Source organism: Oryctolagus cuniculus, chromosome 1 (assembly GCF_964237555.1).
Source record: "Oryctolagus cuniculus chromosome 1, mOryCun1.1, whole genome shotgun sequence".
NCBI classification, from domain to species: Eukaryota; Metazoa; Chordata; class Mammalia; order Lagomorpha; family Leporidae; genus Oryctolagus; species Oryctolagus cuniculus.
Window position 1 is genome coordinate 66,634,119 of NC_091432.1, and position 139,980 is coordinate 66,774,098.

The 139,980-nt window shown below is 53.6% G+C and overlaps 3 protein-coding genes and 3 long non-coding RNA genes across 12 annotated transcripts in view; 4 read left to right on the forward strand and 2 right to left on the reverse strand.

Moving 5' to 3' along the window:
* The first annotated feature begins 2,715 nt into the window (after positions 1 to 2,715).
* Positions 2,716 to 10,384, forward strand: LOC138847113 (uncharacterized). Its single transcript, XR_011384722.1, has 2 exons — positions 2,716 to 2,950; positions 10,011 to 10,384. It is a non-coding gene; the product is annotated as an uncharacterized lncRNA (long non-coding RNA).
* A 7,231-nt stretch (positions 10,385 to 17,615) lies between these two features.
* On the forward strand, positions 17,616 to 25,523 carry SERPINH1 (serpin family H member 1). Of its 4 annotated transcripts, none has more exons than XM_017344649.3 (6): positions 17,699 to 17,757; positions 18,888 to 18,931; positions 21,027 to 21,688; positions 22,024 to 22,122; positions 22,221 to 22,453; positions 24,602 to 25,523. In XM_017344649.3, exons 3-6 carry the CDS (start codon positions 21,067 to 21,069, stop codon positions 24,902 to 24,904), a joined length of 1,257 nt encoding a protein of 418 aa, XP_017200138.3. In that variant the 5' UTR covers positions 17,699 to 17,757; positions 18,888 to 18,931; positions 21,027 to 21,066; the 3' UTR covers positions 24,905 to 25,523. The 4 variants fall into 4 exon arrangements, with proteins under 4 accessions (XP_069931583.1, XP_017200138.3, XP_069931596.1 ...); XM_070075495.1 differs by having other exon boundaries at positions 17,756 to 17,938; XM_070075486.1 differs by lacking the exon at positions 17,699 to 17,757 and adding an exon at positions 18,450 to 18,532.
* Positions 25,524 to 33,655: 8,132 nt separating this feature from the next.
* MAP6 (microtubule associated protein 6) lies at positions 33,656 to 104,412 on the reverse strand. Of its 4 annotated transcripts, XM_070075499.1 has the most exons (4): positions 102,186 to 104,412; positions 52,279 to 52,492; positions 50,236 to 50,432; positions 33,656 to 35,223 (listed from the first exon to the last, which is right to left on the reverse strand). In XM_070075499.1, exons 1-4 carry the CDS (start codon positions 103,799 to 103,801, stop codon positions 33,801 to 33,803), a joined length of 3,450 nt encoding a protein of 1,149 aa, XP_069931600.1. In that variant the 5' UTR covers positions 103,802 to 104,412; the 3' UTR covers positions 33,656 to 33,800. The 4 variants fall into 4 exon arrangements, with proteins under 4 accessions (XP_069931600.1, XP_008262076.2, XP_051706836.1 ...); XM_008263854.4 differs by lacking the exon at positions 50,236 to 50,432 and having other exon boundaries at positions 35,057 to 35,223; positions 102,186 to 104,411; XM_051850876.2 differs by lacking the exon at positions 33,656 to 35,223 and having other exon boundaries at positions 47,505 to 50,432; positions 102,186 to 104,411.
* A 19,249-nt stretch (positions 104,413 to 123,661) lies between these two features.
* Positions 123,662 to 126,115, forward strand: LOC127492147 (uncharacterized). Its single transcript, XR_007921263.2, has 3 exons — positions 123,662 to 123,918; positions 124,526 to 124,630; positions 125,021 to 126,115. It is a non-coding gene; the product is annotated as an uncharacterized lncRNA (long non-coding RNA).
* Positions 126,116 to 135,900: 9,785 nt separating this feature from the next.
* The window catches only part of MOGAT2 (monoacylglycerol O-acyltransferase 2), a 12,381-nt gene continuing 8,301 nt past the window's right edge, over positions 135,901 to 139,980 (forward strand). Inside the window, exons 1-2 of the mRNA XM_070064860.1 lie at positions 135,901 to 136,141; positions 137,295 to 137,473. Of these exons, the coding sequence (XP_069920961.1) occupies positions 136,051 to 136,141; positions 137,295 to 137,473 (270 nt within the window). The 5' untranslated portion in view covers positions 135,901 to 136,050. The remainder of the gene's footprint in view (positions 136,142 to 137,294; positions 137,474 to 139,980) is intronic.
* The window catches only part of LOC138847116 (uncharacterized), a 4,912-nt gene continuing 4,454 nt past the window's right edge, over positions 139,523 to 139,980 (reverse strand). The window contains exon 3 of the long non-coding RNA XR_011384726.1: positions 139,523 to 139,980. This exon is cut by the window's right edge and continues 618 nt beyond it. This is a non-coding gene — a long non-coding RNA (uncharacterized lncRNA).

Consider the following 139,980-nt stretch of genomic DNA (forward strand, 5'->3'; position numbering starts at 1 on the left):
CGCGGCTCACTAGGCTAATCCTCCACCTTGTGGCACCGGCACACCGGGTTCTAGTCCCGGTCGGGGCACCAGATTCTGTCCCGGTTGCCCCTCTTCCAGGCCAGCTCTCTGCTGTGGCCAGGGAGTGCAGTGGAGGATGGCCCAGGTGCTTGGGCCCTGCACTCCATGGGAGACCAGGAAAAGCACCTGGCTCCTGGCTCCTGCCATCGGATCAGCGCGGTGCGCCAGCCGCAGCGTGCCGGCCACAGTGGCCATTGGAGGGTGAACCAATGGCAAAAGGAAGACCTTTCTCTCTGTCTCTCTCTCACTGTCCACTCTGCCTGTCAAAAATAAAATAAAATAAAATAAAATAAAATAAAATAAATAAATAAATAAATAAATAAATAGAGTAGTCAGGGAAAGTGACCTTAGAGCAAAACCTGAAGCAGATGACAGGTGCAAAGGCCCTGAGTGGGCAGGGCCAGGAGGCTGCTGTGGCTGGGATGCAGGGAGTGGTTGGTGAGTGGAGGGAGGGCACAGCAATCAGAGCACGGGGGCCTGGAGCCCGCACAGGAATTGGACTTGTGGCCCGGTTGTGATGGGAAGGCATTGCAGTGCCAAGCAGCGGGGGGGAGTGCAAGCTTTGTAGCAATCTGAGCAGAGGTGACAGTGGCTCAGGTCTGGGTGACAGCAGGAGCCGTGTGACAGGGTGCTGGCCCCAGGATGTCTTTTGGAGGCAGAACCCCAGAACTTCCCGATGAATTAAATGTGAAGTGTGAGAGAAAGAGGGGAGTCGAGCATGGCCCCAGGTTTTCTCCCCTGTCGAAATTCCTGGGGGGAGCATTTGGTGCCACGCACTGTAGCAGCGCGCTGGGCTCAGGTCTGCCTCTGCTCCCGACTTGAGCTTCCGGCTGATGCACACTCCGGGGAGCAGTAGCTAAGTACCCGGGCCCTGCCTCCCAGGGGAGACCTACATTCAGTCTCTCTCTCTTTTTTTTTTTTTTTTTGACAGGCAGAGTGGACAGTGAGAGAGAGAGACAGAGAGAAAGGGCCGGCGCACCGCGCTGATCCGATGGCAGGAGCCAGGTGCTTATCCTGGTCTCCCATGGGGTGCAGGGCCCAAGCACTTGGGCCATCCTCCACTGCACTCCCTGGCCACAGCAGAGAGCTGGCCTGGAAGAGGGGCAACTGGGACAGAATCCGGCGCCCCGACTGGGACTAGAACCCGGTGTGCCAACGCCGCAAGGCGGAGGATTAGCCTAGTGAGCTGCGGCGCCGGCCCATTCAGTCTCTAAGTCTCTGGTTCCTGGCTGCAGCCCAGACTGGTCGTTGTAGGCATTTGGGGAATGAACCAGTGGACTGGATCTCTCTCTCTCTCCCTTTCAAAATGAATTATATGAAGAAATAGGCCAGCGCCACGGCTCACTAGGCTAATCCTCCGCCTTGCAGTGCCGGCACACCGGGTTCTAGTCCCGGTTGGGGCGCCGGATTCTGTCCCGGTTGCCCCTCTTCCAGGCCAGCTCTCTGCTGTGGCCAGGGAGTGCAGTGGAGGATGGCCCAAGTGCTTGGGCCCTGCACCCCACGGGAGACCAGGAGAAGCACCTGGCTCCTGCCATCGGATCAGCACGGTGTGCCGGACGCAGCGGCCATTGGAGGGTGAACCAACGGCAAAGGAAGACCTTTCTCTCTGTCTCTCTCTCTCTCACTGTCCACTCTGCCTGTCAAATAAATAAATAAAATAAAATAATGAATTATATTAAGAAATAAGAAAGGAAGATGATTTTTTTTCAGAAGAAGAAATTCCCTCTGCCTGTGGCCCCTGAGTCCCTGGAGCTCTGCCAGGGACTGGGCTGCACACCCATCCGCGTGTCTCACTCCTCTGCCCACGTGTCTGAGGGGCAAGCTCGTGCGCCGTCCACCAGGCACTGCCCTGGGCTTAGGTCCCTCGCGTGGGCAGAGGCCGCTTTTCCTGGGTTACCCTGAGCATCCTTCACTGGCCTCTGGAACAGAAGAGGACAAGCTCAACTCCGCTGTCTTCCTCCAGATGGTCCTCACCTGGGCTCTATCCAGGTGCCCCGCCCAGCACGGCCGGCTCTGAAGCCCCGCCCCCGCACGCAGCTGGGCTGGGCTGCCCTGCGTGGGCGTGGCCGCGCCTGTTTCCCAGCCTGGATCGCCTCTGGCTCCTAGCTGCTGCCCTGGCTCCTGGAATCTCGCAAAGCCCCCAGATCTACTGGCCTGGGGCAGCATGGGGCAGCACATGCTGAGCCTTGCAGCGACTAGCTGCGTAGGCCCACCCAGCTCCCTCCTGCTTCCTCCCTCCCGGCCAGTCCAGCTAAGCCTCCCGCTCAGGGTGTCTGGGATGGAACCCGCCTCTCAGCAAGTGGTGGAGGGAGGCACTCGGTCAACACTTCTGCTAGTTCCCCAATACCATCCTTCCCTGGCCCCAGCACTCCTGAAGACCCCCTGGGCTCGCGATCCCTCGAAATAAAGGGTGCGATTCACAGACTCCCTCACCGCCCCCCGCGGCCCTGAGACGGAAGTTGTGACCTATGGCGCCCAGCCAGGGGCAGCCCGGGTCAGGGGACTCCCCGAAAGGAGCTCCTAGCAGAGGGTGACACAAGAGTTTACCTTCGCAAGGTTCCTGCGTGGAAAGCAGAACCGAAGGGATGAGAACTGAGCAGCGAGACCGCGCGCGAGGAGACAGAACCGCGTCTGCGCAGAAGGACGAAGGCTTGGCGGGCCTGGGACGGGAGCTCCGGGTCGGGCCAGGGGCTGCTGGGCAGAGCGGGGCCCTGCCCACTGCTGCACCTCCAGCCCCTGCTGCCTCTGCGCTCGGGTCCTGCAGGTTCCTGGCCGGGCTCTGGAAGGCTCCTTCCCAGGGCCAGCTACGTTTTTATGGGACTTAGTGCAAAATGAAAACGCGGGGCTCCTGGTTAAAAACGGTTATGGAGGGTTCGACGCTGTGGCACAGGTAACTCGGCCTGTGGCGCCGGCATCCCACATGGGCGCCAGTTTGTGTCCCAGCCGCTCCACATTTCCAATCCAGCTCCCTGCTCATGTGCCTGGGAAAGCAGCAGAAGATGGCTCAAGTGTTTGGGCCCCTGTACCCACGTGAGAGACCTGGAAGAAGCTCCTGGCTCCTGACTTTGGCCTGGCCCAGCTCCGGCTGTTGCAGCCATCTGGGGAGTGAACCAGCAGATGGAAGTCCTCTCTTTTGTCTCTCCCTCTCTCTGTAACTCTGCCTCTCAGATAAACAAATATTTTTTTAAAGGTTAAGGAGTCCCCAACAGTGACATCAGAGTGTTAGACTGAGAGCTGGGGACTTTGCTCAGTGTTTCCAAATTTAGAAAGAAAAGCAGTGGACAGCTGCTGGAAGTTGAATTTCAGGTACACAACAAACTGCCTTGTTAGTTTGAGTGTCTTGGGCAATATGACCTTTTGGCTGCTTATCTGAAGTTCAGCCTTTGGGGCACATCCTGTCTGCTCTGTGGCGACCCTAAGGTGCGCTTGTCTCGTCCATTAGTGGGGACCCCTGGGGCTGGCTCAGGCTCGAGGTCTTTGGGAAAATGGGTCTCAAACGACAGCCTGCGTCAGAATGTCCCAGAAGGCTTGTAAAAACTTGCTGGATGCAGTCCTAGAGCCCGAGAATGTTCATCTCCAGCAAGCTCCAAGGTGCCGCTATGCCCTTGGCCATCTGAGATTCACTGTGGAAGGGTTCATAGTCCCCATGAGCCTGTGAGATGCAGAAAAGCATCGTGACCCAGAATGGCCAGCAGAGGGCAGAAGCAGCAGTACTTGGACCTCAGGACTGGTCCACTGTCTTGGTTAGCTCTGCGCCTGACCGTGTCCCGTGTCCCGGCCCTGCGAATGACAAAGACATGAGTCAGACTCAGTTCCTGGTCTGCAATGGCTCAGGCTACGGAGAGGGAGACAGAGGTGTTGCTGGGGATTGCAGCTGGTGCCGGGACGAGGGAAGTCCTGGGCCGTGGAAGCTGGAGGAGGCCGTGGGTAGTTTGGGTGGGCTTCCTGGAAGAACTGGCCACCTGAACCACTGGTAGGTGTCATCCCCATGGCAGAGAAGAGGAGAAAGGGCATTCTGAGTGTGGGAATACACAATTACAAGGGCACACAGGCTGGAAAATGCCAGGTGTGCACAAGGAGCGGTGGAGGGCTGGAGGAGGGCATGGGCCAGTCTCGGGGGGACAGCCTGGCAGGGTGCCGACACCAGGCTGTGCGCCTGGCTGGGTCTCAGACCCCAGGAGGATTTTAGCCCATGGCGTGTTAGAATGCCCCCCTGGCCGCAGTGTGGAGGAGGAGAGTCCAGAGGCCGGGAGGCTGCTGGGCAGACAGGACCATGGTCAAGAACAAGGTGACTGAGTGAAGCAAGAGAGATGGCAGTGACTTCTTCATCCGATCAGTTACTCATCACATGCGTCTATGGACGGCTTTCCTGAGCCAGGCCCGGTGCTGGATGATCAGAAGACACAGCCCCCGGCTTCCTCAAGACTACCATCCAACACCCACCAACAGCACAAGGAGCTAGCCAGCTACAGCGGTGGGCCCTGAGGGATGGGGAAAAGAGAAGCCCACAGAGCTAACGGCAGGGTCTACACAGAGCTGGAGGTAGAGGGAGGAGGTGGGAGGCGTCTCCCGGGAGAGCCTCTGACCTGGGCATCCTGACCTGGCGTACACAGACGGCTCATTCAGCAGCCCCTGGCGCCCTCCCCACCACAGCTCAGGGCTAACAATATGGCCATTGAAGGCTCCTGCCAGGGCCCGAGGCCCAGCTTTCCTGCCACCCCCTCCCTTGACCACACACCCCTGGCTGCAGGGGGAAGAAAGGGCAGGATCATGCCCGGGGCCCCTGGCAGGGCCCTCTCCCCCTCCAGTCAGCCTCAGCCCAGGGCCTGGGGGCGCCCAAGCGGGCGCCTCCTTCAACTTCCAGGGCTCTCGCTGTGAGCGTGTGAAAGGCCTGCTGCTGGAAGCAGGGGGAAGGAGATTGTCTTCAAGGCCAAGGGCCTGCCCTATAGGGGTTGGCCTGGGACCTCAGGGTCTCTGGGGCACAGCACAGCCATCTGCAGAGGTGGAATTGGTCACACTGATGAAGTTGATTAAAAATGAAGTGAACTAGACCATGACTCTCTCTCTCTCTCTCTCTCTTTTTTTTTTTACAGGCAGAGTGGACAGTGAGAGAGAGAGAGACAGAGAGAAAGGTCTTCCTTTGCCGTTGGTTCACCCTCCAATGGCCATCGTGGCCGACGCGCTGCAGCCGGTGCACTGCGCTGATCCGATGGCAGGAGCCAGGTGCTTCTCCTGGTCTCCCATGGGGTGCAGGGCCCAAGCACTTGGGCCATCCTCCACTGCACTCCCTGGCCACCCTCCACTGCACTCCCTGGCCACAGCAGAGAGCTGGCCTGGAAGAGGGGCAACCGGGACAGAATCCGGCGCCCCGACCGGGACTAGAACCCGGTGTGCCGGCGCCGCAAGGCAGAGGATTAGCCTAGTGAGCCACGGCGCTGGCCAATGACTCTCTCTTAAAACTTATTTATTTATTTTCATCTTACTTGGAAAGTGGAGAGGCTTCGGTGGAGGGGAGAAAGAGAGCGAGAGTGACAGCAAGAGAGAGAGAGGAAGATAGGGAGGTCTTCCATCTGCTGGTTCACTCCCCAAATGCTTGCAACAGCCAGGGCTGGGCCAAGAAGCAGCCAGGAGCCTAGCACTCAATCCACGTCTCCAACGCTGATGACAGGGACCCAAGGACTTCAGCCATGACCCGCTGCCTTCCCAGGGTGTGTATTAGCAGGAAGCAGATCAGGAGCAGAGCCGGCACTCGAATCAGGTTCTCTGATACGGGATGCAGACTTCCTGAGAGGGAGGCTTAACTGCTGTGCTAAGCGCCCGTCCCGGGAGCAGCACTCTCTCGTAGGCTGGCCTTGCTGTGCCCGGAACTCGCCTCGTTCGCTGTAGATTTCAGGATTTTGCGCTCGTATCTCCCTCTGCCAGGGATGCTTTCCTGCCACCGCAAGGTCATCCTAGAGGTGGCGTTTCTGCTACGGGCGACCAATCAATGTCTCCCAAAGGATGTCCTGGTCCTGTCGCTGGGGCTTGTGAATGTGTCACTTGAGATGGGGACTTTGCTGGTGGCCCCATGTAGTCAGGGGGGACCTCACAAGAGTGATGCAGGTGCCAGCATCAGGGCATGAGACGTGCTGACGGATGCAGCTCAGAGAGGGGGACGGGAAGCTGCCGCAGGTGGCCATGAGTTGAGGGGCGCAGGCGGCTCCTGGCAGCTGGCGAGGACCAGGAGACAGGTTCACCCCAGAACCTCCAGGTTCTGCCGGCCACGTGGGCCTCCTGACCTCCAGACCCACTGGAAAATAAATGGGTGCTCTGTGAAGCCACCAAGTGTGTGGCCTGTGTCACCACAGCCCCCAGGAAACAAAGGTGCTTCCTCCTAGCCAGGTCTCAGGGCACCCCCACCTCCTCCAGCTGGCCTCACCCCTGCGTGGCCCTCATGGTTATCTGCACCGTGATCTTGCTGCTGCTTTCATTGCTCGGCCGTCCTGGCCAGCAGGTGAGCCTCTAGGCCAGCCCAGGGGGGGCCTGGTTTTGTTCACTCTGGTATCCCAGCGCCCAGACTGGCCTGGGGCATTGTGGGGGTCTCACGGCGTGGCTGCTGCATGGAGGACGTCATCGGATTCACAGTCCCGTGCACACTGAGAGCGAGGACAGGGAGGCACTCTGGCTGGCTAGGGAGGCAGAAAGGGCCTCTGGGCCGCTAGGATGGAGAGAGGGGCAGAGGTGGGGCGGGGGTGGTGAGCAGGTGCACCTGGCACCGCCCAGTTGACAGGACACCTCAGACCCAAACCCAGTGTCCCTTCCTTCGGCCTCCCAGAACAAGCCGGCAGGCGGGCTGCAGGGAGAAGCCCTTGCTCTCACTGCACACACAGCCCCCGAGGCCCTGGGCACTGACTGGAAGGGAGTGCACACCCAGCCGCCCTTCTGGCACGGGTCAGAGGGCCCGGGCACTGCCTGGTGTCCCTGCCTTGCCAAGCCCTCCCCTGCCACTTCTCTCTGCCGCTCAGGCCCTCCCTCGGGACACCTTCCTCTCCTTGCCTTCCCTCGGGGCTGGGACTAGGGAGGCATTCACTGCAGGGGCACCCAGAACCTCAGTAATCAAGTAAAATAGTATTTTTACCTAGTATTTAAGAAAATCAGAGTTAATGCAAAAAAACACATGATGTATAACATGCAAAATTTTTTTAAAAAATATTTATTCAGGGCCAGCGCTGTGGTATAGTGGATAAAGCCACCACCTGCAGTGCTGGCATCCCATATGGATGCCAGTTCAAGTCCTGGCTGCTCCACTTCTGATCCAGCTCTCTGCTGTGGCCTGGGAAAGCAGTAGAAGATGGCCCAAGTGCTTGGGGCCCTGTGCCTGTGTGGGAAACCCGGAAGAAGCTTCTGGCTCCTGGCTTCGCTTCAGTTCAGCTCCAGCCATTGCAGCCAATTGGGGAGTGAACCAGCGGATGGAAGACCTCTCTCTCTCTCTCCCCTCTCTCTCTCTCTCTCTCTCTCTCTGCCTCTCCTTCTCTTTCTGTGTAACTCTGACTTTCACATGAATAAATAAATCTCTTAAAAAAAGATGTATTCATTTCTTTGAAAGTCAGAGTGACAGAGAGAGAGCAGCTAGTTCCCTCTCCAGAAGACTCCAGTGGCTGGGGCTGGGCCAAGCCAGAGCCAGGAGCCAGGAGTTTTACCTTGGTCTCTCATGTGAGTGGCAGGGGCCCAAGCACTTGGCCATCTTCTGCTGCTTTTCCCAGGCCATTAGCCAGGAGCTGGATCAAGTTATTTAACAGACAGAGAGAACCATTCATTGGTTCATTCCCCCCAAATGGCCGAAACAACCAGGGCTGGGCCAGGCTAAAGACAAGAGCCAAGAGCTCCATTCACATCTCTCCATGGGTAGCGGGGGCCCAGGTCATCACCAGCTGCCTTCCCTGGCACATTAGCAGGGAGATGCATCAGAAGCAGAGAGGCTGGGACTTGAACCAGAACTCCGATGTGGCATGCCACAGATGTTGTAAGCAGTGGGTTAACCCATGCCACCACAGTGCTGGCCCATAAATATTTTTAAATTTCTAAAAGATTTTATTTATTTATTTATTTGAGAGGTAGAGTTATAGACAGTGAGAGGGAGAGAGGTCTTCCATCCACTGGTTCAATCCCCAAATGGCTGCAACAGCCAGAGCTACGCTGATCTGAAGGCAGGAGCCTGGAGCTTCTTCTGGTCCTGCCATGTAGGTTCAGGGGCTCAAGTGCTTGGACCATCCTCTACTGCTTTCCCAGGCCATAGCAGAGAGCTGGATTGGAAGAAGAGCAGCTAGGACTAGAACCGGTGCCCATATGGGATGCCAGCGCCGCAAGCAGAGATTAACTTACCTTGCCACAGCGCCAGCCCCCCATAAATATTTTTAAATATTTATTTATTTATTTGAAAGTCAGAGTTACATAGAGAGAGAAGGAGAGGCAGAGAGAGAGAGAGAGGTCTTCCATCCACTGACTCCCCAGTTGGCTTCAATGATGGCTGGAGCTGTGCTGATCTGAAGCCAGGAGCCAGGAGCCTCCTCCAGGTCTCCCATGCAGGTGCAGGGGCTCAAGGACTTGGGCCATCCTCTACTGCTTTCCCAGTCCATAGCAGAGAGCTGGATCAGAAGTGGAACAGCCCATATAGGATGCCAGTGCTGCAGGCGGCGGCCTTACCTGCTATGCCACAGCACTGCCCCATCATAAATTTTTTTAAAATTATGACTTTTTTCAAGATGGCAACGGTGACGCAGGCTATGCTCTGGTTAATCCCATCAGACACCCCTCACACACCGTGTCCTGCATTACCCCTGCCACTGCTTGTCTGGCTCCCTCTCCTGTATGGCCCTAGTGGCTGGGCAGGTTAACAAAGTAACCAGATTGTAGGCAGTGACTCCCAGAGCCCTGGCAGCACGAGTGCCAGCGTGAGCGCCGATGCCCTCTCTGGAGCAGCCCCCTCAGCAGCAGTGGACAGAACCCTGGAACCCAGGCAGCCCTGGATCAAGCCAGCTCCATCGCTCCCAGGCTCTTTGGGGCTGTTTGCTCCTCTGCTCATGGGGGATTAAAACGCCCCGCTTATGGCTTATGGCAGGGTGGAGACTTTGTGGAGAGGGTAAGCTCGGGACACAGTGGGCATCAGGAACACCATCCCTTCTCCTCTGCTTGCTGTGAGGGAGGGGGTCAGCCTGGTCAGCTGGATGACCCCCTTCCTGCTGTTGTCCCTGCCGAGTTCTCCATCACGACTTCCCATCTCAGCCAAAGTAATGGGGAAACTGAGGCTCGGCGGGGTCCGCGCTTCACCCAGAGGCACGTGCAGTGAGAGGCTGACACAGCCAGGAACCCAGGAGTGACTCCGCCAGAAGCCAGGCTTGGGGGCGGGGGGGCTGGCCCTCCCCTCCCCTGTCTCCTAGCTGGTCCTGAGCACGCTGAGCCTGCCAGGCACAGCTGGACACACAGCCCTGGCCCCACAGCACAGACACGCAGACACACACAGCTGAGGGCGCCCGGCGCTTCCATGAAAGGCGTGCTTCCCTCCTGAGTCACCGCAGATCTGGAGCAGAAGGCCTCCAGGCGGGGCTGGGCTGCAGTCCCGGCGCTCCAGGCTGCCCCCTCCCTGCTGGAACCGCTGGGCAGCGGCCAGCACAGCTGCATCCCCTCAGCGCGGCCACGATAGGCCCACGTTGCATCAGCCCGGCCTGTCCCTGCACGGCTGGGCCCCGACAGCCAATGGCGCCCGGCCGAGTGTACAGACCCCAGCGCCGGCCCACCCCTTCGCGGCCAGCATCACACACACACTCCCAGCCAGGGGAGGGGAGGGAGTGGCCCTGCTCTGAGGCATCCAGCAAGGCCTCCCTGTCTGCCCCGCCCCCACAAGCAGCCAGCCGCCTCCACCTGGTGTGGCTGGGGGCCTCCCCGCTGTCTGACATGGGGCTGCTTCTCCACAGCCTCTAATCTCCCCACCGTCTGTTCTCGCGCTGATCGGCGTCTTCCACCCGGGACGTCCATGGGTCTCCTGTTCTGCGGATCCCGAACCATCACCTCCAGCCGGGCTACATCCGCTGCGTGCTAGGCCCGCAGACGCTACAGCCTCCTGGACGTCCCTGGCCACAGACAAGGGAGTCCAGCATCTTCCCCGGAAGTTCCGTGCTGGGCCCGAGGGTCCACCTCAGGAAAGGGGTCGCGTGCCAGGTGTTCACCCAGGCCGGAGAGGCCTCCCCAGCCCTCCAGTCCCCTGCCAGCCCCATAGTCCCTGCTTGGGGCCAGGCACCACCAGCCTCTTGCTCTGGGCGATCCTGACATTCTCCTCTCTGGCCTCCCTCCTCTCTTCAGAACACCCATGTGACCTGTCCCTTCCCTGCTAAGCTGCCTTCGGGAGGAATCCCAAGCAACCTGGCCCCCAGGCTCCTGGGCAGTCTGCCCCTCACGCTGTCACCCTGTGGCCACTCTGTCCTGCCCTGCCCTGGCTGTGTCCCATGATATACAGCTAGAACTGGCTCTGTTTGGCCTGGGCTCTAAAGCCAGCAGGCCAGGGCTGGTGGGGAAGGCCTCGCCTGGCCAGAGGGACCCCCAGCGCCAGCCTCCCACCTTCCCCAGGGCTGCAGTGAGGGGGGCCCAGGCCCCAGTGCCTCAGCCATGGCCTCCTGCTGGAGGCTTCTTTTCTACTCACCCATTGGATGGTTTTTACCAATTATAACATAATAATATATAGCACACATATATTATTAAATATATGCTATGCCACTGAAAAAATTCAGAGAAGCAGAGAAAATAGAGATGATAGGATTTCCAGTTCCAAAGATAAACAATGTTATCAAACCATGGAAGAATATTTCCTTCTAACCTTTCTCTATGAATATTACACAAGTCTCTATATGTTCTATCATTTATAATACTATAGCCTCATTAAAATAAAACACAGAAAAGCAAACTCCAAGCTTCAAGCAGCACAATGTTTGTAAAACTTGGTGGCGGGGGGAGGAGAGCGGGTGTGGGGGAAAGAACCAGCATATTCCTAAAATTGTATCTATGAAAAAATGCATTCATTAAATAAAAAATTAAAAAAAAAAAAAAACTTAGTGGGATTCATCCCAAAGCCAGCAGTGACTTTTTGGTAAAATGTGAACCTACTGGGGCTGGCACTGTGGTGCAGTAGGTTAAAGCACTGGCCTGCAGTGCCGGCATTCCATATGGGCACTGGTTTGAGTCCTGGCTGCTCCACTTCCGATCCAGCTCCCTGCTAATGCACTTGGGAAAGCAGCAGAGGATAGTCTAGGTTCCTGGGCCCCTGCACCCACATGGAAGACCCGGAAGAAGCTCCCGGCTCCTGGCTTTGGATTGGCTCAGCTCCTATCATTGCAGCCATTAAGGGAGTGAACCAGCAGATGGAAGATCTCTCCATCTCTACCTCTCTCTGCAAGTCTTTCAAATAAAAAAAAAAAATAAAAAAAAATGTGAACATACTTGCAGATATCTGTAGCTCTGTGAATAGAAATCTGATAAACTTGCCATTTTATATATTTTTTCTTTTCTTTTTTAAAATATATGTTTACAGAGATTTATTTATTTTATTTGAAAGGCAGAATTACAAAGACAGTGGGGCAGAGAGGAAGGGGAGAAAGAGAGAGAGAAAGAGAGGGAGAGAGGGGGATAGAGAAAGAGAGAGAAAAAGGGAGACAGCTAGAGGCGGACAGAGAGAGAGAGAATTTTCCATCATATGGTTCCCTCCCCAGATGGTCACATTTGGGGCCAGGTTTGGGCCAGGCTGAAGCCAGGAGCCAGGAATACCACTGGGGTCTCACACATGCATGGCAGGGGCCCAAGTACATGGGACATCTTCCACTGCTTTCCCAGGCCATAGCAGGGTGCTGAATTGGTGTCCACATGGGATGCTGGCACTGCAGGTAACACCCACCACGCCACAGCACCAGCACCTAAAAAATAATTTTCTTAAGCCAAACTCTCCCAAATTGATGTTTTTCCTCAAAGACGTGTAAATCATTTTTAATTTTAGAACTGTGTGGATGGGGCAGGCATTGAGGCACAGTGGGTTAAGCCACCACTGAAGATGCTGGCTGTTAGGAAAATGGCACATTTTTATCTATGGCATGATCTACACCCTGATTTACATCCTAGGCCCTAGCCCCTGCCACCATTGCTGGAAGCCAGGTGGCCACATGGCCCAGCCACTGGTATCAAGCTCCACCCCCATCCTAATGGGATTTGCTGCTCCTGCTTCCCTGCCTGCCCTCCGGCAAAGTTTAAAAGGGCCTGTTCCTGCACACTTGGCTCTCTTGGCTCCTCTTGTCTGCTCTTCTCTCCTCCTCTCATCTCTCTGCTCTCTGCTCTCCCTTCTCTTCTCACTAGCTCCTCTCTGTCTCTCTCTCTTATACTCTCCTCTCTCTTTTCCCTCTTCGCCCCTTCCCTCCAGCCTGCTGGTCTTCCCCAATAAACCCTTTCCCTTACTCCGGTGTTTGGTGTGCTTTGTGATGGCTAACGCTGGCATCCCCTCTCAGTGCTATCCCAGTCCTGGCTGCTCTGCTTCCAATGCAGCTTCCTGCTGGTGCGCCTGGAAGGCTGTGAAAGACGGCCTGAGTGCTTGGGTCCCTGTGCTCCGGTGGGAGACCTAGAGGGAGATCTGGGCTCCTGACTTTGACCTGGCCCAGTCCCAGCTGTTGTGGGCATTTGGGGAGTGAACCAGTGAAGGGAGATCTCTCTCTATCACTTTCTCTTTCCAAAAAATCTTACAACAACAAGTGATGTCTGGATAGGCAAGGGCATTCCTGCAATCCAAACACTCGCAAGGGATGACAAACCAGTCTCCTGCGTCCCCTCTCTTCCTCCCAGTAACGTCAGTTTCTTACTCAACTTCTGGGGCCCTGTGCAAGGCACAGGCTGAGCAGTGACAGTCAAGGCTCACCTCTTCTCTCTGCGAGCCACTGCAGATCAAATCAGCACCAGGAGGTCAAGCACTTCCTCACTTCCTGTTTTTCCTTCGGACAGGTTGTTTGCAATTTTTGCTGTTACCGAACAAGGTTGCAGTTCAACAACCTTTTTTAAAGCTTGCCCTGCAAAAGGTGTGCAGCTTCCCCTCCTGCCAGGATCTGCATGAATCTGTCTTCCTGCTGAAAATGAAATCCCTCACAGTCTCCCAGAGGCTGCTCATATATAGCCCCATGTTACAGATAAGGAGACCGGGACACAGAAGTACGGTGACTTCCCCAGGTCACTCAGTGAGAGCTGGCAGGGACAGAGCCCCATCCAGACCTCCTGACTCCCAGGCTGGGGTCGCCTCCTTGGCCAGGCCGCTGTCCTCTGCTTGTGCCTCCCCTGGGAAAGTCTTCACTCCAGCCACAGCCCTTTGTGTTGTGGACATGCGCAAGGCCAGGTGTGAGTGGCACCCACAAGACAGCACTCAGAGGGCAGAGCAGGAATGCCAGAGGTGGCTTCCTCGGGCGAGACAGGGTTTGAGCAGCTGACGAAGAGCTGAGCAGCAGTGTGGAGTGGAGATCCTGACGTCTCGTCACAGAGCACGCCTGTTCCCGCTTCCATTTGTGCGTCTGACCAGCGGTGAAACCACCCTTCCTTCTTCATTCGTATGGTAAGACCTGCTGGAGCTGGGGCAGGCTCCCCGGCCTCCTGAACCCTAAGGTGGAGCTTTCTGTATGAGGGAGGATGGGGCGCCTAAAGCAGATTAGAATGGGGGGAAGAGGGGCGGGAGCTCAGGAGCCCCTTTTCTGAGGGTCAGAGATGCTAAGGCAGGAAGGACAGCCCCACGGGTGAGAACAGCTCAGGGGGACCGTGTGGACACGAAGGAGGGGAGAGGCCCAGTCTTGCAGGCAGCTGGAGCCATTTTCATGGGGGGCCAGAGGAGACCTGGAGAAGCTGCGAGGAGCCGGGCAGTGCCTGCAGGTGTCCTTAGTAAGCTCAAACACACAGGTGTTCTGCTACGTGGGGTGCACTGGGTATCAGAGCATCACAGAGCCAGCGTCCACGGCTAGCCTGAACGGCCTGTCCTGAGTGCATGCGTGCATCGCAGGCACACGTGGACACGCGCGCATGTGTGTGCGTGTGTGCATGCAGCATGTGGGTGGACAGGCGTGTGATGAAGGCACTACAGTCCCCGGGTGGTTTCCCTCGGGCACAGGGGGATGCAGAGGGGCGGGTGGGGGCGGGCCTGCCGAGGGAGGAGGGCAGGAGGAGCCATGGTCCCGCCCACTCCGCACAGGCCGGCCTCCCACCCTCCAACGTGGCAGCGCGCTGGACGGCCCTGTTGGGACTGAGGCCCGGGGCTCCTGGGGCAGAGTCAGAGATGACAGCAATCGCATTTTCCTGACTCATCGCTCGGGCTGAGAGCCCGTGCGTGGCTTCTGGGCAGCATCTCCAAGAAGAGCTGCCTGCAGCAGTCCAGCTCGGGGGCCTGTTTTACCCCACATGGAAAGGAGACCGGGATTCAACTTTCTATCCCACGAATGTCCTCTGATTAGAAGTGAGACGCGGGAGTGCGCCCAGCCCCAGCCCACATGCCCAGAATCGCCTTCCTGTCTCCCCCAGGCCCTCCCTCAGATGTGGCACAAACACTCCGGGTTCAAATCCCTGTTCTGACCCCCATTGCTGTGTGCCCTGAACTGCAGCCTTCTCCCTGCTCCTGTTTCTTTACCTTTAAACTGGAAACATTCTAACTTAGCTGGCTAGCGAGTGTGAGCTGGTTTTGATTCTGGGATTGTGCAAGCTGAGAGCTGCTGTGCCTGGCGGAGGGGGGCCTGCCTGCCTCCCTGGGGAGGGGGGTCGCCTAGGGATGGATTCCAGCCTGGCTCCAACTCTGATTTGCTGTGTGACCATGGGCCAACCCTGCCCTTGTCTGGGCCTCGGTTTTCCTTTGCAGTTGGACTTGATGCTCTGCTTCCTGCTGCCCACACTGCAGGGTAGCTAGAAGGTTCCCAGCTGGGTGCCCCAGGGCTCCTGCAGGGAGAGAGGCTCTGGAGGAACCGGGACACAGGTCTGGGAGCTCCTCTGCACCTCAGCCGTTTCCCCCTGCCTCTTTCAAACCCAGTGCTTTTTCCACAAAGTGCAGCCTGGAATGTGGGGGAAGGGCCACCGCCTGGGCTGGGCTCAGAGCTAAGAATAATGTGGCAAAGGCTCTTGACATTTTTTTCGCTGATCCTGGGAATTTAAAGGAGCCGTTGCCTTTCTCTCCTTAGGCAGGCCGTGCTTGGAGCGCAGTAGACTGAGGCAGCCACTCCCCACGCAGAGCCTCAGTGTGCCGGACTGTGTCCTGGGGAGCTGTACAGGCACAGCAGGAGGAGGAGCAAGCCCTGCCCTTCCAAAGGCTGCGGGGGCCTCCACTGACAATGCAGGGAGGAGGCCACGTTGGGACGACAAGCAAACTTCAGGCTTCAGTCTATCAGCTGCTTAAGGGTTTGGTGGGGCTGGCAGGGGGTCTGCAGATTCAGCCCCACCCACACCTTGGCCTCAGCTTCTCTGCAGACACTGCTCTGACCTGCTGGGATCCCGGGTTTCTCTGACATCACAAGCCCCTCTGCAAAATAGGACAGTCACAGCCTGCTCATCTCCCCCTCAAGCCTAGGTGGGGCTAAGGGAGGAGGTTTGGCGTGTTGGTATCCGAACCTGCTGGAAGCCAAGGTGAAGTTCTCCCTGGCAGCTTTGACAGGCCCTACTAACCCACAGACCAAGCCACAACAAACTCCTAGGGTGTGAGGAGCTGGGTCTGGCCTGGAACCAGGCAGTGTCTTTGGATCGCAAGGACTTAGTCTCAAAAGCAATACAGCATTGAGGCAGAGAAAGCACATAGCACCCCAAAGAGATGGACACGACCCCCAAGGCCAGCAGGTTTCCTGTCTTTAAAAAGGGAACTGGGCTGCCTCCGGAGGAGGACTCCTCTATCTTGGTGGTGCCTGGTGCTTGCTGTTTCGGTTTCACAGACAGGACTTCTGTTGGAGACACCTGCCCAGCGGCCTGGAGGCTTGTGCTAGGATCCTTTGATCCTTCCACGCTGGGGCTGTAACAGGCTAAAACTCCTCAGCCAGAGCCAAAGACACCAGGGTGGCACGCATAAGATGACCATGCTCCACCAAGATCACCCCAGGGCTCAAGTGGTCTCGGGTTCTTGGGCCCTGACCCAGGGTCCCAATCTGAAGACCCTGAGCAGCAGGGTAAACCAAGACTGAGAAGTTAGTCGCTGCCATCAGATCCAGTGGCCAGAGAGCCCCTTCCCAGCCTCCCCACTCCCTGAGCCAGGGACTCGGGTCATTGGCTGGGTGCTGGGGTTGACTCACTCCTCCGATCATGTATGCATCTGGGAGAAAGAAGACAGCTCAGTTTGTTGATTGAATGAATGAGTAAGTAGTTGGGTCTCTCCACCCTTTCTGTCCTCTCCATCTGCCCCTCTGCTGTCTCTCACTTCACTACTGAAGAAGAGGGAGGATGTGAGGGTGTCCTACCCAGCCTGCTGAGCTCCTTGGTAACACACACCCACCCCTGGAGTGCAAATCCTTGAGGGCAGGCGCTCTGTCCAGTTAGCACCTGGAACAGCAGTGGACACCTGGCCTAATTCAGGGCTCAAGGCCTTGACAGTGGCGGGAGGGTGGGGTAGGAAGAGTTTATGGTGAGACCTGGAGCCTGTGGGAGGGGACCCAGACATGTAGGGGACAGGGATGACCCAGGAGAGAGAGATGGGACAGAAGCGAGGAATGACAGCATCACACTTCTTTTTTCTTTTTTAGATTTATTAATTTATGTGAAAGAGAGAGAGAGATCTTCCATCTGCTGGTTCATTCCCCAAATGGGTACAATGGCCAGGGCTGGGCCAGGCTGAAACCAGGAGCCAGGAGCTTCATCTGAGTGACAGGGGCCTAAATAGTTGGGCCGGCTCCTGCTGCTTCTCCCAGGCCATTAGCGGGGGAGCTGGATGGTAAGTGGAACAGCTGAGACACAAACCCATGCCCATATAGGAATTCACATTTCACAGTCAGGGTAACTGAGGCCCAGAAAAGGCAGGCAACCTGCTTAGCGTCACACAGCACAGCACCGAAGGGCCAGGGTTGCCCTTTCTGTTCTGCTCTCCAAGCCCAGCCCCCCGCGTGTCGTCTCTACTCCAACGGACCTGCACTTCCAAGGGCAAGGGTCGGGTACTGGACCCGCACAGAGAGAGCGCTCTCTCCCCTCTGGGCGGGCACTGAAGGTCCTTGGAGGTTGAGGGTTTTAGGGTGAACCCTGGATGGGGAAAGCATCCTGACAGCGGGGGCGCATGAGGGCACTTAGGAAGGGGGATGGGTCCTCTCCTGGGCAGAGCCGCTGCAGGGGACCGGGTGCTGGGAGAAAGGTGCAGCCAGGGGGAGAGCGCGGGCTGGGTCCGAGGCCCGCTGTCTTCTCGGTCCGCAGGATCCCGGGGGTTCCGAGGCTCCGCCGGGGCCTGAGCCCCGCAGCGCAGGATAAGGGGGGCAGTAGGACCCAGGGCTGGAGGGGCGGGAGCCAGGGCGGTTTGGGGGAGGTCTTTGCAGTTTTTTTGGCGGAGCGGGGCGCCCTCCGGAAGCGTTTCCAACTTTCCAGAAGTTTCTCGGGACGGGCCGCAGGGGGAGGGGAGCTCCATAAATAGGCCGGGCGCTGGGGGCGGGCGGAGAGCAGGCTCGGCCGCGGCGCGACAGCGGCTTCGTCCCGAGCAGCCCAGCCCGCCAGGTGAGCGGCGGCGCCGCCGGGGCGCGGGGCATCTGCGGGGAGGGGCGCTGCCCAGGGGCGGCTGGGGGCCCTGGCACTGTGGGGGCAGCAGGGAGTGCGGGTGAGCCGGTGATGGAGCGAGCTTTCGGGCCAGGGCAGCGGTGTGCGCGGAGGATGTGGAGACGGTGTGCGACCCCGCGAGGTGGGGGCGGAGGTGGTGGTGACCGGCGGGCCCGCGGCAGACGCGAGGGCGGAGCCGCTGGGTCTGGGGGTTCCGCTTCGTTGGGGGGCAGGCCAGCGGTGCGGTTGGAGGTGCCGGCAGCTTTGGGGTGAACCTCCTAAAGGGAAGGTGGCAGGCAAGGAGGGGATGTCAGGGCCTTGGCTTTTCCTGGGCTGGGGGGTGCTGCCTCTTGGGTCCGAGTCACCGAGGGTGTAGATGATGGCAGCTAAAGGAGGCCCTTGGCGCCCGCCCCTCAACCAAAGGGGGTGCGGAGGCCGGCAGGACAGGTTTCCGTGCCCACCCTCCGCTGTGCACTGGCGCCGGGTCCCCGGAGGCCATGCAGGGTCCAGGCACTAGCGGGGCTCCCTGCCCCCCAGCTTAGCATTCGAAGGCGTCTGGGACAGCGGAGGAGGGGGTTGACGTCGCTTCCAGCCTGGCTGGCCGCCTGGCCCCTCCTCTTCCCCGGTTTCCTGTGGGTCCCTCTGAGCTGCAGGGCCCGGATGGAGGCCTGCGGGACGTCAGGGGGCTTCGGAGGCCTGGAAGTCTGGCTGGGGCCACACCCAGCAGTCCTCAGTGGTCAGGGACCCTTCCCCCCTTCCTGTGCCCTCTTTGTCTCTGGTCACCGGGATTCCCAGAGCTGTCCCTGCTGCCTTGTAACCCGACACCACGGGCCGGCCTGGGAGGGCGGAGGGCTCTGTGTGCTTCTGACAGGAAGGATCCCTGAGCCACCCGACCCCCCCTCACCCCTGGGGACCTGGGCCCCCTGGGCACGTGGGCAGCTCCCTGCCCTGGCCTCAGTGAGGTGGCCGGGCTGCAGGGTCCCTGTGGACCTGGGACCAATGTGTCCCGCTGTGCCAGGGGCAGTGGAGTGCCCTCTGGGGCAGTCCCCTCTGCCGGATCCCACCCTCTTCATTCTTCTGTTTTCTTTCAGAATGAAAAAGGCAGGCATTGACCTCCCTCTGGGGCAGTTTCCAGGTACTTTAGACCCTCTGGTGGTTCCCCAGTGGCTCCTCCCTTTCCCCTTTATGAAATCCCTGAATCCGGTCCCAACCTGGTCCCACCAGCTGAGGACGGATTTGCGGGCCGCGTGAGCTCCTGTGCTTCTCTGTGGGTCTGTACGAGGTCTGCCCTGGGCCGCCGGGCCTGGCCTGGCTGGCTGGCTTGCAGTAATTTGCCTTCCTCCATTCCTGCTGCCCAGTGGAACAGGGCAGCCTGCTGCCCAGTGGAACAGGGCAGCCTCTCGCCCAGCCACGCATCTCCTTAGGGAGATCCATGTGCAGATGCCAAACTGGGACGGAAACCCAGACCTCCTGCTTCCCTGGCTGGAAACCCCCCTCTGCCGGCCGTGGGAGACAATTCAGCCTCCTGCCTGCCACGTCACCGTCGCTGCAGCGCGGGAGCTGCGTGGCCGCCCGAGGAATCCCAAACCACTCATTTGGAGCTTTTCTTGAGAAGCCCCTCCCAGTCTTTGAGGTTCTGGTTGGCTGGGGGTGGGGGCGGTCACGAAGCTGCCTGCCACGTGGCAGGGCTGGGAGCTGGGCTCCTGGGCCTCCGCGGACGAGGGGGATGCTGGTGCTGCTTGGACGAGCGGTGGCCTTTGAGAAGGGTGACCACGTGCCTGTGGTCCTGGCATAATAATCAGCAATGCTCCCTGTTCTGCAGCTGAGTCCTCGCTTGTGCATTGAGTGATGGGGTCACTCTGCCTTGGAGGCTGCCGGCCTGGTGGGCAAGGCCAGGGCTGGCAGGGAGGAGGCCTGGGGCCTGTGTGGGCCCTGCCTGAGATCTCTGCTGGCCGCCACTTGTCCTTCAAAACAAGGCTCTGTGCTCTCTCTCAGGCCCCGTGGGTCCCAAAAGCCCACTCCTCTGTTCTCTTCTCTCTCCTGGGACCCTTAGCTTTTCCTCTCCGTTGTACACTCAAGGCCCCAAGGACAGTGGCAGCCAGGGAGGTGGGGAGTACCTGCCTGGGTGTCGAGGTGGGCAGCAATAGAATCTTCCAGAAGTGCAGGCAGGCCTGAGTCCAGGCCTGCAGAATGTCCCTGTTCCTTGAGGAGAAGCCCAGGGCAGAGGGGAAGCCAGAAGCAGAGGGGAAGCCAGAAGCAGAGGGGCAGTGGCCTGCTTGGGGGGGGGGGTTGTGTGTGGAGACTGACTGGAGGCCCCAGAGGGCACTGTTTCTTGTCCTGGGGGCTCTGGGGAGGCTGGCCGAGGGTAGCCCTGGAGCCTCGGAGCGGATGGCCTATGTGGCACTGGCTGTCAGGTGGGCGGGCGGGCAGAGTGGGGCCTCCGGCTTCCTGGAGGGTGGACAGGCTGCTCCGCTGAGCTGTGACTCACCCCCTCCCTGGGGTCCTGTTCTTGCTGCTTTCTCAGGAGGCCCCTCATTTCCCTCTGGTCCAGGCACTGTGGGCAGACGGGCGGGCAAGTCTTTGTCAAGCTAGAAGCCCTGGACCCTTGCAGCTTGGACAAGGGAGACGGAGGCTGGGTGAACAACCCCCCCCCACCCCCAAGGCCACCCTGGGGCAGCGGAGTAGGGCATCTGGGCTCCCACATTTAATGAGTGAACCAGCCAGTGACTCATTAACACCCCGGGTAGGAATGAAAGACATGCACCTGGGCGGGGCCGCCCTTTGTCCAGACCCCTGGGTTTCCCCGCAGACCCCCGCCTGGCTGCTGCTGCTGCTTACTGGTTAGGTCCCCTAGGACTGGGTGAGGGCAGAGCTGATCTGTAGTCAAACGGACGAACAACTGCCGGTCTAGCCGAGTGGTCCTGTGTCACATTCTTGTCATGTGTGGGGCGCTGGGGATGGAGCTGGTTTCCTACCCCCCCACACGGCGGGGGGCACAACCCACTCAGGTGTCAGTAGGCTTGAATGCTAAGTCCAGACAGAAAATTGGTAGGGACCTCTGGTGGTGACTTTGGATAAGGAGGTCAAAGACAACCTCCGAGGTGCCGGCAGCCCTGAGTCAGGTCTGGGTGCACTCCCTTCCATCTCTAAGGGACTTGGTGGCTGGACCACGGCTGGGGGTGGTTGCTGGGGAGGAGAGCCCAGGGCTTCAGGGCGCCCTCTCTCTGCAGGTCCCCCGCAGCCCACGCAGTCCACGCCCGCCTCCCAGCCATGCGCTCCATCCAGCTCCTCAGCGCCTTCTGCCTCCTGGCGGTGGCCCTGGCGGCCGAGGTGAAGAAGCCCGCGGCGGCGGCAGCACCCGGCACCGCGGAGAAGCTGAGCCCCAAGGCGACCACGCTGGCCGAGCGCAGCGCCAACCTGGCCTTCAGCCTGTACCAGGCCATGGCCAAGGACCAGGCGGTGGAGAACATCCTGCTGTCGCCCGTGGTGGTGGCCTCGTCGCTGGGGCTCGTATCGCTGGGCGGCAAGGCGGCCACGGCGTCGCAGGCCAAGGCGGTGCTGAGCGCCGAGCAGCTGCGCGATGAGGAGGTGCACGCGGGCCTGGGCGAGCTGCTGCGCTCCCTGAGCAACTCCACGGCGCGCAACGTGACCTGGAAGCTGGGCAGCCGCCTGTACGGGCCCAGCTCGGTGAGCTTCGCCGACGACTTCGTGCGCAGCAGCAAGCAGCACTACAACTGCGAGCACTCCAAGATCAACTTCCGCGACAAGCGCAGCGCCCTGCAGTCCATCAACGAGTGGGCGGCGCAGACCACCGACGGCAAGCTGCCCGAGGTCACCAAGGACGTGGAGCGCACGGACGGCGCGCTGCTCGTCAACGCCATGTTCTTCAAGCGTGAGTCGGGGGCGGGGCGGCAAGCTTTATCGCAACCTGCGCCAAGCCCACCCCTCCCAGTTAGATTCAGCGGGGCGTGGCCTCGCCCTTAAAGGAATGGCGCAGGAACCCCCCTCGGAGGGAGGGAAGGGAGCAGATGTACTTAATGGAACCCAAGTGCCAGTGCTGTGTGTGTGGGATTCAATACAGTCCACTGAGGGAGCTGGGAAAACGACCCTAACCCTTAAAGCAAGGCTGGGGGCGGGCCTTGTTGGCCCCATTCACAGGTGAGGAGCCTGGGCTGCAGGGGCGGGGGGCTGTGGCCCTCTGACCCCTGTGTTCTGCTCCCTGCACAGCACACTGGGATGAGAAGTTCCACCACAAGATGGTGGACAACCGCGGCTTCATGGTGACCCGTTCCTACACCGTGGGTGTCACGATGATGCACCGGACAGGTGAGTGCCCTGTGGAGCAGGGCTCAGGGCGCTTGGGGGCTGGCTGTGCCCGCCCGCCCGCCCCAGTGTACCCAGACTCCCCTTTGCTCTCCTCTTAGGCCTCTACAACTACTACGACGACGAGAAGGAGAAGCTGCAGATGGTGGAGATGCCCTTGGCCCACAAGCTGTCCAGCCTCATCATCATCATGCCCCACCACGTGGAGCCGCTCGAGCGCCTGGAGAAGCTGCTGACCAAAGAGCAGCTGAAGACCTGGATGGGGAAGATGCAGAAGAAGGCAGTGGCCATCTCCCTGCCCAAGGGCGTGGTGGAGGTGACCCATGACCTGCAGGTGAGGGCTGGCCCGGCTCCCAGGCCTTCCGGGGCGCCCATTGCACAGCTGAGCAGGTGTCTCCTGAGTCCCTTGTCATGTCCAGGCAGCACTGCCCTGGGCTGTGGGGGAAGCTCTGCCCACCACCCTCCCCTAGGAAGGCGATGCTGGCCGCTCAGTGTGGCCAAACAGTGTCCGGACGTCAGGTGCTCTGCTCAGCACTTTATGCGCGCATTGAACTCTCAGCCCTCAAGATGGCTTTACGGGCAGGACTGTGAGCTTTATCTTGCAGGCGAGGAAACAGGCTCAGAAAGGTTTAGTAACCCGTCCAAGAGCACACAGCCAGCAGTCGGCACTTCCTGCAGCAGGCCAGCCCTTAAGTTCCTGTGCTGCCTCTCTGGCTGTGAAAGGCTCCCAGGCCCAGACCGGCCGAGCTGGAGGCTTCTGCACGGTGCAGGGGTGAGGCTGATGACGTGGTCGCTCAGCAAGGCCCCAGGGGTAACACACGAGCTCACAGGTGTGGGCAGGGGCTGCAGAGGTCCCCCTGACGCATGAGACCCCACTTAGACCACACGGTGAAGACCGAGGTGGCCTTTGTGTGTGGAGGGAGAGAGAAGTTTCTGACCTACTCTAAAGAAGAAACTTCCTTCTTGCTCTGCCTCGGGTGCCGGAAACGGTTCCATGGTGGGCTTCTGTCTACCGCTGATTTGCTCTTGATTCAGATTTGCTGTTGAGAGAACTTGGAGAGATGAGACGAAGTGGGGTAGCTCCAAGCCTGGAGCTGGCGCTGGTATGGGCTCAGGACACACAGCTTGTGGGGAGAAGCCTTGTCTCCTACCCCAGCCTGGCCCCGGCTCCTCACCCCCACCTCTGCCCTTCCACCTGCCAATCTGGGGGGTGGACTGAACTGGAAGCTTGAAGTGGGCTTGTCAGGTCACTGGGTGGAACATTGGGGCCCACTTGGAATGCCTGTCGCAGGACTCCCAGGGTCTCAGCACCGCATGCCTAGCACCTGCCCGGCCGAGTCTCCTGCAGAGACCCTGGGGACTGCAGTTCACCCAGCCGACTCTCCCTGATGTCCCTTCTGCACTGAGAGCCAGAGAGAGGCCTGGCTGTGGGCCCTGCGCTCCGAGAGTGCAGAGCCAGGCGGGCAGGGCACACTGGACAGAACTGAGTCCAGGGCCGCTGAGACCCGGGGAGGCGGCCTCATGTGCGCGACCCTTAGAGGGGGCACCTCTGTTCTGCTGCTCTGGTCTAAAGAAAGGCACAGGTGACAGACCTTGCTGCGTGGGCTTTTGCTTTTTATTTTTATTTTTTTTTAACATAGCTATAAATTTTATTTATTTGAAAGGCAAAGAGAGAGAGAAATTTCCCATTCACTGATTTAGTTTTCAAATGTCTGCAACAGCTGGGGCTGAGCCTGACTGAAGCCAGGAGCCTGGGTCTCCATCCGGGTCTCTGGGCAGGTTTTAAGCCCCGAGAGAGACGTGGACGTAGCTGTCCTGGGACCAGTCTTTCTCCCACTGGAGTGTGCCAAGAATCACCTGGGGAGTGTTTTTCTCTTTTCTTTCTTTCTTTTTTTTTTTTTTTTTTTAGCTTGATTTATTTATTTGAAAGTCAAAGTTACAGAGGGAGGGAGAGAGAGCTAGGCCAGTCTGAAGCCAGGAGCCAGGAGCTTCTTCCAAGTCTCCCGTGTGTGCAGGGGCCCGAGCACCTGGGCCATCTTCTGCTTTCCCAGGTGCATTAGCAGGGAGCTGAATTGGAAGTAGAGCCCCTGGGACTTGAACTGGCGCCCATATGGGATGCCGGCACTGCAGGCGGTAGCTTAACCCACTGCGGCACAGCGTCGGCCCCTGGGCAGTGTTTTAGGAAGGCTCTGGGCTCACCCCGGGGATTCTGACCCAGTGGGTCCCGGGCAGGTGTCAGGGAACTGGCATTTCAGATAAGCCATGGGAGGCGCACACTTGGGAATGCTCCTGTCAAGGCTGCCGGGCAGTGCCAGGGATAAATACTGACTTTTTCTGAGTTTCCGTCTCCTCTCGGAGTGGGCTGGGGAAACCCTCGTGGGGCTCTAGTGGGACTTAAGGCCGGGCTGTGGGGAGCTCAGGGTGGTGAGGGAGTGGCAGTCGCCTGCAGCGTGGCCTCACCAACACTCGCTTGGTCCCCCAGAAACACCTGGCCGGGCTAGGCCTGACCGAGGCCATGGACAAGAACAAGGCGGACCTGTCGCGCATGTCGGGCAAGAAGGACCTGTACCTGGCCAGCGTGTTCCACGCCACCGCCTTCGAGTGGGACACGGACGGCAACCCCTTCGACCAGGACATCTACGGGCGCGAGGAGCTGCGCAGCCCCAAGCTCTTCTACGCCGACCACCCCTTCATCTTCCTGGTGCGCGACGCCCAGAGCGGCTCCCTGCTCTTCATCGGGCGCCTGGTCCGGCCCAAGGGCGACAAGATGCGGGACGAGTTGTAGGGCCCCCGGGTGGGCACGGGGTGGCAGGAGACGGCCACAGGCTCCTGAGACACATGGGTGCTACTGGGGGGGTGGGCAGGGAGGGCCCAGCCTTGGGTGGTCCACGGGGTGGGGGTGGGAAGACAGAGACCCAGTTCCCTGCTGGAATTCCCTACGCTTGGCCACGGCCCCCAGATGCCACGGTGAGAGCCCTCCCGCCCTGCCCCCTGAGTCGTGGCTAAACCTGCCTCCATCAGTGTTCATATTTATGGCCATGAACCGCCTCACCTGTGAGGGCACACGGAGCCACGGTCCAGCCGGGCCCCTGCCCCTGCCCCACCACCCCTCCCCGGCTCCCCCCACCTCTCCCGCTGTCCTCAACTCAACAGTAGGTGCTGCAGCTGCCAGCAGTGGCCCTGGCCCCAGGGAGGGGATGGGGACACAGCCCATAGGAGGGGCCCTGGGCAGGCTCTGGCTTCATGGGGAACGAACTTTTGGGGTCATTTTGTGTGGGTTTTTTTTTTTTTTTTTTTTTTAGTGTTTCAAAGAGGGGGAGGGAAGGGGGGACACAAGCCTTTCTTGCTGTCAGACCAAGAACTTATTTGTACAAGTGTTTTTCAATAAAACTTTTCCAAGGAGATTTTGTTGGCGCGTGGGAGACTGGGGCAGATGTCCACGTCAGTCCGCCCTGAGGTCTCCAGAGCTGGCAGAAACTGGCCCCGGGGCACGACTGGCTGGGAGAGGTGGCTGCAGGCCCTGACCTGCAGTGCTGGACCCGGCGGGCCCAGGGCCCGGGTGTCTGTGTCCTCGCTCCCTGCAAGCTGGCCTTAGTCCGTATCCAGGGCCGGGTGCTGGCCCAGGCACACACCGAGCAGCGGCCAGAGCATGGGCTGGCTCCAACCAAGTCCTTGGGCCCCCCATGGGCATCCTCGTTCTCGTGTGGCCCACATGTTGGGTTTGGAGCAGGGAAGAGGAGGCACCCGATGGAACTCCTTGTGACACAGTTCTTGTGCCAGCCGCCTCTCACGGTGCCCAGGGCTCCTCAGGGCGGGAGAGGACAAGCAGGACAGGGCACCAGTGGCCAGGGAGGCAGAGGAAAGGGTCGAGCCCCGGCTCTTTTGCTGGCCGTGTGGCCTCGGGCAGGTTCCTCCCTCTCCCTGGGTGCCTCTCTAGAGAGCCTCTCTAGCTATCTCTGCCATGGGGGTTACTGGTCCAGGGAGGGCCCCGGGCAAGTTCGGAGGAGTCCACTTAGTTGTGAACGGGACAGCAGAAGGGCCGGTGGATTCCCTCCCATGGAGCATTAATCAAATTGTCCAGAGCCGCAGGCCTGTCCTTTATTGCGGGCTCAGTAAAGCAGCTCCGTGCCCTTGGGCTTTATCTAGAGGTGGAGACGGTGAGGGAGGGTTTGCCCTGGGCTCGCGGGGTGCCAGCCACCTGGATCGTCCTAGTCCTAGCTGGCCAGGCTTGCTCCCCTGCCTTCGGGCCTTTGTACCAGCTGTGCCTTCTGTCCAGCGGGTGGTTCTGCTAGACCTCTGCAGGGCCACTTTCGGTCAGCCAGAGCTTAGTGCAGTCACCCATGGACTGACTATACCCCACCTAGAATGGGAGCTGTGCAGGAAGGGGGGCCGTGTTTGTCAGCGCCTGGTGTCCTGCACCCAGATTCAGCCTCCCACGTGTGCGAGCTGAGTCAGAGGAAGGGCTGAGGGCCCCAGGGCTTTGGGACGCAGAGGAGGAAGTCATGACTGTAGGCTTCCAGGAGGAGGCTGTGCGGGCTGCCTTGAAGGGAAAGTAGGCACTTCTTGATGAGGGCAATTGTTTTTTAGTGATACCATACAGCACTTCTGTGTTTTGCTTCTCCCATGTGCCAAATACATACATACAATTTTATCCAAGCCACCAAACAGCTTGACTAGCACGGGATTATCCCATTTTACAGGTGAAATGGCTGAGGCTGGGTTTTTTGTTTTTTAAAGATGTTTATTTATTCTCATCTACTTGAAAGCTGAGAGAATGCATTTCCATCCACTGGTTCACTCCTCAGATCCCTGAAAGCCAGGAACCTGGAATTCCATCCAGGCAGGTCTCCCATCTGGATAACAGGGGCTGAAGCACTTGGGCCCTCACCTGCTGCCTCCAGGATGCGTCAGCAGGGAGCTGGATTAGAAGCAGAGAAGCTAGAACTCTAACCAGCACTCTGATAGGAGAAGCAGGCGTCCCAGGTGGCGGCTTCACCTGTGCCACAACGCCCACGCCTGACCCTGGGGCTTGCTGCTCCTCCACGCCCCACAGGAAGGCAGGACAGGAACTGAGCAGATTCCGGTAATAAAGGCTTGTAGCCTGCGTACACTCTACATTCAGCCCAGGGCATGCCCACCTACCAGAGAGAGGTGAGCGCCCTGAGCCCCCATCCCGCATCCCGGGCAACCTGTAGTGGGGTCTGGAGTTGCTGGTGTGAGGGTGGCAGAGAAGAGCAGACTAGAGGTGGTGCGGAGCCAGAGATTGGTCCAGCCAGTCAACACCCTCTAGGCACATCAGCACCCTGCGTGGATCTTTCCTGCCACCTAGTGGCCATTGTGGGGATCACCCTGTTATTCCCCCGCTGGTGCTTGTGAGGGTCTGAGAGAAAGGAGGAACCTGCTGAATTCTGAGCGCCCCACGTTGCGGGTGCAGGTTGGGGTGCAGTGGTGCTCAGTAGCACAGGCGCTGGAGCCTGGTGCACCTGCTGGGAGTCCCGGATCAGTTACGGCCTGACTCTGTGGCCGTGGGCCAGGGACAGCCACTCTGAGCTTCAGCAGTGAGACGGAAATGACGCTGGTACTCCCCTCATAAGGTTGTGTGATGTTACGTGTGGTCACCCGTGGGAAAAGGCAAATAGGCGGCCTTAAATATTAGCCACTAATACGAGAAGGCAGTAACTTGAGACCGTACAGCAGGGCTGGGACTTGAACCCACGGCTCTGTGATACAAGGTCACAGGGCCTCAGTGGCAGGCTGGGCTGCAGTGGCCAGGAGACTCCTGGCAGCAGGGGCAAAGGGGAAAGAGGGGTCCAGAGCACAGGGACAGCTGGGCAGGTGTGGCAGCTGGGATGGGCAGAGGGAGCTGGGGCGGCCTGCCCCAGGGAGGGGTAAACTGCTCTGAGGAGAGCAGGGCCTGGTGGAGACCCCAGGAGGGGACCCAGGGCAGGCGGTCATGGCCCCTCAGCCCCTCCAATGTCCCCAACCTGCTTTCCTGCCACTGCCTGCCCCTGCAGCCCCCTTGGGAGTCCCCTCCTCCCTGCTTTGCTCTGCCCCGTGTCTCCCCTGCCTGTCTCACAGGTCATGACCTCCCCAGGGAGGCTCTGGGCCCCTGGGCCCAGCACTCTGCCAAGGGGGCTCTGAGTGCTGTGGGTGCGAAAGCCTCGTGCTGGGAGGACGCTCCGGCCTTCACTCCTCCTGCCGCCATCTTCCTCCCTTCTTGGTGAGGCCTGAGTGCGTCTGCCCGGCTCCAGCGAACTTCAGCATTTGCGGAGCTGGTTGACTGGAACCTGGGTTTAATCAAGGCCTACGTTGATTGAAGTCAAAATGCTGGGATTCTTGACTTTGCTTTAGAAGGAATCCAAAGGAGGGGCACGGGGGATGCCACACAGATCCACTCCTGCACCCCCTCCCCTTCCTCCCCTCCTCCTCCACTTCCACCTCTTCTTCAAGATATTTGTTTGAAAGATAGAGTTAGAGAAAAGGGAGAGAGAGAGAGAGAGACAGACAGACAGACAGACTGATTTTCCATACATTAATTCATTTCCCAAATGGCCATAATAGCCAGGCCTGGGGCCAGGCTGCAGCCAGGAGCCAAGAGCTTCCTCCAGGTCTCCCATGTGGGTGCAGGGGTGCAAGCACTTGGGCCATCTTCTACTGCTTTCCCAGCAGAGAGCTGGATTGGAAGTAGAGAAGTTGAGACTCAAACCGGCACCCATATGGGACACTGGCATTGCAGGTGGTGGCTTTATCCACTACGCCACAGAGACAGCCCTCTTTTTTTTTAATTAATTAATTAATTAATTAGACAGATAGAGTTACAGACAATGAGAGAGACAGAGAGAAATGTCATCCTTCCATTGGTTCACTCCCCAAATGGCCCCAACAGCTGGAGCTACACAGATCTGAAGCCAGGAGCCAGGAGCCAGGTGCTTCCTCCTGGTCTCCCATGCAGGTGCAGGGCCCAAAGACCTGGGCCACCCTCCACTGCCCTCCTGGGCCACGGCAGAGAGCTGGACTGGAAGAGGAGCAACCGAGACTAGAATCCGGCACCCATATGGGATGCCGGTGCTGCAGGAGGAGGATTAACCTAGTGCGCCACTGCATAGCTCCCTCTTATAGAGCTTGCAAGACCCTCTGTTCACAGAGGCACCCAGAAGTAAGGAGTACCAGGGGAGCAGAGCAAGTCAGGGCACTGGACTACCCTGGAAGGCAGGCCTCAAGTGGGAGGCAGCGTGGCCTGGCCCATGGGGTCCTTAGCAAAGGTTTGACTGAATGGGGGCCAACGGGAGCAGTGGACCCCAGCTTGGGCAGCTCCGTCTCTGCAACCGGCACAGCAAGGAAGAGCCGAACACAAAGCAAACCCTTAGGGCTGGCAATGAGAGGCCTGACTTCAGTCACCATGGGAGGGATGTCAATCTCTCACCCAAAGTCCCTGGAAGGTCAGGGAGGCCAGGACCTGCACAGATACACGCTCTGGTCTTCCACCGAGGCTTCCCCGCCGATGGCCTGGGCCACTTGCCTGAGCACCCTGGCCTGGGGCTGGGCACCCTGTGAGTCCACCCCAGCCAGCTGCCGGGGACACAGGTGCCATGGGGTGGAGGCACGCTGGTCAGATGGTGATAGGACTTCTGACCCAAGCCCAGGTGCCGGGAGCCCACTGGGACGCTGGTTCATCCTGTGATTAGGGTCTTAGTTTCCAAGTATGTGACCGGGACTTATGGGCAGAACCCTCACGTTAGCTCTGGGTCTTGCCTTTTGTACCAGAATAATAAACCAACAGGAAAGCCGTGACTCTGAGCTGGTGGAGGTGTGCTGCCATCAAGGACTTGAAAGATGCAGGTGCGGCTTTTACCGGCGTGTCTGCGCAGGGGAGCGAAATCCCTAAGGAAACTGCTCCCTCAGCGCCCGCCTGGGTGTTCAGCGCCCCGAGGGACCCTCAGAATCTGCGGCACCGTGCTGTGCTCTCTGTGCCTTGCTGGTGAGAAGACCAAGCACGACACTTGTTGGGCTTGGGAAGGTTTTGGGGGCCGTATACGTCGCGTTTTGGGGTGCTGTTTGGGCGCATCTGCAGACTGGCAGCTCTCAGCGGGGCTTCCAGGCGGCCCAGCTGAAGGCCAGCAGCTCTGCCTGTTGCCAGCCCTGAGGGCCCAATGAGCCCAAAGGCAACTCAGGTGTGCACAGCAGGTGGGAGGCTGGGCTTGGGCCCATGGCAACCCCTGACAGGAGGTGCAATGTGGGCAGGTGCCTAGGATATGCAAGCAAGGCAGGGCGCTCCCTGGCCAGCACTTTTCCTCCTTTTAAGGAAGGGCTGTTAGCTCTGGGCTGGGCCGAGCTGAGAACGGGCCTGTGTGGGAGGCACCAGGGACCAAGAATGTAATTAGCGGAGCCACAGTTCATTCTCCATTCTTAGTGGACTTGCTCCAGGATTGCTGGATGGGCCGGCGTGAGTCACTCCCAGGCTATGAAAACACGAATCTCTCCCCTTCCTATGCCCCCTTTGCTGGAATCGGGCCGTGGTGCCCGCTACCCCAGAGCTGGAGGTCACCCCGATCATTCTTGTTCTCTTTATGACTACTGCAATGAGGATTTTAAAACATTGACTTTAGAAATACAAAACAACAACAACAAAAAATCTCCAGCCGACATGGACGCTGGGAGAGTGCTGTGGTGAACTTGCTCACGGCCCTCGCTCGGCCTCAGCGGGCAGCCGCGTGCGTCCACTTGGCTCAGGGACAGCTCTAAGCCATCTCATCGGAAAGCACTTCCGGCCGTTCTCCTTAGACTCCTCTGCTGCTTCGTGGCGGCTCCGCTGGGACCTCCTTCCTCCGCCTGTCCCCCCAGGGTTGGGCTCTGCCCGGGTCCTCCACCTGTCACTCTCCACACCCTCTCTGGGGAAGCTCACCCTTGCTCCAGGCCTCTCGCACCCTCTAGGCTGGTGAGGTCCAGACGCCTCTCCCAGGCTCAGCCCACCGCGTCCCACAGCCTTTCCCTGCTGCCGCATGGCCGTGTCCCACTCACCACGCACCAAACCCACCTCATCCTCCTGCCCAAGCCAGTCGTTTCCTGCATGTCCGTTCACCCTCAGCAGCTACGTTTTAGCCCCCTGTTGGGTGGGTGAGAAAAAAACTCTGTGCTGTAGAATAAGCAGAAGTGGCTGCTGTCATGACGAAGCCCATCACAGGTGCTGGTGAGAAGGTGCGGACGCCACTGCGGGGATGTGCGTGCTGCAGCCCTGGCCACCCAAGTCCAGGACCAAGCCAGGGCCAGTGGTGACCGGACGGCCCCAAGGTGCAGGCCGAGGGGAGGGAAAGGGCCAGGAGCTGGGGGCTGGGTTGCAGGGCTTCTGAGGGAATGGCCAGGTGAGGATGGCCATGGGGATGTCTGGGCAAAGCTGGCATAAATATGGCAACCTAGGTGGGCTCCTGGGCTCCCAGCCAAGCCCCTGGGGTGCAGGGAGTGGCACCCACAGCGCCACACTGGTTGGGCCCGGGAGAGCCACAGCGATGACCTGTGTATGTCTTCTGAGGACGGCCGAAGCCTCCTGGAGTTGTGACCCACTCCGGAAGCAGGGTGAGGCCCTGGGAACATGACTAATGCCAGGTTTCCTGCCAACCCTGGCAAGGAGAAGCCAAGGGCTTCTAACCAGAGTAAAGAAACGTGCCGTTCCTTACCTCCTGGGTGCTGTGGTTTGTGCACCGATTTACCACTTGGGCCATGTGTGAGGCGGAGAGGCTGGGGAGAGGCGGAGAGAGAGAAAGAGAGAGAGAGAGAGAGAGAGAGAGAGAAAGTGGGCAGATTCACAGGTCTTGTGGGTGGAGTGCGCCCCTCACCCGACGCTCTGCGACGGACCCCACCTCTCCCCCACCCACACGGGCCCAGGTGGCCAGGAGGGCCTCGCAGGATGAGCAAGGGAGTAACCGGGCGCCTTTGCCCAGCCCTCCCCCGGGGTCTCCAGGGACCCGCCTTCCCGTGGGTGGTGGACAGCGAGCACCCCCAGCCTGTCCCGCCCGCCTCCGAGGAGATGGGGGAGCCCACAGGAAGTGTGGGGACGCCGGTGCCCCTGAGAGGCTGGGGAATGGCGGCCGCGGAGAGAACCAGGCACCCAGGACAGAGGGCCAAGGGTCCTGCTCACTGCCCACCTTAATCTGCGCAGCCGCAGGTGGGGCCCAGCACCTGGCAGCCCCTGGCCGCCCTCTGGGGCCTGTGTTCCCAGCAGCCGAGAGCCGAGCCGGGCCTGGCCGAGGCTGGAGGCTTCCCGCCCCAGGATCTCCTCCAACCCGCGGGACCATGTTGCGATGGACGATGTGGAGGAGGCGGAGGCTGCCCGTTCTACCCGCGCCCTCGGGCCACGGCTCCCGCTGCTGCGGTGGGCAGTGCTCCTGGCCCCACAGGCTTCCCCTGACAGTGCCTGGGCGTTGAATGGGCCAGCTGTCTCCAGAGGGCCTCCCGGCCGTCCATCTGCCCCGTCAGGGAGACTTGCTGGCATCTCAGAGAGGCCTGGCCCTGGGTGTGCGCATCCTGAGACTGCTGGGGGAGCAGAGGTTGAGTTGAAAGTAGGACAGGGCGCCCCAACAGCACAGAGCCCCCCGGAGGCGGCCTCTGCTTGTCTCAGGTCCCTGACACTTTAGGGGTCCTTGACAGCAGGCTCTGATGGCTACTTCTGTGTTGGGCAGGAAGAAACCTTGCTTGCTAGGTGGGTGGCTTCTGGCTGCAGAAAACCCTAGAGCTATTGGGAATGGGGTGAGGAGGCAGCTCCAGTCCAGTTGCACATGGGAGGTTTGCTCAGAAAACTGGACAGTGTGAGAGTCACCAGTACTTCCTGTGATGATGAAACTGAGCTGAGTGCCTTTAAAAAAGACCACCACCGGCACTGTGGTGTAGTGGGTTAAGCCACTGCCGAAGATGCTGGCATCCCACATGGGCACCGGTTTGAGCCCGGGCTGCTCCACTTCCAATCCAGCTGCTGGCCAACGCACCTGAGAAAGCAGTGGAAGATGGCTCAAGTGCTTGGACCCCTGCACCCATGTGGGAGACCTGATTGGAGCTCCAGGCTCCTGGCTTTGGCCTGGCCCAGCCCCAGCTGTTGTGGCCATTTGGGGAGTGAACCAGTGGATGGGAGATCTCGCCCCCCCAAAAAAGTCTTTCAAATAAATACAAGTAAATATTTTTTAAAAATTAAAAAGACCTTTGCACGAAGCAGGAGTCTTTTTTGGGAGTTCCCACCTCCCAACCCCCAATGGCAAGCCTTTACGTGTCCCAGGACCTCACTCTCACCACATTTTATGGTCACAAGACCAGGATTCTCCACCCAGTGCTCAGCGTGGAGCCTGGCTTAAAGCAGCTGCCCAGAAGTCTGCTGTGTGTGGATGAGTGGGGGGCTCCAGACGTGTCTCACGTTCTGCCCTGCTTGGTGTCCTGCCACCTGTGACCAGAGGCCTGGCTTTCTCAAGAAGCCTGACCCTTGGATGAGACTGAGCCCTTGGCAAACAAGCATCACGCCGAGCTATACAGACACCCAGACAGACAGACACAGGGACGCCACTGAGCCAGGGGCCAGTTTTATTAGCTTCCAGCAGGACGGTAGGGCACGTTTCATGCAGAGTAAATGTGTGTCTTCCCTGCCACCGGAAGGGCAGCACTTCCACTGCCAGCGCCTTCACGGGCACACCGAGGCGTGAGCATCAAGGGGAACCCTCGAGATATTCTGCGTGGGGGACGGTTGGGATCACTACTGGGGGTGGAGGTGAGACAGTGGGCAGCTGAGGGCCCCTGGGCCCTTGAGTCTTCAGAGGTTCAGGGACCACAGGACCTGGGTCCTTTGCAGGTGCTGGCACCAGAGGATCTTGATCCTGCAGAGGCACTGGGATGACAGGAGCTGGCGTCTTCACAGGCTCGGGGACCAGGGGACCCAGGTCCTTGGCCGTGACAGTGGGGGCTGGTGCCTTCACAGGCTCGGGGACCAGGGGACCTGGGTCCTTGGCCGTGACAGTGGGGGCTGGTGCCTTTACAGGCTCGGGGACCAGGGGACCCAGGTCCTTGGACATGACAGTGGGGGTCTGCATCTTCATGGGCTCGGAGAACAGGGGGCCTGGGTCCTTGGCCATGACAGTGAGGGCCTGTGCCTTCACAGGCTCGGGGACCAGGGGACCCAGGTCCTTGGCCGTGACAGTGGGGGCTGGTGCCTTCACAGGCTCAGGGACCAGGGGACCCAGGTCCTTGGCCGTGACACTGGGGGCCTGTGTCTTCACAGGTTCGGGGACCAGGGGACCCAGGTCTTTGGCTGTGACAGTGGGGGCCTGTGCCTTCACAGGCTCGGGGACCAGGGGACCCAGGTCTTTGGCTATGACAGTGGGGGCCAGCGTCTTCACAGGCTCGGAGACCAGGGGGCCCGGGTCCTTGGCCATGATAGTGGGGACCTGCGTCTTCATGGGCTCAGGGACCATGGGACCCGGGTCCTTGGCTGTGACAGTGGGGGCCGGTGTCTTCATGGGCTCGGAGACCAGGGGACCCAGGTCCTTGGCTGTGACAGTGGGGGCCGGTGTCTTCATGGGCTCAGAGACCAGGGGACCCTGCTTTTCTGCAGGTGCCACCGCCACAGCATCGTGACCCTTCAGAAGCTCTGGGATGCCTACTCCCTGGTCCTTGACTGGCTCGGGTGCCACTAAACCTCGCTCCTTCATAGGCTCAGAGGCCACGGGGTCTTCCTTCTTCACAGGTGCTGGGAGCACAGCACCTGGAGCCTGCAGGTTCCCTGGGACCAGGGGCTCTTGATCCTTGAGAGGTGCTGAGCCCCTGGGACCCTGATCTTTGGCAGGTGCTGGAACCACAGGACCCTGAGTCTTCACAGGCTCAGGGCCTGCAGGCTGGCGATCCTGCGGCAACTGTGACGTGCTGGAACCTTGCTCTGTAACTCCCGCCACAGCCACTGGACTTTGATTCTTTGGAGGCACTGGGCCCGGGGAAGCTTGGTCCTTGACTGGTGCTGAGATCACAGAGCCCTCCTTCTTTAGGGGCCCAGGAACCGCACGATCTTGATCCTTGCCTGGTGCTGGGACCACAGGACCTTGATTCTTGCTTGAGTCACTGGCAGGTTGGACCAGGCTCCTGCAAAGGAGAGAGAGGCGGTCACTGTGAGGGCAGAGCTCAGGCCAGGGCCAGGGCAGAGCACAGATTGCCCGGTGGAGCCTGGGCAGCGCAGCTCTGGCCGCAGAGCCAGAAGGAGCATCTGATTTCTGTCTTCTTGGTACAGAACGTGGGATGGGGGTGGGGCAGGCTCAGGGATGGGTCATTCAATGTGCTTGCCAATTGATTATAACCTGCACGGTGGCACAGGGTGTGTGGGTACGCCCCGGTGAGGACGGCAGGACTGCAGCTGGCCTCAGAGGCGTCCAGGGGCACTCCACCCAGGCCCCCACGCCTTCCCGCAGGGTCGTTGGGCCCCCATCTCAGCTGCTCGCTCAGATGCCCCTGCGGGTCAGGCTGCTCTTTCCTAGTCCGTCTGGAGTTCCAAGTCACCTTCCCCTCCTCCACCCCTGTTAAGGGCGAGGGTCCACCACATCCTAGGACTCGGGGAAGCCCCTCTGCTCCCCTTCCCAGGCAGAGGGGAAAAGTGCTCCATCGCGATGTCGTATGGAAGGGCTGGCACACACTCAAAACCAGCCTGGCTTTCCATTCGTTTCATGATTATAATAATGCACCCCGTTACTGCCTGCAGCACCCCTACTGCCCCTCCCTGCCATTGACAGGCAACTGGCTGGGGCTCGCCCTCAGGCAGTGGCAAGGCCCCGGCCCCTCACTCCCTCCCCACTCCCTGTTCCCCCTCCTCAGACCCTTGCCCCCACAAGCTCCTGGGCTCTTGGGCTGACCTCGCTGCAGTCACAGGTTCAAGTCTCTCACCAGCTCCTCCCCATCTGTTCTACCTCCCCTGCTACAGCCACACAGCCTGGTCCTCAGCCCATCCACATTATGGGGAGCTTGTGACAGCCCTGACACCCACGGGCAAACACTGGTGCGCCCCCTGGCTGACGGCTACACCCTCATGGGCAGGCCACTGAAAGTCATCATTGAGGAATGGCCTGGCTCAGCCAGCGTCACGAGCCCTTGACACCCTTGGTACACCCCGCTTTCCACACCCTTCTCTTCATAGCTCACGTCAGCCACACAGCGCCCAGCAAAGCACGCAGGGAGCACGCCGCGACCCCTTGCCGCCAGATGAAGAAATGGAGGTGCTGAGAGGGACTGCAGTCCGGGGCCAGGGCTCTTCCCCGAGGAGCTGTGACTACTGCTCCCTTTACACCTGCTAGCAATGCAATCCATACGCCAAAAACCACCCGAGCAGTTTTCCCGTTCCTGTCAGGCTTCTGAGCAGGAGCCGCTTGGTGACACTCTCTTAGCTCATCACGGTTTCATGCCCTGGGCCTCGAGTTTGCCATCTGTTCACTGGGTACAGGGATATCTGCTCAGAGGTTTAGGATGACTACAGGCTGTGCACATCGGGCACCTTGTCCCAAGAACTTGTTAGGGGTTATTAGGGCTGTGTACTCAGAAGTGAAATGACACAGTTTTAGCTTTTTCTTTTCCTGCCCTGCCATCATCCTGATCTAAGAGCTTTTCCCTGTGGTCAGTGCCCTGAGCCAGCCGGGCCCAGTGGCACGGGCAGCCTGTCCTCTCGGCTTCCTCACAGGGACCACGACGCGGGAGCAAGGCTGGCTGCCATCGCTAGGACTTCGTGTTGGAGGAGCGAGCTGGGCAGGGCTGGCAGGAGCACGCAGAGTCCAAGGATGGCATTAGCACCTCTCCAGGCCGGAGCAACAAAGTGAAAAGCGAATCAGAACAGAATCAAGCAGAAAATCGATGGACTGTGTCCTCTGGGGTTGGCAGCTGAGCTGGCTGAGGTCATCCTGACGGGCGAGGGAGCTGAGATGGGACAAGAGAAGGTGACTGGGGCTCAGCTCGGTCTCAGGGGCTTACGCTGCAGACCCCACCCCACCGGCAGGATTTGGGACCAGAGCCCCTGCGGGCGTGCAGAGCATGAAGAAGGCCAGCCCGTACACACATTTCCCTGAGTGTGCGCAGCACCATCTCCCATGCCAGGCCCTGAATTCCTACTGAATGAGCCGGCTGTGAGCACAGCCCGAACATGTGTGGAAACATGATCCCACACTGCTGTGTTTAGTAAACTTTCTTCCTTGGCAGGTAAATGTCTTCAGTCATGGGAGGGCTTAGAATTAAGATAGAAATGGTGAATAAAAGCAAACCTCAAATACCACTTTTTTGTATTAAGTTTAGGAACAATATGTATAGATGCAGTTCAGAAGTATTCAAAATGTTTAACATAACTGGGCATATTAGACTGTCTAACGGATTAGCTTTGTGATTTAATATAAAATGAGTAATGGGGGGGCAGCATTGTGGCAGAGTGGGTTAAGCTGTCGCCTAGCTGCCAGCATCCCCTAGGAGCACCGGTTCTCGTCCCGGTGGTTCCACTTCTGATCCAGCTCCCTGCAAATATGCCTGGGAAGGCAGCAGAACATGGCGCAGATACCTGGGCCCCTGCCATCCACATGGGAGACCTTGTGGTGATCACACAGACGCCGGCCTCTCAGGCGGGAGGTTGGGGAGGGGAGACTGGCAGAGCCCTGAGGGACCGAGGGAGGGACAGTCAGAGAGGGCTTTTCCTCGGGCACAGAGAAACTCACGGGGGCTGCTTCAGTTTTAGAAGTGAATAGTTAATCTATAAAAGTTTCAAAACAAAAAACAACACCTGGTAACATGTAAATCTCTCGTGAGGAGCATTGTATAATGTCCCCATTCCCCTAAACGCCTTCTATTATAAGTCATTGAAAATAAGCACGGAAGTATGGTGACAAGGCCGCCCCTCAGAGGGGAAGCTGGGTGCATGAGATCAGCTGCTCTTGGGCTCAGCCCACCTGCACAGCCTGGGCCAGCTGTGAGTCCTCCCTGGCACAGGACACAGGCCCTTTCACTCCCAGCCTGAGTGCCTGAAAGCCCTAACCCCTCAGAAACTGGAAAGATCTACCAGGCCTGCCTGAGAGGCCTTGGGCAACTGGTCAACCACAAGGACCTCTGTTTCCCCATCTGTAAAATGGGGGTAACGAATTCTGGTTCTTGCTACCTGTGGAGCACCAGGGGGTGTTCTGTGAGCGAACCACAGTCCTAGCTGCAGTACTGGTTTGCTTCCGGGCGCCTGGAGACAGGCAGGCTTCCTGCAGCCCCTCCTCCCATAATCCTCTCTTGCTATTTTGTGTTCTCCTGGGACTGCGGCTCTCATTCTGCTCCATGGACTGCCCTCTTTCACCGCTTTTCCCTGTGGAAGCCTGCATTGTGCTTGGAGGCTCGGCTCAGGTCTCACCGCCGCCTCAAAGGGTCTCTCCACACCGTTTGGATCTCATTTCCCCGGCAGCATGATTTCACAGTCTCTCTCCCCGCATTTAGAGAGCTCCCGATGCTTGATGAGACGAGACGTGAGCTGCCTGAGGGCAGGCTGCCCTGCTCCCGCGAGGCCGATGCCATCCACAGCACAGCGGGCCCAGAGGAAAGAAATGATTGCTGCTGGAACTTGACGCACGGTCCCTCCATGCCCCCTCGCCCACGAGGGCCCCCTCGCCCATGAGGGCTCCCTCGCCCTCAAAACCCTCAGTCTGTCCTTCAAGTCATGGCTATTTCTGCTCAGAACAGTCATTTCTTGATAATCCCTTGACCCCTGCTTCCCTCCCTTCCTCCACAGCCCCAAGCCACCCTCTAGGCTACTGTCACAGCCTCCCAGCGGGGGTCCCCGCACCAGTTCTCCCAGCTCTCTCCTGTCCACCCTCTCACAGAAATCAGAACAGTTGAGACGGCAAACCCGATCCTGTCCCATCCCTGCTGACAGCGGGCCCGTGGCTGCTCCTTGCATTCAGAGTAAAGAGTAAGGTCCCTTATACCACACAACTCACTGCCGCATGCCGCGAGCCCAGCCCTTGGCCACCGGGCCTCGGCTCGCCCCACTCCTTCCCACGCACAGCTTTCCCGCATGCTGTCCTCTGCCTGGAAGACTCCCTGGCTCCCTCTGCACCTGGCCTGCTCACCCCGCAGGCCTCTTCCAAGAGCGCAGCCCCACAGTGCGGCCCAGGCCCCTGCTGCGAGCTCTCCCTTAGCCCAGCTACCTGCTTGGGTTCTTTTGGATTAAGGGTACCCCGCTAGGCTGAGGGGTTCAGAGTGCACAGACCTTGACTTGCACAGCATGGCCCACTCTGGGCCCAACCCTCAGACACCTCACATTCTGCCTGCTCCCTGTTTCCAAGGAGACAGCCGACGCCTGCTGAGCACGCGCTGACAGTCTGGAAGCAGATGACAGAGCCCTGCCCAGACCACCGGGAGACAAGACTTCCTTCCCTCCCCCATCCTGCCCCGGCCCACAATTCTGGTCTTACAATCACCCTGCATGCTATTTCGCCTTCCCACATCGTCTCCCCTTGCACCATGGGACTTGGGCAGTGCGCCCCGCTTAGGGCCCTGTCCTTGCAGCCCTGCCTTCTGGAGCGGGAAGCCCGGATGGAGACAGCAAGCTGCATTCAGCAAGCAGCGGCTCTGTGAAAAGCGGGCATTCTCTAACCTACAAGATTTCATGCAGCGTCAAAACAGCCTGATAGGAAGCAGGCCCTGGCTGTCGCCCTGGCGTGCTCCTGGTATCCAGGTGACGGTTAGTCAGTGTCAGTTCCGGGCAAGTGATGCTCCCATAGCCACACCATCAACAGGCCACAGGTCCAGGACTGAACCCTGGGCCTCTGGACATCCCCGGGGCAGGTGGCAGGCACGGAGCCTGGGGGGCAGGAAGGGTGACAGCGAACAGCGTGAGCTCATGGCTTTGTTTCTGCCTAGGTTTCTCAGAGTCCTAACCCCATGCCTGGGAGGGCAGCCCCCCCAGGGGGATCGCCATGGAAACCACGGAAACCACGTTGCAGAGGCTCAGTTCTGTAGGAACTGCAGGAGACAAGAAGTTCTCAAAACAAGGACTCAGGCTCAGCCTCTCCCCACCGTCCCCAGGACTCTGGCAGCCCCTGGATTGGCAGCGACCGTGCCATTTGATGATGGTCTGCGTCTCCCACTAGCCCCTGGGCAGTCCTGGTCATCTGTGCAGCACGAGTGTCTGGCACCCGGCAGGGACCGGTGGGAGTCCTGTAGGGCAGCTGTGTGGCTCTCTCTCTCTATCCTCTTTGCTCCTTTATTCCTTCTTCAGACAAAACCAAACGAGCCCCTGCTGTGTGCTGGGCGCACAGCCGAGGATGCCTCGGGAGCCCCGCACCTGTCCACACACTGCACAAACACAGTGCCACCAGCGGGGCCAGCACCTCCGCCAACCCCGGGCCCAGCGCTCTCAGCAGCCTGGGTCTCTCCTAAGCAGAAGGGGCTCCAGGCTCCCTTCAGAAAGGAGCAGAGACATCCCTTGGCTGGACAAGTCCTCCCTCTCTGTTTCACGAACCCACAGCCCCACAGAGCTCAACAGAACCTGACTTTGAGCCGGTGGCTCCTCTCCACTCCCCACAATGATGGGATTTGTGCTCTGGGGCTACCTTTTCGGGAAGTGTCACACTCTGCCTGCTCCCCCCACGCCCTCCCCGTGGCCTTTCAGGTACCTGCAGGGGGCAGAGACGTGTGCCCTCACTGGCTTCTCTGGGCGACACCCGCCCACACAGCACTTGGTTTCCAGATTGCTCCACTCAGCACACCTCCGTGGGCCCCATCCCTCGGGAGGTGTCAGCCTCAGAAGAAAGCCGTGCTGCTGGCCTGCTCTCCACACTGGACACACCTCCACCCTGGCGTCTATGCCTTCACGGAGCAGCCCTCGGCGGCCCTGGCTGTCACCCTGGCACGTCACCACGGCCGCCCCCCGCCGACTGCCCAGGAGCCCGCTCCTCAGCCACTGCAGATTCCATTCTAGGGCCTCTGCCTCCTCCTTCTACGTCCCTACAGCACCCACCGCCGCACCCCTGCAGCAGCCCCCAGCAGGTGATTTTGCAGCTGTCTCTCTCTCACCCAGCCTTCATCTCTTTCCTTCCCTGTCCTTTCCCCTCCTCCTCCCCCTCCCTCCCTCACCCCTCTTGCTTGCTTCCTTCCACAGTCACTTAATAAATGCTTACTCTGCCAGGCCACTAACCGTGTTGGAGAATCAGGGAACTCTAGCACGGCCGGCGCACAGTGGGGCACGTACATCCCAGATAAGGTGCTTTAGAAAGCATCACGCGAGCCCCAATTCTGGTCAGCACATCGACACGCCATGCAAATCCTTTCCTATTTGTGACTGCCCTAGCACCTTTTCCAGCCTCCTCAGTTATAACAACATCTCTTCAAGGTTTCCTGAGAGGACTTTCTAGAAGATGCCATTTAGTTCTCATGGCAACCAGACCCTGTAGGATAGGGGTCTTTCTCACTTTCATTTGCTGGAAGTAGAAATGGCTCAGGAAGGGAAAGTGAGTTGCCTGAGGTTACACAGCAAGCGAGTGGCACCGTCCGAGGCTCAGCGGAGGAGCGCTGTCTTCTCTAAGATCGTCCCCATGGCTGTGGCTTCTGAGACATTCCAAGTTTGCCCACAGATGTCTGAATGAGGTCTGGCTTGAGCCAGCCCTGACTGGTTCTGGCTGGAGCCAGTGACTTCTGCAGATCCCAACTCAGAGTTCCACCCTGTATCTCCTGTCCAGGACCAGTTTACTTTAGCCTTTCTTGCACCCACTACATACCGCACCCCTCACCCACCCCAATTCCAGTACCAATGACAGCCCCGCCCCCGACCATGGCATCCTGGCCCAAGAGTTGTCTTCCACACTCACACCTGTCAGGCCTACCTGTGTGGCTGCCAATCGGCCTGCCAGCCCAGGGCACCCAGAGCCCCCCCAGCTGGGGCTCGTCACCACAGGAAGTGCAGCCGGGACCACAGCTAGGAAATATGTTGCCACCACAAGGCTCAGTTCTGGGCAGGGGAGGGCGGACTGTGCTGCTCCAGCTCAGCCCTGTGACCTGCATGGGACTCGCTTTCCAGATGCTTCCGAGCGAGCGAGGCTCGGCAGGAGGAGAGCGTGTCTTCAGGAAGACGCACATCTGCACAAGAGGAGTCCCAGAGATGGCCCCCAAACCTGGACCAGGAGCGGGTTCCACAGCCATGCTCCCCTGGGCTCACACCTGGCTCGCCACCTGCAAGCCGCGTGGCTTTGTTACTCAATCGCCATGTTTTGAGTTCCTTATCTGTAGATGAGGTTGATAGCCACAGACTCTCTAACCTTGTTTGAGACCAAGCCGTGAAGGCCAAATAAGAGCTCATTCCTTTCTCATGAGCTGTGGCCACTCTGCATGCAGCACCGGCCAATCCAGTGCTGGGGGCAGAGTCCTCATTCTGACCTTTCTCGCCGCTCTGGGGCCCTACAAGCTGGGGTGTTCTGAAGGAGAGGGAGACCCCTGCCCCGGGGGTCTGCGTGCAGTGGGGTGGGTATATGTTTTATTTTTGCTGTTGTGACACACTTTTTCTGGATTTGACCTGCTAAGGAGAACTAAAGAAATTCCCAGTTGTGTCAGAAATTTTGTAAGAAGAATCCTGGGTGGTTTTAACAACAAGAAGGCAAAGCCAAGGGCGCGCCTGATTGTCTCCCTGGGCTGCTGGGGACCTGGCAATCTGAGATTCCTGCTAATGACCCTTTTTAAAATGGAAAGTGCTGGGCCATGGCGCCAACAGAAAGGGCTCAGTTCTTGCCTAACTGCATCCCGGGAAACTGCTAATCAATTTTTGTCCTCTTCCAACCCCATCTAAAGCAGAGGATGGGGTCTCTATCAGCTCATCAAAGCCAGCTTCGTGTACCCAGAGGGCATCGATTTGATGGCTGTGCACCTGCACAGGTAGAACCTGCGCCGGGCGATGTGCAGGGTGTGCTCAGACAGAAGGAGCCAGGGGCAGGGCTGGGGGGATGGGAGACGGGGCCTCAACAGCCAGCGCCAGGTGGCATCGATCTCAGCTGTGGTGACCCAGAGGGACTGGGTTTGTCTCATGTAACTCCAGCTACCAAACTGGGACCAAGGGTAAGAAACTGGGCAGCAATGGCCAGCAACATGGCCCATGAAGTGGACTGCTGACTGGGGAGCTCCACTGCCTAGGACACATCTGCATGCATCCCTGTGGGACCATCACAGCTGTCCCCTGCATCACAAACAGGCGTCACCTGCTGGCAGTACTCCCACTACCGCTATCCCAAACTCTGGAAACAAACAGATTGGCAGTCCCTCGCTGGCTACATTGTTACTCCTTTGACTTTGGGAACCAAATCCTTTTGGAGAGGGATGGGTATTTGTATTAGTGCTATCTAAAGACAGCAAGACTCAGGGGAGGTCACACAGCCAAGGTCACACACAGGCGAGCTTGGGCTTAGAAGCAGGCCTAGGAGGAGAGCTGGCCAGGTACAGGCAGGTGGCATCTCTAAGAGGAAATTCACAGTTCTGCCTGCAATGTCACTGACCCTACTTGGCCTGCTGGCTCTAATTTCGAGCCCTTGCCTCTCTGCCATCCTGGTTAAGAGCTCTGTGCTAAGCAGGAGGGACGATTAGTCAATCTCTTAAGATTACCCTATAACCAAAAGTGCAAGGTTTTAGCAAGTCAAGACGGTTTAGAAACACTGGCTACCCAGAGTACAGACGTATGAGGTTCGCTGGCCCTCACAGAGGCGCCATTGTAAAACCGGCTGCTGCCTGCGCCCGCTCTGCTCTCGCGCTGACCTCCCCTGCTCTCCCGTGGGCAGGCGCACTGGTTGGGCAGAACAAAGCCTTGTGGTGGCACCATATTGGATGAGGAGGCAGACGGTGAAGATGGATCGCCATTCATTCGTTCACTCAACAAACACTTTGGAAGATATTCCATGTGGTAGGCATGGGGTCGGGGGCTTGGGCTATGGAGGGGAGCATGGTCTAGCGGGGGCCGCACACATGAGCAGATGACACGAGACATGTGGTAGGTTCCAGGATGGAGACACACACGGGGAGCGTCTTACCCAGGCTGGGCGGTGCGGGCAAGGCTTCCTGGCGCGGTCCCCTGAGCCGAGTCCTGGAGGATGAGTTAGCCGGGTGAGAAGCAGGACTGAAGGCATTCCGGGCGGGTGGGGAAAGGCATGGAGGTGAGAAGCAGCATGGCGCACTGGGGAACAAGCTTCTGCAGGCCACAGGGAGCCCGTGGATGGCTTAAAGCAGGGTGTGACATGGTCAGGTTTGCACAATGTAAGGATCCCTCCAGCAGCTGAACCCAGCGGCAGTGGCAGTGACTGACGCGTGGCAGCGCGCGACGCTCCCGCGGCCCCAGCCGAGACGTCTGGGGCCATCTGTTGAGATAGTTACATATGATGCCACGTTAGCAAGGGACTGGGGGCCACGCACATGAGAATGAGGCATGGAACTTAAGCTCAATTCCACTCTTCGAAATAAAAGGCCCAGGAGCCAGTGCTCCAGGAAACGGATACTACGAGTTTCCCTTTGGTCGCTCTGGTGCCCAGTGTATTGCCTATGACTGAAGACTCTGTGGGACCACTGTCTCTGTAATAACCACACATTGCAGTCACCCACCCAGGGAGCAGCATTCGATGTAGCTCAGGCACACGTTTGAGGCAGCTGTGTGCCAGACCTGATCCAATTCTTCCTTTCCCTCAGTGTGTAAGTGGGTCCCAGGATGGAACGAGGATCCTAGGTGAGCCTGGGGTTGTGGGGAAGCCTGCAGTGGCCCACCCAGAGCGTGGCACTGTGGGGCAGGGCTTCCTGGCTGGCCCGCTTCCTTCACATGACACAGAAAGACAGCCTCTGCCTTCCACGCATAACCAAGCTGGCCAGGGTGCTCCCTGCCTGTGAGCCCCCTTTCTTATTTGCTGCCTGGGGCCAACAGCTGCCCCACGGCGTGAGAGGGGTTCAGTGGGGGCGACACGGACAGAAGGGCCTTGTAAGCAATGAGCAGGTACACACAGAGCAGTCCTGGCAGGGTCTGTGGACTACAGGGACTTTAATAGTTGAAATTCTTGAAAAGTGATTTTCCTAGGACGTTTGCCTCAATCAAGTTCACGTTCTATTCCTAGTTAACTGTGTGCCCATCTGTCAGAAACAGGGTGCACACAACCCTTTCAAGTGGACAGAGAAAGGGGAGGGGGCTGCAAGGAGGGTTTGGGGCCCGCTGTGAGGTCCCTACAACCTCAATCATTCCCTCCCCACTCTGCCCCTTCAAGGTAGATAAAGGTCCCGGGTCTCAGAAGAGGACCCCGAGGCTCACAGAGTTTGTGAAGGGGTTGCCCAGGGCACTGATTTCCGCTTGAAGCGCAATGCCACTGTTTGCTAATGGTGGCGCCAGACATCAAAACCCACAGTGAGGTACACCCCCCACCCGCACCCCCCCAGGGATGGGCATCAGGTGGCAGAGAGCTGGGGGTTGGGCCTCTCATGTGGTTCTGCAAGGGTGAAGTCTAAGGAGGGTGGGCTCGCTTCCTTTGAGACCGCGGCCTCTCCTGTCTGAGTGACCTCAGCTCAGGCGCTTTACCTGCAGATGGGCCACAGGCTACCTCCTGATGGGAATGTTAAAAGCACTGCAGCAGTAAAAGGACCTTGAAGCCCCAAGGGCATGCCAAAGGCCGGACACTCTCCAAATACGGGAGAAGCAGGGGACAAACTTTTAAACCCTAGTGAGAAAGGGAGAGGGAAGGATTTTTACTACAACGAACTCTAAGGAAGAATTAAGATGCATTTAATTTAGCAACGATTTGGAAAGCAGAAGGCTGGCTTTCGTTTGGTTTCTTACAGATGCACCGCCTGGGGTTCTGGGCAGCCCTGGGGAGCAGGTGTGGTGGCCGCAGGTGAGCCCCGAGCAGGAGAGGGCAGCGCGGGCCGGGCGGCCGAGGCTCCCCGGCCTCTCGCCTGCTTGGCGGGCGCCTCCTCTTGCTCTCCCCGCCGCTCTCAGGGAGCGCCCTCATGGGTGCCTATCTGTGCTGCTTCCAGGGTCTACCTCTCCTCTCTCTCCTTTCTTTCCACTTCTCTCAGTCCCTGCCTACTCTCTGGTCTAACTGCTCCCAAGAGAGCTGAACACTACACTGGTAAGTGTTTTTACGATGGAAGGACCGTTGTGTATTTTCCGCCTCATAGAAGCAGACGGGTGGTTTGGAAAACACACGGCGGTCTTTTACTTCTGCGACCCATGATGGCTCCCTACCCTTGCTCCTGCCCCTCAAAGTCGGGAATTGAGGCCAGCGAAGGGATTGAGGTCGCACCCCGGGTTCCTAACCTGGAGCACGGGAGGCCCTGAGGTGTCCGCTCACCGCGAGAGTCGGGAGCGAAGCTTAAGGTGGGGAGCATGCGCGGCCAGGGTGCACTCTGGGCAGAGGGAGGGGAGATCCCGCGAGTGACCGCCCACTCCCGCGGCGCCCGGCCCTGGTTCTGCGAGCTCGGCCACTCCCCAGCCTTTACCTAGAACCTCTTGGTACCCGGGCGGGCGCTGACCTTTGCACTCTCAGCTCCCTCTCCCTGGCGTGCCATAGCCACCCCCAGTTCTGTCACCTGGTCACCACCTGTCCGCTGAGGTCCTTCCTGTTCCACGGAACCAGCTAGAAGGGACTCCTCCATTGGGATCAGAGACGGGTCTCAGTCATCCTGGCTTCCCCAGTGCCCAGCACAGGGCCTGGCACGTAACAGGTATTCAGTAAGGAGGTGTTGGAGAAATGCAGAGTCAGTTCCATCCCCAGTCCGCAGCCCCTGCCTCTGCGTGCCCTGCGCATCCACACCCCACCACGGTCCAGGGTGCCCTCTGCCATGCAGCCTTCCACGTCTCCCCGCCCTGGGTAGGCAGAAACCTGCCCTTCTCCTGAGCGTGCTACTGCCAGAGCCACTGTTAGGCATCCGGGCCTCTCTCGCGGCTAGTCCAGCACCCCCATGGAGGCACACAGCTTACTGCCTCCCGTGTAACCCACGCTGAGAGCCAAGCTCCTGAGGGGGACCTTCCAGAGTAACTACAGGTTAAACGAGCAAGCGAAGGCGTCAGGTCCTACCAGTGGACAGGAAGGGCGTGGGGAGCGAGAGCCTGCCTCCCCAACGGCAGGGCGGCGCCGGGCGCAGGTGCTCGCTCCTCGCGGCCGCGTGGGATCGCAACGTTACACTACCTTGTCGGCCAGTGCGTGTCCCGGTCCGTCTTCGCCTTTCCCAACACATAGCTCTGAGTGCTTGCACTTAGTATCTGAGAGGCGCTCTACAGGGGTCGAGCTGCATTACGGAGGAGCCCGGAAAACGGCGGGGCACAGCTCATCCTGGGGAGCGGGGCTCAAGTGGCAAAGGCGGCTTCCTTCGCCTACTCGGCGGGGCCTCGCCAAGGAAATAAGATCAAGAAAGGAGCGTTCGTCTTCAGCATTTATTGGTAATCGGAAAAACGGTTTGTTGGTTGGTTTGTTTTTCTGAGCAAGCACAGACCACAAGCACGTCACAATCAATTGGCTATACATGAATATTTTTGTGATTCTCTCACTAACAGCAGGAATGAAATAGCACCAAGAGAGGTGTGCGCTACACATTAACATAGACAATCTGTGGTATACAACAAAACCCAGGCCACAAAATCGTAATTAGACACTTCCTGTCTGCCTCCAGGAGGTGAAGCTGCGTGGTATGGACTGGGTGTCAGCACAGGTAGGGACCCCAGAGCTGGGCTGGGGTGGGGGGTGCGCGTGCAGCCTTGGGGTGTTTGCCAGTAGGTGAGGCGGTCCAGGGGAGTATGGGAAAGGGAAAGGGATGGTCATGGGAGGTGTGGTCACCTGCAGAAAGGTGACACCGAAACACTGCCTGGGGAATGGAGATCCCCAGTGTGTCTGAGGGCCAGTAAGCTGGCTGTTTTCTTTGTGAACAGCAGAAGTGGAGGAAGTCTCTGGCTCGTGCTGCGACACATTCCCAAGTCAAGTGAGCTACAAACAGGGTTTTCTTGCTGGGGGTGCTAAAAAGAAGGGGGCACGCACAGGTGGGAAAAGGCATCACGCAGCTCACTGAAAGCCTCAGGCTGGACAAGGCAGGACACTCAGGCGCTGGGGCTGCGGGTGGGAGCAAAGCCCGAAGGCCCTAGAGGCAAACCAGACTTTGGGCAACTCCAGCTCTACCTGATCACAGGGCTCAAGTCCCGCACAGCCTCCGGGGCAGCAGCTGTGCCTCGGGTAAGTGAACGCCCAGTGAGCCATCTCCTACATACTGTCAATTCGGGTTGACTTGAAGTACAGAGCATACACAATTATCCTAGGGAGAAGTCCGAACTGTGCCAGCATTGACCTATCTGGCTGATGCCAAACCTTGTGAGAAGGAACCTATGCGGGCGAACACTCCAGGTCTGGCTGGGGTGGTCAGAGTCTGCACCCAGGGTCACGCCCGTCCTTTCCGGGTGGGTGTGCAGGGCTTGGGATGCTGACACGCCTGCCTTCCTCAGTGCCTCCCCTGCCTCGCGCTGCTGTCCCCTGAGGTAGAAGGGAAGGTGGCAGTGGCCAGCCAAGCCCCTCGCTTCGAGGAGTCCTGTTCCATGGGCACACGCTGACTTGATTTGCCAAAGATTTTGCAACCAGCCCCAAGACGACAAACCAAATGGTGGAAGTAGAGACTTTGCTGCTCACAGGAAATCAGCGGGAGCTGGAGGGGGTAGGGTTCTGTTTACCTTAAACACAGGGGCGGGGGCAGAAAGGACTTCTGCGGCCAGGGGCTGAGGCCTCTGCTCCCCATCACTCTGATGACAAAAGCAAAGCAAGCCTGGCGAGAGGCTTGACGTCACACAATGGCCCGGCGTTTCAGAACGCTGGGGACCACGAGGGCTTTGGGGACACGAGAGAGAACGTGAGCTGAGCAATATATACATATCACGTTTGCACAGACAATTGTTCCAGTAGATATTCTGGGTTCTCCTCACAAGCACTGGGGTGCTAAAACTCTTCACAACAACTCCCTAAAATTCCTACAACACAATTCTAGCACAGCTAAGGTGGCACCTACCACTCCCAGGGCTGCGGCCGTGTGCGCGCACACACACACACACACGCACACTTGACACAGAATACACTGAGAACCGCTTTTCTATTCATTACTAAGATCCCCAGGGCTCCCCTAGGCTGCAGCCTCGTCACAGGGGGTCCCTCTGACCTGAGGCTCAGAGTGTCCTGAGGAGCAGGCCAAGAGCGGCTGGGGAAGGGAGAGCAGACATCACTACACCTGCTACTACGTTCACATCCCGCCTGGGTTTTGAGGAGACAGAAGGCCACGCCCTAAGTACACAGCCCTACACCTACAGCTCCGTCCCTCAGTCACCTGCGCTTTGCAGAGTGGGCTGCACCGGCGAGCCAGTGTGCAGGGCTGAGCAGAGGAAAGCTGTGCTCTTCCTGCGACATCTGGAATGGACCCTGGCCTTGCTGTGGTCACCCGTGGCCAGCTGATGGGACACTGAACACAGACACACGTTTCTAACAGAAGCGTCTATGAGAAGGTTACTTCACACATACACACAACTCCATTTCACTGACATTAAGGCCAAGGTGGTTTTACCGCTTTTTCATCTTTCCATCATTTGTTCTTTCCCATTGCTGAAGCCCAAGCTGAGCTTCAGTGGCACAGGATGATTCTCTGAACCTCGGGGAGGAACACATGCACCCAGATTTCAGAATCGAGCAGGGACACAGACCGTGGGAAGAGAGGACGAGAGCCTCAGCCACCTGCCCGCACTACCAGGAAATGTGCTGGGCAGCCAGCTCGCAGGGGCCTCCCGCCTGCCTTCCGCACGAGCATGCGGTCTCCGGGGCTGGGGGCCCGCAGGACACAGGCAGACAGCGCTGCTTCCTGGTGTTCCAGGGGCCTGGTGGCTGGCCGCCTGGGTGGCCCTGGGAGGAGGCGTGGCCCTCAGTGTTAGAATCTGCGGCTGAAGAAAGCCACGCCCAGGAGCCCCTGCAACACTCAGGACCAAGGCAGATGAGAAGCCTCTAATTAATTTTGTGGCCTTTTTTTGTTTGTTGGTTAAGGAGAGAGAGGAGAAAGGAGAGAGGAGAGAGGAGAGAGGAGAGAGAGAGAGAGAGAGAGAGAGAGAGAGAGAGAAAGTACAGTGAAATTTACTCTTTCGCCTCAGCCAGTTTATTGTTCATCTCTTTGCTTTGCTCCTTGTCGTCGGGTTTGGTGGCGCCAGGGCCCTCTGCGCTCTTTTTCTTGGCGGCTTGGCCCGATACCACCTGCTTGTCTTTGGCCTTCCTTGGAGGCTTATGGCTCGCTGAGGTCTTTTTTGGTTTGGAACTCTGAACACTAGGTTTCTCCACCTGCACGGAGAGACACAGACAGACGGCAAATACAGAAACACAGAAGGGGAGGGAGCGGGAGAGAGAGAATTGAGAGAAAACATTCCAGTGTTAATTGCAGGATGACAGGAGAGATGGGGTTTGGCCCTGGAGGAGCCCAGTGTCTGCTGCCGGTGACCTCCTACCCAAACTCCCCGGCCAGTCGGCTCAGCATCACTGCCACCGGCCTCCTGGGCTACCCCGCCCTGCCAGCCCTCCCCCAGGGGCGAGGTCCTCATTTGGCAGTATCTCCTGCCCTTCCTGGTGGGAAAATCGTACGCCTTCACCTTGTTCAACTCAGGCCCGGGCATGTGATTTGCTTTCGGCAGTGACATGTGAGGAGCGACGTGGGTCACCTCCGGCAGAGGCCTTGGGAGCCAGCCTGCACTTGCCAGTGTGCTCTTCCCCGTTGCACAGACAGACGGAGGAGCGCAAGGCCAGGGCTGCAGGGTGCACTGATGCCGTGTCCCAGGCAGGGCAGACAGGAGCCCGTGTTCCTGCAGCCTGTGCTAGCTCCCCGGTTCTGAGGGCAGAGGGGCAGTGTGCTCCTGGGGATGTGTTATTTGGGCTGGGCGTGTCCAGTGGCAGCCCAGCCACCACCGCGGAGAGCGGAGAGTGGCCGGCCGACCCAGGCCTGCTCCACTCCCCCAGAGCTCCCTCCTCCGGCCCGAGCCCTTGCTCTCAGCACGCAGCCTTGCCTTTTCTTTCTCAGAGCACTCCAGGGCCTCTGGCACGAGCCCTTAACATGGTATCCACCCCCCCCCCCCCACACACACCCCAATCCATCTCAGGATTTAATTTCCCCAGTGTTCCCCTTGAATCTTCTTTTGCCCCAAGCCAAGCCCATGTTCTGGGTGCCACCTCATCTGCGTGTGGACAGAGCTGCCCTTAGGCCCCATGGGCTGGGTCATTCTCTCGCTGAGGTCCAGTGGCTTTGTCAGCCCTGCCCTGTGAGTGATGAGGTAAACCAGTTGTTCTTACCTGCCTGGGACTCAGAGCTTTCCATCTGCAACCTGGAAGAGTCCCAGGCAAATGGGGTTGGTGAGTGACCTTACCTAGGAAGTGGCCCCAGGCCAAACGTAGCTCCACTGACTGTGAGACTAAAGCAGAGGGAAGCCCATCTCTTTAGGGTCGCGGGTAAGAGGAACAGCCACAGAGTGAGCTAAGCTGCTTGGCGAGCGGGCATGACTCCCGTCCCACAGGCTGCATCTCTGCCCTGCTTCTCTGGCTTGGCTCGTGAGCCAAGTGACATGCCACTAAGGCAGGGTAGCGTCATGACAGAAAACAACGGAATCCACGCTCCCAACCCGCTCCTTTTGGTTAACAAGTTACTGGGAAAACGCCTCGCAGCTGGTGTGACAGGTGTGTTGAGAGTGCATGAGAACGGCAGGCGGATGGCGTTTGTAAGGGAGGAATGAGAGGGCAGGGGTCTTCAGGGCCTGGGGAGGAGGGAGGGGCCAGTGGCTGAAGCTGGCCAGAGGACGAGGCGGGGCCAGGGCGGGCGGGGAGGGGCCTCGACCCCGGACCAGCCCCGCGGGGGCAGAAGCACAGCTATTTCAAGCCATGGGGATTTGGAGCTCGGGGGATATGGTTTCTGCCAGGTTCTGTCTGGATTTCTCAGACTCAGAGGCTGGGTCTCGGGAACTCTGCCAGCCTCTCAGCTGCTTGGGTTTTAGGCACTCTTCCTTGTTAACCTTTCCTTTCGGTGCAAACCACGGTTCCCGGGGAAATGCCTTGCGCCTCAGTGTGCTGAAGAGACAGCCCCTCCGGGGCCGAGTGGGCAGCAGCCCAGGCCCCCGCCCCCTGCAGTGAGCAAGCTGGGTCTCACCTTCGGGGGTTCCTTGAAGGGCTCGCTGTAGAGGCTGCGTATCCGCCTGCGCTCTGTGCCCTTGGCGTCGGCCGCGGTCGGCTTGTTCGCCTCCCCCTTGAACTGGGCACTGTAGCTGGTCTCGTGAGCCATCTTATCATCCGGGGGCTTGTACTGAGATTTGGCTTTTATCGGCTTCACAGGCTTGATGTCCGTCCAGGCTCTGAATTCATTCCTGTCCGTCATAGAAAGTGACAGGAAACGTCATCTGCCTGGAAGCAGTGACCCCCACCCAGGGCTGCAAGCCTGCGGGCTCCCGGGCAATGCTCCCAGCACCCCCGGGAGCGCGGCCGGCTTGTTGGCCTCACACTTTCATCACGAAAAGTGCAACCCTCCCTCCTGCGGAGTGGGTCCACGCAGTGGCAACAGCAGGAGAGGCTGGACAAAGCCCAGCCCCTCTGACCCACGCCGCGTGAGGCCAGACAGGCAGTTCTAACTTTGCGGTCTCGGTCTCCCACCCTGTGCCATGAGACTGAGAAAACCCCAGCCACTCAGTCACTCCTGAGTTCATGACCTGAGTGCCTGCTCCAGCCAGGATTACAGAGCTGTAAGATTCAGTGAGACAGTGTGTGAGGCTCGCTGCCCGTCCACTGTGGTCCACCAACAAATGGCAGTCCCCTCCCTGCCTGTCCCAGAAGGCAGATCCTTGGATGCCCACAATCCTGAGGGCCAGTCTCCCCTGAGTAGCAGAAGGGCTCCTTCCTACAGTGCCAGCACTCCGACCGTCTCAATCACCAGATGCCAGTCCCCATGCAGGTGAGTCCTCCTGTTCTCCATGGTGAGTGGCTAGAGGTGCTGGCCCTAGTGGCCCTTGGTCTTTGTTTTTTTTTGGGTCAGCGTCAGTTTTCCTGTTCCCAGCAAACCTTCTCCTGGTTTCTCATCAGCTGTTTCTGGTCTGGGCTGAGCTGGAGGGAAGATGGCTGACAAGGTTCACGATAGGGCAAGATAAATGCCGTTGCTGATGGAGGCCACAAGGGGCCACCCTGTGTGCTACACCCGTGGGATTGGATGCAAAAGCTCTGTGGCTCTCGAGAATTTTCCTGGAGTCTGCTTTCACCCGGGGCCAGGAGAAGGCAGGGTGGGGTGGCGTGGGGAGAGGTGTACGAATGGTGGTGGAATTGGGTGCTGCCAAGACCTGCGTGCACCCTCACCCATCACTCCCTTCCAGGGGGCTCAGAGATGAGTGCCTCGAACAAGGAGGCAGGAGGAAAGGTTTAGGGGTTCAAGCTCCAGCAGTCTCAGGAGCTGCACAAAAGCCCCCCCTTCCTTACCCCCCCAACTATAAAATCGAAGAATTAGGTCCTTCCAATGTCCTTCTCACTGTGTGACCCTCTTAGCTGATAACGGCAGTTTGGCAACGCTGAGCCACTTATGGGTCATTTGATCACTCTTTTATTTATAAAAAGATTTATCTATTTATCTGAAAGGCAGAGACAGGGAGAGACAGAGAGATAGAGAGAGAGAGATCTTCCATATTCTGGTTCACTCCCCAAATGGCAGCAGTGGTCAGGACTGGGTCAGGCTGAAGCCAGGAGCCAAGAGCTTCCTCCAGGTCTCCCATGTGGGTGCAGGGGCCCAAGGACTTGGGCCATCTTCCACTGCTTTCCCAGATGCATTAACAGGGAGCCGGACTGGAAGTAGAACAGCCGGGACTACGACCATTGCCCAATGTGATGCCAGCATTGCAGGTGGCAACTTAACCTTACGCCACAACACCATCCCCCATTTGATCTCTAGCTCTCTGGATTTCTCTGGGGGAAATGGCTTCCATGTGAAGACAGAGACCACTGTCTCTTAAGACATTGTCCCCTAAACTTCAAACTCACATCTGCAGTGAAGTCTGGGCGTCCACGCAGATGCCCCACCAACAGCTCCGACTCAGTATCCCCAGAGCCAAATCTGTCTGCCCTTCCTTGTCAGCAGGTGTTCTGTCTGCCTCCTCGTTCATCTTCAGCTGTTCATTCATTCACAAAATATTCACAGACTTTCCTGAGGGCTCACAGGTTACTGAACACCTTGGGACTCAAACAAGTCAGCCACTGGCCCTGAACCCAAGGAGTGGGAGGCGGGGTGTGAGGTTACTCCAGGGCAAGTCAGTGGGAGCCACGGAGGAGGAAGGACTGGGCAGCATGGCCTGGGAGCCAGGGCAGGATATCTGGAGTGGAGTCAGAGACGGGAGCAGGTTTCAGGCTGACTGGGGCTCGAATACAGAGGCCCACGGGCAGCGTGGCCCCCAGGGGACCTGCAGGTAGTGCGGGTGGTGGGGAAGGGCACAAGGGGCTACGGACAGATCGTGGAGGTCCTGCCAGCCAGCTCAGGGCTTGGGCTGCTCTGGCAGGAAGTGCCAGATGACCCTGGGCCAAGGATGCGTGTGGCTAGATTTGTTTTGGGAAGAGAAGTTTGGCAGCAGTGGGGATGGTAGACAGAGGGGAGGCTGGAGACCAAAGGCCAAGCAGGAGACTGCCAGGAGCCCTGCAGGAGCCCAAGGCAGGATGGTGGCAGTGGGGACAGGGGAGAGGGCACGGAGCCACGTGGGAGAATGGAGCTGAGGGAGGTGAGGGCCAGGCAGGAGTCTGGGGAGATGCGAGGCCTTGGGCCTGTAGCTGGGGAGTCTGGGAGGGGAATGGGATGGGGCACAGGGGCTGAGACCCTCCGGCCCCCATTAAGGCACCTCGCCCACCCCTGCATGAAGGCTGAGCTGGGTCACGTCCTCACCGTGCTTCCTCTCCTGTCCACCTTCCCCAGGTTCAAGCTGGCGTCAGGACCCAACTTCTGAACCACCGTGGCCCCACACAGGCCAGAGGCTGGCCCAGCGTCCATGTGGGGCTCTGGCCACCATAATTACCTGCCAAACACATCAGGCTCTCCCTCCTGCTGCGGCCCTTTCGAGCCCAAGCCCTGCCTGTCTGATGGACTCCTAGTACTGGGGCCCGGACCTCCCAGTGCCAGCCCAGTAGCAACCTGGCTCCTGAATTTATAAGCCTAATGGTGGAAACCTCAGCTCTCTGCTCCCACCATGCCAACTTCCAGAATTAGGACTGAGACAGGTGCACACTGGCCCTGAGAACTGTCGGGGTCACATCTTGCAAGCAGTGTCTACAGTGGGCTGGGGTGGGTCTCCCTTGTGACCGTTGCTTTCCTTGTCATTGTGATGTGTGGAAGTTACAGGGGCAGGGTGGTCTGCACCTGCCAACGGCCCTCTCTCCCCTCCACCACGGGGCCATCGGTGGACACTGTCATTTCAGGCTGGATGATGACTTACCTTCTGCACAGTTTCTGTAGGGGCAGAGATCTGGGACTGTGGGTAGCACAGTGCAGATAAGTGGGCCCAATCTCTATGCTGAGGTCTGGCTCCTTGGTTCATCATTTGTGCTGGGAAAATCAAGGGGAGAAGTGGGGCTGGCCCCCAATCCTCTAAGGAAAGGCAGAGCCAGGTCCAGGCAGAGCCGTCTCGTGGAGACGTGGAGGGCACAGGTGTTGGGAGCTGCGCCCCTACCTTTGAACAGCTGTGGCATCACATTCAGGAGTGGCTGCTGAGCGGGACTTTGGGACCCTGCTGGAGCAGGCGAAGTTTTCAGAGAAGTCAGCTCCTCCTGTCTAACCCCTCTGCCCCTGCCTCTCTCAGGCCCCAACACCTCGTGTCCCGGGACCATGGTGGGCATCTCCTTGCTTCTGGCTCACCTGGCACATGCTGCCTCCCTACAGGTTCCGGATGCCCACAGGATGACGCCCAGACTCTGGTCCCTGCTAGTTCCCCTTAGGGTGGCAGGCAGGGCCCTGTAACTTGGCCCCATGCTACCTTTGCAGCCTTGGCTTCTTTATCATCACCGCCGTTTAGTGAGCATTCCCTGCATGCCAGGGCCTGTGTGGCGCTCTGCCCTCTGAGCTGCCCCTCCCATGCATGGGCTGCACTTGTCACTTCCTGTGCAGCCTCCCACCTGCCCTATTCTTTTCTCCTCACCTCCAGCCACTGGCATACTGTTGAGGTGGGGGCTAGTGCTCTCCCCTCCTGGCTGCTGCCCCAGCCCCACAGTGAGATAGAGCCTGTGGGTGGTCTGTGGTGAGACAAAGCAGGGCAGAGAACAGAACAGCCTGGAGCCATCATGAGAAGGCTGCAGAGCTGAGAATGCGCCTGCCCTGTCTGGGTCGTAGGACACAGAAAGACGTGGGCTATCAGAGGAGAAAACGAGGCCTTGGAGCACATGGCCCGCGGGAGGCTGGGGGGGTGCTATGCAGGTGAGAAGAAGCCCAGTGCTCGGGCCAGATCAGAGATGGTGGGTCACAGGGCAGAGCACGGGCGCGGGGCTCGGGGTGGAAACCCAAGCTCCATCCCAGCTGGAACCCCTGGGCCAGCCCCTCATCTGCTCTGAACACTTGAATGGACTGCGCACCGGCCCAGTCCCAGGACTGATGTGGAGGCTGAATGAGAAGGTGTTCAGGCAGACCTTTGGTTGAAGAGGACTGGACATGTGTACCAGAATTCCAAGCCCATGGTGGGTAACCACATAATGCATACATTGGGTTTTCATCACAGAATTGCTTATTTGAGAAACTATTGCGTATCGTGTACACTCAGGCGTGGAACCAGGGATGCAGTGCGCACGAGACGATGCAGCTCCTGCCTGCTGTCATCATGCCATGCTGTCGCGTGGGGAGGCAATCAAAGACCTGTGCAGCTCCTGCTATGTTCTGACCGTTGTGGTCAGCACTCTGGTGCCCAGAGTAGGTGAAATATGGGCGGCAGCTGCCAGCGCCAGGATTATTGCTGAGTGCATTTCAAGTTACATTCAAACAAAGCAGCATTCAGTGAGCGCCTGGATGATCGAATCTCCAAGCCCGAGGACCCACTGTAAACAGATGTTGGCCTTTGAAGGCCTTGTCCCACTTCAGCACATTCGCTGGCAGGGATTCAAGGGAGAGACTGAATGGGCCAATTATAGAGGGAGAGACTGGAGCCAGCCCGGGGCATGGGGCATTCATGAAGCCAGGTTCCAGGAGAAGGACTGGGGGGCAGCGTGGGAGTGTGGGGAGAGGGATGGCCCTGGGAAGAAAGTGTGGGGGAAGAACAGAGCGCAGGCTGTTCTTGCATTCCCGACACTGCCGAGGAACGATGAAAGGAGAACCACTGTGAGGAGAACCTGCACGTGGCGATGGGGACGATCGATTCTCGATGCAAGTGGGGACTCACTGGGCTACTGCCGTGTGAAATTCCCATTTCACACCCGTGAGCCCCGGGTTTATTTATCGCGTGTTGAAATCCTCGGGAAATACCATTCCTTCCTCGTCCTCCTCACAACAAAATCTTCACGATTCTCCTGCTGCTTTATGCAGAAGGTGGCGCTTGTCAGGCTTAACGGTCTAAGATCTGCCCGTGGATTTCCACAGGTGACTTATGTTGCTGTAGAAACGCACTAAGCATTGTCTACACTTGTTATACCACAATGTTCTCCAAGAAGGGAAGCCGGCTCCCTCTGGAGCGCCGATGGAGGCAGGCAGCGAACAGAAGCTGGCAGCCGCCGCAGCACAGTGCTGCAGGAAGGTGGTTAAGAAGGGTCGGAGCTGTAGGCTAAACAGAAAGGATCTGTGTGCCTAGAAGGGTGCGAATGGCTTAGGGAGCCTCCTCGCTTCCTTCCGAGGGAAGTGGAAGATTTCTTCCTCCTGGCCAGAACCGACTGGGTCAGGACAGGGCTTGCACAGACACGTGGGTCTGTTTGGGTGTGGCTCTCAGCTGCTTTTGTGTGGAAAGGAGAAAAGGGAATTGGGCCGGGGTAGGGAAGCTTTTTTCCGCCAAGGGCCATTTGGATGCTTATTTTTTTTATTATTATTTTTTGACAGGCAGAGTGGACAGTGAGAGAGAGAGAGAGACAGAGAGAAAGGTCTTCCTTTGCCGTTGGTTCACCCTCCAATGGCCGCCGCGGCCAGTGCGCTGTGGCCAGCACACTGCACTGATCCGAAGGCAGGAGCCAGGTGCTTCTCCTGGTCTCCCATGGGGTTCAGGGCCCAAGCACTTGGACCATCCTCCACTGCACTCCCTGGCCACAGCAGAGAGCTGGCCTGGAAGAGGGGCAACTGGGACAGAATCCAGCGCCCCGACCAGGACTAGAACCTGTTGTGCTGGCGCCGCAAAGCGGAGGATTAGCCTGTTGAGCCTCAGTGCCGGCCCATTTGGATGTTTATAACATCATTTGCAAGCCACACGCCATCATCAACTTAACAAGTAGCCTGCAATCGGTTCCTTGAATTTGAGTCCTGCCCGCGGCTGCCTCGGCAGGGCCAGACCAGCGATTCTGTGTGTCCTGACGGCTGGCAGCCTGGACGCTCCCCGCCCCTGAGAGAAGGCCAGTACTTAGTCACTTAGGATTGCCCGTCTCACCCAGCGATGCCCGACGGACATGGGCACACGGTGTACAATGGTTTTCTAAAATGAGGAAGGCATATACTTGGACTCCAGAAAAAATTTATATTAACAAAAATGTGAAGTGAATCTAATATGAATGGAAAACAAGGGGAAAAGAGTCCTCCCTCTGTTTCATATAGAAAGTCCCTGACATGGTGCTTAGTGGGCAATGGCAGATGTCAAGGCTCAGGTCCTCTCATTAGGAGGATGGCTCATTCTCGTGCGGCTGCCACTAAGACTAGTCCTACGCTGCGTGCAGCTCACAGGCCCCTGGGCTGCCTCACACAAAGGAAGCCCATGTGCCCCATACTTATAGCATCACGAGGATGAGAAGCTAAACATCAAAACTGCTCAAAATATAGGAGTCGGTCCGATTCTGCGTGGGTTATTGTACACTGCAGGATTTACTAGGAACTCTGGGAAGAAAAGAGGGAAACTTAGAGAGCCCCAGCTGGCAGTGGTGGAGACAGGGCAGGGGAGTGTGGTGGTGAAGACAAGTGCATGCACACACACATCCCAAGTACAAAACAGCAAGAAACTTGATGGGCGACAACGTCATACAGAAGTGATCCCTCCAGCCTCCATCGCTGCCCCATCTCTGGGTTTATCAGCCCCGGGAACGCCAGGGCAGCTGTGCCACAGACCACAGAGTTCTCCAGGTGGCACTGGGAAGGAAGGTCGCACTCTTCCCGTTGCTTGGGTTCCCAAGAATCTGCATCCGTTCCTTATAGAATATATATCTGTTCCTTATATTTCCTCCTTAGGCAGGAAATCAGAATGTTGAGGCTGTGCCCTGAGAGGGGGGAGGGAGTGCTCCGTGCTTCCGGGGAGCAACTGAGGATTCTGGGGATCCACTCCTGTGACATGCTCTATAAAAAGTCCCAGGGGCGGGTGTGCGGTACAGGGGCTGGACTGCCGCCAGGGCCGCCTGCATCCCATATCCTAGTGCTAGGGATTGACCTCCGCCTCTGTTTCCAATCCAGCTTCCTGCTAACGCACACCCCTGGGGGCAGCAGATCATCAGCTAAGGTGCTTGGGTCCCTGCCACCCACGTGAGAGATTTGGATGGAGTACTGGGCTCTGGCTTTGGCCTGGCCCTGCCCTGGTGTTTGCAAGCATTTGGGGAATGAACCAGTGGATGCAAGATGTCTTTCTTTGTCTCTTTGCCTTTCAAATAAAAGTTTATAAAAACGGGCCAAGCACACTGTATTGTACATTTAGTGAAATACTCATTAAGTCTAAGTTGCCTCAAATCTTTTTTTTTTCTCTGTATGGAAAGTAATTAGTTATTTATTTAAAAGATTTATTTATTTGAAAGTCAGTTACAGAAAGAGACCCAGAGAGAGATCTTCCATCCACTGGTTCACTCCTCAGATGGCTGCAACAGCTTTACCCACTATACCACAACACTAGCCCTGTAATTAGTTATTTTTAAACAAATAAAGATGAGATGAAATTAACATCATTTTAGGCCTTCTTGAGAGTCATGCTAACATATTCTTTAAAATGTAGCTCTATTATAAGGGAATACCAGAATCAACTTTATGTTAGCAAATATAAATAACATGGGGAAATTCTTAGAAAGATACAAATTACAAAACCTGACTCAAGAAGAAACACAGGAAATCTGGGTAGACCTACATCAAGAAAAGAAACTGAATTAGTAACTTAAAAATCTTCACACAAGGCAAGTCCAGTTCTATGTGGCTTCACTTGTGACTTATATCAAACATTGAAATATGAAACACCAATCTTAACAACCACTTCAAAAAACAGAGAAAGAGGAAACATTTCCCTACTCATTTTAAGAGGCCAATTTTACTCTGATACCCTAATACATTACAAGGAAAGAAAAGTATAAGTCAGTATGCCTCGTGATTATAAATGCTAATGCTCTCAACAAAGTATTAATAAATCAAATCAAATAACACATAACAAGATTTCAACATCATGAACAAGTTTATACCGGGGTACAAGGTTAGCTTAACATCCCACATCACTAATGCAATCTATCATATTGATAAAAATAAAAACAGAAACTGGGCTGGGCATCTGCCCCTGTGGTGGACACTGGTTGGGAACGCTCGCATCCTATATTGGAGTGCTTACATTTGAGTCCTGCCTCTACGCTTGATTCCAGCTTCCTGCTCATGTGTGCCCTGGGAGGCAGCAGTGAGGGCTCAGGTATCCGGGTCCCTGCCACCCACATGGGAGACCTGGACTGGGCTGGGTTCCCAGCTCTTGGCTTCAGACTAGCCCAACTCTGGCTGTTATGGGCATTTAGGCAATGAATCAGTAGATGGGAATGCTCTCTCGCTCGCTTGCTCTCTCTCTCCATCCCTCCCCTCTCAAACAAGTTAAGTAAATAATTCCAAAAAATTTAAAAAGACATAACCATTTACATAGGGAAACCATGTCGTAGACATAGAGAAGTTATGTGATGAAATCAAACTTTTTTTCATGATTAAAATGATTTTATTAATCTAGAACTAGGAGGGAAGCTTCTCCATTCAATAGAGGGTGTCTACAAAAATCCTCTGACTGACACAGTACTCAACGGTAGAAGAAGCTAAGTCCACTCTCATCACTTCCACTCAGTATTGTACAGGAGGTCATGGCCCATGTAAAAAAGGAAAGAAAAGGAATTAAAAGCATATAGAAAAGAAGTAAAACTCATTATTTGCATAGAACAGGATCTTGGATTTAGGAATCCTCAGGAATCTAAAGGAAAGAGAAAAGAGCTTTTGGGCCGGGCATTTGGCTCTTACACACTGGTTAGGGTTGCCAGTGCCACGTACTGCAGTGCCTGGGTTCAGCTTGTGGCTCCGACTCCTGATTCCAGCTTCCTGGACCATGGGGACAGCACTGGTGGCTCTGGTAATGGCCCCTGCTGTGGGGGTGACCTGGACTGAGTTCCCAGCCTCTAGCCATTGAGGGCATTTAGGGAGTCAATCAGCAGATGGGAGCTCTTTCTGTCTGGCCGGCTGGCTCCAACTTAAAAAATAAAAAAAGCTACAAAAACAAATGGTTAGGTTTAGCAAGGTTGTTGCACTGGTAACAGGGGGGAAATAGAACTTTCAAAAATCCATTCACAGTAGCGTCAAAGTCAATGAAATACTCAGGGATACATTTAACAAAAGAAGTGTGATACCCATACACTGAAAACGACACAACACCATGCCACAGCGCTAGACACTGTGCAGCTGTTATAAGTAAAGAGAGATCAGATTCATACATTGGGGCATTCAATACTGCCAAACTGATAGTTCTCCAGGAATCAATCTATAAATGGAAAGCGACCCCTACCAAAATCCCAGCAGGACTCTGTAGAAAATGACGAGCTGATCTAAGATTTACATGGAAATGCAAAAGGTCTAGAACTGCCCAGCCAGTTGTGAGAAAGCAACACAGTCTGAGGCTTCACACCAGCTGGTTTCATGCTTGTGGAAAGCCACAGGAAATCAAGTGTGTTACTGATGTAAACACAGACACAGACATCCATGACCAGAGTCCAGAAATACTCGTATGTACACAGTCGCTCGAGGGCCCGCTCACACCGGCTCCCAGAGCTGATCCTTAAATATTCAGGAATCGGGTGGCTGCGTGTTCAACCACTGATAACTAGGAATCAGCCACTAGAGGGCGCTCTCAGCAGATGAGCCAACACACACAGGAGGCTCCTGGTTTTTTCCAGGTAGTAGCTGTGAAACAGTTACCTTCATAGCACTGGCTCACATATCCAGTCAACATTCAGACCAATATGTTAAGGCAATTCAACAGATCAAAGGATCGCCTTTTCAATAAACGGTGCTGGGAAAACTGGATATCGACACCCAAAGAAAATGAACTTCTACCATTACCTTATCCCACACGTAAAAACTCATTAGAAATGGACTGAATCATAAACCTTCTAGAAGAAAACTTAAGAGAACACCTTTTTGACCTTGGTAGTCATGAGTTCTTAGATATGACACAAACTCCCAAAATAATTAAGGAAAAAATGATATATTGAAGTTAATGAAAATAAAAAAAAAATTTTACTTTTAAAAAGTGACCATTATGACAATGAAAAGATAACCCATAGTCTGAGAGAAAATGTTTGCAAAGCATCCACCTCATAAAGGATTTCTATCTGGAGTGTATAAAGACTTCTTAAAACTCAATGTAAGATAATAAAATTTTAAAATGTAAAAAATATTAATAGACATTTCACCAAAGAAAACATACAAGTGGCAAATAAGCATAGAAAAAAGATGCCCAACACTATTGGTAATTAGGAAAGTATATAAATTAAAGCTCCAGAGAAATCCCAGTGCACAGTCACTAAGATAAAGTGGCTGAAGGACACTGATAATCCTACATGTTGCCAAGGATGGGAAACGCATAGTTTCTCACAGATCACGATGGGAATATAGCATGGTACAGCCACTTCAGGGAAAAAAACACTTTTTCAAAGTTAACTGCATAACTAATTTATGAGCTAGCAATTCTACCAAGTACCAAAGAGAAATGCAACACCCATCTACAAACACTTGTACATGAAAACCAGTATTTGGCCGGCGCCACAGCTCACTAGGCTAATCCTCCGCCTAGCGGCGCCAGCACACCGGGTTCTAGTCCCAGTCGGGGGGCCGGATTCTGTCCCGGTTGCCCTTCTTCCAGGCCATCTCTCTGCTGTGGCCCGGGAGTGCAGTGGAGGGTGGCCCAAGTGCTTGGGCCCTGCACCCCATGGGAGACCAGAGAAGCACCTGACTCCTGGGTTCGGATCAGTGCGGTGCGCCGGCTGCAGCGCGCCGGCCGCAGAGGCCACTGGAGGGTGAACAACGGCAAAGGAAGACCTTTCTCTCTGTCTCTCTCTCTCTCACTATCCACTCTGCCTGTCAAAAAATAAGAAAAGAAAAAAATTAAAAAAGAAAAAAAAAAAAGAAAACCAGTATTATTCATGGTAGCCAAAAAGCTAGCAGCATCTCAAATGTCTATCGCCTAATGAACAAATGGACAAAGTGGGTACATAGCCACCTACATGGAATACCTCTCAATGAAGAGGAATGCACCGATGTGAGTCTTAAAAATATCCTACTAAAAAGGAGCCTTACAGAAAATACAACGTAATTCATTAGCACGAAAAGGGCAAAGTGTTAGAAGAGTCCTGGGAGCCAGGGGGAGGAGCCTGGAAGTGTCTCTCAGGGGTGGTCTAAATTTACTAAATCTCATCTAATTATACACTTTTTTCTTTTTTTAAATTTGTATGTACTCATAAATACAACATTAGATACGTGGTGATTCTTCCCACTGTACCCGCCCTCCCACCCACTCTCCCACCCCTCTTCCTCCTCTCTTTCCTGTTTAGTCTGAGAAAGACAAAGGAAATAATAAAAACACCGAGAGAGCGGGTGCTCAGCAGTCTGGACAAGGGCTGTGCTACGTTGCTGCTTCTCGAAGGCGGTTTTGCACCGCCCCCCCCGCCCCTTCCTCTGTTCCTTTCCTCCCTCCCTCTTCTTTCCTTTTGGAAACTTAATTATCTTTAGAGAACCCAAGGATGATACATCTTTAGTGAGCTCTTGAACATAATTATAACTTTAGGAGACATCATAATATCATCCATTTAATACGCTAAAAGGAAGTGATTCTTTTTTTTTTTTTTTTTTTTTGACAGGCAGAGTTAGACAGTGAGAGAGAGAGAGAGAGAGAGAGAGAGAGACAGAGAGAAAGGTCTTCTTTCTGTTGGTTCATCCCCCAAATAGCCGCTAACGCCGGCACATTGTGCTGATCCGATGCCAGGAACCCGGAGCTTCCTCCTGGTCTCCAATGGGGTGACCCATGGCCCAAGCACTTGGGCCATCCTCCACTGCCCTCCTGGGCCACAGCAGAGAGCTGGACTAGAAGAGTGTCGCTCCCCCTCTTCGTGGAGGAACGACACTAAACCCTGCCTAGGCTTCATATCCGAGTCACAGCACCATTATGCCTCCTAAGCTTCCTATCCGAGTCACGGCACCATTATGTCGCTCCTCCTCTTCACGGAGGAACGACACAGGACCCTGCGCTGTACTTTTGTCTGCTCGGCCCTTCCCGGGTTTGCTGCTGGTTCTTCCCGGGTTGGCTACCGTCCCTTCCACCTCTGTGGAAGGGCGGTTCCCCCTGCCACTTTCCCCACTTCCGTGGGGGAGCGGCACACCGCCGGCCGGCTCTCTCGGGGGCTGCACAGGTGTTCCTTCAGATAGATGTTCCCGGTGCATGTTGTCTCTCTCCTCCTTTATAGTCCTCTTCCACCAATCCCAACTCTGCTACCCACACGCCGAGTACGCTGCTCTCCTCCAATCGGGAGCAGGATCAGCTCCTGCAGGTCATCACTCAAGTTGGCGAGAGGCAGCTGCGTAGAAGTTGTTACTCCCTTCTCAGCGCCATATTGTGGGAGAGCAGATGCATAGAATAAGTCTTAATTCCAGTAACAGTCTAGTCCGAGTTGTTCCCCACAGAAGAGGAGCAACCAGGACAGAATCTGGCGCCCCAACCAGGACTAGAACCCGGTGTGCTGGCGCTGCAGGCGGAGGATTAGCCTAGCGAGCCATGGCGCCGGCCCAGGAAGTGATTCTTGAGAACAAGTTTTACTGTTAAGTTTCATGATACAACTCTTTGGGGACAGAGGTCCTGCATGGGAAGTTAGGGCACAGTGACTCTTGTTTATTTAACCAATAACACTCTTATGTATGACATCAGTGATCACCCAAGGCTCTTGACATGAGCTGCCTGGGCTGTGGAAGCCTTTTGGCTCTACCAGCTCGACAAGGCCATAAGCGAAGTGGACGTTCTCTGCTCCCTTCAGAGAGAAGCACATCCTTCTTTGGTGGCCACTCCTTTCCACTGGGGTCTCACCCACAGAGGTTAAAAATGTACTTTTAAAAGGAAAGTTTTTAATTTTGTAAATACATATTTCTAGATTTTTATTTATTTACTTTCATTTGATTTGAAAGGCAGGGAGCAAGAGAGAGAGGTTGATTTTCCATCTTCTGACTCACAACAGCCAGGGCTGGGCCAGGTGGATGCTGGGGCTGGGAACTCCATCAGGGTCTCCCACATGGTGGCAGGCACTCAAGCAGTTGAGCCATGGTTTGCTGCCTCCCAGGACACGCGTTGGCAGGAAGCTGGATCTGCAGCAGAGCTGCGGGACTCGGCCCAGGCACTCCAGTATGGGATGTGGGATCCCAGGCGGCAAACGCCTCTCCAAAGGGGGAGAGTTTGATTTGTAAGTTACACATCAAAGCTGCTTCAAAGTCCAGCCGGAACGTCCCTTCTACAGAGCGCTCCGCGCCTCCTCCGGCGCCCTGGGACTTCTGTGTGCTGGCCTGGCCGAGCCCTCAGGCTGTGCCCAAGAAGGTCACGGTGGCTTCGGGTTCCTCTGTGTCCCCGGAGCCTGGTACATTCCAGCAGGAATGCACACGAACTGACACTTCTTTGCATTTTTAATTGCAAATGTAACCTATAACGACTACTCTTGTTCCATTTGCTTTTTCTTACTATTTTGTAGGAATTCTCGGTACCAGAGATAGAAATAAAAGATCATTCTGTGTGCCTGTGTTTCCCAGTTTGCTTTTTGCCTGTGTCTCGGTATGAGGATGGAGTGTGTATGTGGTCTAACCTGTGTTTTCCTTGGCTGTATCTGCTCTTACGGTTATGCTTCACAAGTCCTTCCCACTCCCTAATCGTACAGAAGCTTATCTGTAATTTCTTCTTTGCATATTGTGTGTAGCTCACACTTAAACCCTTAGTTGCTGGGGAGCATGGCTATTTCCACGGAGACTGACAAAACAGAAGAAGCAGGATGCCCATGGGCAGGGATGTGGGGAAAGCAGCGGGCCCCGGACCAGCGGGCTCCCCACGAGCCCTGGCCTGCGGAGTCTGGCCCACTGCGGCCACTCAGGGACTACTTGTGGAACATGTGAACAATGAGCGACGCCTTTCCCACTGCTACCTGCTGGTCGGACGAGTCCACTTCTGGGATGTCGTCCGGAAGACATCCCGCGGGAAGGCTGCACACCGCTGCTGTGTGTGGAAGTACGGACGAACTCTAAGTCTGATCGTCTGGGGCATGGACTGAACCTCAGTAAGCATTAAACAGTATCGAGTCTGAAAACACAAGCCAGTGAGCGCCATGAGGCCGCTTTTGCTCCGTTGGATGTCACTTTTGTTTCCTGGTGCCGATGAGCCCCAGGGAGCGATGCCCGTGGCGCTCCTGCCTCTGTCTGGGAAGTGGGGGTCCTGGGAGCCCTGAGAAGTGCAGGCGTGGCCTGGGAGTGACTCCCCCCGGCGCAGCTAACCTCCCCTGTTTTCTCTCCACTCCTGCCAGGTTGCCAGCTCCGAGAGAAGGAGGAGACGTTCTCGGCGGTGTCCCAGTGAGAAAACGGGAGACTGGCTGCTTCCAGGCCGTGAAGTCCACAGGGGTTTCCTCCAAAGTGGGATCCAGAAGCTCACGATGAAGCTGGAGCATGAAGCCCGGGTGACAGGATCGGTGTGGCTGACACCTTCACAAAAGGCCAGCTGCTCAGGGGTGACAGGCGATGGTGGGCCGCAGCTGTGTGGCTTCCACATTCCCTCTGTGGGGTGGGTGGGGGCGGGTGGAGCTCCCACGTGCACGTGCTCTTCCCCTCAGCACTGTGCCGTGAGGCGGCTCCTGGGTCCCAGGGAGGTGCAAGATGCCAGGCCTTCCATGAGGCGTCACGGTTAGTCCAGGCTAGACCGGAGCCCAGGCCTGCCCAATTCACAGCTCGAGCTCTACAGGCTGCCTGCGGACACTGGAAGTGCTTTCATTCATCTGGGTCCCACGGCCTGACCTTGCCTTGGATCCTTTCTCTTCCCTTTTCTGGTGGGAAATCACTGCTTCAACATGGGACTCAAATGTAGGCAAGGACAGCAGAAGCGAGAAAGAGGTAAAGGCAGCAGCCAGCCTGGTGTGTGGGCCCATCCGGAGGAGGGCCACAGCGCTTAGCAAGGCACGTGGCACCCGCCTGCCAGGCCCCGGGCGGCCAGCACGCACACCATGCCCGTGGCAGGTGCTTGGCTGACATTTTAAGCACTGTCTGATGGCCCGAGCCCCTGCCGGCACAGGCAGGCTCTTTGAGGTGGAGAAGGGAGGCACTGGGGTTCCTGCGATGCTTCCCTGCGCCGAGCTTTGCAGAGCTGATCACCCCACAAACTCCTGAGCTCAGCCCCATGCTTGGTGTTGTCCTGTGTCGTGGAAGGGATGTTCAGCTGGGCCAACAAAGCCCTGGAAAACACCTCTCATCATGAGCCAGAAGCAATTAATACTTCCCAGAGCCCCTCCCCCGCAGGGCCCCTACTTTCCCACTCAGCTGTGCAGTCCTCAGGTGGCAGCCTGTGACTGAGGGGACGAGAAGGGGACGCAGGGACCTGAGCTTGCCAGATGCTTCACAAAGATACACTCTTGCTTTTTTTTAATTAAAAAAAAAACCTTAATTTTGATTAAAAAAAAAGATTTTTAATTTGAAAGGCACAATGACAGAGAAAGAGATTGAGAGGGAGAGGAGAGAGAGTGCTTCCACTTATTTACTGGTTCACTCCCCAAATAGCCACAGCAGCTGGGCCAGGCCACAGCCCCAGGAGTCCAGAACTCCACCCAGGTCTCTCCTATGGGCAGCAGAAACCCAAGGACTTGTGCCATCATGCGCTGCCTCCAGGGACGCTTCAGCAGGAAGCTGGATTGGAAGCGGGGCAGCCAGGACTTGAACTGGTGCTGATAGGGCACGCCGGCGTTGCAAGCAGTGTGGCCACGACAACCACCCCGCAGCCTCAACTTTAATCTCCGTGATAATGCCGTAAGGCAGGGCTTTCCTCTACTTAAACATAGTTATGTATTTTATTTGACAGAGATAGCAAGAGATAGAGATCTCCCACCTGCTGCTTTACTCCCCCAAAACCTGCAATGGCCTGGGCTAGACCCAACCAAAGCCAGGATCCTGGAACTTAATCCAAGTCTCCTGTATGGGGGCAGGGACCCAACTACTCTAGCCATCGCCTGCAAACGCCCAGGGTGTGCTCCCCCATTTTAATAAAAGAGAAAAACCAAGGTTCTGAGAATCGAGTAATTTGCTCAAGGGCACACAGCTAGCAAACAAAAGGACCAGAAATCAAATTTAGGAGTGAACAACTCATTATAGAGTTGACATTTTCCCATTAATTTTAACATTAGTCAGTTTCTTTATGGAAAACAACCCCACAAATTGTGTCTCTCATTTAAATATCAAAAGCAGATTTGGCACTAAGTCTCTTGTGCAGCCTGCATTCCCAGAAGGGAGGCCCACTTGGCCTGGCTGCAGAGATGCTTGGCCTGGCTAACCGACCTCTGCCCTCCGCCTCTGGGGGATAAGGCCAGGCTCCTCACCAGACATGCGTCCAGCCCTCGGGTGCACCTGTTGCCTCCCACGCTCCTCCCTGAGCAGCTCGTCCACACCACACAGGTATTTGGTCTCTGCTGATGTTGTCCCCTCCTTCTAGGATGCTCCCCCAGTTCGCACACGCATGCTTCACTCCACTTAAATGTCATCTCTGAGAGTCCTTGCTGACCCTTAGGCAGGTCGGGGACTCCCACCCAGTGCTCAGAGTGCATCATCCCTTGCCAAGGCCACACTCCCCTCTGGGTTGCCACCCTTGAGAACGGGAATGCTATCTGAGCCCCCAGAGCCCAGCCCGGGGCCAGCACACAGCAGGCACCCAGAACGGCTCGCTGAGCCATCGCGATTGTGTGAGAACTGCAGGGTGGCAGAACTGGATGGCCCCTGAAGGTGCCCGCCTCATCTTACAGCAGAGAATGAGTACATGGAGGACAGGAGGGACAGGGACGGGGCCAGCCAGGAGCTCTGACTCTGGAAGTAGCAGGAACCCCTCAGGGAGAGACATGACATTGAGCTACTTTGTTTAGGCGACTCGGGCCACTTGGGGACAATGAGAGGCTGGACCGAGGAGAAGAGACAAGGTTGCTGACTCATGCCTTCATTATGTAATGATGATCTGACTTGCGGACTAAGAAATCATTTAATTCACCTGTTGAGTTCCGGCAGCAGTTATTAGACGGTTACTCTTCACGAGTGCCTGCCGTGTATCAGGTGTTTTGCATTCATTATTTAATCCTCAGAGTTGCCTTTTGAGATGGACACAGTTTCCATTTTATTGATGAAGAAAGTAAGCTCGGAGAGGTGAAGTGACATGACTTATGCCTCGAAACATCTAAGATTCAGGCAAGACAAGGGTACCCAGCAGGTGAAGCTGCCACATGCAATATCACCATCCCACATGGCTGCCAGTTTGAGTCCCAGCTGTTATCGTTGTTGTTGTTCTTCTTCTTCTTCTTTAAGGTTTTATTTATTTGAGAGGTAGAGTTACAGATAGAGGGAGAGATAGAGAGAAAGGTCTTCCCCAAATGGCTGTGAAGGAGCTGGGAGCTTCTTCCAGGTCTCCCATGAGGATGCAGGGGCCCAAGCACTTGAGCTATCTTCTACTGCTTTCCCAGGCCATAGCAGAGAGCTGGATTGGAAGAGGGGCAGCGTGGACACGAACTAGTGCCCGTGTAGGATGCCGGTGCCATAGGTGGAGGTTTAGCCTCCTACAGCGATAGCACCAGACACCACTTCCCCCTCTCCCTCCCTCCCGCCCCAGGCCCCAGCTGCATTGCTTCTGATCCAGCTCCCTGCTAATGCACCTGGGAAACCAGCAGAGGATGGCCCAAGGTCTTGGACCCCTGCCACCCATATAGTGGGTGTTCCTAGTTGGAGTTCCTGTCTCCTGGCTTTGGCCTGGACCAGGCCTGTGGCAGCTAGTTGGGGAGTAACCCAGTAGATGGAAGATCTATTTCTTCCCCACCCCTCTCTCCTTCCCCCTCTTTAACCCGCCTTTCAAATAAATAAATAGATCTTAAAAAAAAATAAAGACAAGGGGATGATAGTCTAAGAGAGGGCCAGAAGAGAAAAATAAATGATTTGAGTCCCTGGCCTGAGCAGTGCTATGGCCCAGACACACAGGGAGCCCAGAGGCCCAATGGGTGAAGTTTTACTGTGCTGGGTGACTGGAAATTGAACACAGGCCTGCCGTCCTACGCTCAGCTGTTCTCTTTCTGAAGCAAAGCTAGACTGTGCGAACCCTAAGAAGAAATGATGGAGAACAGAGAGGAAACAGGCCAAGTGCAGCTGCCACATGAGAACCACACCCATCTTCCCACTTGATATGGTTTCACACAGAAGTTCTGTGCATTGCCCCCAACAATAGCATTGCTCCAATCTTTCCGCCTTGGGGAGTACCGTGCCATTAGGGGAGCCCCAGGGGGACTGGTAGAGCCCTGGTGGCCAGTCCAGCAGTAGCTGGTCCCACACAGCCCTGGCTCTGCACTAGATGTTTGTGAGGGACAGTGGAGAGAGATCAACCAATTAGTGATGGATGGGGACCAGGGCCAGGCTGGCCCCTGGATGGCGCCGCTCCGTGCGTGCAGCTGTGCTTGGGTGGACACCGCGTGTGGGGCCCTCTGTGTGCGCTCTGGGCCCACAGTAAGAGCGGGGGATGGAAACGAAAGGACAGGAAGACAAGAGGTCCTTCCCAGTTAGAAACATGGGCTTTGTGACACATCGTGGTAATGATGGTGACAGTGAGAGCGGCTGACATGGAGAGAGCCTTCTCAGGGCCAGGTGCTGTAGGAAGCCCTGTCTCATCTGGGTCATCACACACATGCTGTCAGGCGGGTTCTACTATTACTCCCAACAGGAGCTGAGGTGGGTAAGGGTCTTGACATAGACAGCAATAAGTGGAGATGCTGGCAGTAAGCAATCGTACTTGATAACTGCTCTAGGAAGATTCTTCTGGGGACAGAGGCAGTCCCATATTCCAAAGCAAGACATGAGATCATAGGGCAGGATTTTCAAAGGAGAAACTGAGTATTGTGGAGCAAGAGAGTATTGGCGGCCGGCGCCGCGGCTCAATAGGCTAATCCTCCGCCTTGCGGCGCCAGCACACCAGGTTCTAGTCCTGGTCGGGGCACCGGATTCTGTCCCGGTTGCCCCTCTTCCAGGCCAGCTCTCTGCTGTGGCCAGGGAGTGCAGTGGAGGATGGCCCAAGTGCTTGGGCCCTGCACCCCATGGGAGACCAGGAGAAGCACCTGGCTCCTGCCATCGGATCAGCGTGGTGCGCCGGCCGCAGTGCGCCGGCCGCGGTGGCCATTGGAGGGTTGTGGGGAGCAACTCGGACTAGACTGTTACTGGAATTAAGACTTATTCTATGCATCTGCTTTCCCACAATATGGCGCTGAGAAGGGAGTAACAACTTCTACGTAGCTGCCTCTCGCCAACTTGAGTGATGACCTCCAGGAGCTGATCCTGCTCCTGATTGGAGGAGAGCAGCGTACTCGGCATGTGGATAGCAGAGTTGGGATTGGTGGAAGAGGACTATAAAGGAGGAGAGAGACAACATGCACCGGGAACATCTAAAGGGAACACCTGAGGAACATCTGAGCAGCCCCCGAGAGAGCCGGCCGGCGGTGTGCCGCTCCCCCGCGGAAGTGGGGAAAGTGGCAGGGGGAACCGCCCTTCCGCGGAGGTGGAAGGGATGGTAGCCAACCCGGGAAGAACCAGCAGCAAACCCGGGGAGGGCCGAGCAGACAAAAGAACAGCGCAGGGTCCTGTGTCGTTCCTCCACGAAGAGGGGGAGCGACAGAGGGTGAACCAATGGCAAAAAGGAAGACCTTTCTCTCTGTCTCTCTCTCACTATCCACTGTCCCAAAAAAAAAAAAAAAAAAAAAAAAAAAAAAGAGTATTGGCATCGGATCTGTGTCCCCTGAAGGAGCCGCTTCCTCCTTCAAATGAAATCAAGATGGGGTCAAGGACACCTGGCTATTTGGGGCTGTGCTGAACCGACAGCTTAGCCATCTGAGAAACCCAAGGGTCGGGAGATGACTGGTCGGCTGGCCCGGGAGCAGAGTGAAGGGGAGATGGCTGCGCTGGGGGGATGGAAACTGTTTGTTAGGACAGAGGGTGCACCATGCCACCTTCCTGGGTCACAGGGACTCGGAGGGCCAGCTCCAGGGGAAGTCAGATCTCACCAGAAAGAAGCTGAGGCGTCTGCAGCGTGCTCAGGGCATGAGGAGGGACTATGGGACCAGAGGGCTTCACACGTACCAAGGGTCCCATGGGGTGAGATGCACAGCAGTGCTTGGGGGCCTCTGAAGAGCCCAGCAAAGCACCCACAGAGAAGGAGCCTCCGAAACACCTGCTGGTGTGGAGGCCACCACCCTCCGTGACCACACTCGCTCCCTGAACACCGACCTTGGAGAGGCTGCAGGTTGGGGGAGCGCTCCAAGGTGGGGTGGGAGCCTCGCTGTGGGCTTCTCCTCTGCCACAGGCCAGAGCAGCAGAGAGAGACAATGATGGGCTGTACCTGAGGTTGGGATTACAACACAGGACTGGACATTTAACAGCAGACGACTCATTTACGGACATTTGCCAAGTTAGACATGCCCAAACATTGTGCAAGTTAGAACACTTGCCCAGAATTCCATGCAATATGAGAAGAACTTGTCCCACAGGATAATTTTAAAGGGACAGTGGAAGGTGAAAAAGGTCACTTTACAGTTAGTTTCTATTTAGTTGTATTTGTTCAATGGAAAATTCACACTGGCAGTTAGTGACAACTTACTGTGTGCTTGAAGCTTTAATAATGGGTTTTAAAACTTGATCTTCAAGATAGAAGTTATTATTCCTGTTTCACAGATTGGAACACAGAGGTTTGGGGAAATAAAATGAATTGCCCAAAGTCATCGTGGAAGGTGGCAGTGCTGAGATGGAGTCTTCCTGTTGAGCCTTTGCTTCAGACTCCAGGAAGTCAACCCAAGCTGATGAGAGGTATTCAGAAGGTGGGCGCTCTTACGGCCCCTGCACTGGAGGCACAGGTGCCCCTCCACCTCCCAACAAACCCATTGCACGCTGAGACTACATTTCATAACCTAACCTACTGAACCTCATAGCTTAGCCTAGCCTACCTTAAATGTGCTAGAACACTCACTTAGCCTACGGAGGCAGGGAGGGGAGCAAAAACCATCTAACACAAAGCCTGTTTTATATATGGTAACCACGTGATCATGCGGCTGACTGGGAGCTGTGACTTGCTGACGCTGCCCCTTGCAAGAGTAACCTAATCACATCTCTAGCCTGGAAAAAGAGAAAAGTTCAAAATTCAGAGTGTAGTTCCTACCGAATGCATATCACTTTCGCAAAGTCATACGGCTGAAAAACCCTAAGTTGAATCAATGTAAGGCCAGGGACTGTCTGCACGTTTATTCTGAATTAATTCTACTCTCATGCAGCCAATAAAGATTTCACTACACAGGGTAAAGGGCTCTGCTTGGAAGATTGACATGAAATATATGCCTTTATTTTGAGGTCAAAGGGATGGGAAAGAAAAAGTTTATTCCATAGCTGTCATCACTTGGTCACTTGTCAAAGCATGACTATAAACTGCAGCAGGTAGCCAAATAGCTAGGTCTAGATCTGAATGCAGGTTTAGAAAGCAAGGCTGTAGACACGCTGGCGGGAGGTGACGGAGTGTTATTTTTGGGAGCTGTTTTTCAAGGACAGCAAGGGAGTAATGAGGGAGGAGTGTCACCTGAGAGGCAGAAGGGAGGGGAGAAGAGACGGAGGCAATGAGGGCAAATCCTGCTGACGCAGGAGCAAAAGTCTCAGTCTTGTGTGTGAGCTGTACTGATTTGTGTAATTTTATAATTCACATAGTATTAGAAAGGTAATTATAACATCGTCCTAAGATCCACAGCTAGGAGATGTCTGGAGCAAGGAGAAGACCAGCACCTACCATGGGGAAGGGTGCTTGGCGAAAGCGTTGGTGTTGATGTGTGCGTGCGTGAGTGTGGGCTGTGCTGCTCCGCTTCTCCCCACCTCCACCGCCACTGGTGTCCTCATGGTGGTCTTCGGACTGGCTCCCACCCGTTCCCTGAAGCCCACCTGCCAGACTCAGAATCAGAACGCATGGCCTCAAACACCTCCCACCTTCTCTGGGGAATTCTCCTGTCTTTCTCTTACTCTGTACTTGGGTGGTGAGAGAGTGAGTTGTGAAGTGTTCTCTCCTCTTTTATTTCTTGGGGAGAGTTTGCGTGCCTCTTTTCTGAGTGGGTAGTAGCACGCACAGGCCTATTTGTTTTTGTAATCCATTGAACCTACTGCACAGCTGATGTTCATGGGATAATACTGAGTTGAAATGAGCCTGTTTGTATAATTTTGAATCTCATCTGATATGATTATGGCTATTTTAGTTCAGTATTTAAAAGAGGCTTTTACTTGATGTGTGATAGAATATTATACAAGTCCAGACTGAAGGCCAATTTCAGACTGTTTATACCAAGATTTGAATTTTATAGATGTGACCTACTAGTCAGTCCTAAAAATAAACCCCTCGGATTCCTCTGGGTGCCATGTAAAATTCATCTAACCAAGCTCTGCACTGGCTTCTAGTCTCCTGTTTGTATTCTCCCTACACTCACTACTCAGTACAAGAACCCATAACCGTATCTTAAATATAAAACACTCAACCTACTAAGGCTTCAAAAGAGACAGTGTTTGTGTTTCCTTAATAACAACAGTTTATTATCTGTTAAGAACAGCTGTTATCAGACTTTGAATGCTGAACATGTTGTAGAGTTTAATAATGAAACTTCCACTGTCCGCACCCCTGGATCCTGGCAGGCCCCTTAGGTGATGCTAAGGCAGCGGATCAGGGGAACACACTTTGGGAAACAGCACTTGAGAGTCACCAGGACCATGGCACCAGAAAGTGATGCATCAAGTGCCTGGCACAGTGCTATGGTGCCAGTGTGGTCAGTCAAGTGGTGTAATTTAAATCACCTTGAAGAGGCTACAAATTCAACTGCCAGTAGGCTTGCAGGCACATTTTGACATTTATATTTTTAAGGAACTTTTTACTTTAAAACATTTTTATTTATTTGAGAGGAAGAGAAAGACAGAGTGAGCTCCCATCTGTTGGTTCAATACCCAATTGAGGCCAAAGTCAGGAATTAAAATAAAGTCTCCTCCATAGGTGGCAGGAACCACATCACTTGAGCCATCATCACTGCCTCCCAGGGTCTGCCCTGGCAGGAAGCTGGAGTCAGAAGCCAGGAGCCGGAGTTGGAATCAAACCCAGGTACTCCAAGGCAGGACATGAGCATCTTAGCCTGTAGGCTAACTGCCCACCCCAACAGCACATCTTACCTGGGTTTTTCTGGTCCCTCTCCCCCAGTCTCCATTCATTCTCAACAATAAGAAGTATAGCCTACCAGAAAGAGCGTGGGTTTGGAACCCCAATGATGCCGCCTTCTGGTTGTGTGATTGCAAGAACGGCCTTTTTTTTTTTGACAGGCAGAGTGGACAGTGAGAGAGAGAGAGACAGAGAGAAAGGTCTTCCTTTACCGTTGGTTCACCCTCCAATGGCCGCTGCGGCTGGCGTGCTGCGGCTAGCGCACGGTGCTGATCCAATGGCAGGAGCCAGGTGCTTCCTCCTGGTCTCCCATGCGGGTGCAGGGCCCAAGGACTTGGGCCATCCTCCACTGCCCTCCCGGGCCATAGCAGAGAGCTGGACTGGAAGAGGGGCAACCGGGACAGGATCCGGCGCCCCGACTGGGACTAGAACCCCGTGTGCCCGCACCACAGAGGGATTAGCCTATTGAGCCGTGGCGCCGGCCCACAATAGACTTTTAAAGTTACTAATAGTATATTGTTATTTTAAAAAATAATAGTTAATATCTCCATAAAATCTAACAGTTTGTAGTGAAACTTTACGTAAGAATTTTATTTCAGTTACCATGTAGAAATTATTCCATTAAGGGCATTCCCTGGGTTCCTTGGGTTTGCTCATAAATCCTCACCCCACAAGATCTATGAAGGCAAATGGGCTTTCCATGCCCTCTGTGCTCTGGGCAAAGACTCAGAGATGAGACTCAAAAAATCAAGTCTCACTCCTTTGGCAGATGCTCTGAGCAAACTCATGATTTTCCACCAGTGGGTATTTATTGACAGATCACTAAATGAGCGGTGCTCAACAGTCCACTCATGCATTTGTGCAGTGTACAGTAACCTGGGTGTTGCGGAGAAGAGATCAGGATGAATATGGACAGAAGAGACAGGGCCCTGCTCTCTTGGTCCATTCCAGTGAAGTGAGATGGACAGTAGACCAGACAGCACCTGTGGTCAGGGGATGACACAGAGCCGCACGTGTTCGGGGTGTGTGTGCTTACACTCTGCTTCCTCAGGTCAAGGAGAACCTCTCTGATCAAGTGACATCTGCAGACTCCTGAAGGAAGTAAGCCTGCTGGACACCTTAGGGAGGAGGGCTGTGGGCAGAGTGCAGAGGCCCTGATGCAGGAGGCGTATTTGAGGAGTGCTGGCGAGGCTGGACTGGGGCTACTGGGGGCCCTCACGTGGGGCAGAAGCTTCCTTGCCAGGCCAGCCCGAGTGCAGTTTTGGAAGCCCCGCCCACGTCTCCTGCCCCAGCCACCTGTGACCAGGGAAGCTGGGGGCGTGAAGTTGCTGCTGCTGGCTTACTGCCACTTTCAGAGCACCTTCGCTGAGTGGGAACCGGCTTCTCAGACAAATATAACTCAACCTCCTTAGAGAGAACCTGCATTAGGAGAGGCTCTGACCCTTTTCAAAATATTAGGCAGGAAAATGTCTTTTTTCAATGAGTGTTCAAGGGCTGTATTTGTTCCTACCGATCTGCCCTTTGTTATCTTCTTCTCACGGAGCTTCCTCCTTGAAGTGCTACCGGTCACTTCCAGGCCACCAGATAGAATCCGGATCCGGGATGTTCCATCTGGGTTACCTGAGTGCCAGGAAGCCAAGCTTTGGTCGACTTATGAAGCCAGAGCTGTGCCAGCAGGGGATTGTACCGGTCAGCAGCCAGGAGGTGAGGGAGCCGCCTTCCAGCTCCCCCTGGGGACAGAGCAGCCCTGAGCGCCTCCCCCGCACCTGGCTTCCTGCGCGCCCTGGGCGGTGGCTGAAGGGGGCAGGGGGAGAAAAACGCAGCAGAACAGAGAAGACAAGGGGCGGCGCGGCGGCGCTCACCGCCTGCCAGTTGCCCGGCCTCTTGCCACCCCCGCACCCCAACCCCCGCACGCCAGCCAGTCCGGGTAGAGGCCCCATCACGCGGCGCTGAAACGCTGAGCCATTAGCCAGGATTTTCCCTGGAAACAACCAAAATCACTAAATCACTCCCAGCGAGCCTGTCAGTTCCAGCTTTTTAAAATCTGAGATAAAAATAGGAACTCGTGGGGATAAATACGGAGTCTGACCTGCCGCAGCTGCGCTGGCCGCGGCGCCGGGGCCCCAGGCCTGCCTGCACGGCCTCCCGCGGGCTGGGAGCTCCGAGCGCGTGGGTGACAGCGGCCCCGCCCAGCAGCTGCGCCAGGCAGGGCTGAGCGTCGCTGTCTGCCCCGCCGTGTTTCATTCCCAGCTCGGCAGCTGCTGCGTAGGGCAAGCACCCAAACAGAATTCCTGTCTAAGGAGCCGATGTGTGTAAGGCACAGAGCGCAGTACATAACCATCTCTTCCCGGATGTGTGGGATTTCACACTTGAAATGTGTGAAATACGTGCACCCAGCACCACTTTCTTTAAGCTTGTCACCAACTTTTCATGGTCCTTGGAATCACGCAGGGTGGGAATGAAGGGCTTGTTAAAACGCAGACTCCCCGGCCCTGCCCTCAAAGCCTGATCCTGGGTCCCAGGAAACTTTTAAATAAGCCTGCCACAGGACTACGCTGCCAGGCCATGGACATGCACACCGACCTTGGCATAAAGCAGAATGGACGTTGGTGGGAGGGTTTAAGCTACCCGCCCCATGTGGGCTCCTGCCCCTCACGCACCCTGCTGGAAAGTCATTTCTCCCATTAAGCCTGTGCCAGAACAAGTCTTCTTGAAATACTCTTCCTCTCAGTGCCCAAGCGTGCTTCTTTGTGGTGACTTAGAGCTTTCCACCTGACACAGCGCCAGCGATGAGCACTGCCTTGCCTGTTTTGGTACCCAGGGCATCACTGACCTGAGAACACTACACACTCCTCCCCCGCCTCCCCTCTCCAGGGGAGCCAGCTGCCCAGGAGCCTACACGGCTTGCCCATTCTCCCTCCTTATCAGGCTCTCACACTGGGCCACCGTCCCCCTGCCCTGGCACCTGAGGGTCAGAGGTCAGACACCTATAACAGAAACCACTGGAACTGCTCAAACCAGCCTGTCCTAAGCCTGCTTAGCCTGTTGCCCATTTCTTCCTGAGAAAACCACAATGGAGGCTCCTGCTCACTTTCCCCTCACTCCTTCTGCCTCCTGGTCAACCCTGTGTGACCTGGGGTGGCCCGTGTGCTGCTCCTTTTGGCCACAAACTGTCTCTCCAGTGGCAGTTCTCTCCCGCCCCGTGGCCCTTGCCATACTGGAATAATAAGAAAACCTGCATCTAGAACAGCTAAGCTGGAAGCCGGTGGAGCACAGGTTCTTTGGAACAGCTGTTAGATTGCTCAGTGTCTCGTTCACTGTGGGTGCTCCAAAATGGTTGTTAGATTTTCTTGAAAAGTTGGTCAGTAAGCTTAAATTAAGTTTGGGAGTTAGGATTTTAACACAATTTTCTTGTTGCTCCCAAACTTATGTTGCTTTTCTCAAGCAAAAGCATAAAAATCAATGGCAGACCGCAGGGAATGGTGGAACTAGCATGGCCTCCTTCTGGTCCTGCATGAGAAGTATCTCTGAAGCTGAGTTGAAAAAGATGTGATTCCTGCTCTCCAGTTTGTCCTGAAAGCAGACAGCTCCGACTCACAGGTAAGCACTCACCAAGACGGAACTATGGAAACCCAGCTATTCCCAGTGTCTCCAACGGCCACCCTTGCAGTGCGTCTGTGTGACATGAGGTGAGAAACATGAGCAGACCAAACACAAAGATGGAGCGAGGGTGCTGGGTGATAGAGAAGAGGGCACTGGCCTGTAAGTGCCAAAAACCTCGGATCTAGCTCTCTGCTCTACAACCCACCTGCGTGCCGTGGACAAATCATGAACCCAGCTGTCAGCCTTAACTGTCACATCTGTAAAATGGGAGGGCAGGACAGATTACTTAATTTTTTTTTTTTGACAGGCAGAGTGGACAGTGAGAGAGAAAGACAGAAAGAAAGGTCTTCCTTTTGCCGTTGGTTCACCCTCCAATGGCTGCCGCGGCCAGTGCACTGCAGCCGGCGCATCGCGCTGATCCAAAGCCAGGAGCCAGGTGCTTTTCCTGGTCTCCCATGCGGGTATAGGGCCCAAGCACTTGGACCATCCTCCACTGCACTCCTGGGCCATAGCAGAGAGCTGGACTGGAAGAGGGGCAACCGGGACAGAATCCGGCGCCCCGACCGGGACTAGAACCCGGTGTGCCGGCGCTGCAAGGCGGAGGATTAGCCTATTGAGCCACGGCACCGGCCAGGACAGATTACTTATAAAACTCCTGGTCACCAAGCTGCCAGTAGGTCAAAATTACAGCTTTGAAAGGGAACTGTAAGGCTGCGCTGTGGTGCAGTAGGCTAAGTGCCTGCGGCGCCGGCATCCCATGTGGGTGCCAGTTCATGTCTTGGCTGCTCCTCTTCCAATCCAGCTCTCTGCGAATGGCCTGAGGAAGCAATGGAAGATGGCCCAAGTGCTTGGGCCCCTGCACCCACGTGGGAGACCTGGAAGAAGCTCCCGGCTCCTGGCTTTGGATCAGCCCAGCTCTGGCCATTGCGGCCAATTGGGGAATGAACCAGCAGATGAAAGACCTCTCTCTCTCTGTCTGTAACTCTACCTCTCAAATAAATAAATAAATAAATAAAATCTTTTTAAAAAGATAATAAAGAAGTGGAGCTGTTTCAGAACAGAAGGGAGCAAGAGGGAAAGGACATTTAGCCTGACATCTTGAACCAACAGTGGCAAAACCAGAAAGCAAGTGGACTGTTCAGGGACAGGGGAGCCATTCGACAAAACTGTATGGTGTGCACAGGACAGAATGGCATGCAGCGCTTATGCTGCCTCGGGAGAGATCCACAACTACCCCAGTGGCGCTCCGTGAGCCCTAATTTGCCCGGCACTCGCCAGGCCCCCTGCACACATGACCTCAAGCCATCCCCCAGCTCCTGTGGCGGCTGTCATCATCCCCATGGAGTGTCCTGTTCCAGCTCACAACTGGGTGACGTGACCGGAAGAAGAACTAGTGTAAACAGTGAGCCCCTCTGAGGAGCATTCTCACTGAAGTAGCATCTCATGCCGCTGGCAGGCAATGCCCGCTTGCCCACAGAGAAGACGGAGCCCCCGTGTCCCCGCCTGCTGCCCACAGTGCTCTGAGCCAGCAATGAGGTCTCTGCTCACTGTGCCACTACGAAAGACAAAGTTTGCACACACATATATTTCCTACCCCGTTATGTGGATGCCACCTTCTAGGGTCAACATGGCATTTTTAATCTTAAGGCTCTTTTGACAAAACAATTCCTCATTCCTTTATGCCTGTTGCAAGCGTATTTCTCTTTATGCACAAGGCTTTATCAAAGCTGCTTAAATACACAAAAGACAAATCCAATTCAAAAACCAGTGAAATGATTAAAATGGGTGCCATGGCTAAAATGCACCATGGAGTTCATGTAGGAATACCCACGTGGGGCAGGTTTGTCTTCCCAGCCTCAGCCGTTGACTGAGGCTGCCCTGGGGAATGAAGGCAGGAGCCAACTCGCTCGATTCCATGACTTCTTTTTCGCAGAGCTGAATGCCTAACTTGGAAGAACTTTTTAGAAAGAAGAATGCAGAACTGGAAATGTATAAGTTCAATCTTACCAAAAAAAAAAAAAAAAAGACAAACCCCAAAATCAAAACATCTGTTCATGTGTGGTAGGATTTAAGGTGATTAAAATTTTGCTTTTTAAAATAAAAGAAGTCTTCTCTCTTTACCTCTTGGTACTGTTCTTGCTGTGCTTCCTATTGAAGGAGGGAGGAAAAGATGGCAGGAGGGGAGAAACTGGAGAGACACAGGCAGACCCGGAGACAGAAGATACTGCTCAGAGTGCCCCGGGCCTCTCCTGAGCACAGCTGTGGAGGCTTCCTCGGGGTGCGCACACCCCAGCCCTGCTCTCGAAGCTGCCTGCTCCCCGGACCGCTGAGCACACGCGAGCCTGTCTCTTTCAGTTCCACTTTCCCCTTGGGCTGGTGGCTGCAGAGTCCTCTTGGCAACATCCACACTGGTTCCCATGGATACCCCCGACTCCCAGACAGTCGGCTGCTCAGAGCAGATGGTCGCCGGCACTGGGTGGGGAACAGGCTGAGGGGACATCTGAGTTATCCGGCATCCTGTATGTTTCTGTTCACCTGCTCCACACCACAACGCATGCGCGCGCACACACACACACACACACACACAATTTTTAGCTAGATTGTGCTTCTTCTGGTCTTCACAAGGGACTCGTGGTATTTCAAATATCACAAATACCACAACAATTGCTAACATTTGCAGAACATCTACAATGACCTATATGCTTTGGGCTTTTGGATGGTTGGTGTCTGCAGAAACAATCTCAGAAGCATATTTAAGTTTCACTTCTCGGGGTTGATGCTACAATTGGAGTGGTCGTTCAAGTCCTGGCTGTTCCAATTCTGATTCAGTTTCCTGCTAATGTGCCTGGGAAGGCAGCAGATAATGGCCCAAGGTTCTTGGGGCCCTGCACCCAGACCCAGGTGGAGTTCCAGGCTCCTGGCTTTGTCCTGGCCCAGCCCTGGCCATTGCAGCTATTTGGGGAGTGAACCAGAAGATGGAAGACCTCTCTCTCTCTCTTCCCCTCCCCCCTTCTCTTTCCCTCTCTTCCTCTGCCTCTATCATGTTGCCTTTTAAATAAATAACTAAATCAATCTTTCGGTTCCTGGAGGAGGAAATTGAGGCTCAGAGACACAACATACCTTGAGCAATGTCACACAGACAGTAAACGGGAGGCTGCAAATGGGAGCTGAATTTTGTGGTCCAAGACCTTCGGTTACTCCACTGCGGGCCGGTCACCAGGTCAGTAGCTGCGATGACTAACTTCCTTGTGTTCCTCCCTTCTGCATCACCCGGCTCTAAGGGTATTCCTGCTGTTGCTGCTGCTGCTGCTGCTGCTTCGTCCTCTCCCTCCCCTCCTTCCCCATCACCGCCACCATCAACACCATTGCCCTCATGTTCATCATCACATTTCTCCCTAATTATGAAGCAGGAGCCGAGAGAGTAAATTAGGGCTTCTCAAATGCATGACCTCACAGACAAACCCCCAGAGCACAGCGCAGTGTCTTGTTCATAGGAAGAACTCAACAAGTATGAACGACCAAATGACTAACGTAATACTCACTACCAAAATTCCTCCGACAAGACAGGGGTTATGATAGTACTTGTAAAGTGTCACCGCTGCACAACTGCAGCTTGGACCAGGCCTGTTCTGACAGGCTGAAAGGCTCCCGGGAACGGCATCGCTCCATTAGGTCCTCAGGGACTGCGATCACCGGGCCCCTCTCCAGTTCGCAGCTGCCTTTGGCCGACTGTGGGCAAACACTGGGTTGGAGCTTCTGTGAGGGGTCCTAATCTCCACACGGTGGCGCTCTCGCTGTGCTACTCTCGGGCGCTGGATTCTGGGATCTCCCCGTGCATCTTTGCATACAATTTATTCCCTGTCTATTCTTTTAAAAGCCTTGTTCCGGCTCCCAGGCAACACCACACAATATGGTCACAGCAGCCAGCCACCGGTAGTATTTCACAATGGTGACTCCTGTATCTTGTGTGCTTGGTTGCTGTGAGAGATGGGTTGGTTACCCATTATGTATGAAGACAAAGAGATTCTAACATGTGCATCAGCTTCCTGCTGCTTGTCAGTTGTTAAGGAAACAGGAGACAGAGATGTCCCTTGGGGAGAGTAAGTGATGTGCTATAATAAGGCACAGTCAAGTCAAGTTGTCACGGGCACTCTGTTCAGGCAATTATTTGCTACTTAAATACAGAATCTGAAACTCTGTCCTCAGAAACATAGCCCAGAGACTGGCAAACTATGGCCTATGAGCCACATCCAGCCCTCTACATGGTTTTGGTCAGCTGTGAGCTAAGAAATTTTTAAAAAGATCTATTTATTTATTATTTGAGGAAGAGAGAGAGAGAGAATTTTTTCCATCTGTTGGTTTACCTCCCAAATGCCTGCAACAGCTGGGGCTGGGCCAGGCCAAGGCCAAGAGCCAGGTTGCTCACATGGGTGGAAAGAACCCAACCACTGAGCTGTCCTCTGCTGCCTCCCAGGCGCAGTGACAGGAAGCTGGACTGGAAGAGCAGCAGTCAAGACTCCAGTGGCCTTCTGATGGGGGATGCTAGTGTCCCAAATGCTGACAGAACCTGCTGCACCATGATGCTTGCCCCCTAAGAATGGTTTTTGTAGATGAATATTTTCAATCAATTTGATAAAAGGGGACACTAACTTTGAACCTCAGTTTAGCAAATGTTACTTCCCTAAAAAAGAACCCATTCTTCCATTAAGAGATTTGTTATTACAGAAGATTGTATTCAGTCATTTTAATATTGTGTTTTGAATTTTGGTAATAGAATTTTTGGGAGATTTTGTTTTCTCTCTTGTTATAAAAGTACCTGTATAATATCCCTACTTTTACATCTTGGCCCACGAAGTCTAGGCTGTTTAGGGTCTGTCCCTTTACAGAACGTTTTCCGACTGCTGTTTTAGACTGGAGGAATAGTCCAGTTTTGTCTCCCGCCGTGTCAGTGCTCACACTTGGAGCACCCGTCATATCGAAAGTCAGGCGCCCCACCTGCATGTCCAGCTCTCTGTGCCCTAGCTGCCCCTTCTTCCAGGAACTCACCACCCCCTTGCCTGCCCGATGGTTTTGTCTCCTCAAGTCAGACTGGTCCTTCAAGTCCCCCTGGAACCTCCACGTCAGGATTGATGATATTCCTCTGCTCAAAAATCGTGCGACCTCCAGCTGAGGGCTGACCTCCCCGCAGACTACAAGTGTCCTGGGGGCAGGAAGCTCCATAGATCAGAAAGGAGACTGACAGGGGTCTGCTCCAGTGTGGGGAACACCCAGCCCACGGGCCATATAAGACCTGTGAAACCATTCGGTCAGACCCTGCTAAGGCAACCACAGGCGGGACTTGAACTTCAATCCATGGCGGGCTAGTTTTTAACATGATAATTTTGTATGGCCTGCAAATGGCAGTATAAATATGCAAATGGCCCTTGGAAGGAAAGAGGTTTCCACCGGTGTGTGATGTGGGCATAAATGACCGACACACTGATAGGGAAGGAGGGGTAGCTGACGGAAAGCGAGCCTGACTTCTGTTGGAAGGGTGATCTGAACCGACTGTCTGGCTTCTATTTCTACCCGTGACTCCTGTATCGTCTGCCCTCAGGAAGGAGTATCCCTTGCACAGCAAGGCTGTGGTAAGTTAAAAGGCTAGAGAGCTGTATATTGGGAAATAATAGTGTGGCTCCTCCCTTAGGAACGCTGACACTAGCATGTTCTCAGGACAGCAGGCTGCTGGGCGAAGCGGGGCTGTAAGCAGTCACACTCCCGCTACTCTCTGCACTCCTTGTTCTTCACTGGCGTTCCTCTCCCACAGGACTGACATCTGTGACACCCCACTTTCCCTCCCGCTCTAAACCGTCTCAGTGTGTGAACTGTGCATGCAAGCCAATAGCTCACTAAACGTTTGCACAAGACAGAAACTGAGCATCAAATGGTAATGGATCTATTCACTCACAGAGTCATTCTACAAACATTGGTTGAGCTCTGTTCTTCACCAGGCCCAGGGAAAAAGAAAATGACAAGGTTCCGACCACAAGACACTCAGACTAAATGGGCTTCTTGTAGAGCCCTGTGAAACTGTAGGACATTTACCAAACCCTTGGGAGGAGAGCTGGGGCTCCTGGGCTTTCGGCCTAATGTAGTCAGAGAGGCACAGACGCATCCAGGGAGCCCCTACAGCCCAAAGGGGAAAAGTCTGTCCAGATTTTGTGTACCGTCAACCCACAGACTCTGCCTTATGGCATGTGGGTAATTAAACACAGATGTTGGTAAAAATTAGATGATATTACTTTCCTCAACACAGCAGTACCTCTGAGTTCATTTTTAGAGCAAATTTGAACTTGTTAACAATCATTCTTTGCTTATTACATTTTTTTTTTAAAGATCTATTTATTTGAAAGTCAGAGTTGCAGAGAGAGATGGGAGAGATCGTGCATCTGTAGGTTCACTTCCCAAATGGCTGCAACGACCAGAGCTAGGCCAGGCCAAAGCCAGGAGCCAGGATCTTTATCCGGGTCTCCCACGTGGATGCAGAGTCCCAAACACTTGGCCCATCTTCCACTGCTTTCCCAGACCATAGCAGGGAGCTGGATTGGAAGTGGAGCAGCCAGGACTCGAACTGGTGCCCATGCGGGATGCTGACGCTGCAGACAGCAGCTTAACCCTCTATACCACAGCGCTGGTCCCTATTCATTAGCTTTTAATTTTATGTTTCTTGTTTTACACATGCAATGTTTAAGGCAAGGTTCTAGTCTCTCCATTTAACTCATATTTGTACAGATAGATTATAAAATAGTGATTCAGAGACATTTGCTGGACTAAGAAATGTCTATAAAAAGTTTGAGCTCAGTACTTAATGTTTCTCTGTCCAGAAATTCAGAATTTGTGGAAACAGAAGGGGGAAAGGAGCTTTTTAGATTAGCCAGGTGGCTCTCAACCAATGCGAGATATGATGTGAACAGATTCCGTTTACTGAGTGCATTTTACAGGCTAGGCAGTGTGTTACATACTGTATACACCTCATTCATATAAATGTTCAATTAAAATCTTTTAAGCATCTACTAATTCCTTGCACTAAGCTTAGTGCTGGTAGAAAAATGCTGAGTAAGACAGGTCAGAGAGTCGTGGACTTCATGGAATGTTATTTTTCACCAGGGAGAAAATCAAATCAGAGAAGAGAGGTGAAGTGGTGAGCAGGATTTTAACCCAGACCCTCAAATAACGTTATCCATTTGAGATGGGGCGAATTACAAGTAGGCATTGTACCCTCCGATGGTTTTCTGCATTCCTCTCATTGTTCAAGGCCTCAGGGAGGGAAGATGGAGTTTTCATCCTTTCCCTGCCCAGTGAGGCTCATGTATGTGCTTCTGACACACTGCAGGAATGCCCCTCCAAGAAGGGACCCTGCCTCAGACCCCGCCCCTTACTCCACGTCCCTGAGTACCTTGTGTACATGTCTGCTGCCCTTACTAGCATGACCACAACGACTTCGTGTGTGCTTCTCTCACCAGGCCAGGAACTGGTGTAGGACCCCAGGGCCTAGTCTTGGGCCTGTCCTCGGAGATGTGCTAGATAGTTTCTGGTTGAAGAAATGATTTCTCTTGGTGGCCTACTCTATCCTATTCTCTCAGTAAAACATCATCATAATAATAGTTACTGTGGCAGGCATGCACTGAGCACATCTCCATCCTGACTTGGTTACTTTCTGCTGCGTAGTTACACCCATTTGGCTGATGAGAAACCCGCAGGCTTCCCCAGGATCACACAGACTTTGAGTTAAAGAGACATGATCCACGCCCAGTTTCAGTGGTCACCAAGTTCTTCACAGGACACCTCCCAGGACTTAAACAACCATCCCTGCTGTGAGCCTTCCAACATTAACAAGCCTCTGCTGTGTCCCTAACTCTGGCCCCCAGTTTTGACCTCGCTAGGGCCTGACTGTACTTTTTTTTTTTTTTTTTTTTGACAGGCAGAGTGGACAGTGAGAGAGAGAGACAGAGAGAAAGGTCTTCCTTTGCCGTTGGTTCACCCTCCAATGGCCGCCGTGGCCGGCGCGCTGCGGCCGGCGCACCGCACCGATCCGATGGCAGGAGCCAGGAGCCAGGTGCTTTTCCTGGTCTCCCATGGGGTGCAGGGCCCAAGCACCTGGGCCATCCTCCACTGCACTCCCGGGCCACAGCAGAGGGCTGGCCTGGAAGAGGGGCAACCGGGACAGAATCCGGCGCCCCGACCGGGACTAGAACCCGGTGTGCCGGCGCCGCTAGGCGGAGGATTAGCCTAGTGAGCCGCGGCGCCGGCCCCTGACTGTACTCTAAATACTTATATCTGTGTTCTCTCCCGCATAAGACTGCAGTCTCTCGCTAGCTCTTCACATAGCTCATTGTCCCAGTCTTTGCATGCTCTTAAGAACTTGGAATAAAAATATTAAGTCCACCGCACTACTATTACAGAATTAGAATCAATAAATCCAGCCTAATTCCCTGCTTTTATAATATAAGCCCCTTTCACAATGGACTAAAATCCCTAAAGCATAGGAAGGATTTAGAAAGAAGATGGGAGGAGAGCAGGAGGGGAATTGTGAGCAAATCTGGCAGTAGTTGAGTGTGGGGCTTGTGAAAGCCCAGCACAGGCCGTGATTCGGCCAGAGCACCTGCGTGATCCTAACGTGCAACCAGGGCTGAGAACCCCCAGGAAAAAGCATCAGGTGTATGCAGGGAGAAGTGGCCACCAAGGTTGGAAGCAGCAGATGGGTCAGATCCCAGAAGACTGATTATAGGCCAGGGGGCCCAGGAGGCCCTGCTGTGGAGCAGAGGGGGATCCCTGGAGAGGGGTGAGACTACTCATCCCTCCCCACTGCAGAAACGAGGCTGGTGGAGGGCAGAAGGGGCCTAGGAGAGGGGGCCAGAAGGACAGCACAAAGTCTAAGGTGGTGGCAGCAATCCTGTGAAGGGTGTGTTGAACTGGGGCCACTTGGGGAAGGTGGTAGGGTCTTTGCTGAATAAGAAAGACCACAGCTGTGGTCTGGAATGAGGAAAACCAGATTCCTGAGTTGGCTTGGCCACTCATGGGTTGTGTGATCTCACTCTTTAAAGATAGAGATATTTACCTTAAAAGGCTATTAAGAGTCTAAATAAAAATCATATTAAAGCAATTGGCACATAGTAAGCACTCAGCAAACAAGGAGGAAAATCAATTATGTCCTTGTTCTAATATTCTGCTCTTTTGTATTCTGCCATGGTCGACTTTTCTCCTAGTTGCTGTGGTTTAATAATGAACAGCCCTTAAGTGCAGAGGCCTGCAAAAAAGCACTGTAGGAGATCCCACAATGTGGGCCAAGTGTGTGAAGTCCCTGCTGAAATGGATAGGAGTCACAAAAGAACAGCAATGGAGGAGGCACTGCTCCGGGGAGGCCCTGTGGGTTCTGTGGTTGGAGGCCTGGGTACAAAGTGTTCACCAGAAGAGGATGCACAGGCTTGGTCCTGCAAAAGCCTCTTCATTCAGCCTGAAGTCAGTTACACAGGATGGGCATCTGGACAGCATTTTAGGGTGTGCATCACAGGTCAGAGGGTCTGGGTTCAAGTCCTGGCTCCACTCCCAACTCCAGCTTCCTGCTAGGGCACACCTGGGAGACAGAGATGATGGCTCTAACTGTTGAGTGCCTGCCATCCTCATGGGAGACCCAGATGGAACGCACTGTTCCTGGCTTTGGCCTGGCCAAGCCTCTGCTGTTGAGGACATTTGGGGAGTGAAACAGCAGAGGTGAGATCTCTCTGTACTTGTCAAATAAACAAAATAAATCATTAGTAAAAATAAGTCAATCAATTACACACTGACACAGGACTGAGCTAGACTAGGGAGGGATACTGAGGGGTGCCATAATTTAATAGGTATGGTGGTGGGGGTTTGGGGAAGCCTGCTATTTAATACACAAGACCAGTGGCAGTGGAGGCGGGAGGCTGAGAGAAGGGTGGGGCTTGGGGAAGAAGGTGCAGGCATCAACAGCCGCGCTCTGGGGAATCTTCTCCCGGCCGTGCTGAGGTGGCGACACGGCTCTGACCTCAGCATTCGCCTCCCCTCACTCTCTTCATCCCCCACCTGCTCTAACATCTATGTGTTCAGTTCCTGCCACCAGGCTGACGAGGTCCACGTCCTTCTTGTCTGTTCGCTCTGTCCCCTGAGCAGCCCACTCTGTCTCCACCTAGTCAGCCTGTACTTTGCTTTGTCGTTTCATTGGGGTGTGATATAGAGGATAAAGTCCATATGTCTCAATTGTTCACGTACAACCTCCACCCAGATCAAGGCGGGAAAATCCCCAGCACCTCTGAAGGTTCCTTGTGCTCCTTCCCAGCCCATGACCCGCCTTTGTCTCCAGAGATAGCCACTATTCTGACTTCAGTCACCATCAATTACTTTTGAATTTCACATGAACGGAGTCATTTAGTAAGTGCATGTGTGTCTAGTTCTTTCACTCGTCATTATGTCTGTGAGACTCGCGCATTATCGGGTGTCACAGCGATTTGTTCTTTTCCACTGCTATGCAACATCGATTCTCAATTGGGAGCAATTTTGTCCCCCCCCAGCAAGGGCCTTTGGGGACTGTCCGGAGACAGTTTTGATTGGCACAATTCAGGACAAGGACGGAAGGAAAACACTAGCATAGAGTGGGTGGAGGCCAGGGTTGCTGTCACACATCTTAGGATGCACAGGAGAGCCCTTACAACAAAGAATCATCTGGTCCATGAGGGAATGTTTGGCCTGGCAATTAAGGTGCCTGCATCCCATATCAGAGTTCTTGGGTTCAAGTCCCGGCTCTGCTGCCTACTCCAGCTTCCTGCAATGCAGACCCCAAGATGCAATGGGTGTTTGGGAACCTACACCCACAGAGGAGACCTGGATTGAGTTCTAGGCTCCCAGCTTCAGTCCAGCTTAGAGCTGGCAGCAACTGTGGGCAATTGAGAATAGGCACTTTTCTTTCTCTTCTATGTAGCTCTGGCTCTCAAATGAATAACTAATTTTTTAAAAAGATTTACTTATATATTTGAAAGGCAGAGTTAGAGAGAGGCAGAGGCAGAGAGAGGTCTTCTATCCGCTGGTTCACTCCCCAAATGGCCAGAGCTGGACTGATCCGAAGCCGGGAGCCTGAACTTCTTCTGGGTCTCCCACATGGGTGCAGTGTCCCAAGGACTTGGGCTGCTTTGCCAGGCACATTTGCAGGGAGCTGGATCAAAAGTGGAGCAGCCGGGACTCGAACTGGTGCCCATATGGAATGCTGGCACTGCAGGCAGCAGTTTTACCTGCCAAGTCACAGCACTGGCCCCCTGAATAACTAATTTTTGAAAAAGATTTTGTTTATTTGAAAGTCAGAGTTACAGAGAGAGGGAGACACACAGAGCGATCTCCCATCTGCTGGTTCACTCCCCAGATGGCCACGATGGCCAGCACTGGGTCAGGCTGAAGCCAGGACCCAGGAGCTTCTTCCAGGTCTCCCACATGGGTGCAGGAGCCCAAGTACTCGATCCATCTTTCACTGCTTTTCCAGACCATTAGTAGGGAACTAAATCAGAAGTGGAGCAGATGGGACATGAACCAGTGTCCATGTGGGATGCTGGTGTTGCAGGCAGCGGTTTTACCTGCTAGGACACAGCACCGGCCAAATGAATAACAATTTTTTTTAAAATATCTGGTCCAAAATGTTGATAATAATATTTGGAACCCCCTCCTGTAACTACTAAAATCAATTATCACAAACTGAATGGTTTAAACTAAAGAAATTCCTGATCTTAGTTCTGAAGTTCAAAGTCCATTCCCTTTCGGTGTCAGTCTCAGAGGCTACCGCACTCCTTGGCGTGTGGCCCCCCCTTCCATCTTCACAGCCAGCGATGGCCAGCCACGTCTTTATCACACTAAATCACTCTAACACCGGCTCTCTTCCTCTTTCACTTCTAGAAGGACTCTTGTGATTACACTGGGCCATCTGCATAATCCCAGGCTATTCTGCCTGCCTCAAGATTCTTAACCAAATAACATCTGCAAAATCCCTTCTGTCATTTAAGATAACATATTCATGGGTCTCAGGAACTAGGAGGTGGGCCTACTGGGCTGTGGATTCATTCTGTCTACCACATCTTGCTATTCAGTATTCTGTGGTATGAACATGCCACAGTTTCTGTAAGTACTAAATAATGTGGCTGCAAACATTCTTTTTTTTTTTTTTTTTTTTTTTTTTTTTTTTTTTTTTTTTTTGACAGGCAGAATGGACAGTGAGAGAGAGAGACAAGAGAGAAAGGTCTTCCTTTGCCGTTGGTTCACCCTCCATTGGCCGCCGTGGCCGGCGCGCTGTGGCCGGTGCACCGCGCTGATCCGATGGCAGGAGCCAGGTGCTTCTCCTGGTCTCCCATGGGGTGCAGGGCCCAAGCACTTGGGCCATCCTCCACTGCCTTCCCTGGCCACAGCAGAGAGCTGGCCTGGAAGAGGGGCAACCGGGACAGAATCCGGCGCCCCGACTGGGACTAGAACCCGGTGTGCCGGCGCCGCTAGGTGGAGGATTAGCCTAGTGAGCAGCGGCGCTGGCCGCAAACATTCTTGCACAAAGCAGCACTCAGTTTTGCTGGGTATAGACTCAGAGTGGAACTGCGGGGTCACCAGGTGAACACGCTTAGCTTGAATAGATAATACCAAAGAGTTTTACACAGTGATTGTAATGATTCACATTCTTACCAGAGGTGTGTTTACATTTTCATCCTGTACTGAGCACTCCACATAGACCACCTAAGATACTTGCAACTCGGCTTGTCTAAAACTAGCCCAGTGTTACCCAGCTCAGGGCATCATTCCGCCAGAGATCCAAAGCCTGACACCCAGGACACACCCAGGGCTCCTCCCTCTCCCTGCCTGCCGACTCTCAGCTAGCCACTCCAGCCTTTTACTCTGCACCAGCTGCTCTTGTCTGCACTCTTCCCGTGCCGGAGGGCTTCATCACCTTACCCCTAGACTACAGCTCCTCCCTGCCTGACCCCTCCCATCCACCCTTCCCATGGCCCTCAAGGTCACCTTTCCTAAAAGCAAAACCTCATCCTGATGCTTCTCTTTGCTCTATGATAAAGCAGCTGGTCCCAGCCTACCTCCCTGATCCCCCCGCCACCCTCAGCATTCTGTCCTAAGGCAATGGTGCCTCTGAGTTCCACCTGCACAGAATTGCTTAGTTTCTCTTCTCAAATCGATCCCTTCTCCATTTAATGGCAGCCCATCTTTGAACACTTGGCGCACCAGCCACACTTTTCACTGCCGCCTTTCCCGGGGACCCTCTACTCAGGAGACTTCACCCTTCTGTGCCGTGCCCCAACGCATCCTGCACCTACAACTTCCAGCCCATTTGTTGCTGCCTTAATAAACATAAGCTGCTGGAGAGAAAATGCCACCTTGTCATCCCAGGGCTTAGCTCAGGGCCTAACACAATGCTTACCAGACTGCCAGGGGGTTGGGATCGGACAAGTGAAATGATGTACAGGAAGCACCTAGTGTAGACAATGATCCTGAAACCTAAAGGCAAACGAGAGGCTTATGGGCCCTGAGCTCTCACAGGGAAGTAACAGTTCTGTTTTTGCTGGGCTACTAAACAGATGATAGGAGAAAGCATATGCAAGATTCTAGCCTGCTAAGCACACTCAGAGAGCTACCATTACTGTTTCTACTGGTGAGAGTAGCATCTCCAGTGACCAGCAAGAGAGCTTTTAGTTTGCTGGTTCAGGCCCATCTTGAAATGATATTTGTTCAGCAGAAAATTAGAAGCCTACCTGTCTGCATTTATACCATGGACACCACATGTAAAGCCACAGCTACACCTCAGAGCTGCGGTATGGCCCCTAATCCTACTGGAATTTGCTGCACTGTTTTAGTTTTGTGTACGGGACATGGAGTCTTTTTAGTGATTGCAGGTTTGGGAGTATCACTGGCTTGATAACTTTTTAAAGTTAAATGCGTTTGATGCCATTTTTCTCTCAGAGAGCAACCCAGACTTAATTGAGGGTATCTTGTCTCACTTGTGTGTTAATCCTAGTCAATATGAATCTTACTGTATCTCTGAGGGTAGCTGGCTAACTACACAGGGTCAGCCAATGAGCTAGCAAAATGCTTTGCATATAGGAGGTCCTCAACCAAATTTCCTAAGGAGGCATAGAGCACCTCGATGTGGTTTCCATGACAAGTCTCTCCTGGTTTTCTTCCCTCCTCGGTCACTCCTTCATCTTATGGAGGGCCCGTCCGCTGTCAGTAACCCCCAAGACTTGTACCTCTGGGATTCCTTCTGGTGTCATAACCCCCGAGACTTGTACCTCTGGGATTCTGTTCTTCGATGGCTAAATTTCTCTACTCCCTCTCCAGGCGTGATTTCACCTCCTCTCGTGCCTTGAAGCACATCCACAGCAGATGGTTTTCAAACCTATATTTAGTCAAACCTCCCCTAAGCTTCAGGTCCATCCGACCTTTGAACAGCTTGTCAGGCGTCCCACAGATAGCAGAAATCCTACACACTAAATAGTAAGCTCAGCTTCCACCTCTGACTTGTTCATCTGTTCCAGTGACTAGTACTACTACCAGTTACCCAACCCAAAATACAAATAGGAGTCACTCTGAATTGCATTCTCTTTCCTGCATCTCCACTGGTCATTAAGATCCTTTGTTTTGGAGCTGCCATATGGCAGCTGGTAAAGCCACCACCTGCGGAGCCGGCATCCCACACAGGGCACTGGTTGAAGTCTGGCTGCTCCACTTCCCATCCAGCTCCTCATTAATGACCTGGGAAAAGCAGCAGAAGATGGCCCAAGTGTTTGGGCCCCTGCCACCCATATGCTAGACCCGAATGAAGCTCTTGGCTTCAGCCTGGCTCAGCCCTGGCCGTTGTGGCCATCTGGGAGTGAACCAGCAGATGGAAGCGCTCCCTCTCTGTCTCTCCATCTCTCTCTCTCTCTAACTTTGCCTTTCAAGTAAATCAGTCTTTGGGGCAGGAGGAAGATCTGCTTTTTCGACCTGTTCCACCCTGTGACTCTACCCCACAGCCATGGTGAGGACTTGCCAGTCTCTCTGCAGTCTCTCAGGAGCCTGCCTGCCTGCTGCCCTCCCTCCCACTTCCCAGCCAGCCAGCTGGAAATTTATTAAAGTCAAATCAAGTTATGTTGTTCTGCTTACACTGCCCCAGTGATGGACACTTGTCTACAGAAGCAAGTCCAAACCCCTTAGAGGTGCATGGCTGTTTAAACTTGGCCTATCCCTATCTCTCAGAGTATAAAAAGAAAGGAAATAATAAAAAACATGAGCAACATTCACTGAAAAAGAGATATGCCACAAACCAAAATTTGATACTTTTAGAGAACAACAACAACAACAAAAAAATCTCAACAAGATTAACTCTGAAAAAAAGAGGCAAGGTGTAAACTAGTATGTTATGAAAAAGGGAAAATAACTATGGGTCAGTAGAAATTATTTTTGATTCACAAGATAATGCTGTGATTCACTTGATGACAATGAGTTTAAAAAGTAGAATATGAAATTTTCCAGAAAAAAACTGATTACCAAGATTGACTCAAGAAAAAATACAAAAGCTGAAAAAAATGAATAACTATTGAAGATGTGAAATTAATAGTTTTTTTTTAAACTTCATGGAAAAGACACCTAGCCCAGAAGTTTTACAGGAGAATCTTTTTTTTTTTTTTTTTGACAGGCAATTGATTTTTAAAAAAATTTTTTTTTTATTTTTTGACAGGCAGAGTGGACAGTGAGAGAGAGAGACAGAGAGAAAGGTCTTCCTTTGCCGTTGGTTCACCCTCCAATGGCCGCCACGGCCGGCACGCTGTGCTGATCCAAAGCCAGGAGCCAGGTACTTCTCCTGGTCTCCCATGCTGGTGCAGGGCCCAAGAACTTGGGCCATCCTCCACTGCACTCCCGGGCCACAGCAGAGAGCTGGCCTGGAAGAGGGGCAACCGGGACAGAATCTGGCGCCCCGACCGGGACTAGAACCCGGTGTGCCGGTGCCGCAAGGCGGAGGATTAGCCTAGTGAGCCGCGGCACCAGCCAACAGGAGAATCTTAACAGATATTTAAGGAGCAACCCTTGTGTAAATTATTCCAAACAGTAGAAAAGGAGTGGAAACTATCCATTTGATTTTATAGAAATAACCTCGATCCTAATATTATACAAGATAACATAAAAAAGGAGAAAATTGTAGGCCAGTTTCACTTATGCATATATATGCAAACATTTGAAACAAAAAAACAGCAAACCAAATTCAGCATAGTAAAATATATCTTTACACAAGCAAGATGCACCCCAGGAATGTAAAGATAATTCAGTATTAAGGGAAAAAGGTATTAACATGTTAAAAAAGAAAAACCTTCTCAGTTGATGTAGAAAACCATTCAATAAAATTCAATATCCACTCACATTTGAAAAAAAAAAAAACTTAGAAAACTAGGATTAAAAAAAGTTTTCTAAACTGAACTCATAAAAACAAGAACAAACCTCCCACTTAAGGGTGAGGCTTCAGAAGCATCCCCATGTCCCGGGACTAAGATGTGTGCTGCTACCAACTATTTGAAGCTACACTGGGTGTCCTGAGCAATGCAGCAACACAATAAAAGCAAGACACGTAACACTGGAAAGGAAGGCGATCAGTTGCTCTTTGCTAAAAACCCATTTCCTTCACAGAGTCCCAGAGAGCCTGCAGACTGGCTAATTAGAGGATGTGGAAAAATAAATGCACGTGAGCAAACATGTAAAAATAATGTGTATTGCCAGCGCCGCGGCTCACTAGGCTAATCCTCCGCCTTGCGGTGCCGGCACACCGGGTTCTAGTCCCGGTCGGGGCGCCGGATTCTGTCCCGGTTGCCCCTCTTCCAGGCCAGCTCTCTGCTGTGGCCAGGGAAGGCAGTGGAGGATGGCCCAAGTGCTTGGGCCCTGCACCCCATGGGAGACCAGGAGAAGTACCTGGCTCCTGCCATCAGATCAGTGCGGTGTGCCAGCCGCAGCGTGCCGGCCGCAGCGGCCAATGGAGGGTGAACCAATGGCAAAGGAAGACCTTTCTCTCTGTCTCTCTCTCTCACTGTCCACTCTGCCTGTCAAAAAATTTAAAAAAAAATTAATGTGTATGGACAAAAACAAGTTAGAAAATGTACAAACTCTTTACCACAGGGACAATAATTAAAAGATAACTTAGAAAAAAATAAGAAAGTGTGACATTAGTACAGACTAATGGAATGTAATGGAGGCTCTAGAAATAATATCCAAGTATATCTGTGTGATATATCTTATGTGACAGAGGATCAATGACTTTCTATATGACAGAAAAAACTCAGTTCCCACCTCTCTCTATACATAAACACAAGACCCATTTAGATTAATAAATATCTAAACAGAAAAAAATACAATTTAAAATGATGTGTATATGCTTGGGTATATATGATTTTTGTGGGAAAAGATCATAAAATATGTGAAAACTTAAAAGACTTAAATAATACATGCCAAGCTTTATCATGTCTCTATGTGGGAAAATTCATGGCCAATTTGTGTGAACAGCGTTTTCCCAAGTACAGCCCAAGTGTATTTGCATCAAAATTATCTAGAGTGCTTGTTAAAACACCAGATTCTTAGGCTTCATTTTATATTTATTTATTTGAAAGGCAGAGAAGCAGAGAGAGAGAGCAAGATCTCCCATTTGCTGGTTCACTCCCCAAATGCCTGTAACAACTAGGAGTGAGCCAGGCTGAAGCCAGGAGCCTGGGGCACAGTCTGAGTCTCCCATGGCAGTTGGCAGGGACCCAATTATCTGAGCCATTGCCTGCTGCCCGCCAGAGTAGATATTAGCAGGGAGCTGGAGTGGAGGATGTCGGCTTTCCAACCAGCAGCTTAACAGCTCTGCCAGATGCTACCCCTCAGGTTTCATTATTTTTTTTTTAAATTTACTGAACAGAAAATTATGAAGTAGTACAAAGAATTCTCATGTACCTTACACCCAGCTTCCCTTATTAATATTTCATATTAGTGTATTTGTCACAATTAATGAACCACACCCAGCTTCCCGGTTTTTTGTTTTTTAATCAAAACTCCCTCTGTCCCCTCACCCTTCCCAGATTCTAGTAATCACCATTTTGTGTTCAGATTAGGCTTTATTTTCAGTTCCCACATAGAGGGGAGAACATGCAGTATTTTTCTTTCTGTGTTTGGCTTATTTCATTCAACATGACATGATGTTCTCCAGCTCCATCCATTTTGCTGCAAATGACAGGATTTCTTTCTTTATGGCTGAATAGCATTCCATTGTGTATATATGCCACATTTTCTTTATCCATTCATCTGTTGATGGACAGCATTGGTTGATTCCACATCTTGGCTATTGTCAACAGTGCTGCAATAAACATAGTGGAGCAGTATCTCTTTAATACAAGGATCTCATGTCTTGGATATATGCCCATTTTAAACTTACTGAGCCTGAGGGTGCGACCCAGGAATCTGCATTTTGGAAAGCTCTCCAGGTGACTCTTTCGTGAGGCCCTTGCCTGTGGAAGTAGGTTATAACTGGAGTTGCACATTAGAATCGCTTGAGACAACTGCAGAAAATTCAGATGGCTGGGCCATACCCCAGACCAGTGAAATCAGGTTTTCTGGGTGAGGCCCGTCCGCAGGGGCATTCTCAAAGGTCTCCAGCAATTGCAATGTGCAGCCGGGGTCGGTGACCACCAGCTCCGGGGAAGGCGCATTTGGAGCCAATTTCCCCATGTGAACATTTACTTCTAGTGCTGACCTACAAGGATTTGGATTTTATCTTGATTAATGCAGACACAGTCCCTTAAATAAGAACTGTAACGGATTCCTTTCTTATCCCAGCATCCTGTCTGGAATGTAACAGGGGCATGGTGGTCATTTTCTAAAATAAATTCAACTGAATGATATGGAAGGAAACAAAGTAGTATATAGGTGAATAAAATCTTCACTAAGCCCTAAAAATTCCACAGGATCTCTAAGTCTATATAGCAACTTGGCACAGTGTTGGGCTGTGCGAAGTACAGAAATGAACAAAACACAGCCCTCCTCTCAAGTGCTCACGGTCTGGTGAGCCAGGCAGATGTAGACAAAAGCATTTTACAGCTAAGCAGACAATGGTAAGAGCTCAGAAAGAAACAGGAGGACAGAAGAAAAATTAATTCTGAGTAGCAGGACCTAGGAAGGCATCACAGAAGATTAAGCACCCCAGATCAGCCATGAGGTATTGCTGGGATTCACGTGGGAGGAGATGAGGGCGATGGGCAGTGGGGCACAGGGCAGTTCTACAAAGAGAAGGTCAGCACACGGGCTTTTCTGTAACCTTCACGCAAGGCTGCAGGACAGACCATAAAGGCTCCTTTCCTTTCTGACTGCCCTGTTATTGCTCTCATTTTTCAAGAATTTCGCCTCTGGTTTATTAATTCTACCTCATAATGTCTCTGCTGATTTCTTCCAGGGAAAGAGTCTCATTAGCATTTCTATAAGGACCACCTGCTACCCCGTCTATCCCTCCTAACTGATGGCCAGGGCCAGGAGGTTGACTGGGAGGGGAATTTTAATCCTTGTGACTCATCTGTTTTCTAATTGAGAATGCCAGGCCTATAGTCACAAACGGCTTCTTAGAGAAATCCATCCTTATCATTAATAAAGTAACAAAGACATGTGTAAATTTTATAATATCACCTATGCAAAATGAATGTATTAAAAATTAATCAACTTCATGACTGTGAATAATTCTAAAAATATCATAGATACCACTTGAATGCAAAAAATTCCAGACCAGTATGAATGGGTTATGAATTAGAGGAACTGCTGAACAGGGAAGGTTTCTTAAAACCACAATGGCAAAGGATAACTAATATTATTTATGAATTAGCACATGATTTTGAGTACTTACATACCAGTGTATTAAGCTGATGAATTACGTATGCTTTATTTAAACAAACTGCTCACACTGATGCCATGTGACAGCTGTCACTTGTAAAGCCCAGGAGAGGAACCAGTCACTGAGGTGTAAACACCATGATTTATGTGGCCCGGCACAAGAAAAGGCCATAGGAATCAAATTATCATGGAAATGGAGTCTGGCTTGGCTTTGAAGGTGGGGCAAAGCCCATTTACAGTGGACATGGGACATACTGAAATCCAGGAACTATCCAGAATCCCAGCAAGAAAAAGAATGTGAGACAATAGGCAAGGAAAAGCAAGGTTGCAGAAAAGCCTACAATTTCCAACATTTTTTCTTTACAGTGGATTTAACTTATTGAGTATCTAATTTCTTCACAGCTACCTCCACCCAAAGTACATTTCTATAGTACTAGTTCATTTCTTTTCTGGAACAAGAAAATCATGTTAAATTTTGCATCCACTTTAAGTCATGCATTTAAATTGTCCATTGAAGAAACTGATGCCTCTTAGCAACACTCATTCTTTTAAAATGAGTTTCATTTTGATATTCAAAATCATTGTGATTATCCAGCAAAAGGGTGCTGCTGGCCCCAAAGTCATGTGTTTAATCACATTTAACAAAAGACCTCAAGGCAGAAATTTGTTTTTCAGGGGTGCAGTGATTTTTTCTTGAGGCTGGTAGAGTTCTGATAGCCGCTAGAAATCATTCTCGCTGGCTGCCAAGAGCAGAGCCCCCCCACCCCACCCCGGCCCGGTCTAATGAACCCGTTTGGGTGTAATTTGAACTGGGAAGCACATCACATTCAGCGCAGAACTGAGGTGTTGTTTCGGGGGGAAAGGCCATACAGAGCCAGGGCACAGCCCCAGTCTGGAGTGAGCTGCAGCTGAAGGGTGTGGTCATTCCTGGCCGTCTGGCCAATCACCATCGAACAAAGCAAGTTCTGTCAATATGGAGACAGAACCGGAGCGGCAGCACCCAAGGAGGGGTGAGAATCTGGGATCCACCCCCCCACACTGGCTGGGGGGGGGGGGGGGAGACGGCTCCCGCCTGGCGGTGGAACAGGGATAGGAACGTGAAGAGGATTCTCGGAAAATGAAGATCAGGGAATGAAGTGGGGCCTTGTAAACAAGAAAGCCACGGGCGGAGACAGAGAACTACGCCTTGGCTTTGTTTATATGCCCTTTGCTTGTTTGCTTCATTTTCTTTTGATCCTTAGCAGCATAAAAATACTGTGAAAATCCTACCTCTTCACGGTTATTCAAAGAAAGGGATGTGTAGCTTTGCCTGGCCCAGAGGTTTCAAAGGCAGCAGTGCAGTCCTGGGGACAGCGAGGCTGTAGGAGGGGAACTCAGCAGCATGGGAAAGCCTGGGGCAGTGGTGTAACGTGGTAGTCAGATTTCGTCTTAACAGGAGGTGTGTGCATTGACCAGTATTTCCCAGCATACTGGGAGCGTCTGTCACATTCAGTGGACCAAGACATCCGTGTGGCATGAGGCTACCTATGGGTCTTGGCAGAAGATACCAACTCTGCAGTCCTCCCCACCCTCCCCTGCAGGCCCAAGGCGGCTAACTGGCTGTGGCCTTGATGAAGGGCCCTATGGACCCCATTTTGAACACCTGCAACTCAATTACTCACCATGCCCGTGTGCTTCCCGAGAGACCCCCCAAACCCACCGTCACACGTCCAGAATCCACCGGGATGTTAGCTACTCGGTGTTGGTTGATAAGAGCAAGACTGAAAGCCACACATTCAGAAATACAAACTGGAAGGATGAAGGGTGAAAGCGAGAGCGAGAGAGTTCTAGAACGGAATGGCGGGGCTGGGGGCGGGTGTTTCCATGCTTCACTTACAAGGCATCTGAAATGTGTGAAAGGGGAGGGTACTGGGTGGTGACAGAAATGCACAGGGAGAACATGAAGTGGTGGGAAGAGAAGGGAGCTTCCTCAACATGGAGGCACGCAGGAAGTGGACATCAGAATAATGGGGCATTGTGTAGAAGATGGGCCTGGAAACAAGCCCAGGTACCCCCGCAGCGGCCGTCCTGACCCTCAGCGTCTCTAGCCCAGGGCCTGGCCTGCAGCAGGCCCTAAAAACATATTGAATATGTAACACTGAACCAGCGAATGAGGGAACGACCCTAACAGCTAGCTATTCTTAGCTGCATCTCACGAATAGGAAGCTGAGGCCCAGAAAGGTTCAGAAACTTGCCCGCAGGGTCCCGGCTAGGAAGGCGCCCAAGTGCCAGCGCGGGCGGAAGTCTGGGACACGGCAGGCGTGCGGGCGTGGTCTGTGAGCGTCTCCAGGAGAGTGAAATGCCAAGTGCCGTGGGCGCGGGGGGTGGGGGTGGGGTTCACTTGGAGAGAATTCTAGAAGGGCAGGACCTGAGGGAGGGCAGCAAGGCAGGCGGCCAACCCTAGCACAGCCCGGGGAGCTGGGTGGGGCGGTCCAGCGCGCGAAGAAACGGCGGGCAGGCAGGGCTGTGGGGCGGGGCGGGCGGGCGTGGCCGACGTGGGCAGTGACAGCGCGGGGAAGGCCGGGAGGGGAGAGGCTAACGGCTTCCACACCGGCCAGAGCAGGGACACGTGTGCGGTGGTGGGGGGCGCCCTGCGACCCGAGGGCCCGCCGAACTGGGAGCATGCGCCCTGGACCGTCCTCGGCATTGGGCAGCCGCTGCGCCGGCTCACCTGTAGGAGCTGCTCACTACGCTCGTCACCTCCTCGCGGATTTGCCGGTTGAGGGCGTCCGCAGCCGCGCGTCCCTTGCCACCCTCCGGGCCTCCGGCCTGGGCTGTGGGCAGCGGCGTCTGCTCGGGCCCCAGCCCCTCAGCGCGGCGCACCATCCAGGCGGGCCCAGCCTTCCTGCGGGTGTCGCGCTCATCCGAACCCGACGCCTTTCCGGCAGCGGGGCGACCCTCTTCGGCCGGGGCCTGGGCCTGGGCAGTGGGCACCGGCGTCTGCTCGGGTCCCAGCCCCTCGGCGCGAGTCACCATCCAGGCGGGCCCGGCCTTCCTGCGGGTGTCGCGCTCATCTGCACCCGATGCCTTTCCGGCCGCGGGGCGATCCTCCTCGGCGGGGGCGTGAGCTGCAGGCAGCGGCGTCTGCTCGGGCCCCAGCCCCTCGGCGCGAGTCACCATCCAGGCGGGCCCGGCCTTTCTGCGGGTGTCGCGCTCATCTGCACCCGACGCCTTTCCGGCCGCAGGGCGACCCTCTTCGGCCGGGGCCTGGGCCTGGGCAGTGGGCACCGGCGTCTGCTCGGGCCCCAGCCCCTCGGCGCGAGTCACCATCCAGGCGGGCCCGGCCTTTCTGCGGGTGTCGCGCTCATCTGCACCCGACGCCTTTCCGGCCGCGGGGCGACCCTCCTCGGCGGGGGCCTGGGCCTGGGCTGTGGGCAGCGGCGTCTGCTCCTGCCCATGCCCCTCGTCGCGGCGCACCATCCAGGCGGGCCCGGCCTTCCTGCGGATGTCGTGCTCGTCCGCACCCGACGCCTTTCCCGCCGCCGGGCGACCGGCTCCGGCCTGCGTCTGGGCTGCGGGCGCTGGCATCTGCTCCTGCCCATGCCCCTCGTCGCGGCGCACCATCCAGGCGGGCCCGGCCTTCCTGCGGGTGTCGTGCTCGTCTGCACCCGATGCCTTTCCGGCCGCCGGGCGACCGGCTCCGCCAGGGGCTTCCTGCTCCCGGGCGTCGGCAGCAGCCTGCATGGGCCAGCGCTCCTGGCTCTGCGGCCGGCGCTTGGGCGCCCCGAGAACAGGCGCCGAGGACGCGGGGATCTGCATGGGCTTGGGGATCCACGGGTGGTCTCCGCGGCGCGGCAGCGGCCAGGCCCGGAAGTCCTTCTGGTACTGGGTCTCGCGCTCGAAGGGCGCGTCGGACGGCTGGTACTCGCTGCGCGGCCGGCAGCTGGGCTCTGGCCGCTGCACTTTCCAGGCGCGGTAGTCCTGACGCATCACAGAGTCCGCGGGCCCTGTGCTGGAGGCGGAGCCTGAGCTGGGGCCGGGGCCTGACCCGCCCCGGCCGGGGGCGGCGGCCGCCTCGCGTTCGCCACTAGGCCCTGGCGCCGGCCCTGTTGCCCGGGCAACTGCATCCAACTCGCCCTGGGCGGGCTGCGTCTCTATGGCGACCGCGCGCGCCGAGGGGGGCTGCGCCGGCGGCAGCTGAGGCGGCGGCAGCTGCTGTGGGGCGCCCGGGTGCTCGGTGGCCTCCGAGTATTTGGTGAAAACCAGAGGCACGGCGATGTCCGCCTTGTCTAGCTGGTTCCAGAAGCGGGCGATGCAGCAGGCCCGCGTGATGCACGGCCACGCCATGATGCTAGCTGCAAGGGCAAGGCTGGCCGCTCTCTTTCTTACTGTGGTTCTGAAGCAAGTCTCGAAGCTTCTTCCTTCAGCCCCCGACCCCGACCGGCCAATGCGGTTCCCACCAATTTCTGACCCAGATCAGCCAGAGCGACCTCGCCCTCCTCCCTCAGAAAGCACCCGGCGAGAGCTACTGCTGAGACAAAGTCCGAAAAGTCCCTCGGTTTACCGGCTTCGAACGCTCCGGGAGTGCAGTCTGCCGCGGCGCCAGAGGCTGGGAGTCCCGGAGTCCCCTACTAGGGCGTCTGGGACGCGCCCCTCCCTGCGGCTGCGGCGGCGGCGCGCAGACCCCGGCCGAGCCCGGCGACGCGAGGCAAGGTGGCTGCGGGCTTAAGCCATGGCGCAGAGGAAGGGCTGGGTGGCGAGGATCCGGCAAGATGCTGCTTTCCGCCGGCGTCCGGAAGCAGCCGGCCCTCTGGCAGGGTCTGGGGGGGTCGATTGCCTCCCGCAGAGACCAAGCGTGGCCGCCTGAGCCGCAGTCTCCGATGGTGCTGCAGCCGCTGTCGCTGCCGCCGGTGCTGCAGAGAAGCGGCCCCACCCTTCAATGCCGCTCAGCAAGGAAAAAAAAAAAAAAAAAAAAAATCCAGGAAAGATGCTGGGAGAAAGCGCGCTGCAGAAAAAAATCACCTGCTGTCGTCATCGCGCGCCGCTGGGAGCTTGCCCTGCCCTCCCTCCCCTCCCTCGACTGCAGCTCCGCCCTCCTCGGCTCCCCGGCAACCGCAGAATCAGGGCCTCGGTGGGATCGGGTCCCACGCTCCTGACCACGGCTGTTCTCGGTGCTGGTCGGTGGTCTTCCGCAGCTCCAGGCCTTTCTTTTGTAAAACGCGGCCAATTACTGGGGGAGGGACGATATTTTATAAAAATATATTCCATACACACGCGCACACACACACACACACACAGAGAAACACCTAGTGAAATGTCTGCCCCAGAACAGATGCTTTATAAAAGGCAGTTGCTTTATTGATCAAAGCCACCAAGCTGTATTTGAACCTAGTCTGGCCAGCAAAGCACTTGCCAGTGTTATGTATAGACCTTGCTCAGCTCTGTGGCAATGGGAGCCACAGGCTGGTGGTGCCATGACGGTTCCTCTCTCTCTCTCTCTCTCATCCTTCTTTTCTTTAAGGTATATTTATTTATTTCAAAGGCTGAGTGAGAGAGAGAGAGAGAGATGGATAGAGAGAGAGACCTTCCATCTTCTGTTGATTCCCCAAATGGCCACAATGGCCAGGGCTGGGCAAGGCCAAAGCCAGGAACCTTTGTTCTGGCATTGTGGTGCAGCAGGTTAAGCCACTTCCTGTGATGCCAGGAGCTTCCTCCAGGTCTCCCACGTGGGTGCAAGAGCCCAAGCACTTGGTCCATCTTTCATTGCTTTCCCAGGCGCATTAGCAGGGAGGTAGATGGGAAGCAGAGCAGCTGAGACTCCAACCTTTGGCACCATGTGGGATGCCGGCACTGCAGGCAGCGGCTTTACCTGCTGTGCCACAGCGCTGGCCCTGGTTTCTTTCTTAAGGGAGTCCTTGGGAATAGGTGTCTTAGACCCTCCCAAGGACCACACAGACAGACCCTATTCGGCACCCGGGCTGCGCTAGGGCAGAGCAGGTGAAAAGAAGATTGCTGAGAGGGGCCCAAGTGGAGGAGATTGAGGGGTGGTTACTTAGGAAAGAGGAGGGCCTGCCCTGCAGGGGGCTTTCTGGCACTTTTTTTTTTTTTTTGCAAGGAAAACACATTTTATTTTATCATAAAGCCACAACCCGGCACGCCCTGAGGGTGGAGAAGTCACATCCGAGCACACCTGGCACCCACTTCTGGGTAATCTAAGGAGAAACTCCAATGTCAAAATTCAGGGTAGGTCTTGCAAGCAGAGTGGGCCTGTTCAAGTGCCCATTCCGCCACCTGCCAGCTGTGTGGCCTTGTGCATGCTGTTCAACTTCTCTGTCAAAGAGGGCAGCGTGGTAGGGAATGAAGGAACTGAAAGACAGACATGGCTGAGCATGGAACTTGGTACTCAGCAAGCTCTCAAGGGTGCCACTCCTAGGACACTCCCTGAGCTCCTAAACGTGTGAGGGACAGACTGGGGACCGTGATCAAGGAGGAGGCAGGGTCGGTGCCCTCATCTCTTCAGCTTCTCTGCCTTGGGCCTGGAGAGCTGAAAAAGAGCCTTTGCCTCTGCCAAGTCCCAAGCCGGGAAAAGGACGGACAGTGACAGCATCCAACAGCCTCCCCTCTGGAGCCCTCTGCATCCAGCGAGGTCCGCGCCAGAGGACGCTGCTGTCGGCAAGTGCCACAAATGCCACTCCCCACCCCAAGTTCCTCCAGGCCTCTGCACTCCCACACCCACCCCTCTGCTCTTCCGCCTTGAAGGCAGAATAGATTTTGGAGTGGGACAGACCTGGTTTGGCCTTGACCCTTACAGTCTGTATCACTTGGTCCGACGGGGTCATCCCTGGGCCTTGGTCTCCTCATCTGTAGAATGGAGGAAATAATTGCTGACTCAGAGTGGGTTCACGCAGAGAGTTGAGGACTCAGAGCAGAAGCTGTGAGCCAAATAAAATCTGTAGGGATCCAAATCCTGGCATTTGAAGTCCTTGCTATATGGCCAGGGGCAAATCACTGCACGTTCTGACCCTTACTTTCATCTAGGAGCAGGGGACCTAGTCTGAATTTGCAGGGTTTTTTTGGGAATCAGAATGGGATGATGCCCTAAACGTGCTGACCATAGCACCCAGCGTATTGTAGTGGCTCAAGAAATGGCAGCTGTTAGAATTCCTAAGGCCCACCTGCAGGATCCATATGGTTGGAGCTTTCCAAGCAGGCAACTGGGACACCTTGTCCAGGAGACCGCCTGTCCCTCCTTTGGTTCTCTCCACCTATGGCTCCCGCACAGTCCTGTTCTCTACCCCTAGCTGTATCCACTGGCCGCCAGCTCTTTTCCCTTCCAATACAGGTAGAGTTTTCAGCATCAGTTAATCTGGGAGAGGAAGGGGGAGGTCATTTGTTTTTAGGATGATTTGATTGCAAGACACAGGATTTTATTTTAACCCTAAACTCAAACAGGATGATAAGACAGCTGTGATTAGCCAGTTATCTGCTGAGCTTCTCCGTACTTGGGTCTTTGCTTCCTTGTGATTAGATTTGAGTTCCATAAATTAAATGATGCCTGGTGCTGCTTTCCAGTCATTAGGGGAGGCATTGCTATAGGCAACACAATCCGCACTGACACTTTCTCCTCCTCCCAACCCCAGTCCTGCAGAACTCCCTGAGATTTGGCTGATGTTTTTCCAGTAATTATTTCCAAAGGGAAATGTCTAGGAATTCAAGGGGAGGCGTGTCTATGCTGCAAATCACTGAGACTTCTCCTTTTTTCATTTAGCAAGTGCCTTGGGCCCTGTGGGACACAGGTAGATTCCAGCTCTTGAAGAGCCCTCAGTTGTAGAAGTGTTTATCGGGAGAACAGGGATGCAAGCACATAAGTAATTAATTGGCAAACACTGTGGTCAGTAGAAAGAGGTTAACACAGGTGCTATTCAGAGAGATGGGGAGAGGTGTAAATAAACTTCTAGCAACTTGACCAACATCATCTTCCATCTTTATTCGCTTAGATTTTATCTGATTTATTTTTAAAGATTGCTTTAATTATTTCGAAAGAGCAAATAGAAAGAGAGGAGAGACAGATCCTCCATCCACTGGTTCACTCCCCAAATGGCTGCAAGGGCCAGTGCTTCCCAGGACAAAACCAGGAGCCAGGAACTCCCTCTGGATCTCCCACGTGGGTGGCACTGCTTTCCTGGGCACATTAGCAGGGAGCCATATCAGAGCAGAGCATCCAGGACTCGAACCAAGCCCTCTGATATGGGATGCTGGCATCACATGAAGTGGCTTAACCTGCTGCACCACAATGCCAGCCCTTACTGAGATTTTAAGAATACATTCACTTGAACAACCTCCTTGGATCATCCAGTGACCCCAAGGAATAGATAAGTCTCATGGTCAGCTGTTACATGGCTTGCTCATGTAACATTTAATAAATCTTCCATTCTGGTGGCACTGGCGCCTCATTATCTGACTTTTAAGGACCACTGCTCTCCACTTTCAGGCCGTGTTATTTTCGTGGGGTTCCTCCTACTCTACCCACTTCCCAGGGGTGACCATGTGACTCCCACCTGATTATGTCAGGGGGATTGATGCTCCCTTGCCAAAGTAGCTAGTGTAGTGGTGGACGTGTGGGCCACACCAAAGCATTCAGAAGAAACTTCAGACTTTAGCAAGAAAGAGCTTCTCTCCCAACCATCCTTTACTGAAATCTTACTGAATTGCTAAAAGGGGGAAATATAAGGCTGTCGTAGTGTCCATCTTCACCATAACAAGGAACCTGTTGCTTCCAGTTGTTGCAAACTAAACAAAATCGGAGGATATGGAATTCTGAAGATGTATTCACCCCAAAGCCCAGTGTCCCCCAACCCCCTGTAATAATAAAAGCCCCCAAGTTTTAGTTGCGCTCTTGGTCAGAAACTACATTTCCCAAACTCCCTTGCAGCAACCAACCAATGAACCATAAGTACTTCCCAGTCACTTCCTTAAAAGAACTTGCCTGTGTTAAACTGTCTTCCTCCTCATAGGGAAGAGGTAAGTTATCAGTCACATGGGAGGTTGAGACATTTCTGGAGGGTACCGTGTAGGGGTAAAGAAGGCCCAAGTGCCAGGATTTAACCCTGGAGAGGGGAACGTGGACGAGCAGGATAGAAGAAACCTTTCTTGGATGACCCATGAGGCAGAGCTGCCTAGCAGCCTTGGACCAGCTGCGTACTTCTGGGCTGTGATGTGAGAAAGAAAGAGCCTTCTCTCCTGTTTGAGCAACTGCTTTGGAGACCTCTGCCTTAGTGTTTTCAGCATTTGATCCTGGGAGTCTGACCATGCCTGCAAATTTTGAGGTGTATGAAGACAGTGTAGAACTAAAATCTGGGAAATACTCTGCTAAGCTGGGAGGGAGAGGTCAGACTTAAAAGAATTCTAAGGTCCTTATTTGAGGAGAGTAGTGATATTAACTTATTTTTTAAAGACTTATTTGTATTTATTTGAAAGGCAGAGTTACAGAGAGGCAGAGACAGAAAGACAAAAGAGATTTTCCATCTGCTGGTTCACTCCCCAAATGGCCGCGATGGCCAGAGCTGAGCTGATCAAAAGCCAGGAGCCAGGAGCTTCTTCTGGGTCTCCCATGTGGGTACAGGGGCCCAAGCATTTGGTCCATCCTCTACTGCCTTCCCAGGCCATAGCAGAGAGCTGGATCAGAAGTGGAGCAGCCAGGACTCAAACCGGCACCCAGTTGGGCCCACAGCACCAGCCCCCAGATCTTAACTTATTAACCTAAAATGTCACATGGAAATATAAGTGGTGTTACAAATTATATATATATATATTTTATATATAAATAAAATTTATAAAAATAGTTATTGAGGCTAGAAGTCAACAAAGAAAAAATGTGATCAGACTGACATTGTGGCACAGCAGGTTAAGTGGCTGCCTGAAATACCGCATCCCATACCAGAGCACTGGCTGGAATCCTGACTGCTCTGCTTCCAATCCAGTTCCCTGCTAATACACCTGGGAAGGCAGCAGAGGATGGTTCATGACCCTGGGCCCCTGCCACCCATGTGGGAGACATGGATGGAGTTTCAGCCTCCTGGCTTTGGCCTGGACCTTTGCAGTATTTAGGGAGTGAACCAGTGGATAGAAGATTTCTTTCTCTCTGTCACTCTGCCTTTCAAATAAACAGATTAAATCTTTTTTTAAAGCCCTGGTAAATCACAAATACATAAAAAGATTGTGGAACTATTTCCACAATTATTAGCATTTGGGGTAAATGTAAATTACCAAAACTTTCCACCTAGAAGACAATGAGGGGTAGGCATTTAGCCTAACAGCTAAGACCCTGCAACCCACATCAGAGTGCCTGGGCTTCATATCCCGTTCCAACTCTGCACTCCAGCTCCCTGCTGATGCAGACTCTGGGAGGTAGCAGCTGTGAGAGCTCAGGTACTTGGGCTCCTGCCATCTGTGTGGGAGACCTGGATTGACTATTTAGCTTCCAGCATCAGCCTAGCCCAGTGCCAGCTGCTGTAGTCTTTTGGGAAGCAAACCAGCTGTTGGGAGTCCTTGTATCTCTCTCTACCTCTGCAATAAATATGTTTTCATAAAAATTTAATGATTGAAAAGACAAAGAATTTCAGATTGGAGAAAAGTACAAAACAGAGCAAAATACAACTATATTATTCACAGGAGACATTTAAAACCTAATGCCACATAAATACTGGAAAAAGATGTGATAATTACTAATCAAAAGAAAGGAGATGTACTATATTATTATCACATAAAATTGGCTTTAAGACAAAATGTATTCTAAGGGATAAAAGAAATCATATAAAAATAGAAGAAACAAGTTACAGAAATATATTGCATGGTTTGCATCTAATGATATATCTTCAAAATATATACAGAATATTTTGGTAGAATTTTAAGAAGAAACACACAGTTCCATCATTATCATCACCACCACCACCACCACCACAGAATTTTTTTTTAAAGTCAGAGTTACACAGAGAGAGAAGGAGAGGCAGAGATAGAGAGTCTTCCATCCGCTGGTTCATTGGCTGCAATGGCTGGAGCTCGCCGATCTGAAGCCAGGAGCTTCTTCCGGGTCTCCCACACAAGTGCAGGGGCCCAAGGACTCGTGACATCTTCTACTGCTTTCCCAGGCCATAGCAGAGTGCTGGATTGGAAGTGGAGCAGCCGGGTCTTGAACTTGCACCCATATGAGATGCTGGCATTGCAATTGGCATCTTAACCTGCATGTGCCACAGCACCGGCACCCACAGAGAGTTCAAAAAACACATCTAGCCAGCGCTGCGGCTCACTAGGCTAATCCTCCGCCTTGTGGCGCCGGCACACTGGGTTCTAGTCCCGGTCGGGGCACCAGATTCTGTCCCGATTGCCCCTCTTCCAGGCCAGCTCTCTGCTGTGGCCAGGGAGTGCAGTAGAGGATGGCCCAAGTACTTGGGCCCTGCACCCCATGGGAGACCAGGAGAAGCACCTGGCTCCTGCCATCGGATCAGCGTGGTGTGCCGGCCGCAGCGCGCCGGCCGTGGCGGCCATTGGAGGGTGAACCAATGGCAAAGGAGGACCTTTCTCTCTGTCTCTCTCACTGTCCACTCTGCCTGTCAAAACGAACAAACAAACAAACAAAAAAACACATCTAAGTAACTGACAAAGCAAACTTATAAAATGTTAGAGATGTAGAAGAGTTAAACAATGAATAAGCTTGGTCTAATGAGCCCTTCTTGCAACAGTAAAGAAAACACATTCTTTTTCAATTTACATGAAATATATAAAAATTGACCATCTACTGGGCTACTAAATGAACATAAACAGGAACCAAGGACCTTGCAAAGCACATTTGTGGCAGTACAATGATATTAAAAATCAACAGCAAGATAATCACAAACCTACACATATTTAGCAATTAAGGAAAAAATACTTAAAATATTATACTAACTCATGGTTTAAAAATAAAATATAGGGGCTGGCACTTTCTCTCCCTGCCTCTCCTCTCTCTGTGTAAATCTTTCAAATAAATAAATAAATAAATAAAATATAGGAGGCCAGCGCTGTGGCGTGGTGGGTAAAACTGCTGCCTGTGACACCAGCATCCCACGTGGGCACCAGTTTGAGCACCTGAGAAAGCAGTGGAAGATGGTCCAAGTTACCTGGGCCCTTGCACCTATGTGGGAGACCTGAATGAAGCTCCTGGCTCCTGGTTCCAGCCTGGTGCAGCCCAGGCCATTGAGGCCATTTGGGGAGTGAACCAGTGGATGGAAGATTCTCTCTCTCTCCCCCTCTCCTTCTCCCTTTCTCTCTTTATCTGTAACTCTGACTTTCAAATCAACTAGTAAATCTTTAAAAAAATATTGTGGAGCTACAGTTAAGAAGAAATAAGGTATAATGGAAATTAGGAAATATTTATAACTGAAAGAAAATAAAAAATAGTCCATATCAAAGTCTACAGAATACAGCTAAAGATAGTATTAACAGATAATTTGGTAGTCTACATACTTTAGGAACAAGGAAAAGTTAAAAATACTCTAGTGAGTAGGCTCAGGAAGTTAGAAATAGCACAGAACAAGGCCAAAGTAAATAATAGGGGAAAAATAAATTACAAGGTGATTAAATATAAAACAACCACATTTTAGATGGGGTCAAAAATGGCAAATACTAAGAATAACTTGCTGCCGATACATTTGGAAAACCCTGTGTGCTAGCCAGCCTGTGAGGAGGCCCTCCATGACTCTGGCCTCCCATCCTGGGTCATCCTGGCCGTGGGGACTAGTGGTGACTCTGTAACCAAGAGGGTACCCCAACTACGGGGCTCACGACTTGTGGACGTAGGTCAGAAAAGGCACTGTAGCTTCTGCCTCTCTGTCTTAGAGCTCTCACTCTGGCCCGTTACAGAATGTTGTATAAGTGCGATCAAACAGCGGGTAGCCTTTTCACTTTGGCTTCTTTCATTTAATAATATGCTTTAAAAATTCCTCCCTGGGGGCTGGCATTGTGGTGCAGGGGGTGAAACTGCCACCTGTGATACTGGCATCCCCTATGGGTGCCGGTTCATGTCCCAGCTACTCCACTTCCAATCTGGCTCCCCTGCTAATGGCCTTGGAAAAGCATCAAAAGATGGCCGAAGTGCTTGGACCCCTGCCATCCACCTGGGACACACAGATGAAACTCCTGGCTCATGGTTTCAGTCTGGCCCAGCCAGGGCCATCGTGGCCACTTGGTGAGTGACACTTTGGATGGAAGTTCTCTCTTTTCTGTCTGTCTGTCTCTCTGTAACTGTGCCTTTCAGTGAATGAATAGATTTTTTTTTTTGACAGGAAGAGTAGTGGACAGTGAGAGAGAGAGACAGAGAGAAAGGTCTTCCTTTTCTGTTGGCTCACCCTCCAATGGCCACTGTGGCTGGCGCGCTGTGGCTGGCGCACCATGCTGATCCAAAGCCAGGAGCCGGGTGCTTCTCCTGGTCTCCCATGTCTCCCATGAGGGTGCAGGGCCCAAGCACTTGGGCCATCCTCCACTGCACTCCTGGGCCACAGCAGAGAGCTGGACAGGAAGAGGAGTGACCGGGACAGAATCCGGTGCCCCGACCGGGACTAGAACCCGGTGTGCCGGTGCTGCAGGCGGAGGATTAGCCTAGTGAGCCGCAGCGCTGGCCAAATGAATAGATCTTTAAAAGAAATTCCTCCATGTCTTCACAACTCAGTAGCTCGTATCTTGTTGGTACTGAATAATGTTCCGCTATCTGGATTAACCCAATTTATTCATTTACCCACTTAAAGATGTCTTAATTTCATCCAGGTTTTGTTGATTAACTATACAGCTGCTAAAAACACATGTGTGCAGTTTTTTCTGGGACAAAAGCTTTCCTTCCCTATGGGTAAATTACACAGTAAGAGTACCTTTTGTTTTGTAGGGAATTGCCCAACTGTCCTGCACTGCTGGGCGCCTGCCCATTGTTGCCACTCAAACACCTGTGTAGCGGCGTCTCACTGTTTTCCCCTATGAGCCCCTAATGACACCATGTTGACCATCTCACAGGTGCTTTTTTTTTTTTTTCCCGCTATCAGTGTGTCTTCTGTGGTGAGTTGTCCATTCAGGTTTTCTGTCCATTTTGATAACCCAGTTTGTTTTCTTGTTGAGTTTTAAGATAACCCTTTATCATGTCTTTGGCAAATCTTTTCTCCCAGTCTGTAGTTTGTCCTCTAATTCCCTTCACAGAGTCTTTTGAAGAGCAGAAGTATTAAATTAATGGAGTCGCAGTTTATCAGTTCTCTCTGTCATGGATTGTGACTTTGGTGTTACATCTAAAAAGTCATTACCCTCCCCAAGGTCACCTTGGAGTTTCACCTTAGTTATCCTCAAGGAGTTTTATAATTTTGCACAAAATAACTTGCTAAGGGGGTAGGCGTTTAGCCGAGTGGGTTAGAGTCTGGTTAAGACACCCACGTCTGTGGCCAGCGTGGCTTAGCAGACAAAACCACCACCTGTGACACCAGCATCTATTATGGGCACTGGTTCAAGTCTTGGCTGCTCTACTTCTGTTTCAGCTCCCTGCTAATGTGGGGGACCTAGAAGAAGCTCCTAGCTTTGGCCTGGCTCCACGCTGGCAGTTGTGGCCACCTGAGGAGTGAGCCAGCAGATGGAAGGTTTCTGTCCCTCCCTCTCTCTGTAACTCTGACTTTCAGATCTCTCTCTTTCTCCTTTTTTTTTTTTTTTAAAAGATGCCCATGTCCTAAATCAGAGTACCTGTGTTCAATTCCTGGCTCTGGCTCCTGACTGCAGCCTTCTATTAATGCAGACCCTGAGAGGCATTGGTGATGGCCCAAGCGATGGGATTCTTGCCACCCACACACGAGACCTGTGTTGAGTTCCTAGCTCCTGTTGCATTTTGAATGAACCAATGGGTGGGTTCTTTCCCTCTCTCCCTGTCAAATAAATAAAAATTTGAAAAAATTTTAAATAACTTGCTGGATTTTTGAGTCAGATGGCATTGAAGTTTAGGGCAATTTTATTTTTAAACCTTTATTTAATTAAAAGGTTGAGGGAGTGAAGAGAAAGAGAGAGAGAGAGGGAGAGATCTTCCATCTGCTGGCTCACTCCCCAAATGCCTGCAACAGCTAGAGTGAGGCCAGGCTGCAGCCAGGAGCCAGGAACTCCATCCGGATCTCCCACATGGGTGGCAGGCACTCGAGTTCTTGGCCATCATTTGTTACCTCTCAGATGCATTAGCAGGAAGCTGAATCAGACGTGGAGGTGCTGGGACTTGGACCAGGCAGTCCAATAGAGGATGCAGGCGTCCCAACAGTGGCTCAGCAAGCATTGTGCCATAAATGCCAGCCCCATTTAGGACAATTTTCTATGCAGCAATAAGGAACTAATTAATATGTCCAGGGGAAACAGACAATTTTGCTAGGAAAAAATATATCTTACCAAAACTGATTTAAGAATGAACAGAAAACCTGAATAGTTCAATAAATCAATAGTTTAAAATCTACCCGCAGATGAATATAAAACAAAATACAATTCCTGACTTCGTAGGGATTTCCCACAAAATGGATACTTTTTAAAATACAATTCTAAGATTCTATCATTATTTTATTCTGAAACTAGAATTCAAAGACTTTGTGATTGGGGTACAATTCCTATTGCTGTGGTCACAGCAGTCACAGCAAGAACACTGAGGCATTTCACTTGAATGCTCACATAGTTTCCAAACTGAAAAGGCAAACCCACACACAAAGCTCTGATGGAACACATAATTTCTATGTTATGTTAATCATTCCTAGAATGGAAACAAACAAAGACAAAAAAAACTTCCTCTTTCAATCTAGGAAGCAGATGTGATGGTTGCTCCAAAACTAGACAAGAATAATATGGGGGAGAAAAATTATAGGCCAATCATTGCTATAAAATTTCTAAATAAAATGTCAGCTAACAGAATTCAGCACTGTATGTGAAAATAATAATTTATCGATATTTGGCAGTGTTTCTACTAGGAATAAACACTGGATTATTAACAGATGTAACTCCACTCATTAACAGATTAAAGAGAAACATATAATTACCTCAAATAGCTACCTTTGAAAAACAAGATAAAAGTTGGCACCCATTAATTATTTAAAAATCATAGCAAACTGGAACTTCCCTAATACAAGTTAAAGGGTATCTACCAAAACCCCCTCAGAAATGGCATCTTTAATGATGAAATGCTGGGAGCCTTCCCTCATTCTGACCAGGGACACAGTCAGAAGGAAGTTGACCCCCGTCTTGGTTGAGGAGGGGCCTTGGGTTTGCCTTTTCAGTTTGGAAACTCTGAGTATTAAAGTGAAATGCCTCGGTGTCCTTGCTGTGACTGCTGTACCCAAATCACAAAGTCTTTGAATTCTGGTTTCAGAATAAAATAATGATTGAATCTTAGAATTATAATATATTGGCCGGCGCCGCGGCTCACTAGGCTAATCCTCCGCCTAGCGGCGCCGGCACACCGGGTTCTAGTCCCGGTCGGGGCGCCGGATTCTGTCCCAGTTGCCCCTCTTCCAGGCCAGCCCTCTGCTGTGGCCAGGGAGTGCAGTGGAGGATGGCCCAAGTGCTTGGGCCCTGCACCCCATGGGAGACCAGGAAAAGCACCTGGCTCCTGGCTCCTGCCATCGGATCAGCGCGGTGCGCCGGCCGCAGCGCGCTGGCTGCGGCGGCCATTGGAGGGTGAACCAACGGCAAAAGGAAGACCTTTCTCTCTGTCTCTCTCTCTCACTGTCCACTCTGCCTGTCAAAAATAAATAAATAAATAAATAAAAATAAAAAAATAAAAAATAAAAGAATTATAATATATTTTAAATCCTAGAGTATCATGATAATAGAAAGATAAATCCCTGAATCCCAGAATAAATGAGTATTATGTAAGAATCCTAGATTAGGGGCAGGTGCTGTGGCATGGTGGGTTAAGCCTCTGCCTGTGGTACCAGCATCCCATATGGGCATCGGTTCACATCCCAGCTGGTCCTCTCTTCAGATCCAGCTCTCTGCTAATGGTTTGGGAAGGCAGTGGAAGATGGCCCAAGTGTTTGGGCCCCAGCACCCACAGGGGAGATCCAGAGGAAACTCCTGGTTCTTGGCTTTGGATTGGCCCAGCTCAAGCTATTGTGGCCATTTGGTGAGTGAATCAATGGATGGAAGACCTCTCTTTCTGTCTCTCCCTCTGTCTGTAACTCTGCATCTCAAATAAATAAATGGATAAAAAAAAAAACTGAGAATCTTGGAATCCTAGAATAGCTTTTTAAAAAGATATATTTATTTATTTGAAAGTCAGAGTTATATAGATAGAGAGGGAGTGGCAGAGAGAGAGAGAGAGAGAGAGGTCTTCTAACTGCTGGTTCATTCCCCAATTGGTTGCAAAGGCTGGAGCTGGGCCAATCTGAAACCAGGAGCCAGGAGTTTTTTCTGGGTCTTTCACGTGAGTGCAGGGGTCCAAGAACTTGGGCCACCTTTCACTGCTTTCCCAGGGCACAGCATAGAGCTGGATTGGAAATGGAGCAGTGGGGTCTCGAACCGGTGCCCATATGGGATGCTGGTACTGCAGGTGGTAGCTTTATCTGCTATTCCCTCAAAACTAATGTATTGGAACCCCAGTCCCCTGTGGGATTGTATCAGGAAACGAGGCTTTGGGGAGGTCATTGGCTACAGATGAAGTCACGAGGGGAAACTTGTGTGATGGGATTAGCACCCTTATACAAAGAGAAAGACATTGGGCTAAGCCTCCATCTGCAATGCTGGCATTCCATATGGGCACCTGTTCGAGTCCCAGCTGCTCCACTTCAGATTCATCTCTCTGCGATGGCTGGGGAAGCAGTGGAAGATGGCCCAAGTGCTTGGGCCCCTGCACCCGCGTGGGAGACCCGGAAGAAGCTCCAAGCTCCTGGCTTCGGATTGGCCTAGCTCTGGCCATTGCAGCCATTTGAGGAGGGAACCAGCAGATAGAAGACTTTTCTCTCTCTCTCTGCCTCTGCCTCTCTGTAACTCTGACTTTCAAATAAATAAATAAACCTTAAAAAAAGCAGAAGAAGAGAAAGACACTGGAGCTCACTCTTTCTGCCTTGTGAAGACAGAATGGAAACCAGGAAGCAGGCAATCACCAAATACCAGACCTTCTAGTGCCATGAAATTGGACTTCCAGGCTGTGAGAAATAAGAAAGCAACCTGAACCAAGACACAGGCTAAAAAAGTCTTCCTTTTATTGGGCCAAAATAAGAATCCTTGCATTTCCATTTCTATCTTTCCTTGAGGCTACCATATGACAGCATTTTAACGATTTATTTGAAAATAACCATTCTATCCCCTGATCTCTTCTTAAGCTAAATATTCTAATTTTTTCTTTGAGTATAATATTCAAATGTTATACTAAAGGCAGATACCCTGAGACTCTGTAGGTCTCCTGTTACTCATCAAACTTTCATCCACCAGTTTTAACAACCATTGGAGGCTATTGCCCAAAACAATTATCATTATATTATTTGCCAAATAGTGATTTTCTACCTCCATAATGCCTTCTATATTTACTAGTTGGCATCTTTGTTTGTTTATAACAGTATGGATTCATTAATTCTTAATTTTTTCAAAGGGTTTAATCCATTACTCTCACTTTTTGTTTTGATGCTCAAAGTGTTCCAGATTTTCCCAGCGGGAGCCCCTGGGCGATGGCTTTGCAGCTCCCTGAATAAAACGACACAGATATACTCTAAGTTCCATGCTAAACACACTTGCTTCTCTCCTTCCTCCAACCTCACCACCGTGTGGAAGAACGTGTGGATGCACACTGCAGATCCACGTGTGTGGAGCACCTGTGTGGTCTCTGTGCGTGCAGCTCTTTGTGTCTGGCGTCACGCTTTATGAAGCCCCTAGAATGTGCCCTTTTCACTCATCAGTAGGAATTAAGATTTATCTACACTGACACATCAATGTCTGATTAGGCCATTCTGCTCTCCAGTAGCCTGTTGTATCAGAAACTACCTTTTGTATACAAACCACACACCCATCCACACATAAATGTATGAGTGTGTCTCTGTGTGTGTGTGCATGTGCGTGTGTGTGTGGTCCCTTGTCACTTAGTGATGGGAACATGTCCTGAGAACTGTGCAAACATCACAGAGGGCACTCACACAAACCTACATGGTATGGTCTGCCATCCCACCCGAGCTATATGGGACAGACACGGCTACACACACACAGGCTGTCGTTGACTGAAGTGGCAGTAGGTGGCATGGGACTCGGGGTGTGTGTTCCTCCACTGAGACACAGTTAGGTTCCTTCCTTCCTTCCTTCCTTCCTTCCTTCCTTCCTTCCTTCCTTCCTTCCTTCTTTTGAAAGTCAGAGTTACACAGAGAAAGAAGGAGAGGTAGACAGAGAGAGAGGTCTTCCATTTGCTGGTTCACTCTCCAGTTGGCTGCAATGGTCAGAGCTGAGCTGATCTGAAGCCAGGAGCCAGGAGCTTCCTCTGGGTCTTCCATGCAGGTGCAGGAGGCAAGCCCTTGGGCCATCTTCTACTGCTTTCCCAGGCCATAACAGAGAGCTGGAAGTGGAGCAGCCAGGTCTCCATATGGGATGCTGGCACTGCAGGCGGCAGCTTTACCTGCTATGCACAGCGCCAGCCCCTAAATTGTTTCTTTAAAATATATATATATATATATATATATATATATATATATATATTTGAGAAGTAGGGAGAGACAGACAGAACTTCCATCTGCTGGCTTGCTGGGACACAAAGCACATGCCTCTTCAAATATACGAAAAACAAATTCCCTCTAAAGTGGTTATACCAACTAATATTCCCACTTGGGGAAGTTTCTATTTTGCAATATCCTCATAGGTATATGTTATTACCTGACTTTTTAAGTCTTGCCAATCTGATGAGTGAAATGTTGCATCACAGGCACATGAATTTGAATACTTGTGGAAGCTGCACGGTATTTCATGTGCTTAATTTCTATTGGAGCTTGTTTTGCCTCTTCACATCCTTGGCCTATTTATCTATTAGATTGTTTAACTTTTAAAAAATATTTCATGGGACTGGCACTGTGGTGTAGTAGCTTAAGCCTCCGCTTGCGGCGCCAGCCTCCCATATGGGTGCTGGTTTCAGTCCTGGATTCTCCTCTTCTGATCCAGCTCCTCGCTAACGTTCTGGGAAAGCAGTGGAGGATGGCCCAAGTGCTGGGGCCCCTGCACTCACATCAGAGACCCAGAGGAAGCTCCTGGATCCTGGCTTCTGCCTAGCTCAGCCTAGCCATTGCAGATGGAGGATCTCTGTCTGTAACTCTGCCTCTCAAATAAATAAATAAATATTTTTAAAAAATATTTGTTTTATTTGAAAGTCAGAGAGAGAGAGAGAGAGAGAGATCCTCCATCTGCTGGTTCACTTCCCAGATGGCTGCAATGACTAGGCTGAGCCAGGCAGAAGCCAGGAGCTTCCTCTGGGTCTCTGATGTGAGTGCAGGGACCGCAGCACTTGGCCCATCTTCCACTGCTTTCCCAGGCTCATCAGCAGGGAGCTGTTTTGGAAGTAGAGCAGCTGGGACTCGAACTGGTGCCAACATGGAATGCTGGCATCACAGGGAGTGGCTTTATCTGCTAGGCCAACACTGCCCCTCCCCACGATATATTTTGAGTACCTATTAGGTACCAGGCACTCCCAGCTATAAAATTATACAAAATAAGCATCGTTGTTCTCATGGTGTTTAAATGGCATTGGAAGTCTTGCCCTTGATGCTTCCATATTAATTTTAGAATCAGCTAAATATTTATGGTAAAACATTTTATGGAATTTTATTGAATTTGCTGGATACTTAAAAAATTCCATTTTATGATTTTTGAGATTTTCTGCTCATAAAATGGCAAAACTCTGTTTACTTCTTCTGCATTCTTCTGTAATGATTATTGTTTATTTAGAAATGGCATATCTTGTTAACTTGTTGGTTTTCAACAATTCGAGATGCGCAAGTTGCAAAAACAGCACAGTTCCCAATGGTGCCATCTAAATTATGGCACTCATCAAAGCAAGAAAATTGATGGTAGCACCACACAGTTAACTGGACTACACACTTCACTTGTATTCCATGCACTCATATTGTTGGTGCCTCTTTGTGTATGGTTCTGGGACATTTTAGGCCATCTCCAGATCCGTGCAGCCAACACTACACTCGAGATACAGAACTGGTTCTGGCACCCCAAAGGAATGCCTAGTTGTTAAAGATCTGGATCACTCCTGTCGCATCTTTGTGCCAGGGTGGCTGACATTTGAGAATGTCGTCTGGATGCTTTCCGCCCCTGTGCTCTGTGCCGGTGGAATGGGAGGTGACCGCCCCCCAGCAGCCCGACGCCAGTCACCTGTGAACCAGCTCGCCTGGGGCTTTGCAGGGTAGCTGCTTGTCTACCTTGCCAAACGGATCACGTCATTCCCTCTTCAAGGTTCTTCAGTGGCTTCCCTGCTCCTGGAAGAAAACATGGACTCCTTTCTATGGCCTTCAAGGCCCTGCACGAGCTTGCTCAGGTCAGTGAGCAGCGTCCTGCCCGCAGAGCACTGCCCGCTGCCTGCTGCCCACTGCCCACCGCCTCTGCTGCTTAAAGACATGGGTTCTTGCAGGCCGTGGCCTTCACGCATGCTGTTCCCCGTCCTGTCCTGGGATGTTCTTCAGTTCCTTCCTTCTGGCTCCTTCTTAGCCTTCAGCTTGCTCTTCACCTCCCACCCTCAAGCCAGCCCTCCCGGAGACCTCGTCGGGTGTGAGGGGCCCTACTCCCTTTCCATCATAGTGTGTCCTCGCAGATCACTCATCGGGCTGTGGAATCCTCATTTTCCGTTTTAAAAAGTTGGGGCCAGCGCCATGGCTCATTTGGCCAATTCTCCGTCTGCGGCGCCGGCATCCCATATGGGCACAGGGTTCTAGCCTGGTTGCTCCTCTTCCAGTCCAGCTCTCTGCTGTGGCCCGGGAAGCCAGTGGAGGATGGCCCAAGTGCTTGGGCCCTTCACCCACGTGGGAGACCAGGAGGAAGCGCCTGGCTCCTGGCTTCGGACTGGCGTAGTTCTGGCTGCAGTGGCCATTTCGGGGGTGAACCAATGGAAGGAAGACCTTTCTCTCTGTCTCTCTCTCACTAACTCTGTCAAATAAAAAAAGTTGATGTGCTTACTTAGAGAGCCAGAGAGAGACACAGAGAGACAGAGTGAGCTTCCATCCACGGCTTCACTCCCAAGACGCCTGCAGCAGGGACACTGGTGGCGGCAGGGCCCCAGTGCAGGTCTCCCATGTTTCCTGAGCCATCATTGCTACTTTTTAGGGCCTGCATGGCAGGTAGCTGGACCTGGGAATGAAAGCCAGGGGCTCTGAGATAGGATACAAGCTTCTTAGCCAGTGCCTTAGCTGCTAGGCTAAATGCCCAACCCCTCGTGTTCCTTTTTTTTCTTTTTTTTGTACTTGAGTGATAAATCTTTTATTTTCTAAATTACTTTCACAATGACTGTTACATTAATATTTGGGGAAATATTGCTTTTAAAAACTATCCTAAGAAAAACTATTTCCTAGATAATACGTAAATAAATATTTCCAGGATATAGTGGTAGTTAGTAAAAAACACACTTATACTCCCATCCTTTCCTATTAGTTGAAATTTGTTGGAAATTTCATTTATCAAGACGGTGACATCATTTGGTTTTGTAACTATCTTAGCAGAGTGGCACTGAAGCAACAGGCTCGCAAGCGTAGTTTAGTGCTACCCTTCGGAGCTGCTTTTGCTGCGGCTAACTTACTGTGTGCCTGCAGATAATCAGTGTCCCCTGCGCTGCTGGGGTCAGAGGTGAAGCAAGGATCGGACGTTTATATAAAAACTAAAACCAGAAGGCCTGGCTACACGTTAGAACTCTTTCATTAAAGCATTCTTCTTACTAGGCTATGTTCTGAAAGATAAAATGTTTTAGAAAAACAGCCCAATAGGCCTTATGATTTTGTAAAACATTCTGTTCAGAGGGGGACGTGCAGAGGAAAGGATGTTCGGATTTAAGGTACTGGAGGAGAAGTGACTACACCCAGCCACAGAAGGAGCCGATCCTGATGTATCCCTCCTGGAAGCCCTCACGCGTCTCGAGGCCCAGTGACACATCTGCCTGATTTTTAACGTAACAAGGAGATCTGACCGTTTATCAGGTTTTTCTCATTTCCAAGATTTTGCAATACTACAGAATTATTTTGGAAAGGCAGAATTCAATAAATTTGAAGCTCTCTCTATTAAGTGAGAAACACCTTTAAAAACACAATAGAACTGCATCTAATCAGTAATTACAGGCTAAATCATTGTAAACTCTTGTTGGACTTATTGTAAATTGACCTAAATACATATTTAGATTTTTTTCATTTCCTTTCTAAAATTTGTAGTTTTTCACAGATTCAATAGTTTCTAGACACCATTGTGAGCATATGCTGCTATTCCCTTCCCCTCCCCCATTCCCTCCCATCCTCCTTCCTTCTCCCTCTTTCATCCGTCCGTCCTTCCTCCCTTCTCTTTTCTCCTCTCTCTCATTCATTTTTAGCTTACTTATTGTTTGGTTCCCACCTTGCATCTACCAAGTTCCCTAAGACCCGCCCTGGACTCTTCCCTCTGCTTCCGTTCCCTAAGGGCTGTGTTTGGCCCGTTGTAGATACACCGCCCCCCATCCCCACCCCACCCCCCCCACCCCACCCCCCAAAAAAAAAAAAACAACAAAACGTTGCACCTGAATGAATGCGGGGATCAGTACAGTGGATGCTGGGAGGAATAGCAACACCATTGTCAGAAAAGACAGAAGATGGAATCAGGTAGGGTGGCGATCAGGTTTGTGTAGGCTTACTTTCATTAAAAAATTGCTTATTTTTACATTTTGTTTATTTGGGAGACCAAGAGGCAGAGAGACAGAAATGTCCCGTCTGTAGTTCACTCCTCAAAGGCCTACTACAGCCAGAGCTGGGCCATGCTGGAGCCATGAGCCAGGAACTCAACGCAGGTCTGCCGTGTGGGTGGGCAGGGACTACTGGGGCCTCCACTGCCCCCCAAGTGCATCGGCTGGAAGCTGGAGTCAGGAGCTGAGACTGAAATCCAGACTCTCTCAAGTAGGATGCGGCATCCTCTGCTATGCCAAACGCCTGCCCCGGGTCTAATTTTAGGTGACAGCAAAGAAGTGAAGTGGACAGAGAGAGATGGAGAGGATTGAGAACGTAGGTGTCAGAGTTATCCTTAACTTCTTACTAGCACTTATTCCCCGACCCGCTCCGCCACGGATCCACCGTCTCTCCGTCCGTCTATCTGCGCACCATGTGTTCTGCTCATTCAGCGATCCATCCCACCATCGTTTGAGGAAGGTGTGAGCCCTTCCCTGGAAACTGAGGAGGCAGCGACAGCCTCTGCCCTCAGCTGCGGCCGGCGGCAGGGATGTGAATTTACAACAGACCATGGTAAGTGCTGCTGTGAGGGAGTCCCGCGGGAGGAAACGCGTCCTACGAGAAGACAGGTGCGTGATGGCGGAAGGTTCCATTGTGAGGGCGCGCCGGAAGTCCGCGAGCGCTGCAAAGGAGCAGCTGACAGGCGCTGACAAGAGAGGGAGAAGTGGGTCAGACAATGAAAGGGAAAACAGGAGAGAAACGATACCCACGGAAAACCCTGAGCTTTGGAGTCAGTGAACGTGAATCCTGCTTCTCACCCGTGGGGAGCTCGAGACCCGAGCGATCCCCTCTGAGCCTCAGCCGTCTGCCCTGGAAAACAGAGATCCAAGTGCTAAGCGCGTGCTGGGCTAGGGGAGGGCTCTCTCCTGGTGCATGGAGGGTGCTGGCAGGTGGTGGTTGTGGTGACGGTGGTGATGGTGCTGCCGCTGGTGGGGCGGGGTGATCATGATCATGGTCAGTGTGCTGGGGACTGGAGGGTCCTTTAAGGATCGTGCTCCCGCTTGTTGAACTCTATCAACCCCGGGCCCTCCAGAGCCATTGTCCCTGGATGTGGGAATGTCATGGAAGTTTTGCTGGAGAGGAGTGGGGTGAACCACGCTCGTGCTGCCATCTCTTGCAGGATGACTACGTTTGAGCGGGAACTGGACTCCGAGCATCCCTTTCTGTAGGGAGAATACATTAGCTGCAATGTGTTACACCGCTTGCTGACTCGGAATCGCTGATGGTGAGTGCTCAAATTAAGTGATTACACTTTTTTTTTTTTTCTATTTTAAAAGATAAGCCTTCCGTCTGGGCTTTAGCAGCAGGGTCAAGTGCAATGGTCAGGGGAGGGAGTTTCTGGTTAGGATCAATTTGCTCTGATGACTACGGGGACTGCAGTTTGGAACCTAGCCAAGAGGAGCCGTGTTCTGTCTCTGGCACCTCTGCAGAGTCCCAGGACGCTAAGACACCGGGGTGGGGGGGGGGCTGGGGAGGGGGCAGGGCCCGTTGGCAAAAGAGAAACACCTGTGCCAGGAAGGCCGCGAGCGAAACTACCACCTGCTTAAAGCGCGCAGCGCTGGGCCTGGCTCCCACCAGCTACGCTGCACACTTCCCTCCCCTCTTCCTCTCATAGGATTGCCATCCTGGGCGCCCGGTGACAAGGACCACTGAGAAAGTGAAGAAAGCCAGGGCAAGGCTGGCCAAATACGGCGAGTGCTGAGACTGTGGGCCAGAAGTATCTGGGTGGGAGGAAAGACCTTTTCCTCCAGCGCATGCGCAGACCGGCAAGCCTTGTGCAAGGGGTTGCATGGCTTAAAAATCCTTCCGCGACCGCGACCGCAACCGACAAGCCGCTGTGCTTTATCTCACTTTGCAGGTGAAGGTGTCAGGCTCAGGCGGGGCCATGACTTGCCCTGGATGTTGGCACTAGCTCGTGGCTGAGCCTGCGCGTGCCTCCAGGCTTTCCGACTCCCAGACCTCAGCCCGTTCCACCATCTGGTCCTGTGAGAAGGGGACGACGGAGAGACCGGGTGGTGGAAGCGAGCTTGCAGGTAGTGGAAGCGAGCTTGCAGGTAGTGGAAGCAAGCTTGCGAGGTGGGTCTGCTCTCTCTGCACTTGGCTCTGGGCTTACGTCCTTGCAGGAGTCAGACTACAGCCGAGCTGAGCCAGCACCCCATAGCGGTGGGGGTGGGAGTGGGGGGATAGACAGCAGATGTACAAGCTGGGGTCAGGAGCGCTCAGAATTTTCTGGACCCCCTGGAGCAAGGATCTTCCTACCAAGCCCAAGCCTCTTTCCCATGCCCTCTGTGGCTCAGCTGATGTGGCCCTGAGGCCCTCAGATGTGAGGAGCTGGGACCCCGCTCACCCTAGCCACCCAGCTCTGGTGTGACTCGGCCCCAAGCTCTCTGCGGAGACCCAGGGACCCACAACAGTCTCCTGGCTTAGGGCCCCCGAGTTTCTGAAGAGCTTCCACAAACACTGAAGATGAGGGAGGAAAAGTGTATGTGTTGGCCCACTGGAAAACATGACACAGAGCAGTGCCCAGATGCCCGCCCCTGATTAATGACCCACCACGAGGGCGGCATGTGTCATCAGTGGAGGGTGGCCCAGGTCACCCCCCAGTTCTTGTAAATCCAAGTTCAAGTACTGAAACAATGAATAATTTACCCTTCTCAAAATTGGAAATGATAACAATCCTTTTAAAACAGTTTACTGCAGTAAATGGCATTTAATGCGGGAGCCGGTGGCATTTTGTGCTTGTCATGATGACTGTGGATTTCAGGCCTACCAAGGCCTCAGAGGGACTCTGCCAGCCTTCAAGTGCCAGGTCCCTTAAGGTCACAGCGCGGCTGTGGAGGGAGGCTGCCGCTCGTTTGCTGGTGGAGCTGAGTGGCACTGCTCAGCAGGCAGCACTGTCCAGGAGCCCCTGGGCGGCAGGGGCTGTGGCCTCCTGGGCAGTACTGGAGACACAGTCGGCAAGGCAGCCGCGTCGGCTACACCCAGCCATCTCCTGGTCTTCCTGGGCAAGGCAGCGAGGAGGCGTTCAGACGTGGGTTCTACAGACTCCTCCTGGCTGCTGTCTTGTGGGTCTTGGCGGGATCTGCTGAAGAGGTGGCGGCCGTCTGGCCTGCAGATGGGCAGTGGAGACAGAGGGGGAGAAGATGGGTTTGAGAAACGATGGGATCCGCTGAAGAACTGAATGTGGGCGGTGAAGGAGATGGAGGAGACCCTGAGCTGGGGGCGGGAGGGCAGGGGCGGGCAGTGGCGCCAGCGAAAGCCAGGGAGTGCAGGAGGGGCAGGAGCTCCTTGTATGCTGATATCCACGTGGGCTTGTGGGAGGGAAGGCCAAAGGAAACAGCGGAGCCACGCAAGCCCGGCCCAAGGTGAGGGCAGGGGCGGGGATACCTGTGCGAATCGGACACTGCGCATGCTCGTTCCCGGGGTTGGCACAGCTCTTGTTGCGCCCCATTGATTTCATCCCCAGAACCTTTCCCGATGGTCACAGCTGGGAGTGGGGAGACACGAACGTGGCCCAGGTAGGGTTCCCCGCCTTCACTGCTGTGGGGCTCCCCTTCACCGGGGGATTGGACGTGTGGCAATGGCATTGCAGGCTCGGGAAGGGAGGGTGCCCGTGTGGTTTTCAGAGCCCGGGTCGGGGCACACGCGGGAGAGGGCCGCTCTGGGAAAAGGGCGCTGCAGCTTGCGGAGCTGACTGCAGGCCAGGACCTTGCCGTGGAGAGTGAGAGACAAGAAGGAACTGAGAACCCCGGCACAGCGAGCCCCTAGGAGGTGCCCGTTCATTTGCTGTCACTGCTGTAGCGGTCACAAACGAAACGGCTTACAGCACCAACTTATTTTCTTGCAGTTCTGGTGGTCAGAAGCCTGAAACTTGTCTCCCTGGACTCAGGTCAAGGTTCGTCAACCCTGGTGCCTTCCAGAAGCCCTGAGGGGAGAATGGTTTTGCCATTTTTAGCTTGTGGGGACTGCACGTAATCCTCGGTGCGTGACTTCTCCCTGTGCTGCCCTTCAGTCTCTGCTTCCGCCCCACATGGCCTTCCACTGTGACTGCGCCCTCTTAGGAGGACCCCTGTGATCACACTGGGCACACCCGGGACAGTGCAGGGTAATCCACCATTGTCCCACTGCAGAATCCCTCCCGCTGCACAGTGCCATTCATGGGTCTTTTTACTTTTATTTTTTATTTTTATTTGAAAGTCAGACCCAGAGAGATAAAGAGATGGAGAGGCAGAGAGAGAGCTTCCATCCGCTGGTGAGCTCCCCAGGTGGCCGCCATGGCCAGGGCTGACCAGGCCCTGGGAATGAAGTCTGCCTTGCCTACAGCTTCTCGCAGTGCCCGCCAGGGGGAGCAGCTCCTCGCCCGGGTGCTGCGGGCTCCTAGCTGCCTTGCTCCTGGCTCCCATCACCTGCACCCACGTTCCCCTCCCGGATCAGCTCCGGTGTCCTAGGATCGCTCTTGAGAATTAAAGGAAGCAGTACGTATGGATTGCCTACTTAACAGTAGACACTCAGAAGTGCAAGCTCGTTAGTAACTCGTTCATATAAAGAGCAACTCAGGGAAGCTGCTTTAGCAGGGTGGTGCGGGAGTGGCGCGCTGAGGAGCAAATACAAGCAGCAGGATCCCCTAAACTTGCTAGAAGGAAGCTCAGAGGTGCAGCAGCAGGGAGGCGATCAGTAAGAAGCACCGACATGGAAACCGAGCAAAGAATGCGTGTACCATCACACCCCTAGTGAGGAGAGCCATCAGCGGCTCCGCACCTTCCGGAAACAGTGAAAGGTCTGAAACTCAGGTCCAAGTGCGCTCAGCGCCTCGGCAGGGCGCCTCTTAAAAATGCACGCTCACATCGCTCCTGGGTGCTGAAAACCAAAGGGGAAGAGGCCCGTTACACAGGGAGGAACAAGGATAGGACTTACATGCTTAAAGGGCCGGATAAATAAAATAAAACCCGTCAACCCAAAACCTGCATTGTGGAAATCTCTCTCACATTTGAAGGCAAAATATGGATGTTTTCAGGCAAACAAGAGCCAGCAGACTTGTGTGTATGAAACATATAGAAAGAATGATATCCAATAACAATGCCACACAAATGCATTAGAACTCCAGAAATGGTCAAAGTAAAGGCTTTTACTTAGATACTTAGTTATATTAAGATACTAATATACTTAGATACTAAGATAACTTAATTTTATTCATGTCAATGATTACAAAAGGTGGCTAAAGAAAAATAGTAACAATGAAACTATTATATACTGTTGTAAGGTTCTTGATGATTCATGGCAAAATATAGTATTTAATAACATGCTGTTAAAAATTAAAGATTAATATTGTAAACCCCAGGGGGATAATTACAATTTTTTGAAAGAGGAATATAACATCAGTATTGGGACACAATTGGGATCATAAAAAAATTCAATCCAAAGACAAGCAGAAGAAAAGGAAAAGAAACAAAGTTGGAATACAACTAAGAAAACTAGATTTAAATCAAATTCTATCAATGATTACACTAAATGGTCTAGACACACAAATTAAACAATATTCAGACTGGACTAAAAGCAACATTCTGTATTCAAGTTCACCTTAAAGATAAGATCTCTTAACTTGGTTAAAAAGGGAAAAGATGGAAAGAGATAAACTGTGCCAACACTAATGAAAGAGAGCTGGATAGGCTATGTTAATGTTGAACAAAATAGAATTCATTTAAAATATTACCAGCATAATGACAAAGGAGAAAATTCACCAAGAAGACAAAGCAATCTAAAAAATGTATGCAACTAATAATAGAACTTCAAAATACATAAGGCAAAAATGAATAGAACTAGGACTGAAAGAACAAATAGATAAATTCACAATTATAATTGGGGACATCAACACTTTCCTCTCATTGATTGTTAGAACAAGCAGAAAGAGGATTAGTACCTGCATGGAGACCAGAGCAAAACTCTCAATTCAGTTGACCCTACTGGCATATGTAGAACATCCCACCCAGAGTTTGCATCATTTTCAAGTGCACATGGAAGAGTCACCAAACTTATTCTGCATTGTAAAACAAGCCTCAACAAATCAAAAAGAATTACTCTCATACATAACACATACAGGCTACAAATTGCAAAAAGATGCCTGAAAACCCATAACTATCTGGGAATTAACAAGTGTCTAAATAACTCAGGGTCAAAGAGAATTAACAGGAAAATTAAAGTTATTTTGAATTGAATGAAAAGAAAATCACACAAATCAAAATGTATAGGATTCAATTAGAACAGAACTTTTAATAATAAGAATGTTTTAATAAAAATTGTTTATAATAGAAAATGAGTCCCATATAAATTAACTTAACCTTCTACCTTGTAGAAAAAGGAGAAGAAACTAAATTTGAAGCAAGTAGAAATCAAGGAAATTGAAAGCAGGAAAACACAAAGAGATCAAAATCTGGTTCCTAGAAAAGATCAAAATAGCAAAAAGAATATGCATGGAGCAGGCACATACCTAGCAGTTAAGACACCCATATCCCACATCAGAGTATCTAGGTTCTATTTCTAGCTCTGGCTCTGACTCCAGCTAATGCAGACCCTGGGATGCAGTAGTGATGGTTCAAGTAATTGGGTTCCTGTGACTCATGTGGGAGACACAGACTGAGTAGGGCTCCTGCCTTTGGCACTGGCCTAGCTCCAACTGTTGCTGGTATTTGGGGAATGAATCAGCAGATGTGAGCTCTGTCCTTGTCTACCTCTCAAAGTCTTTAAAAAATGAAATAAGAGTATCCTTTTTTCTTACTCACATGAGAGTACACTGCTAACACGATGCAACACCATTCCCCGATACTTGGGTGGGTAATTCCTGTAGACAAGAATGTTCATACCTAATTATTATAAAGCCATCAATTAGAAAATTAACATGGATGCATTATTATTAGCTGGTCTACAAAGTTTATTCAAATTTTGCCAATGGACTCAATCATGTCCCTTATATAAAAAAGGAACTCGGGTATCCAAGTTGCATTCAGTTTTCATGTTTATTTAGTCATCTTTCATATGAAACACTCCCTCCATTTCTTCTTGTCTTTCAGGACTCAGATGCACATGGAGCAGCCACTTTGTGTAGTAGTCTTCGTCTTGGGTTTGTCTGGTGCTTCCTTGTGGTTACAGTCAGGCTATGCAGTGTTGTTGAGAATATCACAGAAGTGAAGTTCTGTTCTTCCTATCACGCCCTGTCAGGTGGTATATAACTTTGATGGGTTACTGGTGATGTTAAGTCTATTTGGATAAAATCATTGTCTACCAGTTCTCTCCAAGTAAAGTTACTCTTTCCCAATACATGATAATGAAACATGAGACCTTGAAAGGTTGCTGCCATATGATTTCATTTCCATAACATTCCTGAAATGACAAAACTATAGAAATGGAGAGCAGCTGAATGATTGGCAGAGTGTAAGGAAGGGAGAGGGCAGAGGAGGCCGTGGGTGGGTGCAGCCCCCCACACAGCACAGGGGCTCTGGTGGTGATGGGACAGCGTCGAGTCAGTATCCTGCTCGGGACATCATACCACAGTGGTTCACACTGCAGGGACCCGAATAAACCACACATGGGCCAAAGACATCAGTAGGAAGGATAATTAAGTCTCCAATACATGGGGGCGGGCTTAGCAGGTAAAGCTGCCGCCTGCAGTGCTGGCATCCCATAGGGGCGTTGGTTTGAGTGCTGGCTGCTCCACTTCCAGTCCAGCTCTCTGCTATGGCCTGGGAAAGCAGTGAAGATGGCCCAAGTGCTTGAGTCCCTGTACTCATGTGGGAGACCAGAAGAAACTCCTAGCTCCTGGCTTCAGCCCAGTTCTGGTCGTTGTAGCCATTTGAGGAGTGAACTAGAGGATGAAAGACTCATTCTCTCTCTCTCTCTCTCTCTCTCTCTCTCTCTCTCTCTGCCTCTGCCTCTGCCTCTCTGTAACTCTGCCTTTCAAATAAATAAAAAAATCTTTAAAAAGAAGAGTCTTCAATACACTGAACAGTGATGGGCATTTGGCACAGCAGTAGCAACACCTATTGGGACGCCTGCATTCCATATCAGAGTGCCTGGATTCAAGTCCCGGCTTCACTCCTGACTCCAGCTTCCTGCTCATGTGCAACCTGGGAAAGATTGTGAAGGCTCAAGTGCTCGGGTCTCTGACACCCATGTGGGAGACCCAAATGGAGTTCTGGCTTCCATGGATTTGGGGAGTGAACCAGCAGATGGGAGGTCTCTCTCTCTCTCTGAAATAAACTATTTTTTAAAAAAGATAAATTTATTTTAAAAATTAGCAAATGAAATCCATCAATGTTCAGAAAGAAGTAAACATGTGTGCAAGGTGGGGTCAACATTCAGAAATCAATGCACCCTGTCAGTAAGCTAAAGAAGAAGAATCACATGATCTTATCAATTGATGCTGAAAAGCACTGGACGGGCTGGCGTGTCGCAGGGAGTTCAGCTGCCGCCTGCATTGCCGGAATCCCATATCGGAGTGCTGGTTCGAGTCCCAGCTGCTCCTCTTCTGACTCAGCTCCCTGCTAATGTGCCTGTGAAGCAGTGGAAGATGGTGCAAGTGCTTAGGCCCCTGCCACTGCTCTGGGGAGCCTGGGATGGAGGTCCTGGTTCCTGGCTTCAGCTTGGTCCAGCCCCAGCCATGGGACCATTTGAAGAGTAAATCAGCACATGGAAGATTCTCTCTCTGTCTCAAGCTACTTCCAAATAAATAAATCTTTTTGCAAAGGAAATGCACTTTAAAAAATTCAGCTCCCATTTGTGATAAAAAAAAACTATTAAAAACTGGAAATGGTGAGGAACTTCCTCAGTTATGATAAATAACATCTATGGATAACCTAGAGTTGGCATCACACTTAATGGTGAGAGACTGGATACTTTCTCCTTAAGGCTGGGAATTTGGCAAGGATGTCCTCCTTAGCAGCTAGGGCAAGAAAACAAGAAAATTAAATAGAAGGTATGTAGGTAGGGAAGGAAGAAGGGAAACAGCTTTATTCACAGGTGATGAGATTGTCTACAAAGCTGTGGATTCCGTGAAATTATAACATTCTAAGAGGTTTAATTTATTTTTTTGAAAGAGAGAAAGAGAGGGGTGGGGGGCACCTATTTACTGCTTTACTTCTCAAATGCCTGCAACACCGAGGACTGGGCCAGGCTAAAGCCAGGGTCCTGGAACTCAATCCGTGTCTCCCACACGGGTGGCAGGGCTCCAGTGCTCGATCCATCACCTGCTGCCTCCAAGGGTGATTATTTGCAGGAAGGCAGAATGGGGAGCAGAGTCAGGACTTGGGATGCAGGCACCCCAGGCTGTGCCCCCCCCGCCCACTGTGGCAAGTACCCAGCGCCATGAGAAAAGCTTTTGCAGATGATTCTAAAACATACAAGAGTGATTAAAGATTATTTATAGCCTAAGATAGGAGAGAGCTCCCTGGCCCAGATATTAGAACTAAATAATTCAGAGGGCGTAGCACCATTCGAGACAGAGAGATCGACTAAGGGGAGAGAATGCAAGCCCACACACAGGCCACGCGTGTGGAGAGCGTTGCTACGTGACCGGTGGGGAAGGAGGGCAGGCTCAGCAAGCATCTTCTAATGGTTATCCGCGTGTCACAAGATAAAACTGGACAATAACTCATACTTCGTAAAAACCCAGATGAATTACGAGCTCACACATTGAAAACAAAACTTTAAAATTCTAAATAGAAAATATAAGAAGAGATTTCCTAAGGCAGACCAAACAACAGCTATTAAATAAAAAGCTGATAAATATGAATATATTAAAATTTAAAATATTTGTTTATCAGGGACTGATGCCAAGCCCCTGATGCTCGACTTACAATTCAGCTCCTTGCTAATGCGCTGGGAAAGCAGCAGCAGATGGCCCAAGTGCGTGGGCTCCTGCACCCGTGTGGGAGACCAGGACGGGGTCCAGGCTCCTGGCTCAGCACTGGCTGTTGTGATATTTGGGGAATGAACCAGAAGATCAAAGATCGATCTCTTTCTCTCCCTCACTCCCTCTCCCTCTCCCCCCACTTCTCTCTGTAACTCTACCTTTCAACTCAGTAAATAAATCTTAAATAGGATGTGTTTACCTAAATGACAAGCTAAATTTTGAGAAAAGAAATTTATATTATTTGCCACCATGAGTCTATAAAAGCATCTTCAAGTGCATATGAGAAGCACAAAAAACGCTGTAGAGAAATGGGCAAAAATTAAGACCTAGCTTTTCACGGGTGAGGAGATGCCTGTGAGTAGAGATGTTGGACGTCAGTGATCAGGAAATGCCAATCAAGACTGGAACAAGGCAGCATTTTACCACCTGGCAAAGGATAAGAAGTGTGACCACCCCCAGTGTCAGGGGATGAGGATCCATGGGTGCCCCCTTGTTCCTGGGGGGAGTGCAGATTGGTGTGATTGTTCTGGTAAAAGGTTCACATACTCTGAGCCCCAGGGGTCCCTCTGGCTGTGCTGAGTCTGTGGGAAAGAGAGTGGGGATAGAGAGCCCCAGGCCATCCAAGGGGCTGGCTGTGGCCGGGGAAAGTAGCTGCTCCGTTCAGGAGGTGTCTGAGTCAAGAAAAGACTAGAACAAGACCTCTGTGTAAAGTGGTATCTAAATGGCCAGTAGACCCAATAAAACAGCTCAACCCAGAAAGTCATTAGGAAAACCCTGGCGCCACCAGGCAGTACCACTGCACACACAATAAAACAGCTACAATGTGGAAGACACACAGACCAGCGTTCTCAAAGATGCCTTGTGAACATACAAATGCGCTACCACTTTGGAGGACAATATGGTTTCCTCCTGTGAGTCCCAGCCATCCCATTCCCAGGTGTGTACCCAGCGAAGGTGCCCTGAGAGACGCATCCGAGAATGTTCTCAGCACCACACTTCAGAGTAGCCAGGGACAGTGGGCAGCCCGCATGCTGCATTCACACGGCGAGAACAAAGGCTCGCAGCAGGGATGGCTCTCACACACATGGCCTTGAACCCAAGAAGCCAGTCTCAAAAGAGCACAGACTGCACGATTCACTTCTTTTTTTTTTTTTTTTAATTTTAAAAAATACTTATTCATTTATTTGAAAGAGTTACACAGAGAGAGGAGAGGCAGAGAAAGAGAGAGAGGTCTTCCATCCTCTGGTTCACTCCCCAGTTGGCTGCAACAGCTGGAGCTGCACCGATCCAAAGCCAGGAGCCAGGAGCCAGGAGCCAGGAGCCAGGAGCTTCCTCTAGGTCTCCCATGTGGGCGCAGGGGCCCAAGGACTACGGCCATCTTCTACTGCTTTCCCAGGCCATAGCAGAGCTGGATTGGAAGTGGAGCAGCTGGGTCTTGAACTGGCGCCCTTATGGGATGGTGGTACTGCAGGTGGCGGCTTAACCCACTTACGCCACAGTACTGGCCCCCACGATTCACTTCTTATATAGATCAGGACCAGCTGGGAAGGGTGTGGACCTACTCGGGGGAGCTCGGTGATTGGCAAGGAGCCAGGGGCTGCTGGCAATGGTCTGTTTGTTGATTCATGTGGTGACAACACGGGGTGGCCCCTGTGTGAAAATGCCCCCCTGTGTTTGATACACTGCAGATTTTGGCCTGAGCAACATGGTAAACAGTTACCTTTGCTGAGATGGCAATGAGCAGAGAAAGAACCAGAAAGGGGAAATGAGATTCAGTTTTGAACATGTTATAAGGGGTGGCCATCAGCATTCAAGTGCGGAAGTCAAGTAGCCGCCTGGACGTTCAAGTTCAGAGCTCCAGGGAGAAGGCAGAGCTGGCCACACAGACCAGGAGTCCTGACTGTGCAGACAGCATACAGGGCCATGAGCCTGGATGTGATCAGCAGGGGAGTGAATGCAGAGGGCAGAGGTACCGAGGGGTGGAGGTGGCGGCGGGCTCAGACAGTCTGAGCATGAAGGAGACCACGAAGGAGCCCCCAGGCAGCTGGGGAGAAAACCAGGAGAACGTGGTGCCTGGTGGGCCAGCAGCAGCTGTTGAGAACTGACCCCTGGACCTAGCGACACCCACGTCACTGGTGAACTCGTCGAGGGCAGTTTTGTGGAGTGGTGGTGTCGGCAGTGTGTGGGCAGGGAGGACCCACGGCGGGTGAAGACAGGAGGGTGTGCAACATAGCCAGCTCATTGAGTTTGGCTGTGCAGCTGGACAGAGAAATGGGGCAGGCGGTGGAGGAGGGGGTGGGGCCAGGATTTTTATATGAGAGCCACGACAGTGTATTTGTGGGGAGGGAAGAGTAGACATGGCAGGAGAGAGAGAGGGGGGACAAGAGCTGGAGCCAGGTCCTGGAGTAGGTGAAGGGGGTGGGATTGCCGAGCCCCACCTGTCAAGAGAGCGAGCAGTTGGTTGGAAGGGCAGCTGCAAGCAATCAGAGAGAGGCAGCCTGGCCGATAAGGGGCTGCCGGGAAAGCTGATAAATGCCGTAGGGCTCTTTCTCCTCCTCCTTCCTTCGGCCAACCCCAGCACCAACTCAAAGGTTCCTTCTGGGAAGTAGGGCCCTGCCTGGGTTGGGGCAGGGAGGCCTTGGCACCAGCCTGGGCAGTTTGGCCCCCTCCCAGGCAGCTTCAAGCAGACACAAAGCCCGGTGGGGGCCTGGCCACACAGCGGGGGCGCCGGGAAGACGGGCACCATGGTGGAGCTGGCACCCTTGTCTGTGCCATGGGAGCGCAGGCTGCAGACCTTCGCGGTCCTCCAGTGGGTCTTCTCCTTCCTGGCCTTGGGTAAGGCAGGCTGCGGGCAGGCGGGAGGCCCCAGGCACGGGGCGCGGGGAGGGCCCGAGCAGCCTGGCCAGGTGCACGCCGCACGCTGATGGTGAATGGCTGTGTGCTGACCGGACTCTGCTGCAGTCACAAAGCTCTCAGTTGCCCTGGGGGTCTCTTGGGCCTGCGCAGAAGCCTTCTGGGCAGCAGGTGGGCATCGTGTGGCCTTGGGCAGGTCCTTAGCTTTCCACCCATGCCTAACCTTTCTGGGCCTCTACTTGAGCATCTGCAGAATGGGGACGGCAGGGTTGTTGTGGGTGAAATGAGGCACTGTGATTACTCCTGGCCTGGCCCCTGCGCAAGGCTCACACAGGAGGGCACGGTCTCTCCCTCACGCCGTCTGTAGATCTGTGCCCAGGGAGGAGATCACCTTTGCCCAAACTCCAGCTCCCCTCGAGGTGACATTTTGGAGGAGAGCTATGGACCTGGGTTCCAGCTCCCTGCTAATGCACACCCCGGGAGGCAGGAGATGATGGCTCAAGTGCTTGGGCCCCTGTCACCCATGTGGAAGACCCAGATGGACCTCCTGTCTCCTGGCTTCAGCCTGGCCCAGCCCCAGCTATTGTGGGCATTTGGGAAGTAAACCTGCTAATGGGAACTGTGTGTATGTGTGTGTGTATTTCTCTGTCTCTCTTTCAGATGCATTTAAAAAAAATTGTTTAAAAAAAAAAACCCACAAAGTGCCCTCAGCACAACCTTGGACAGTTGGCTCTGGGTGGGCAGGGATTGTCTGTTCACCGCTGAACCACTAGCGCCTGGCACGCTGCGGGTGCTATTTGTAAATCGTGGGCAGAAAAGGGTCTCCCTTCTCCCTGAGATCCCAAGACACAGAAACTAGAACAGTGACTCAGTCTGCTGTCACCATTTGTGGAGCACCTGCTGAATGCAGACTGCTGCACGGTTTGCGGGGTGGGCGTGGGGAGGGCCACGCAACCTGATGCGGTGGATTTAGTGAGCTGGGGCTCATGCCCATGCTGCCTCCCCCTCGGCGCCCCCAGCTCCTCCACGAGGGCGCAGGAAGCGAATCTCCTCCTCCTCCCAGGGTCGAGGGTTGGGCAGGACGGGGCTGCCCTCAGTCTCCCGCCTTCTCTGACGGCTCTGCTGTGCTCCCCAGCCCAGATCTGCTTTGTGGCGTTCATCAGCCTCCTGTTCACGAGATTCTGGGTCTTCGCTGTCCTGTATGCGACCTGGTGGTACCTGGACCGGGACAAGCCGCGGCAGGGCGGCAGGCGCAGCGAGGTCTTCCGCCGCGGGGTGATATGGAAGTACATGAAGGACTATTTCCCCGTCTCTGTGAGTGTCGCCGGTTGGGCTGCCGGCTGGGCTGCGGGGTGGGGCTGGCTGGCGCGTGCAAGACCCTGGGCGGTGCTCCTTCGTGGCCTGGGACAGACCAGCTTCTCTCTGTCCTGGTCTTACCGTCTACAGGGATGTGGAGGGAATGAGGACCAAGGCATACGCAGGCTTTGCAGGGGCTCTGGGGCACAGATAGGTGTTTAAATTTTTTTTAATGGGTTTATCTGAAAAGCAGAGAAACAGAGAGGCAGATAGAGAGCGAGCTTCCATCCACCGGTTCACTCCCCCAAATGCCCAGAGCAGCCAGGGCTGAGACAGGTGGAAACTAGGAGCCCAGAACTCCATCCGGGTCTCCCAAGTACTTGAGCCATCAGAGCAGCCTCCCAGCGTGCATCAGCGGGCAGCTGGATCGGAAGCGGCACTCAGACCCGGCACTCTGGTATGGGATGCAAGTGTCTCAGACGGCGACTCAACTGCTGTGCCAGGTGCCCGCTCCCCCGACATGTTTCTTAAAGACACAAACCCATCCGTGTTTGAGGCTCAGAGTGAAGGCATTGAACTCACTGGTCCTCCGCTTACATTCATCCCACCATAAGACTGAACGTGCAGAGAAGGACAAGGATGCGGTCCCACCCTGCCCACAGCAAGTTCTTTTACCAATTTTAAAATGCGTGCATTAGCGTGGCTGAAGGGACAGGGGAGAGAGCCTGAGCCGGCCTTGATTTCTCTGCTGTGTGTCCTCACACAAGGCTTTGTCCCATTCAGAGCCTCAGTTTCCCCATGGCCCTGGAAGCAGATGGGTCTCCCCAAGTCTTGGTGCCGCCTACCATCCGGCTCCCTGGCTCAGGACACCATGTGGTCCTCGTCAGCCACTGGCCCTGGGCCTGAAGGCCAGGCCTGGATCTGAGCGAGCGGACCCTTGGGCTCCCTCACCTGCCCCAGCTTCCCCCAGCAGACTGAAGGCCTGGACCAAGCTGCCAGGTGGCCAGAAGGGAGGGGGTGGGGGGAGCAGGGTCTGCACTGGGAAGAGGAGAGAGGGAGGGCATGGAGCGGGGTGGCCTCCAGAGCCACGCAGGTTGGATCCTCGTGTGTGACCTCGGGGAAGCCCCCAGTCCCTGGAGCCTCAGTTTCCTGATATGCAAAGCGGCAATAAAGCCACTTATCTCCCTGGGCTGTGTGGATTCAAGGAGACACCACAGGTCAAGCGCCTTGCAGGTTCTCAGTGCTGTTTCATGGAGTCAGCACCTGAGAGCCAGGAGCCCTCCCATGCTGTCTCCCTCTCCTACCCCCCGGGAGCCCTGCCATGCTGTCTCCCTCTCCCACCCCCCAGGAGCCCTGCCATGCTGTCTCCCTCTCCCACCCCCCAGGAGCCCTGCCATGCTGTCTCCCTCTCCCACCCCCCAGGAGCCCTGCCATGCTGTCTCCCTCTCCCACCCCCCCAGGAGCCCCACCTCCTCCTGCCCCCCCAGGAAGCCCCTCAGCTGCTTAGAGAGGAGGGGTGGAAAAATGGAAAACCGGGCCCACTGCTGTGAAACAGCCAGCCCGAAGCCCGGAGCTGGGCTCCCGCCTGGACCCCTCCTGAGTGTCTTAGGGCCCCACGAGAACTAGCAAGCTGGGCACCCCAGGGAGCAGGGCCTCCCGGGCAAAGGGCAAGAGTTGGCTGGAGGAGGCGTGCACTCACCAACAAGGCAGGTGTTGAAGGGCAGAGTTCGCGGTGACCTGGGCCTCCAGCGGGGGCTGCCCGGCCCTCACCTGTGCCGCCTCTGCAGAGCCGCCCTCCCCCCCCCCCCCCCCCCCCGCTCTTGTCAGTAGCCGTGGGCACAGACCTGTCCTCTCACTGGGACCTTTGGGCTTGGAGATTCCAAACTCCTTTTCTTGCCTCTTCTCTCTCCAGCCTGGGGCTCCCTCTTTTTTTCCCCCTAAAGATATATTTCATTTATTTGAAAGGCAGAGAGAGAGAGAAAGCCCAATCTTCTGTTGTGTTCTAGATTGCCCAGAGAGAAAGAACCAGCGAGACGCACCGAAATGCAAAGAACAAAGGGACTTTATTTGTAGGTCCAGCATGCTGGGGCCCCAGCCTCCCATGCAGCGCAGTGCTGGGAGACCAAGACCCCCTTCTCTTTGTTCTTGGGGGTTTTTATAGTTCCCTGGCAAACAAGTATTACGCTCGCATTCCTTTCTTCCCCTGGCCCTGCAGGACCAGGGACGGCCCACCTTATTGGTTGCCTCCACCTGGTCTTGCAGACTGCACCAAGGACTGCCCGGTGTCAGGTTTCATCTTCTCATACCAGGCGCATCCTGGGCCTAGTCAGTTTTTTTGTCTTGTAAGAAGCCTGTCATGGTGTGGCATGACAGGCAGAAATGGTGTTGGGACAGCTCTGTGCCTACCAGACCTGCTGTCCTTGCAGTGGCTCCCAGGGAGGGTCTTCTCAGTGCTGACACCATTGACATTGGTGAGATAGTGGACTTAACTGGCACAGGTTTTTTGTTTTTTTTTTTTTTTCATT

Bases quoted from the DNA above. Each gene is read 5' to 3' on its own strand.
- MAP6 (XM_070075499.1), bottom strand. From the start codon at position 103,801: ATGGCGTGGCCGTGCATCACGCGGGCCTGCTGCATCGCCCGCTTCTGG. The intron at 50,433-52,278 runs GTGAGACCCAGC...CTCTCCGTGCAG, and splicing joins CCTTCAAGGAACCCCCGAAG to GTGGAGAAACCTAGTGTTCA. The intron at 35,224-50,235 runs GTAAATTTCACT...TCTCCTTTGCAG, and splicing joins AAACTGGCTGAGGCGAAAGA to GAGCCTGGTCCAACCTGCCA.
- SERPINH1 (XM_070075482.1), top strand. From the start codon at position 21,067: ATGCGCTCCATCCAGCTCCTCAGCGCCTTCTGCCTCCTGGCGGTGGCC. The intron at 21,689-22,023 runs GTGAGTCGGGGG...CTCCCTGCACAG, and splicing joins CAACGCCATGTTCTTCAAGC to CACACTGGGATGAGAAGTTC. The intron at 22,454-24,601 runs GTGAGGGCTGGC...TTGGTCCCCCAG, and splicing joins AGGTGACCCATGACCTGCAG to AAACACCTGGCCGGGCTAGG.